The 142352-nt window shown below is 39.4% G+C and overlaps 10 protein-coding genes, 1 long non-coding RNA gene and 1 pseudogene across 25 annotated transcripts in view; 4 read left to right on the top strand and 8 right to left on the bottom strand.

Annotated features, from left to right (window-relative positions):
- Positions 1–2148, bottom strand: part of LOC103716564 (metalloendoproteinase 1-MMP-like) — a 2532-nt gene extending 384 nt beyond the window's left edge. The window contains exon 1 of the mRNA XM_008804605.4: positions 1–2148. This exon is cut by the window's left edge and continues 384 nt beyond it. Within this exon, the coding sequence (XP_008802827.2) occupies positions 428–1510 (1083 nt within the window). The 5' untranslated portion in view covers positions 1511–2148 and the 3' untranslated portion in view covers positions 1–427.
- A 24980-nt stretch (positions 2149–27128) lies between these two features.
- LOC103716562 (squamosa promoter-binding-like protein 7) lies at positions 27129–34219 on the top strand. The gene is made up of 3 exons (XM_017845055.2): positions 27129–27712; positions 27852–27970; positions 33622–34219. The coding sequence occupies exons 1-3, from the start codon at positions 27183–27185 to the stop codon at positions 34068–34070; spliced, it is 1098 nt and encodes a 365-aa protein (XP_017700544.2). The 5' UTR covers positions 27129–27182; the 3' UTR covers positions 34071–34219.
- Positions 34220–42922: 8703 nt separating this feature from the next.
- LOC103716546 (squamosa promoter-binding-like protein 8) lies at positions 42923–44490 on the bottom strand. The gene is made up of 2 exons (XM_008804583.3): positions 43784–44490; positions 42923–43655 (listed from the first exon to the last, which is right to left on the bottom strand). The coding sequence occupies exons 1-2, from the start codon at positions 44275–44277 to the stop codon at positions 43055–43057; spliced, it is 1095 nt and encodes a 364-aa protein (XP_008802805.2). The 5' UTR covers positions 44278–44490; the 3' UTR covers positions 42923–43054.
- A 7419-nt stretch (positions 44491–51909) lies between these two features.
- Positions 51910–57810, bottom strand: LOC103716545 (S-norcoclaurine synthase 1-like). The gene is made up of 4 exons (XM_008804582.3): positions 55491–57810; positions 54064–54311; positions 52507–52831; positions 51910–52290 (listed from the first exon to the last, which is right to left on the bottom strand). The coding sequence occupies exons 1-4, from the start codon at positions 55731–55733 to the stop codon at positions 52051–52053; spliced, it is 1056 nt and encodes a 351-aa protein (XP_008802804.2). The 5' UTR covers positions 55734–57810; the 3' UTR covers positions 51910–52050.
- Positions 57811–59231: 1421 nt separating this feature from the next.
- Positions 59232–63085, bottom strand: LOC103716544. Of its 3 annotated transcripts, none has more exons than XM_008804579.4 (4): positions 62883–63085; positions 61217–61330; positions 60862–61129; positions 59232–59605 (listed from the first exon to the last, which is right to left on the bottom strand). In XM_008804579.4, the coding sequence occupies exons 2-4, from the start codon at positions 61298–61300 to the stop codon at positions 59457–59459; spliced, it is 501 nt and encodes a 166-aa protein (XP_008802801.2). In that variant the 5' UTR covers positions 61301–61330; positions 62883–63085; the 3' UTR covers positions 59232–59456. The 3 variants fall into 3 exon arrangements, with proteins under 3 accessions (XP_008802801.2, XP_008802802.2, XP_008802803.2); XM_008804580.4 differs by having other exon boundaries at positions 61217–61327; XM_008804581.4 differs by having other exon boundaries at positions 61217–61309.
- Positions 63086–66219: 3134 nt separating this feature from the next.
- LOC103716543 (O-fucosyltransferase 29-like) lies at positions 66220–82271 on the top strand. 2 transcript variants are annotated; one of them, XM_039120482.1, is made up of 9 exons: positions 66220–66821; positions 69684–69768; positions 74365–74441; positions 75057–75145; positions 75240–75429; positions 75801–75982; positions 77015–77117; positions 78086–78414; positions 81811–82271. In XM_039120482.1, the coding sequence occupies exons 1-9, from the start codon at positions 66603–66605 to the stop codon at positions 81815–81817; spliced, it is 1281 nt and encodes a 426-aa protein (XP_038976410.1). In that variant the 5' UTR covers positions 66220–66602; the 3' UTR covers positions 81818–82271. The 2 variants fall into 2 exon arrangements, with proteins under 2 accessions (XP_038976410.1, XP_026664038.1); XM_026808237.2 differs by lacking the exon at positions 81811–82271 and adding an exon at positions 80671–81470 and having other exon boundaries at positions 66226–66821.
- Positions 82272–84603: 2332 nt separating this feature from the next.
- LOC103716542 lies at positions 84604–105593 on the bottom strand. 10 transcript variants are annotated; one of them, XR_605541.4, is made up of 20 exons: positions 105235–105593; positions 99866–101823; positions 99466–99759; positions 98643–98792; positions 97315–97736; positions 96735–97150; positions 96602–96654; positions 96385–96492; positions 94667–96301; positions 94466–94563; positions 93214–93322; positions 92816–92996; positions 91800–91867; positions 87910–88028; positions 86900–87796; positions 85794–85896; positions 85653–85714; positions 85324–85418; positions 85121–85177; positions 84604–84918 (listed from the first exon to the last, which is right to left on the bottom strand). XR_605541.4 is itself a non-coding variant. In XM_008804575.4 (17 exons), exons 2-17 carry the CDS (start codon positions 101811–101813, stop codon positions 85698–85700), a joined length of 6618 nt encoding a protein of 2205 aa, XP_008802797.2. In that variant the 5' UTR covers positions 101814–101823; positions 105235–105593; the 3' UTR covers positions 85504–85697. The 10 variants fall into 10 exon arrangements, 2 of the variants coding, with proteins under 2 accessions (XP_008802797.2, XP_008802799.2); XR_003387461.2 differs by having other exon boundaries at positions 84604–84927; positions 85318–85399; XR_003387462.2 differs by having other exon boundaries at positions 84604–84927; positions 85079–85177; positions 85324–85399.
- A 3277-nt stretch (positions 105594–108870) lies between these two features.
- Positions 108871–111465, bottom strand: LOC103716561 (annotated as a pseudogene).
- Positions 111466–115573: 4108 nt separating this feature from the next.
- Positions 115574–116695, bottom strand: LOC103716560 (probable aquaporin TIP5-1). The gene is made up of 3 exons (XM_008804602.3): positions 116545–116695; positions 116174–116424; positions 115574–116096 (listed from the first exon to the last, which is right to left on the bottom strand). Exons 1-3 carry the CDS (start codon positions 116669–116671, stop codon positions 115695–115697), a joined length of 780 nt encoding a protein of 259 aa, XP_008802824.2. The 5' UTR covers positions 116672–116695; the 3' UTR covers positions 115574–115694.
- A 5407-nt stretch (positions 116696–122102) lies between these two features.
- On the top strand, positions 122103–127605 carry LOC103716540 (VAN3-binding protein). Its single transcript, XM_008804571.4, has 7 exons — positions 122103–122617; positions 123185–123560; positions 123657–123800; positions 123923–123972; positions 124050–124107; positions 124212–124439; positions 125195–127605. The coding sequence occupies exons 1-7, from the start codon at positions 122321–122323 to the stop codon at positions 125263–125265; spliced, it is 1224 nt and encodes a 407-aa protein (XP_008802793.2). The 5' UTR covers positions 122103–122320; the 3' UTR covers positions 125266–127605.
- On the bottom strand, positions 124593–136069 carry LOC103716541 (formyltetrahydrofolate deformylase 1, mitochondrial-like). 3 transcript variants are annotated; one of them, XM_008804572.3, is made up of 8 exons: positions 135863–136066; positions 135647–135759; positions 133054–133204; positions 132670–132743; positions 132426–132585; positions 129144–129242; positions 128962–129048; positions 124593–124915 (listed from the first exon to the last, which is right to left on the bottom strand). In XM_008804572.3, the coding sequence occupies exons 1-8, from the start codon at positions 136004–136006 to the stop codon at positions 124769–124771; spliced, it is 975 nt and encodes a 324-aa protein (XP_008802794.2). In that variant the 5' UTR covers positions 136007–136066; the 3' UTR covers positions 124593–124768. The 3 variants fall into 3 exon arrangements, with proteins under 3 accessions (XP_008802794.2, XP_026664037.2, XP_008802796.2); XM_008804574.4 differs by having other exon boundaries at positions 124782–124915; positions 128982–129048; positions 135863–136069; XM_026808236.2 differs by lacking the exons at positions 128962–129048; positions 129144–129242 and having other exon boundaries at positions 135863–136069.
- Positions 136070–136323: 254 nt separating this feature from the next.
- On the top strand, positions 136324–137120 carry LOC120107247. The gene is made up of 2 exons (XR_005509138.1): positions 136324–136601; positions 136743–137120. It is a non-coding gene; the product is annotated as an uncharacterized LOC120107247 (long non-coding RNA).
- Positions 137121–142352: the final 5232 nt, after the last annotated feature.

Below are 142352 nucleotides of genomic sequence, written 5' to 3'. Positions count from 1 at the left end.
AAACCACATAACAAAAACAATCCCTACTTGTCTTTCAAATTCCTCTTCTCATTGATAATAATAATATATAAAAAAAATACATGCAAAGCCCAGGAGAGGGGGTTACAGCTTACCTCTTGAACGAACTCTTTCGATTCCTATCATAAAACAAACCCGATAGCATATAACAAAACAAGATAGAGAAATTAATTAGCAGCTAAACAATTTTCTTTCATCCCTCGCCTAAGGGATAACAAAGAACACACCTAAAGCCTATTGGATGCTGTGGCTACATCTTAGTCTCCACTTCGCTCCAATTAATCCAACCTTTCTGTAAAAGTTTTGGGGGAAAAAAAAAGAAGAAGAACGAGAAGAATTCTTCTTCTCCTTCTTCTTTGAAAATTGGATGAATTTATCCAAGGTGGTATACTAGGTAGCAACAACCAAATCATATGCACCACGCAATCATCGCCACAAGAATTCCTATAAAACTTCTTCCAATAATCCGACTACGACTAATAATCTTTGGAGCGGAAGAAGTATCGGATTCCAAGAGCGAGCTAAAGCTAAAGTTAGGATTGGACCCGTAGAGCGCCTGCACCCCTTCCACGTCATCCACGGTGAGATCCACCTTCCGCGTCCTCGGGCTAAGACTCGGGTACATGACCGCGTCCTTGACCCGCGAGTGAGCCAGACCGAGGACGTGCCCGATCTCGTGCGTGGCGACCGACTCCAAGTCCACCGCGACCTTCGACCCCTCCGCCCCGAAGTCCACCGCCCACCGCTCCGCCGCGTCGAGGTGGAGCAGCCCGCTATCCGGCGAGAAGGCGTGGGCCAGCACCCCCAGCACCCCGTCGAAGGGCTCCCCGTCCCCGTGATCCCCGATATAGAACCCCACCTTCACATCCGCCGCCTCGTACTGCGCCGCCTCCTCGAACCTCACCGGTATTACGCTCGCCCATCGCCGGAACGCCCGCCGGAACGCCGCCGCCACTTCCGCCTTCGGGATATAGCCCACGGCGTCCGTGAGGGCGATGGCATATGTCAGCGTCAGCTCGCCGGACCGGACCCACCGTGGTTCACCCGGGAAGAACGCGAACCGCTGGGCAGCGCCGGTGCGGTTCGCGGTGACCGAGTCGGGAACGCCGCATCGGGGGGTCATGATTTGGGAGAGGGTGCGGGCGTCGAGCTTGGAGGTGACGGGGAGGCCGAACCGGGTCTGGTAGAGGGTGAGGGCCGACTCGAACCGAGAATCGAAGGCGTCGTTACTGAGGTGGGAGGTCGGGCCGGGGAAGTAGCCGAACCGGGCGAAGTAGCGCTTCAGGTCGGCGATGCCGGGGACGTGGGTCCCGCGCTTAGCGTCGAGGAGGCGCTCGAAGGAGCGCCACGTGTCACCGGAGCGGCGGGGCGGAAGGTGGGACCGGTCCGGCCCATCGGGTTGGTTCGCCGGGAAGGGTCGGGAGGCGGTCAAGGGAGGGCGGGAAAGGAGAAGAGGGAGCAGGAGCAAAAGCGCCGGGAGAGAGGAGGGCATGGCATCGGAATGGAGCGCCGGGATTGGCTAAAAGGGCGAGAATTCCCATATTTATAGTTATTACCGAGACCATGGAATAAAGGACTCGTGGGATTTTATACGATTACTACTATTTTCCCGATTTTTGGATTGGTTGGGTTCGTATTGGGAGATTCTGACCTCATGACCCGATTCCACAAGACACAGCGTGATGATGTTGATTCAGCGGTTGGTGACCAACTGACCGTCTGACTCCCACACCTGCAGCTAAGCTTTCTTTGCTTGTCTCTGTTAACGTGGAACTACCGAAACGCCCATGTATGGAAGAAGTTAAACTTTGTAAGTTATAGTCATAGATTTATCATTTCATCAAGAGAAGGAAGCAGGGAGGAGTCATAAAGGTAAGAGAAATAACAGAGAGGAAAATGCCTACTCATGCGTTACTTCAACTTATCCAAGTCTGGTGTAATATGCTTTTCCTTTTGCTCCGAGTGCGGAAGTGCTATGGGGATGAACCTCCACGCTGTTGAACCGTTTGAATAGGAGCTGCTTCAAAATGGTTGCAACGAAAGGACTCCAAGAAATCTGCAGTTTCTGGTCCCCCAGCAAAGCGGATCTTTGGTTTTTCCTGCACCACTCGTTGAAATCTTTGAGCCTATTGGATGTTGGCCTGTTGTTGGTGCATTAATAAAATAATTCATTCCATTTTTTGTTATTTTCAAAAATACTATATTAGATATTTAACTAAACATAAACCTACATAAATATAAATTCTTATCTTAGACTTCCAAATTTTTACTTGATTTTCTAAGTAGACAATATTTGGTTTTTATCTTTATTTCTCCAATGAATATTTTGTAAACAAACTTTTCAGAAGATTTTGGTAAATAAAGAGATGCATTCTTATGAAAAGATGTATCAAATCTTATGGTGATTTCAAGAGACAATTCTTGATAAATAGTTGGATTATGTGAATGTATGCATCAAATGAAAAGATGCTTTCGCATTCAATCATACTTATCCTTTCATATCTATAAATAAAAAATAAATTGTACTTTCCATCTATCAAAACAACATCACCTTCAATCTGAATAATACCAAATTAGAGAAGAAATTTTAGTGTTCTAAGTGAGGGAACTTAAGTGCACCACTAAGCATTTGAGTAGAGAATTATGTCACATAAAGAGAACCGAGAGAAATTGCTTCAATCAAGTTTACTGATTTTTAACACATATGTATTTGACTAATTTGGATTCAGTTCTAATTTTTTTTTCTAGTGCACTTTAAAAAAAATACGAAACAGTTTGTTATATATTTGTCACCATCAATAGTTTGTATTTTAATCAGACAGATTCTTTTCTAAAGAAAGTGTCTTCTGTAGTATACTTCGAATCGGATGATATTAAATTTTTTTATTCAATATACATTAAAAGCTATTAGGTAAATATTAAAAATAAATTCATAAAAGTTTATAAAAAAATTTAAAACATAAGAAAAGTTTCTCGGTCCATCCCTCTCGTTATCATGAAGGCGGCCTGCATCCACTTCCATAACTATTATTGCTGGTGGGACCCGAGATTTCCTTCCGGCCCTGCGTATGACGAACCCAGACGGCACTCCTCTCACTCTTCAGGGCTCGTAACGTGGATGCCACTCCTGTCTCGCCACCCACGGCTTCAGTGTACCTACCAGGTTCAATCCCTGACCGTTGAATCCTAGACACGATGGCTCGGGTCCGCTCGTTGGGGGAACCCCTCACCTCTCTCTTTTTAGTGCAGATCCCTCTCTCCTCCACAGACCCTCCGTTCAGGCAAAGGGTAGGGAGCGGTTATATAATATAATATATAGCCATCGCCGTCGAGTAGGGCTCTCGGACTGCCCCCAAAAAAAGTACACGTGGCGGCGTGACGTGAGCTCTAAACGCAAAGGATAGGGGAGGGTTATCCAATATATAGTCATCGCCGTCGATTAGGATCATCGGACTGGCAAAAAAAAAAAAAGTACACGTGGCGATATGAGGTGAGATCTTATCACAAAGTGGGTCCGGGCATCCGAACCAAACACAAGTAACGCTGACGTCTGACTCTGGCGTTCGACCGTTGTCCTTGTGCGCGTCTCTGTCGCATGTTCTGGGAGCGGATCAGGTGGCGGGCTCTCAACACCAAGTTATGGTGGTGGGATCTTCATCTTCTGACACGTCAGAAGAGATTTCTATATAGTTAGTGGAGCCCACAACCCTTAGTTGATGATTGCACGGTGGCATGGGAGATTGGATGGACATCATGATCAGATGTCCGCGGCAGTTGTGAGGTTTGCGTGCAAGTTCTTGTTTTGTTTCCACCACGGCCGTTGGGTGGTTGAGCAACTCGGCAGCCTTGTTAGTTAGATCTCATGTGGTCAAAAGTTCTGCAGGATCGTGCAATGTGCTGAGGTGGGCTGCTGCTTTTATTTATTTATTTATTATCTTTCTAATTTTATTTTAGCACACTAACTTCTCATACCAAACATAAATAAATACAGCTAAGAAAATCATAAAAAATAAGCCGGCTAAACGAGTAGAGAATATCAGTCTGATCCCTCTAAATGAAATATTTCGAGTGCCACACCGCATAAGAGGCTACCCAGTCAGCAGCTGTGTTGGCATTTCGATACATATATGTGATCCTGAAGAAGCCCTACTTCCATGCCATCTGCTGAATGTCACGGAGCAAAGACTGCCAATCCGACTCGGACTGCCGTGTGTAGATCTCCTCTATCACCGCAGCCGAGTCACCCTCCATAAGGTTGTACTCTGCACCCAGAGTGCGCCTCGCGAAGAAGAGCCCGTCCCATGTCGCTCATATTTCCGCTTTAATGATAGAGATATCAAAGATCCGACGATCGCCAGCCACCTTTGAAAGTGCTAAAATGAAAGCGTTCCAGAGTGCAATTTGCAAAACTGGATATGGGAGGGCCATGGGCGAGCGGTATCCATGACCTCCACGTGTGATGCTCATTCCCCAATTTGCATAGGGATGCGTGCAATTTGCAAGACCACGATAACCATTTTGCTGTTCGTTATAGGTAGCAGTTGCCGCTGGTGGTGAATTGAACGTTTTCTCCCCCAAAAGGCTACAAACTTAGTTTTTTGAAAAACCCTGATGACTAGAAATTTGAGATCTTGCCACAACCTCGCATCTAGATCCTCCGCACCAGAAATTAGGTCTATGCCTCCAACTGACATTTTTGGGGAAGTATAGCAGCAGTTCTTACTACAGTATAGGAACTTCTAATCGAAGGACGGGTGTAATGTCTAAACGCCTCTACTTCGATGGTGTTTCTCTGCCAGGGAAAAAATTACGGCGACTATAAAGTACTAAATTGTCAATACAATCATAAATATACTCTCTTCTTCTAGTTCATGCTTTTTGCTGTTGATCTTCGGATTGCTGATGTGGGCCACTTCCATAGACCTGTAAAGCAACTAAAGGATCAGAGAGCTTGCTAGATTAGCACCAGCCAAACCCTTTGATGCTACAGTTAGAGAAGGAATATTATAGTAGGAGAAATGAATAAAGACCTCAGTACAATTGTGTTACCGGTATTGTTCTTTCATGGAGAGATTCTAGACCTATATATAGACGAAGGGTCGAAAGCTTCCTGGAGATCTATTGTAATAGACTGGAGTTGTGTTGTAACCAACTAAGATAATGCCATAACCGCCTTAGGATACAATGTAATCATCTGGTGCTATTATAGCAATCTCTACTCTCGGCATTGTCACGCCCCGGACCCGGATCCGTGACACGGCCGTGCTATTGCCGACTACTGCCCACAATAGCACGCAACCTCATACCTGGGTAACAGGGTAGTCAAACCAACCAAATCTTTTCATATGAAAGCATTCTTAGTACAACATGCTGGTCAGTACCCAAATACAGAGCTTCTATGTAGTTTATGTACACAAAAGTATACTTGCTTTACCCCAAAAAAAAGAAGCCCTGATACCAAATTAACGTGTCTCTGGCAGCTATCAGTGGTGAGGATCTGAAAGAAAAAAGTAAATGAACGGATATGAGCTACACGGCTCAGTAAGTAATCATACATAATCTTACCGAATCGAACATAATGGTAACCATGTTTATGCAGGGTTTGAGAAGCTGACATGCATATTATCTCACAATTTATCATGGCAAAATATGTATGCTTGGAAAACAAAGCAGTATTTTCAGTCAAACAGAATTTTCATAAAACATAAGAATTTCATGCGATTAGCATCATTATAAAGGAGATAGCGGTTTTAGCAAAATACAACATTTCATAAGCATATATTCAAAAACCCATTGTAAAACAATGTATGCTTTGGCCAGGCACGTTCATAAATGTCACGGCCCGCCTGCGCAGGGCACGTGACTATCGGGCCCACATGAGGGGGAAACACGGGGCTCCCCTGCCAGATGTTGGCCGGTTCCGGGGCTTCACGCAAGCGTCCTTCACCCCTCACCGATTTTGCTTCTCCCCAAAAACGCATCTGCAGGATTTGGAAGCACCCGCCTCATATACCCAGGCTCTGAAACGAGCCTCATGATCATGCTTCAAATATCATTTTCATAAAGTATGCATATGAAACCGTGCCCCCGGCATATGCCGTGGTCCATTCTCTCGGATGCTACTGCGAAGTCCATTCGGCCACTGGCGGGGCCAGCTAGTCATTCTCGGCCACTAGCAAGGCCAGCGAAGTTATTCTCGGCCACTAGCAAGGCCAGCTCAGTTGCATTCGATCAGTAGCATCTTTGAGCCCATTTATAGTGCCCTTCGGCTAAATAGTATTTCATTATACTAACTTGCATGCATGATTAAAATATAAGCATCATCATGTTGCATACATAGCCGTAGCTTCTAAGATCATGCAAGTTACTTATGCATTATAACATATCATGCATGAAACATACTTAAAATAAATGCTTAGGAAACATTAATAACATGACATGATCCATAACAGGATTAGAACAGGTTACTTACTTTCTTCACAAATCATGTATACAATTCAAATTGTATGAAAAACACTGGTTCATCTTATAAAACGTAATATAAGATCTACGATAAGATTAAGACAGATTACTTACCTCAATTCGCTTTCCAAATTTCTCAAGTCCAGGTGACAAATCCTTAATCACCTAAAACAACACCATAGGGATCACATTATTCTCCATTTATTTATTATAAAATTTCTTAGTTCATCATACTATGAACTTACTTGCTTGGATCCCATCCAAGGATCTAGCCCAAGTCCAATTTACCCAATTTAGAGCCTTTGGGGCTCGATTTAAAACCAGATTAGGTCCACATGAGTTGATTGGGTTTTTAATTAAAGGATTGGGCCTCGTTTATAATTGGGTCCAACCTTTTCTAACCAATTGGGTCCTCTGATTGGGTCAATGTGGCTCATTTGGGCCTGAGTCAAGGTTAGCCCAAGGTCAATTCGACCTTCTGTCAGTTGAATTGGGCTTGAATTGGGCCTAATTCACAATCAATTAGGTCTGCTGAGACCAACTCAGCTTAATTGGGTTCGGACCTATTTCAATTTAACTTAAAATTAGCTCGGATTTAACCCAATTTATAGTTTGGGCTCGTCCAAACTTAGCCCAATCTGATTGAGCTCGGAATTAGACTTAGCCCAGTCTAATTGGGCTTGGGTTAGTCAAATTTGGCTAAACCCATTTTATTATTATTTTTTTCTTTTTTTTCTTCTCTTTTCCTTATTTTTTTCTTTTTCTTTTTCTTTCCCTTTTTCTTTCCTTTTCTTCTCTTCTCCTTTTTCTTTTCTTCTCCTTCCCGAAGCTTCCTCTCCTCCCTTCTTCTTTCATCCCGATCTCCCCTTCCTCTTCTCCTCTACTCTCCGGCGAAGAGAGGACGACGATCTCCTCATCTCTTCCCCGACGAAGGGAGGACGACAAGTGGAAGGGGGAACGGCGAGCGGAAGGGGGCCGGGCCACGACCGACGGCGTCCGCGGCCAAGCCCCACGGCATCCCCGACCGAGCCTGCGGCGCTCTCGGCCGCGCCCGCGGTCGACGCTCGTGTCGACGGTGCTCGCGGCCGAAGCCGGCGGCCGCCGCACACGATGACGAGCCGGCGAGTCCTCGTTCCTTTTCTTCTTTCCTTCTTTTCTTTCTTTTATTTCTTTTCTTTCTTGCCTTCTTCTCTGCTTTCCCTCTCTTCTTCCGTGACCATAGAGGGGGCGACCCCATGCCGGGGCTCGGAAGGGGGGGGGGGCCGGATGGAGGTCGGCCGGCGGCTCCCGTGGCGCCTGTAGCAGCCGCGGCCCGTGGTCGCCGACTCTCTCTCCTTCCCGTGGAGAAGAGGGATCTCGGGAGAGGAAGAGCCAGCGGCGGGGTCCAACGGCGCCGGCGACACTCGCGGCCGCACATGGGTGAGTCCCCTCTTCCCTCTCTCCTTTCTCTTCTTTCTTTCATTTTCTTTTCTTTCCTCCCTTCTTCTTCTTCACCGAGACCCCCCTATCCCACTGAAGAAGAACAAGGGGAATGGGCTCCAGCCGACTGCAGCCCCCTACCGAGAGCCGGCAGCGACTGCAGCTGAGGTCCATGGAGTCCCTCCTCTATTTTTTTTTTTGAAAACAGGGAAGATGAAGGACCGAGCATGATCAGGGAGCTTACCCATTTCCAGGGATGATCTGCGGTGCTCCCTGCTTTGGCGCTTCAGCGGTCATCCCAGAAAATTCTTGGGGAGGAAGAAGAGTTGTAAGGGGTCTATACATGAGGCTTTTTTTTTTTAGCTAGGGTGAGGTGTCACCCCCAGCTTTTCCCTTGTGAAGAGCCTAACAGCTGGGCCTTCTTCTGATCCCCAGCTGGCCCTAGTCACATCCATGCACAAAGCATGAGGTGGCAGCCATCAAACGGGCTGCCAACCATGGGCCCAGTTAGTCTATTAGATGTCATGGCCCAATGCTCGAATATGGGCCCAAAAAGGCGTATTGGGCCCAGTTGATTTTTGGGCCCAGGTATTACATTCTTCCCCCCTTAAATAAATTTCGTCCTCGAAATTAGTCATACCTTAAGGTTCAGATTTTAAAAGTATTCAACCATCGAGTCATCCTCGAGATCTCAGTTAGTCTCCCTCTTAAAATGCTTGCTCATAAAATTTTGGCAAAATCATGGCATATCAAAACTTGACCCCTTTTCGTCTATGATGCATAGGAGTTCCTTTGGTCTCTTCCAAAACAAGATTGGTCTTCCTACCTTAGATTTTAAATACTATAATCCTTGGCCCAAGAAATTAATTGCTTTTGATTAAGTCCATACAAAGATCTTAATCGGCTTAACAGAAATAGGTGAGAACATTAGCATCAAATACTTTTCATAATCTATAATCCTCTTTCTTCTTTTAACTTTGCCTACAATTTAATGATCAACTTTTATCCTAGCAAAACTTCAAACCCCTTTCAAATATACTTTCTTTCTATATAATAGTTTCATGCATAATTGTCATACAAATTTCATCCTCGAAGAATATAAAACCTTTCCTTGTCCAAGCCTGAAACAACTTATGAATAAACCCTATCTTGCCATCAAAATAATTAACTTCAAACTAGAAGTATCATCCACGGTACCCAGTATCAAGTTAAACTTCCAATATCACCTATATACTGATACATAAATAATCACAATGTACTTTAATATTCCATTGCTAGTACTCCACTTAACATCAGTCAAAATCTAATTTAATCATAATCCAAATACAAATTACTCCATCGAGAAATCTCCAAAATAGCTTATTCTTATTTTGGCATGGCTTGCTAGCATTCTGATTCAAAACGCCAAAATCCTTAGTAGTCTTAAATTTTGAATTCTAATACCATACCTGTCATAATCATGCCCCGAGAATGATTTTGTATTAGCCTTAACTTCTTTCTTTTTGTTGCTCATTGTCGTCTATCAAAATATTTATGTCAAGCAATTTTCGTGACTGACCGATGATGCAACCAATAAAATCTTTTCTTTCTTTCTAATTATACGGAATTTCACTAAATGAGATTTAACTACCCCTGCCCTTATTAAAATTTGAAATTTTTTTTTTTTAGTAGTCTTAAATCTTGAATTCTGATACCATACCTGTCATAATCATGCTCCTAGAATGATTTTGTATTAGTCTTAACTTCTTTCTTTTTGTTGCTCATTGTCACCTATCAAAAGATTCATGTCAAGCAATTTTCGTGATTGACTGATGATACGACTAATAAAATCTTTTTTTTTTCTCTTTCCAAGTATGCAGAATCCAACCGAATGAGACTTAACTACCCATTCCCTTATTAAAATTTGAAATTTTTACTCATGATTAACCTATTGCTCTGATACCACAAGAATGTCACGCTCCGGACCCGGATCCGTGACACGGCCGTGCTATTGCCGACTACTGCCCACAATAGCACGCAGCCTCATACCTGGATAACAGGGTAGTCAAACCAACCAAATCTTTTCATATGAAAGCATTCTTAGTACAACATGCTGGTCAGTACCCAAATATAGAGCTTCTATGTAGTTTATGTACACAAAAGTATACTTGCTTTACCCCAAAAAAAAAAAAGCCCTGATACCAAATTAACGTGTCTCTGGCAGCTATCAGTGGTGAGGATCTGAAAGAAAAAAGTAAATGAACGGATATGAGCTACACGGCTCAGTAAGTAATCATACATAATCTTACCGAATCGAACATAATGGTAACCATGTTTATGCAGGGTTTGAGAAGCTGACATGCGTATTATCTCACAATTTATCATGGCAAAATATGTATGCTTGAAAAACAAAGCAGTATTTTCAGTCAAACAGAATTTTCATAAAACATAAGAATTTCATGCGATTAGCATCATTATAAAGGAGATAGCGGTTTTAGCAAAATACAACATTTCATAAGCATATATTCAAAAACCCATTGTAAAACAATGTATGCTTTGGCCAGGCACGTTCATAAATGTCACGGCCCGCCTGCGCAGGGCACGTGACTATCGGGCCCACATGAGGGGGAAACACGGGGCTCCCCTGCCAGATGTTGGCCAGTTCCGGGGCTTCACGCAAGCGTCCTTCACCCCTCACCGATTTTGCTTCTCCCCAAAAACGCATCTGCAGGATTTGGAAGCACCCGCCTCATATACCCAGGCTCTGAAACGAGCCTCATGATCATGCTTCAAATATCATTTTCATAAAGTATGCATATGAAACCGTGCCCCCGGCATATGCCGTGGTCCATTCTCTCGGATGCTACTGCGAAGTCCATTCGGCCACTGGCGGGGCCAGCTAGTCATTCTCGGCCACTAGCAAGGCCAGCGAAGTTATTCTCGGCCACTAGCAAGGCCAGCTCAGTTGCATTCGATCAGTAGCATCTTTGAGCCCATTTATAGTGCCCTTCGGCTAAATAGTATTTCATTATACTAACTTGCATGCATGATTAAAATATAAGCATCATCATGTTGCATACATAGCCGTAGCTTCTGAGATCATGCAAGTTACTTATGCATTATAACATATCATGCATGAAACATACTTAAAATAAATGCTTAGGAAACATTAATAACATGACATGATCCATAACAGGATTAGAACAGGTTACTTACTTTCTTCACAAATCATGTATACAATTCAAATTGTATGAAAAACACTGGTTCATCTTATAAAACGTAATATAAGATCTACGATAAGATTAAGACAGATTACTTACCTCAATTCGCTTTCCAAATTTCTCAAGTCCAGGTGACAAATCCTTAATCACCTAAAACAACACCATAGGGATCACATTATTCTCCATTTATTTATTACAAAATTTCTTAGTTCATCATACTATGAACTTACTTGCTTGGATCCCATCCAAGGATCTAGCCCAAGTCCAATTTACCCAATTTAGAGCCTTTGGGGCTCGATTTAAAACCAGATTAGGTCCACATGAGTTGATTGGGTTTTTAATTAAAGGATTGGGCCTCGTTTATAATTGGGTCCAACCTTTTCTAACCAATTGGGTCCTCTGATTGGGTCAATGTGGCTCATTTGGGCCTGAGTCAAGGTTAGCCCAAGGTCAATTCGACCTTCTGTCAGTTGAATTGGGCTTGAATTGGGCCTGATTCACAATCAATTAGGTCTGTTGAGACCAACTCAGCTTAATTGGGTTCGGACCTATTTCAATTTAACTTAAAATTAGCTCGGATTTAACCCAATTTATAGTTTGGGCTCGTCCAAACTTAGCCCAATCTGATTGAGCTCGGAATTAGACTTAGCCCAGTCTAATTGGGCTTGGGTTAGTCAAATTTGGCTAAACCCATTTTATTATTATTTTTTTCTTTTTTTTCTTCTCTTTTCCTTATTTTTTTCTTTCTCTTTTTCTTTCCCTTTTTCTTTCCTTTTCTTCTCTTCTCCTTTTTCTTTTCTTCTCCTTCCCGAAGCTTCCTCTCCTCCCTTCTTCTTTCATCCCGATCTCCCCTTCCTCTTCTCCTCTACTCTCCGGCGAAGAGAGGACGACGATCTCCTCATCTCTTCCCCGACGAAGGGAGGACGACAAGTGGAAGGGGGAACGGCGAGCGGAAGGGGGCCGAGCCACGACCGACGGCGTCCGCGGCCAAGCCCCACGGCATCCCCGACCGAGCCTGCGGCGCTCTCGGCCGCGCCCGCGGTCGACGCTCGTGTCGACGGTGCTCGCGGCCGAAGCCGGCGGCCGCCGCACACGATGACGAGCCGGCGAGTCCTCGTTCCTTTTCTTCTTTCCTTCTTTTCTTTCTTTTATTTCTTTTCTTTCTTGCCTTCTTCTCTGCTTTCCCTCTCTTCTTCCGTGACCATAGAGGGGGCGACCCCATGCCGGGGCTCGGAAGGGGGGGGCCGGATGGAGGTCGGCCGGCGGCTCCCGTGGCGCCTGTAGCAGCCGCGGCCCGTGGTCGCCGACTCTCTCTCCTTCCCGTGGAGAAGAGGGATCTCGGGAGAGGAAGAGCCAGCGGCGGGGTCCAACGGCGCCGGCGACACTCGCGGCCGCACACGGGTGAGTCCCCTCTTCCCTCTCTCCTTTTTCTTCTTTCTTTCATTTTCTTTTCTTTCCTCCCTTCTTCTTCTTCACCGAGACCCCCCTATCCCACTGAAGAAGAACAAGGGGAATGGGCTCCAGCCGACTGCAGCCCCCTACCGAGAGCCGGCAGCGACTGCAGCTGAGGTCCATGGAGTCCCTCCTCTATTTTTTTTTTTGAAAACAGGGAAGATGAAGGACCGAGCATGATCAGGGAGCTTACCCATTTCCAGGGATGATCTGCGGTGCTCCCTGCTTTGGCGCTTCAGCGGTCATCCCAGAAAATTCTTGGGGAGGAAGAAGAGTTGTAAGGGGTCTATACATGAGGCTTTTTTTTTTAGCTAGGGTGAGGTGTCACCCCCAGCTTTTCCCTTGTGAAGAGCCTAACAGCTGGGCCTTCTTCTGATCCCCAGCTGGCCCTAGTCACATCCATGCACAAAGCATGAGGTGGCAGCCATCAAACGGGCTGCCAACCATGGGCCCAGTTAGTCTATTAGATGTCATGGCCCAATGCTCGAATATGGGCCCAAAAAGGCGTATTGGGCCCAGTTGATTTTTGGGCCCAGGTATTACATTCTTCCCCCCTTAAATAAATTTCGTCCTCGAAATTAGTCATACCTTAAGGTTCAGATTTTAAAAGTATTCAACCATCGAGTCATCCTCGAGATCTCAGTTAGTCTCCCTCTTAAAATGCTTGCTCATAAAATTTTGGCAAAATCATGGCATATCAAAACTTGACCCCTTTTCGTCTATGATGCATAGGAGTTCCTTTGGTCTCTTCCAAAACAAGATTGGTCTTCCTACCTTAGATTTTAAATACTATAATCCTTGGCCCAAGAAATTAATTGCTTTTGATTAAGTCCATACAAAGATCTTAATCGGCTTAACAGAAATAGGTGAGAGCATTAGCATCAAATACTTTTCATAATCTATAATCCTCTTTCTTCTTTTAACTTTGCCTACAATTTAATGATCAACTTTTATCCTAGCAAAACTTCAAACCCCTTTCAAATATATTTTCTTTCTATATAATAGTTTCATGCATAATTGTCATACAAATTTCATCCTCGAAGAATATAAAACCTTTCCTTGTCCAAGCCTGAAACAACTTATGAATAAACCCTATCTTGCCATCAAAATAATTAACTTCAAACTAGAAGTATCATCCACGGTACCCAGTATCAAGTTAAACTTCCAATATCACCTATATACTGATACATAAATAATCACAATGTACTTTAATATTCCATTGCTAGTACTCCACTTAACATCAGTCAAAATCTAATTTAATCATAATCCAAATACAAATTACTCCATCGAGAAATCTCCAAAATAGCTTATTCTTATTTTGGCATGGCTTGCTAGCATTCTGATTCAAAACGCCAAAATCCTTAGTAGTCTTAAATTTTGAATTCTAATACCATACCTGTCATAATCATGCCCCGAGAATGATTTTGTATTAGCCTTAACTTCTTTCTTTTTGTTGCTCATTGTCGTCTATCAAAATATTTATGTCAAGCAATTTTCGTGACTGACCGATGATGCAACCAATAAAATCTTTTCTTTCTTTCTAATTATACGGAATTTCACTAAATGAGATTTAACTACCCCTGCCCTTATTAAAATTTGAAATTTTTTTTTTTTTAGTAGTCTTAAATCTTGAATTCTGATACCATACCTGTCATAATCATGCTCCTAGAATGATTTTGTATTAGTCTTAACTTCTTTCTTTTTGTTGCTCATTGTCACCTATCAAAAGATTCATGTCAAGCAATTTTCGTGATTGACTGATGATACGACTAATAAAATCTTTTTTTTTTCTCTTTCCAAGTATGCAGAATCCTACCGAATGAGACTTAACTACCCATTCCCTTATTAAAATTTGAAATTTTTACTCATGATTAACCTATTGCTCTGATACCACAAGAATGTCACGCCCCGGACCCGGATCCGTGACACGGCCGTGCTATTGCCGACTACTGCCCACAATAGCACGCAGCCTCATACCTGGATAACAGGGTAGTCAAACCAACCAAATCTTTTCATATGAAAGCATTCTTAGTACAACATGCTGGTCAGTACCCAAATACAGAGCTTCTATGTAGTTTATGTACACAAAAGTATACTTGCTTTACCCCAAAAAAAAAGAAGCCCTGATACCAAATTAACGTGTCTCTGGCAGCTATCAGTGGTGAGGATCTGAAAGAAAAAAGTAAATGAACGGATATGAGCTACACGGCTCAGTAAGTAATCATACATAATCTTACCGAATCGAACATAATGGTAACCATGTTTATGCAGGGTTTGAGAAGCTGACATGCGTATTATCTCACAATTTATCATGGCAAAATATGTATGCTTGGAAAACAAAGCAGTATTTTCAGTCAAACAGAATTTTCATAAAACATAAGAATTTCATGCGATTAGCATCATTATAAAGGAGATAGCGGTTTTAGTAAAATACAACATTTCATAAGCATATATTCAAAAACCCATTGTAAAACAATGTATGCTTTGGCCAGGCACGTTCATAAATGTCACGGCCCGCCTGCGCAGGGCACGTGACTATCGGGCCCACATGAGGGGGAAACACGGGGCTCCCCTGCCAGTTGTTGGCCGGTTCCGGGGCTTCACGCAAGCGTCCTTCACCCCTCACCGATTTTGCTTCTCCCCAAAAACGCATCTGCAGGATTTGGAAGCACCCGCCTCATATACCCAGGCTCTGAAACGAGCCTCATGATCATGCTTCAAATATCATTTTCATAAAGTATGCATATGAAACCGTGCCCCCGGCATATGCCGTGGTCCATTCTCTCGGATGCTACTGCGAAGTCCATTCGGCCACTGGCGGGGCCAGCTAGTCATTCTCGGCCACTAGCAAGGCCAGCGAAGTTATTCTCGGCCACTAGCAAGGCCAGCTCAGTTGCATTCGATCAGTAGCATCTTTGAGCCCATTTATAGTGCCCTTCGGCTAAATAGTATTTCATTATACTAACTTGCATGCATGATTAAAATATAAGCATCATCATGTTGCATACATAGCCGTAGCTTCTGAGATCATGCAAGTTACTTATGCATTATAACATATCATGCATGAAACATACTTAAAATAAATGCTTAGGAAACATTAATAACATGACATGATCCATAACAGGATTAGAACAGGTTACTTACTTTCTTCACAAATCATGTATACAATTCAAATTGTATGAAAAACACTGGTTCACCTTATAAAACGTAATATAAGATCTACGATAAGATTAAGACAGATTACTTACCTCAATTCGCTTTCCAAATTTCTCAAGTCCAGGTGACAAATTCTTAATCACCTAAAACAACACCATAGGGATCACATTATTCCCCATTTATTTATTATAAAATTTCTTAGTTCATCATACTATGAACTTACTTGCTTGGATCCCATCCAAGGATCTAGCCCAAGTCCAATTTACCCAATTTAGAGCCTTTGGGGCTCGATTTAAAACCAGATTAGGTCCACATGAGTTGATTGGGTTTTTAATTAAAGGATTGGGCCTCGTTTATAATTGGGTCCAACCTTTTCTAACCAATTGGGTCCTCTGATTGGGTCAATGTGGCTCATTTGGGCCTGAGTCAAGGTTAGCCCAAGGTCAATTCGACCTTCTGTCAGTTGAATTGGGCTTGAATTGGGCCTGATTCACAATCAATTAGGTCTGCTGAGACCAACTCAGCTTAATTGGGTTCGAACCTATTTCAATTTAACTTAAAATTAGCTCGTATTTAACCCAATTTATAGTTTGGGCTCGTCCAAACTTAGCCCAATCTGATTGAGCTCGGAATTAGACTTAGCCCAGTCTAATTGGGCTTGGGTTAGTCAAATTTGGCTAAACCCATTTTATTATTATTTTTTTCTTTTTTTTCTTCTCTTTTCCTTATTTTTTTCTTTTTCTTTTTCTTTCCCTTTTTCTTTCCTTTTCTTCTCTTCTCCTTTTTCTTTTCTTCTCCTTCCCGAAGCTTCCTCTCCTCCCTTCTTCTTTCATCCCGATCTCCCCTTCCTCTTCTCCTCTACTCTCCGGCGAAGAGAGGACGACGATCTCCTCATCTCTTCCCCGACGAAGGGAGGACGACAAGTGGAAGGGGGAACGGCGAGCGGAAGGGGGCCGGGCCACGACCGACGGCGTCCGCGGCCAAGCCCCACGGCATCCCCGACGAGCCTGCGGCGCTCTCGGCCGCGCCCGCGGTCGACGCTCGTGTCGACGGTGCTCGCGGCCGAAGCCGGCGGCCGCCGCACACGATGACGAGCCGGCGAGTCCTCGTTCCTTTTCTTCTTTCCTTCTTTTCTTTCTTTTATTTCTTTTCTTTCTTGCCTTCTTCTCTGCTTTCCCTCTCTTCTTCCGTGACCATAGAGGGGGCGACCCCATGCCGGGGCTCGGAAGGGGGGGCCGGATGGAGGTCGGCCGGCGGCTCCCGTGGCGCCTGTAGCAGCCGCGGCCCGTGGTCGCCGACTCTCTCTCCTTCCCGTGGAGAAGAGGGATCTCGGGAGAGGAAGAGCCAGCGGCGGGGTCCAACGGCGCCGGCGACGCTCGCGGCCGCACACGGGTGAGTCCCCTCTTCCCTCTCTCCTTTTTCTTCTTTCTTTCATTTTCTTTTCTTTCCTCCCTTCTTCTTCTTCACCGAGACCCCCCTATCCCACTGAAGAAGAACAAGGGGAATGGGCTCCAGCCGACTGCAGCCCCCTACCGAGAGCCGGCAGCGACTGCAGCTGAGGTCCATGGAGTCCCTCCTCTATTTTTTTTTTTTTTGAAAACAGGGAAGATGAAGGACCGAGCATGATCAGGGAGCTTAGCCATTTCCAGGGATGATCTGCGGTGCTCCTTGCTTTGGCGCTTCAGCGGTCATCCCAGAAAATTCTTGAGGAGGAAGAAGAGTTGTAAGGGGTCTATACATGAGGCTTTTTTTTTTTAGCTAGGGTGAGGTGTCACCCCCAGCTTTTCCCTTGTGAAGAGCCTAACAGCTGGGCCTTCTTCTGATCCCCAGCTGGCCCTGGTCACATCCATGCACAAAGCATGAGGTGGCAGCCATCAAACGGGCTGCCAACCATGGGCCCAGTTAGCCTATTAGATGTCATGGCCCAATGCTCGAATATGGGCCCAAAAAGGCGTATTGGGCCCAGTTGATTTTTGGGCCCAGGTATTACAGGCATGATGGAGGGAATATGCTGCCGTATAAGATGGGAAGGCCGTCAACTGAGATGAGAGGGTTCAGGTCGATATGGTATAGATATCGAGTTGCATGGGCGCCTGTCCAGGATGCGAGACTTTGGGCAGGATGATGTGTGTCCTCGAAAGTCTTTTAGTCTACTCATCATGTCTTTCGACTTGGTCATATGTGGGAAGCTACATCAATTCTAAGCTGGACCAATTCAATCATGCCATGTTATCAGGCTCATTTTTCGCCATATAAACTGCACCAACGCAAACTCCAACTGTTGGGGTGCTTCGCTCCCACCATCCTTATAATTTGAACACAATCATGTGACCAACTTGTTAAGGGCCTCATAAGCATACTTGAGGACTTCGATTTGGCTACAAGGTGACACGAATGATGGTGAGATTCCATTTTAAGCACCTAGTTTTGAGAAGCCCATTTTGCATTTACGGGATATGTAAATGGACCTGGTCAATCCATCTAGTCAATGCGCTGAATAGAAAAATTAATAGAGCCAGACTTGGATCATTGGATGAACCTTGGCTTTCATGGAAGTTGCGTAACTCTGAAGGAGTCAAGAGATAGGTGTCGAGTCCATTGACTAGTCCAAAATACTAGAGAATGGCGTCAGGTCCAAGACATGGTTATAGGATTTGGATCAGATTGCAACTCAACCTGGCCCCCTTTGAAACATCACGATTCCATGAAAAAAAAAAAAAAACTCTATTCCAAGATATGGTTATAGGATTTGAATCAAATTGTTTGCTTTATTTTCCTTCTTAGAGAAAAAAAAAACTTTATTCCAATGCAAGTCCCTTCGTTCGTTTCCACTCTCATTTCCTAGCTAATAATCAGATTCCAGAGTTTAACAGGTCCTAAGGTAGAAGGCAAGGGGCATCAACGGGCTAGGCCTAGTCCGGGTTGGATTGGACATAGGCCCAGGACCAAGGTCAAGCATGGAACTGGGCCGAAAGGCCAAGAATATTCTGGGCTTATAAGGCCCCATCCGTTGCTAAGCCGAAAAAAGTGATCGACGGGTGCAGAACATGAGATGCGTATCTGAGAATTCAGGATTAAATAAATTTTAAATTTCTTTTTTTTGCAGATTATTCCTTAAAATCTTTTATATTTACGTATTAACCATTGTTCTTTTTATATCTGTACAGGAAATCTTATAAAGTTATCAATTTGCCCAGATGGGTCCTTCTAGTAGTTTTGGTTTACTAAGTTCTACTTGAGGCTAGCGAGAATTACACAAAGATAGAAATATTTTTAATTTAACTATAAATGGGTCTCGAGATTTTTTTCTCTTTGAGCTCACTTCATCCTCTTCTCGGTCGGGACTTGTTCTCATCTAGTTAAGAGTCACATTAAATTGGAGAAGTAGCTGCAAAAATTTTCAGAAGATATAAAATTAACATCGTTAAGACAATAAAGGTAGAATATTTAATTTTCATCTAATTAGCTTAATTTGAGGATGCATAAGCAATACTTTACAAGTTTTCAGGAAATAAAAATTAAATATGGAAAAGTCAAGGATTTGCATGCAAATATTGAAGATTCTAGGAATTAATCTTAAAAACTCTATTTGCTAGAAAATTAAAGGATATAAAATTTCAAAATAAACATTTTCATTTTCAGAAGACTTGGATTATTTTGAACGATTCTAAACCATCAAAACCTTCCGTTCATGTTTATAGTTTTGTCATGGGCTATGGTTCCGACTGAGAGTTAAACTGCGGTTGCGGTTGAATCGGATCCCTTCTCTTTTATTTCTTTCTCCCTGACCATTATTCTCCTAATCAGTCATGAGCTAAAAGAAGAAGAGGGAAACAAAGGAAGAAATCGGAGAGGAGAGAGAGGAGGCGAGGAGAAACTCGTACCACCAACTAGCTTGAAATGACAAGCATCTTCTTCCATGGGCCACCTTCCACAAATTCAGAGATAATATGCATTTCCTCCATGGAAGTGTCACCTATGAGCTTCCTTAACCGTAGATCTGGTGATGCTGGGCATAGTGAGCTCCTCTGCAATGAATTCGACAATGATAAGCTACTTCACCATAGATCTAGATCAACTGCCATATATTTGGTCTGGTGGTAGTATGTTGGTAAGTTGACAATAGTAGAGCTCTCAGGTCACGATTAGGGCTGATTCAGTTGTGACCCATTCAAGTTTTAGAACATTGATTTCCATTGTTTAGCGTCTGGGGAAGAATGTAATCGTTCAAAAAATGTGGTGTGCTAATGTGAATATATATATATATATATATAAAAGCTCTTTTAAGAAAGTAAGATCTACAAGCTTTTTGAAGATAATTTTCAGATACATACATGCATACGTACATGCGTACGTACATACATATGTGATATTATATAATTAAAATCATGAGTTATGGGGAAGCATCTCTGTCCCCTTCTCCTCCATGGATTTCTTCCCCTCCGGAGATAATATAATTTTCAGGCATCCGTTTCAACTCCGCATGCCTGTGAATGTAATATTTTTTTGTTTCTTAAGGCTTCCATTCTGTCTCTCAGCTTGAGAAAAACATAAGTTGCGAGACTCCAAGCTTTAAATATTGTTTCTCCATACTTTGAGTCGGGCATTACCTTGCCGAGCTTGTACATGCTTGGTCTAAAATTTTTGAGCTAACCGCAAGATTGAGCTTGACTTGTTTGCCATTATTTCGAGCCCAATTCAGGCTTCATTTCAAATCAAGCCGAACATGAACTATTTGATTTGCTTGATATTCCTAAATTGAGCTAACATGAACTTGAGATTACATAAATCTCGGCTTAAGTTTGAATGATTGTCTTGATTTCTAGCTTATTCTAAATTTTGATTCAGATCTAAATTGACATTTAACTGACAAAAGGTTAATTTTGAGACTATTTTATTACTTCAAGCTTTGTTTGTTTAACTTTAATCAAGCTTGGTTCAAGCTTTTTCCTCGATCAAGCCTGCGCCTAAGCTAAGCTTGAGCTGCTTGGTTCATTGAATATACTAAATACCTCTCTCTCTATATAAATTATATATATATATATATATGATATTACAATATATATTATATTAGGCGGATTCGAATCTAGTTGATCAGAGTTCAACTTATATCTGATTAGTTCTGAATAAATGATAGGGACCTCACATCAATAATCTGAACTGTTGAATATAGTCTACTACTTCTAAATTGTTTATACACAAAAAATTATGTGACTTGACGATTCCTACCATATGCATCAACGAGTTAAAAAGTTGTATTGTTTTGAGCTGTTTAAATTAGAGTAATTTTTGATCACTTGATGCACTAGCTACGAGAGAGTTTTGAAATCATAATTTTTAGTATGTAAGTAGTTTATCATGTACAATGCTTCGGATTATGAAACTCTAATTGTATAATTATGATTTAATTAGATTTTAGTTGAAATATGATCAATCATAACCTAACCTACTCCTAATATGATAGGTATGATATTATAGTATATTTCTGCAAGTATATTGGGCTTAAGGAAGTGGAAAGCCAGCACATGCCATATGTTCCATGTCCAATTATTTGAGGCTAAACTCTATGTGCATCCTTGAGAGATGCGCCGCATCTTTCCAGTGGGGGATATCAAAATCCAGTGGCAAATGCGGCACTGAACAGCTTTCCTGCTACGAAACCTTTCGGCCATTTTTTTAAGATTTCCTGGCCAGCCAAATACCTAACACACCGCCTCATCACGTCTCCCGGCCTCAAGCTACCATCATGAGTGCCGTCCTTGCATCGATTTGCTTCGACCTAAATGCGAGAAGACCGAAAAATCAAATTGTCTTTCCTACATTGAGCCGGCCTAAGACGAACTCACTAAGATAAATCTTTTTGGACCGAAGCCTTAAGTCACCGTCTTAGTCATCTAAAAATTGGACCAGCCCTACGGTGGAGGGACCAAATGCTCTCTTTCTGATTACTCTTGCAAGCAACCTCGACAGCCAACGCCTCGCCGTCTTCCATCAAGAGCAGAGTTTTGACCCGAAAGCCGCAAAAAAACAACAGTAGCCGCACCTGTGATCGAACCACATGGTAGGGACCATTTGGTAGGACCCATGTCGTGCATATCGGATCCTCGAGATTCCCATCCAACAACATGCACCACTGCATGGTTCCACACTTCGTAGGTCAGTCACACATGCATGGACAAGTTTACGCTTGGACCGGATGGAAAGGAATCATGCTCGAGAAGTTTAGTGAAAGTGGGGCATATCATAGCATCAATGCTAGTTGGCCTACAAATTAAAGAAGATTGGGCACAAAAAAATATTCAAATTTTATTATCATTTTACCTCATTACTGATGTAAAAAATTTAAACTACAGAAGAAAAAATATTGATAATCTATGACAAAAATTTAAATAAAAAAAAAGATAAAACAGGCCTTCCAATCATTTAGACGGTTGGCCCATAGACAGAAAACGAGTACATGCGGTGCAAGGTGTAGTTCCTGGTTCCCTCGAGGAGAGAGCTGGAAGGCCTACAATTGTCAAGCTTGGACACTGTTCCTCGTTAGCTTTTGGCGTCACCCCAAACTACAGTCCCTCTCTAGCGCGTTGGACCACTAGAATGAGGTCCAGTTCTAGTAGAAGTGTGTCGGGTTGGGTATGGAGAATATAATTGAAGCAACTTTTTTGAGCCAATTGGATTAACCACGGGTCCACGTTCCAAGTCGAAGTCCGTGCATCAAACAGCGTGGATAGGAATTGCTCTAGGCTATAGCCAAGATATTTTTCCAACCGTAGGGACATGAGCTACTATTCCCCCAAAGATTGAATGATATATATATATAGTATTCGTCGTGCAGCGAGAGGGCGATGGACAAAGGATTCAAAATCACATCGACATTGGTTGCTCTGTTTCAGCGCCCTTGCTCGTTGGAACATGGATATCGCGCTTTATGGACAAATAGGTTCTGTTATTTGCTACGGGGAACCCGGAAAGGACAGATAGTTCTAGGTTCTTTCTTGTAAGAATATATTTGGAAGTGAAATGGAGTCTGAGAAGAAGGGTTCTCTACGATAAGTGCCAAATACTATATTTCTGCAGCTCAGACTGTTTGATACTTGGTAGCACGGTCAGTTATTATAATATGAAGATATGGTATCTCAACATCAACTATGACATCATAATTTTTTATGAAACTTAATTACTTATTTTTATATTTTTTTTTTTTTTTGTCTGTGGGTGCTTGTAAGCAATATTTAAGTTGAACGTGCTCAAGGAAGAAATTTTTTCCTCCCTCCCTCCCTCCCTCCGATGATTGAATGTGCCAACTTCGCATGTAGGCTGATAGAAAGAAGAGGGACATCATATGAAACGTTATGCTCTTCAAAAATTTGTTATTCAAATTTATTTGAAGTACCCTAACTTGACTGGCCGATACGAGATGCAATGCTCCTCGTAGATAAATGAAACTTAGTGAGTCTCTAGATACTCCGAACCCACAAACCTAGTCATTTTATTTCACAATATTAAGAAGACTGACTGCAAAAAAGTTAGAAACAGTGTCTATCTTTCACTGGAAAAACTTTCAACTTTACAAGGGCATCACGTAGTTACTAGATGCCAATGAGAATACTTCATCCAGGTAAAGTAAGAGTTTTTACATAATTACATCCTTAACAATATCAGTTGAAGGTAGAAAAATTCAAAGAATAATCTTTTATTCCATTGCCCAAGTGGATCTAAGTATATTGTAGTCCTATGTTACGAGCTAGGTTCTAATTCAATATGGTGTAAGTAAGTATATTTGTGATATCTATTTTTTTAAAGAATTTTGCAAAAAATACTTATTTATTATTATTGGAGATTCATGTGCTCTTCTTGTTTTGTTTTTTAAAGAAATAGTCTGATTTTAATTTTTTAGATAATTTTGTCTCGAGCTTTTTTAGATAAATTCTAGCCATATTTTTTTAAAAAAAAATAGATACTTATAAATATTTAAATTTGTTGAGCATGTAATATGCATCCATAAATTGAAATGTATCCCATAGCAAGCAATAAAAATATTTGAAAAAACAAAAGAAACCTACAATATAGCAACAACTATTATGCTATTAAAACTGATGCGGGATTTACACCCCGTCACCAGCAGAGCCCACACACCAGCCGAGCAGCAGAAGAGAGAGTGTCCCCCAGAAGGTATTGTCCACTTTGGGTCCGATTCGGGGGTCGAGCGTATCCGGAGCCCTCCTCACGGCGCCTCACGGTTTTGCCCCACAAAAGGCGCCTCCTTAGGGAAGGGTGATTGGGCCCCCCATTATATGGCACAGACCTTTCCGCTACACGGCCGATGTGGGACTAAATTCGGGGAACCCCCCGTAACACAGCCCCCCCAGCGGGGAGGTCCTGTGCCCGGGTCGGCTCCTTGCTGGATAGGCGGAGGGCCGAGGCCCTTCCTCTAGCGCCATCTGATGCGGGATTTACACCCCGTCACCAGCAGAACCCACACACCAGCCGAGCAGCAGAAGAGAGAGTGTCCCCCAGAAGGTATTGTCCGCTTTGGGTCTGATTCGGGGGTCGAGCGTACCCGGAGCCCTCCTCACGGCGCCTCACGGTTTTGCCCCACAAAAGGCGCCTCCTTAGGGAAGGGTGATTGAGCCCCCCATTATATGGCATAAACCTTCCCGCTACACGGCCGATGTGGGACTAAATTCGGGGAACCCCCCGTAACAAAAACAAAATACAAAATGTTCATATTGTGAGACATATAAAGAGTAGCAATTGATCCTGTCACTTAAAATCCATGATATATATTGCTTTGTTCTTATGCTTATTGTCTATCAAAGCATGCATCTAGTGTTCTGATTATGTGTATATATTACTTGGTAGGAGCCTAGGGTTAATGGACGGGGCTGAAAACCTGGGTCGATGCCTCACGAAGTCCAACCTCTCCCACTCGCGGGCACAGCGAGATCTCATGATGCGAACTAACGTTCAAGTGGTCTCTTTGCATACGTATGTCACTAAGATCTGCCAGGAAGTTGAGAAGGACAAGCGATGTTCATCATGGCTTTTTCTTAGAAAAGTAATGCTAGCTGCATGGTCTGGTCAAACTAATCGATCCAATTTGGCATAAAAAAATTGGCCGCTATGCCGGATTGGGATCAATTCAATAATTGCTTCTGGCCACATTTACTTTTTTTTTTGTTTTTTTTATAAATCGGATAAATTAAATCCTTCGAGAATAAATATATTCGTACGAGTGGGACAGTGTTGTTGTAAAGAGACTTTCGAGACGACGTTGGATACCATTTTTAGAAAAGATCAATAAAAAAATTAGCTACTTGATCAAAGGGAAATTTCTCTCGTGGAACGTACGCCTACTCTCATAAATGCGGTGGTGATAGCACGTCTTTTTTTATTATATCTCAACAGTTTAGATTGCCAAAATAGGGCATTGACGTAATTGACGAGATGCGCCGTGCATTCCTCGAAAACAAAAGGATAGAATTAGTAGTTGCATTGGTGGATTAAAATTTACTGTATAGGTCCAAAAAATAAAGGTGATTTTAGATAAAAAAAATATTGAGTAAATAAACTTAGTGTTTCTTCCATAATAGGCCAGAAAGTTTTTGTTAAACCGCGACTTTCTCTTGTAAATTAGAAAAAATCTTAAAAATCAATTCTCTATCTAAATGGATATCATCAAACAGCATGAAGCCTTTTAGAATTACTTATCATTTAAATTAAAAAATGTCACGAGCATCAACTTTTGAGAAGATAGCTGCTTAGGACCTTGAAGCTCTTTTTTTGTTTACTAAGCTCTATGTTGGTATAATGACACTAGATTGCATGGTTGCCTCGTAGTAGTTATGGAAATCATTCCTTTTGAGAGTTAGAATAAGAGAACCCCTTACAAGATTGATTGTAGACTGGTCGATTGCATACTCTTAAAGAATCTCTCTCATGCAGGACCATCTTGACTTGGCGACATTCCTATATGAAAACTCTCTCAAAGAGATTGTTTTACAGAAAACTCTTTCTATAAATTTCTCAATAATAGTAGCCCTTGTTGTTCTTTTTACACGCTCATGTAGAAGACAACTTTACTAAAAAAAAATAAGAATTTTTATATAGCTTGCGCTCAGAAATCGTCTGCGTACGACAAAAATTCTTACTAAGAAAAAATAATAGATTAATAGTAGATATTTGTTGTATGGGTTTTGTCTACTGTGTTTTCCAAAAAAAAAATCCTACCAACCTCCATCTGCCGGAGACATTATTGGTGAAGAAGGAAGAAAGCAGAACAAAGGGAGAGAGCAATTACAGGGCAACCGTCGCACGGACGCCCACTTAAATTTAGATGAGGAGTCGAGCAATCCACGCTCGAGAACGAAGAGTCGTGTTCCGCGTTGCGGAGCCACCACGAGGCCCAATCAAACATCCGGTCCGATCAAAATAGCAACGTCTCTGCTTTTCTTGATACCACACACGCCTTAAATGTGCGAGCATATTTTGCGGATTTGCTTCAAGTAGAGAACCCCAAATTGATCTCCTTGTCCTTACAGGCGAGAAATCCGGACACAAGCTTGCTTCCTACGTGCAACCAATCTAATAACCAAAAACAAATCCGCCGAAGACAGAAAAAGGCAGGACAGCAAAGGAACAAACCGAGCCTCGCAGTTCTCTCAACCATATACGGTAATACCCGCCGTATACGATATGTGTGAATCCCTCGGAATAACACCTAAGTACTCCTCTCCCTTGGCGATTGGCATCTCTCTGAGAACTTTAATTTATTCTCCAATTAAATTCGGTTTGTGAGGGGGAGGAGGGCACCCGACATGGATGGATCTCGCTTTTTTTTCTTGGTGCGTGTCAGAGGCGCCGCGTTTAATGCACCGCACCACCCCTTCCGCGCCCCCCGCCCTCCGGTCTTGTCACCCGATTGAACCTCTCCATCATCTCGGTACACGTGTCCGCGGCCCCACACCCAGAACGTGCGCTGCGCCGGAGACTACAGTGGTCTCGCACGTGACCCCTACTCCCATCCACCCCCTGGCCCTCCCACGCTTATATGGACACCGTGAGAGACGGTACTGCCCGTCCGTCCGTTCGAACTAAGTTATCAGTCCGCACTCCCCAGCAGGAGCTCCACCAGTAGCTGCAGCCTTTTCCAACCCTCTCTCCCTCCTTACCTCCTTGTGCGTTCTCCCTTTTATTCTTGTTGTTATTGTTGAGAGCAAGAAGTAGGCTTACCTTAGTACCTAGCTATATATCTCCTATTGGGAATCACTCTCCCTTTTATTCTTGTTGTTATTGTTGAGAGCAAGAAGTAGGCTTACCTTAGTACCTAGCTATATATCTCCTATTGGGAATCACTTATAAGGCGCGAGGAAATAATAGAGGAGCAAGGAGGAAAGAAGGAAAGAGAGTTGGTAGACTGGAACGAAGGAGAGGGAGAAGAAAGAGAGAGAAAGAGAGAGGGGGGGGTGGTGGGGAATGGAAAACGGCGGAGGGGTAGCGAAAGGTGGGGGGCAGGGGACACCGTCGTGCTGGGATATCTGGGAGCTGGGGAACTGGAGTTCCGCCGGCATCGCGAGCGCCCCCTCCTCCTCTTACTACTACTACGCCAACGGTACTGCAGCAGCCGCAGCCGCCGCCGCCGCCTCCTCCTCCTGCCCCCCCTTCTCCGACCCCGCCGCCATGGTCCCCACCGCCCCCGGGGACCACCACCAGGAGCAGGGCCAGCTGTACGGACAGCACCACCACCAGCATCTGACGTGTCTGAAGCTCGGCAAGAGGCAGTGCTACGGGGAGGAAGGGGTAGCCGGTGGAGGGAGCAAGAGGGAGCGGCTGTCGTCGAATCCGGCCGCGGCGGCGGTGCCGAGGTGCCAGGTGGAAGGATGCAGCAAGGCGCTGGTGGACGCCAAAGATTACCACAAGCGGCATAAGGTGTGCGAGATGCACTCCAAGGCCCCCAAGGTTGTCGTCCTCGGCACCGAGCAGCGCTTCTGCCAGCAGTGCAGCAGGTTTATCTCCCCCCATCTCTCATCTCGTTTCCTCCTCCTCAACCCTTCTTCCTCGTCTTCTTCTTCTTCTTCTTCTTCTTCTTCTTCTTCGTTTGTGTGAAAAAAAATGAATGCCTTACTTGGTTGGACAATTTGACAGGTTTCATGTGATATCGGAGTTCGACGACTCGAAGAGGAGCTGCCGTAGACGGCTGGCTGGGCATAATGAGCGCAGGAGAAAGAGCGCCAGCGACTCCATTAGAAACTCTTCTCTAGTAGGTACTATTCTCTCTCCTCCTCTTTGTTCAGTTCAGTTCCCTTCCCCAGTTCCCCTCCCCCTTTTTTTTTATTCCCTTCCATTATTTGTTTCAAGGAAAACAATTAAAAACATAAAAGCTACCTTAACTACTATATCAGGAAGTCTGTGACCTTGATTGCAGAATATTTCGTTTTATTCGAACATTGAGTAGGATATGGTTGGCGGGGCTTAGTTTATTTAGTTAAGCTGTGAAGGCCTTTTGTCCGATGAGAAAAGGAGACGTGGCGCTTAATTAACGAGGATTAGGGAGGTCTGAGACCGGGAAACCGGGAGTCTGATGGAACATAAAGGCCTTTGGATTGGGATGCGGATGGATGGGTGGGGAAAGGTGGAAACGGTTCTCGTGGACGATATTTTCGTAGGGGGTCTAGGCTCTAGATTAGGGGTAGGTTTTGGTGGAAAAAACCAAGTTAATCGTTTAAAAAAATGAGGGCGAAAAAGAAAGACGGGGTGATGTCTCCATCACCGACCATCAAATCCAGGTCGAGCAGCTGGCAGCACGCGGAGCCAGCACACTCCATCTATGGCCTCCGCCGTTTTAGGTCTCTACGTCGGGAGTTGGTGTGGTGGAGACTCACACGCTTGAGCTTGTCTCGGTGTCCGGTTCACCGTCGGTAAGTGGTAACTAGTGGAACTTGGAGGAGCATTAATTGATGGCAGGTGTGTTCTTCCTTATTCGTTGGGAAGATATCGATTTTGTACCGTCGAAATCACTCCAAATAACCTTCACTGCCACTCGTCAACTGTGTGGTTTGCTGCTTGCTCGACGGATGTTGGGGTTGGGATGAGAACTTTGTTCTTCATAGACATGCTTATGTTTCGTATTAGGATTTGTTCAAGATTTTATCATTCTTCAGCATGGCGGTGTTTAGGATTTTGGTCATTCCACAAGAAAATGCTCACATGTTTACTCTTAGATCTGGTCAACTATTATTGCAATCTAATCTTTGTCCAAGATCTTTATGAAAACTATGGTGTAAGGGGTGAATGATGAAGAGCACAGGTGTGTACATGTTGTTTGTTTCGACTTTTATTCTGTTATATCACCTTCTTTTACGCATAGCAGATTTGAAAAAATTGTGAAAATTTAGTCGACTAAAACATGTAACTTAATTGGGATTATGATCAAGAATTGAGCATGATTGGTCATCACATCATGATATAGCCATAACTAACAATGGATCAACTCACGAACCAAAGAGGAGGTCCCTCTGGTTCGCAAGTCTGGTACTGTGCCACTTAAAAGATTTCCAAATGGAAGAGTTTTTAATCTTGAGCATCAGTTATTTATTCAACAAACAGACATGTTCCTACTATCTGTCTCTCTTTTTCATACTCTCTTCATAAGATGGCACTCTTTTTACTTTGTTGAAGTAAAGTGAAATGCCAATTCTTCTTTGGCATACATTTAAGTTAGTGCAGAAAGTTGGAGAATGGAGAATAGATGCTTCTGCGTAACATGGTTTTTGACTTTTCATTCTGCCCCACACGCCACCATTGTTCCGCTTCTCTTCTGGAATATGCATCACCAATAAATCGTCCATAAAATACATGTCCCTGTTATTCTGAAAGTTATGTATTTAATAGACAAAAAATATTGTTGGTGTCCTCTACTTGCCATCCCTTGGCTATATGGTTTGTCATTTTCTTTCAAGAAGGAAATCAAAAATGGATATTATTTTTGAGAGAAGATTGTTACTGCATGTAATTTGAGAATGTAGAGCTTGTATGCATGCATCTGTTGGATTTTTACTGTTGCGATCATGAAAACAAGTCTTTGTCCATCAATTGACTGTTTTGTCAACATAAACATTTTCAGATGAAAAAGCTTTTATTCCATGAGAAGTATCAATTCTTCATGTTCATACAATAGACTAACAGATTGACTAACAACTGTTTCCATCCTGCCCTCCCTCAGGATGGCACTCCGCTGTACTGTAGGGGTTTCTTTAGTTGGTGCGAGGGACGAGGTCGAAGCATGTGCTCGTGTGTCTAATGTTATTTTTAGATTAGTCATTTCTTTTATTATTCCTTTCTGCATCAAATATGTGAAACGAAATTGCAAAGATCTAATACCAAACCATGATTTTGTTTAGAATAGGTTTGAATCTGAATATAGATTGGTAACATCATAGTGTAAAATAATTATGGTTGCATCTATAAACTGACTTCATTCATTAAGTACATAACTTCCTACTCTTGAACCATTGAGAGCATATAAGGGCGCCAACACAAAAGGTATTCTATTTTTGTTACTGTAATCTCTGTAGTTAGATTTGAAAACAGATTCTTATTTTCGATGTTTTCCACTTGCTCACCATCATCTAGTTGGTGCTAGAAGGAAATGAAAATTGAGTCATGTTTCCTTTTAAATCATTTTTCTAAGCTAGAACCAGTAAAAAAGGTCGAGAGTGGGAGAGTGCATGAGTGCTTCTTCTGCTTTTCTTTCTCTGCACCAAAGATAAGAAAATATTTTGGGAAGATGTACTTAGCCGAATTGCATCTTAATTGGAATATTGTCAATTATCAAATCTCTCTTGCCAATGCAATCATGACTATATCTTGTACACATGCATACTTGGAAACATATCTTTGTAGTACATAATGCCTGCATGTTTGTTTGTATGCATATTAAGATTCACTTGCGTAAATGCTTTTGCATGCTGAGGATCAAAGACTCCAAACCTATCGCCTGAAATAACTGGTTTAAGATACAACATATGAACACTCGTGACATATTGAGAGGTCTGGAGCGGAAACTTTTTGATGAAATTCCGGCCGGCTCAAATATAACAGATGAGCGAAATCCAGCATAAATAAAACTCAGCTACTTCAGTAATTTAATAAAGTCAATCAACTACACAATTTATAAATGACAGTGGTTCGAAGGTTATTACCTACTAATACTAGGCTCACTAATTGTTTGTTATTTATTAGCTAGATTATGTTGACAGTAGATATGATAGCATGATTGAATGTGGTTTAAACTTTGAAGATTTGTTGAAACTCTGAAACTTAACAGAAAACATTTGGGTTTTGGCTGGAAACATCTGAAATTGGGGCCAGATTTGAAGCATTGACAATACCTAACTTATTATCTGAAATTGGTTTTGGCTTGTTATTTTTGAATTGTTTCTACAAGTGGTTTCTTACCTTTAACATGATGCATGATTTTTAGAGGATATATGGTAAGAGCCTGTTGTACTATAGATTGAATCGGACAAGCTCTAAACCTATTGACAATAGCTTTCAGAAAGATTACAATATATTTTGATTTGTAAACAATCAAAGAATCGACTCAGTGTCATTACTTTAAACATTTTGTCAGAGGTCCTATTATGCATTTATGAAGACTTTTGAGTTGGTGGCAACTGATTAATATCATCAAGTTGTCATAACCATGGGATAATGCAGTCAGAACAGCTGTAAGATTATATTTCTACGACAATTGTTTGAATTACGAGTCTGGTTTGTCTTCCCTTTCCTTAGCATTTTGTATTTCAATTCTGATCCAAATTTTTATAGTTCTTTTTCTTGTCTTATGTCGTTTCTTCAAGCATGCAATCAACTTTTTTCTAATATAATTCAAACAATTATCCCTTAATATTTTTGAATTATTGATTGGATCCCTTAATATTTTTGCTTGAAGGAAGTAATTTCTTGTTTTCATCTGCATACTTCCTTTGGAAAGGTTCTCCTATCAGTGTGAGGGCTTTCCTTTTTTTCCAGATCTTACCTATGTTTTTTTAAGATATAGGAGAGTATTGTTATTTACTTTTTCATTTTTTGGAAAAATGTTGCGGGAATGCCACCGCTCAGGCTCGAAACGTAGCCGAGTTCCTGAGCTTGCACTGAGGAGTTGGGTCCCTAGGGTGAGAATGGAAGTTCTATTTTAGTGCCTTGTATTGCTAGTAATAGATCAAAGCCCTTATAAGGGCAGCCAATTCAATGTATCGTACTCTAGAGAGAGCATGGGGTTCTTTGCCTTCATGATATGACTTCTTTTGACAATAATAAGTAAAACTGGAGAAATTATAAAAGAGATAAAAGGATTTTTGAGATGACAACTTGCTAAAAGTGAAGGATTATTTTGTTCTAAACACGTTATTTTGTCCCTACAAGTGAAATAGTTTAGGAAGAGCCGCCTTTGTATGCGCAAACAAGTGAACCAACCCTGGAAACTGTCACTAGCATTCATTCGATCTATATTCTTATCTGGCTTTATTGGTAGTATATCATTGTCAACTTTAGAATTTGAATATTTGGCTATTGCATTTGCACCAAACAGAGCCTGAAACTTTTAGATACTCTATATCTGGTATTGCAAGTTTGGAGAACTAATTAAAAGATGTCAAATGCAACAAAAATATACAAATGGCACAATACATTAGTTAAAAAAAAGTAAATGGGAAACTACAATACTTAAAGGTATTATTCACCATGTTGGTATGCAATAAAATATTTAGGGTTACAATTTATTGGTTTCAGTTGAATACTAGTTAGAAATTGAAAAGGCCAATTGAAAATAAGAATAAATATATAAACAAGAAGACACTTTAAAATGATGACCATATCTTGTATTCATGTTGAAAAGTCTCCCTTTCTATACTCTTTTAGGCTTATCTCATGAGTTATAGAGATTACATAATTTAATAATAAAAAGACTTGCTTTGTATACGAGTTATAATTCAAACTATCTATTTTTTTTTACGTATTTCATGAAATATGAAATTTGTCAACTAATATGCTTATTCTATACTTTTAGTGACATCTTGATTAACCAAAATTGCATAATAAGTGAAATGGAAGACAGTCTGATCACTAGTACTTGTTATAATGTACGTATGTACGTATGCATGTACATACACATGTACGTATGCATGCACATATATATACGTACGTACATGCGTATGTACATATGTATGTACTTAGAAAGCTTATATCCTATAAGTGGCACAAAGGGACTAGTTGTGTAGGATAACATCACACTTTCAAGCGTAGCTGGCTTGATCACTTTTACATGTTCAAGTTCATAAAATATGAGGGATGATAGGAACAAGTCGGGGAAGCAATGAAATACTTAAAGTTTCATTGTGCTGGTATAAATTAATAAAGGCTGGTCTGAGTGCTTTTTTGCACTGTTTCCTCATTTCCAACACCTGCTGATTCTCCCATGCATATATGAGGACATATCTAAACCATTTAAAATAGTTGAACACTACTAACGGGGATTTCTATTTGGAGTTGCATGGCCAGTCAAATTCCTAGATATTGTCTCGTAATCTCCTTGAGCAACTTGTTTACCAAGAAATGCTCGCCTCTTTAATTCTCGGTTTCTTTGTCGAAGTTTGCCGTAAATTCCCTTGCCTCCTTGGCAAATATAAGCATTTTTCTTGTATTCTTTGCTTTTCCACAAGAATTTCTTGTGAGATTATTAAATTCTGATGTGATGGCTTAAACAACTTCAACAACGGCGGGCAGTCTTAGAGCTTGATAATAAATTTTATCTTCTTACATTCTAAGATCCGATAATGAAATTATGTTTTTTTCTCGCTTTTTCTAAATATTTTAATCTAATGAATTTCTTCATCTGGGCTCTTTTTCATCACAGAAAACACGACGACGAGCAGCAGATTCCCCTACATACCAACTTCTCCGGGTCGTGCTCTCTCTCTTCTGTCATCCAAGGCCTCCCCTTGGGTTTCAGCATCTGACCTCTCTTCTCGATCCAGCGCCGCCCTTCGCGAACTGATCGCAGAGAACCGAGCTGCCGTCCTTGCTCGGCAATTGTTTTCCGACCGTGGTGGCTGGCATAACATGGTCGTCGGGAACCCGGCAATCCTTCCTTATGTGCCACATCAGCATCAAGAGCCATCACAAGCACAGGCTCAGCTTGCGGATGGCTGGAACCAATTCCAGGAGGCTGGCAACCATGTGACGCTGGACCTCATGCAGATGCCGAGCTCTTCTTTTGAGATCCTCTCTGCGAGGAGCAAGTCAAAGGAGGACGAGGAGTGCTCTGAAATTTGGAAATCTTTAGAAGGAACTCATGTAGTGTGAATCTCCAGTTCTTATCGGGAGAGGAGCTGCTAATTTTCAATTGAATTTGTTTTCGACCGATGAAACTTTCATGGAGAAGCTTCATTAAGGCACATTTTGTAATATATATAATGTGGTTGCTATTTTTTATTTCTCAAGCAAACTTAGAAGATGGTCATTTTTGTATGGATTTATGCTTGCCTGATGAATCCTTGTAGTTGGGTCTGTTTGGTCTATTTGAAGACGGATGGCTGTGTATTATATATCTAGCTTGACCACACAATAATTTCTTGGGTAGTAGTATGTCTTATTGGTTGGGAATCTTTGTTTATGGGAACAGTCGTGTACTTGATAAGGCTCATTGTACAATAGCTAAGAGAGAGGTAGACCGGAACTTGTTTCCACCAACGATTTTTTATTTTTATTTTCATATTTCAATCTGGCTGATCAAATTAGATATCCAAGATTTAACCAGAATTATCCTTCGTTTTCTAAACTATTGATAGGAGAAACTTCATAAGTTTTGCTACAACATGTTTCGGCATTTGTATCTGACTTTAACTTAAGCCTATCTTTTGATCTTTAATCATTAATTATTATATAATCAAGTATCAAGTGCTTGTTCATGATTCATATTTTGGAATTTGGAATTGGATGTTTTATTGATAACCTTTGGTTTTAAATTTGTTTAATTATTCAAGTTATATTTTTTATCGGCGCTTGTGGCGCATTAAGTTAAGAAACATATCTTAACATAACTAAACTTCCAACCCAACATCCAATTGTGAAGATCGGGTGTTTAGTTCGACGTCGGCTGTATACTCCTTATATATTTCTATAGGGCCAATAAAGCCAAACAATATCTTCTAACTAACTTTTTTTTGGCTTAGATGGCGTGAATACAGCCAATGGTCTATGCGGACTGGTTGATCGTATTGATCGTAATTTAATTTATAGTGTATTTATGATTAAATTTAAATGGATTTAGATTCTTAGTCTAGCAAAGACCATCATCATGACTTAAATGAAAAAAGTATATTAGAACTTCAGCTATATACTGGATAGATCTTTGATATTTATACAAGATCAATGGTTTCGAATAGCACATTTTAGCTGGTTTTTTTTTGAAACACAACAGGTCTAGTCTGACTTTACTAAAACTTGGGCCGATGTGTCCTGGTAGGATCCTTTAGATTATCTGCCACTTCTTGTAGGGAACTTTCAGAGTGGGCTGGATTAACTGTCAGCTTTTGATGGGGTCTTTGTTGTTGTTCGTGGTGAAATGAGAGAGGAGGATAAAAGTGAGTAACCATCGGTGAAAAAATGCCAACCGGAGCCTTTTTCTATCGGAACGTATCCATCCAGTCTTTTTCCATTGCAACACATCCGCACAGCCTTTTCTGTAGCAACGTATGCACACAGCCTTTTCTAATAGCAACAGATCTGTCCATGGAGAGAACATGATGAACACCAGGTATGATCAGTACGACAGTGTACCCTGAATTGTTATTTTTTTTGTTATTATTATTATTATTATTATTATTATTTCGATAGTAAGTGAGGCTAGGAAATAACCACCTGAAGTTTTATTCATTAAGGATTGTTTTTTTTTTTTTTTTGAAAGAACTACACTGTATAATTATAAAAAGGGAATTTTGACGCATTATCAGTTTATAACTAATGAGTACAATTGTTTAGGTAAATGTTGATTGTCATCCAAGGTTTTACTACTATTGATGAGGTCGGAGGGTATCCCTCGAACCTCAGAGCTCAGTCCCTACCGGGCTCAGACAGCGGAAGCGACTGCTTCTCCTCAGAGATATTGTTCGCTTTGAAGGAGGTTTCATAGTCTCCTCTCAACGCACGGTTTTGCTCCACAAAAGGTGCATCTGAAGAGAAAAGGATAGCCCCCTCTATTTAAGGAACATACCTCTCCGCTATCTAGTCGATATGAGACTAAGTTCGGACCCTTTATTCCCACAACATAGCCCCCCTAACGGAGGGGTCTGTGCCGGGGTCATGGGCTCTTAATGAAAGCACCATTGATGAGGTCGGAGGGTATCTCCCCGAACCCCAGAGCTCAGTCCCCACCGGACTCAGACAACGGAAGCGACTGCTTCTCCTCAGAGGTATTGTCCGCTTTGAAGGGGGTTTCATAGTCTCTTCCCAACGCACAGTTTTGCCCCATAAAAGGCGCTTTGGAAGAGAAAGGGGTAGCCCCCCTCCATTTAAGGAACAGACCTCTCCGCTATCTAGTTGATATGAGACTAAGTTCGGACTCTTTATTCCCACAACATAGCCCCCCAACGGAGGGGTCTATGCCGGAGTCATGGGCTCTCAATGAAGGTACCATTGATGGGGTCGAAGGGTATCTTCCCGAACCCCAGAGCTCAGTCCCCACCGAACTCAGACAACGGAAGCGACTGCTTCTCCTCAGAGGTATTGTCCGCTTTGAAGGGAGTTTCATAGTCTCTTCCCAACGCACACTTTTGCCCCACAAAAGGCGCCTCTGAAGAGAAAGGAGTAGCCCTCCTCCATTTAAGGAGCATACCTCTCCACTATCTAGTCGATGTGAGACTAAGTTCGGATCCTTTATTCCTACAACAATTACCATATCACACAATCCTCTACAGCATTTACAGAGTTTGTCATTTAAATTGAGTGACTGGGATTATTTCGTTCATTCCAGTAATAATGGGATGCTAAACATCGTATAAGAATGAGGGAATCATTTTGGAGTTGGATTGAAAAAAAGGAAGACTGATATATATATTAAAATTTCGTATAAAAATTCACACAAGGTAACTTTTCTATTAAACTGTATCTTGAATTATTTCGTCACTATATGAAACGAGTATTGGGCGCGGACTGCATTCTTCTAGAGGGGGACTCAACCATGGTAATGGAGTGGGTCCGGGGCCGGGGGTGCTCTACTGAGGAGAGGCCACTGCTTCAAAACATTCGCCGATTTCTTAGGAAGTGCGGTCCCACCTGACCACCCATGTTTATAGAAAGTCAAACTGTGCTACCAATTGTGTTGCCTCCTTTACTGCACATCACTCAGGGAATTTTATCTGGGTGAACTACGTGTATGCATCGACATCTCGATATGGTCATATGTTTTCCGATTTTGTTGGCCACATTCATACTCGTTAGGTATGAGCCGCTATTGTACCAAAAAAAAAAAAAATATTTCATCACATCAACCAAAAGTATTTGGTTTGTTAGTTAATTAAATTATTTTGAAAGTTTAGTTAGGTTTGATTAATTATTATGATCTAATAGATTGGTTGGCCCAGATTCTAGAAGTGACAATTTCAGCCAACCTCTGAAGTCTGGAATTTATTCTTCATCTTGAAAGCTTATCTTGTTTATAGGATTGATGGAATCTAAATTTTAAACTATTTCTATTGTAGTAAATCATAAGCTATTCAGAATCAAGAAATGACCTCTCTTAAGAAAAATAAAATGGCAAAAAAAATGAAAATAAATTACTTTACGATGGCCATTACCGAGGTATGCCTCCTTATTGCCGCTCATGAAAATAAAAAATAAAAAAATAGTGCTTTTGAATCCTCAAGCTTCGTACTAATTGACGAGTAGTCAAGGTAAGATGAATTGAAAAAGGATCATAATTGTATCCTTCGTACAAATCCACTATTGGATCATCCACTGCTCCCGATGAACTTTGTTGGGGGTTGGGTGGACCAACACACACAAAGGCACTGCAAATAGTAAAACCATCTGCATGTATGCGTCCTTGCGTGCATGGGTCTACATCGCGTTGCATGGAAGGAGATACTGGGCTGGAAAGAAGGACGCTTAGTTCCAATATGAAAAAAGTGAAGTGAGCGTTCTCTGCAGTGAAATTTCATCTTGTATGATGGATCTCTATTTGGATGGTGTGCATCTACACCTTGATCCATCATGCTTCCATTCATCCATTAATCTATCGATCCGCAATTCTATCATCAGTCTTACCATTCCTGCTTAAATCTGTTTTCATTACCTTAGAAAATTTATATATATACACACACACTAAATCTCCTTTTGGTTTGATAATTAAGCAAAGGGGGTTGCCATTTACGTAGCTTAATTTCCTTCTTCAACAAACGTCCGAGTTCCATCTGGTGGGAAAAGCAAACAATCCTAGTTTTTCTCAAACCCGTACCTCATATGACGATTTCCGAGTTTGAAAACCTCGTTCTACGTAGTCCAACCTATGAGATCCGGGCTCCTCTCACGGCACGACAAACCGAGCTCACTAGCCAGCCTGCTTACGGACAAGGATGGTTGTTTCGGCACCTTTTGGACTGTGCAAGCGACAATCCTAAAAAGCCAAATATTTAGTTCCAAACTGATCTCGTTTCAACCCTTTTCCGATGACAACTCAAAATTTCACCCAAAATGCTAGCAAAAAATATTATTTAAATTCTACATAGGTATCTAAAATATATCTAACAAATAACCAATGTGAAACTAAATATATGCTCATACGACTCCCAACGTACCCCCTGTTTAAGTCTTGACGACCTCATCAAGCTAAGGATCTAAATCTATTCATATCTAATTACAATCACCGCGATCGGCCCATGATGGGAGAGTATGTGAGGATCCGTACAAGTGTGTGTTTCGTTCCACATTGGTTATTTTCCAAGAAGATGTTGAGTACTTATACAGGACTAAGAAACCCAAAAAATACCTTCTGGCTAGTTTTTTTGGATGAAATCTTTGGTTGTGACAAATGATATCAGATCGAACTCGTCCTATAGCCTATGTGGACTAAAGGACATTGCAGCATAGGGTTTATGGAGGTTGACCATAAGTTGATCGTGATAGTTATGATTAGATTTGAATGGATTTGAACTCTTAGTCTGACAAGAACGTCTGGGCTTGAGTGGAGAGAGTATGTGAGGACACGTGAGGGCATGTGTTTAGTCCCACATTGGTTATTTGCCGAAAAAAATTTAGGTACTCATATAGGACTAAAAACCCAAAAAACACCTTCCGACTAGCGAATTTAGGTAAGGTCCTGGATTGTTACAAATAGTATGATCGTGGTGTTTGTGACTAAGGAACCCAAAAGAATATCTTCTAGTTAGCCTTTTTGGATGAGATACTAGATTGTTACAAATGGTATCAGAGCGAACCCGGCCCATAGCCCACGTAAACTAGGGGACACTGCAGCACGAGCTCATTGAGGCTGACCACGGGTCGATCATGGTGCTTATGATTAGATATGAATAGATTTAGATCCTTAGCTTGCCGATGTTGTCAAGGTTTAAACGGTGGGAGTACGTCAAGACCCATTTGGGCGTGTGTTTAGTTCCACATCGGTTATTTGCTAGGTAGATCTTGGGTACTCATACATAATCCAGATAATACCTTCCAGCTAGCTATTTTGAGTGAGGTTCTGAGTTATTACAAATAGTATCAGAGCGGACCATGGGCCGATTGTGGTGCTCATGATTAGATTTGAATGTATTTGGATCTATAGTCTGATGAGGACGTTAGAGCTTAAACGGAAGGAGTATGTGAGGATCCGTGCGGGCATGTGTTTAGTCCCATATCGTTTATTTATCGAGAAAATCTTAGATACTTATACAAGTCCTAGGTTGTTACATTTTCCTAGGAGATCAAAGCTTAAAGATATCTTCTTCAATCCATCCATGTTTGGTAGCTACAGTAAGGGACGGAAAAGGCCCCACCTGTGGGCCAAGTGAGGCGCGGCCGGGAGGAGGCGACGGCTCTTTCACCAAGATCCACACCAGAAGAAAAGGCTCGGAGGAAACACCCAAGGAGAAGGGGGCTCGGGAGGAACACCCAAAGGCCATGAGGAGTTGATGGGCCCTATGTATCATCTGTCTCAAGGACAGGACTGGGTCGGTTCAGCACCTCCCATTGGGTTCTCTGTAGCCTTTTCTTGACTGCGGTAAGGCAGGACAAGGCCTTTATTTCCTTTTTGTTTTCCTTTTGATTGAAAAATAAGGCCTTCTTTGAAGTGACCTTTCACCAAACCGAGTTTCTATCATTCCACATCCCCTTGCATTCCTTTGTGAAAAGAAACTAGGAATCAAAGAACGGTGAAACGGGTATCTTTTTTCTTTTTCCCTTTCCCCCCCCTCCACAAACCAGCATCTGTGAAAGGGCCTACTGAATAAAGGGAACCGCCTGTGGGTCCTAAGAATTTTGGAAGACTAGGAAGCTTTCTTTTTCTTTTCCTCTCTCTCCTTCTCGCGCTCTTTAGGGGAGTTCAAAAATTCTGTGGCACTTAAGGTAGATAAGGGCTCCCATAAGATTTTGAGTTTAGACTGCAGTCCTTTTGCTCCGACACAAATCATGCCTTCCTCCTTCCCCTCATCCATTGCCATCTTATCTCTCCTTCTCTTGATTAAACTCACAGTTGCGCTGCAGGCAAGCAGACAAACATGGGTGGAACGAGCACTTGGAAATTAGAATTTGATTAAATTTTGAATTAAAGTACGTTCATCCTCCATCTAAAGGTCTTTCTCATACAGTGTGCTATATTAAACTTTCTGCTTAGGATTCTAAAACCAAGGATCATCACACGACAAAAAAAAGCCAACTATAAGCATCAAATTCTAGGTCTCTAGATACCAGTCTAGATACATGAGTGTGCACTCAGTTTTGTAAAATGTTAGTTTCAGTAGTGTTTTGCGTTTGAGTTATGGGTGTTCTCCCTCACATTTCTGCATCAGGTGCCGAGTTCGATGCCCCACAAAATCGACAAGGTGACAAGGATATGGACAACAACTATCAAACAGACACTGCGGGTCGCACCAAGAAAATCTGTTTATGGATTACTAAACAAACTACAAAGCTGTGCCGGGCTCCACATATACTTGCTTTCTACCCTTTCACTCTTAGTAAGGAAATATGAACCGTTTTTTTTTTTTTTTTTTGCTGGCTTGGTTTGGTTTTTAAACTTTGGATTCTTTAGCCCTAACTTTGTTGTGTTTTCTGTTTAAGCATGCTCTCGTTTTAAGGTCACTTCATTAGTTCTATGATCCCAGGCTTTTTTGAGGTCGCTCACTAGCCTTGGGCTTCGTTTTTTCTGCACATGTTTTGAAATTTGGATTCTGGAGCCTTTGTTGTATTTTCAGTTAAGTGTGTTGTGTGCAGTAATTTTTAAGGCGATCTCATTAAGATTGGATAAAGAAGAGATATATTAAATTGATCAATAAAAAAAATTGAGATAGCTATAAATGTTGGCTTGCAGTTTAATTACTCCATGAGTTCGATTTGGTTAGTTAGGTAACCCTTAAAGTTCGTACCTCTCTGACTCTCTCTTTGTTTTTTCCGTTTGAACTTTCCTCCCTATTTGAAGCATCATTTTGTTTCAAAAAACATCCAATATTAATGTACAGTTATACCATACAACTAATTTCTCTCTCTTCCATCGAATGCTAAAACTGGGAACTACACATTAATCAGAAAAATAGAACATCTCCCTGGTTGATGACTCGAAGCTTATCAACCTTCCAAATCTCCCCCTCTCTCTCTCTCTCTCTCTCTTCTCTCTCTCTGAAATGAATCGAGCTTCCAAATCGCTCACCCATTCATCTTCACCTTTTGAGGTAATGCATAACGGACTGCCTATCATACCTTCTCCAACTTTCCGATGCAAAAAAGTTGCATGTATGTTTGCAAACACATAAATTGCCTTAATCTGTCATATGAATCATCAGAGTGGGTTATAAGGAGGGATTCACAGAAGAATAAGGAAAGCTTATTTTCATAGTTTTATAGAAGTACTTGAGCCATTTTAAGCACAGGAAGGCTCTCCAAAATAAAGAAACTAAGAAGTTTGGCAAATAGTTTTAGGATCAGACACTTTGCTACCCAGGTGATTTCAATTTACCAAATCCCATTCAAATATATAAACCTTTTTTTCTTTAGTAATCTCTTTTTTTAAAGTAAATTTTAGATCCTTTGTAAATTTAATATCAGTCACCCTAAACTTGGATGTAGGAGCAGCTTGTCTAGCTCACTTGCTTTACACCACCTTCCCTAATAAATTCTCTTCATCCCCGTGAGCCATATGCGGCCCCCGACTTCACCATACAATATTCAGTTGTTATTGCTTTCCGTATCAACTGGCATCGTGGCCCTGGATTTCCAAACTGGTAAAATTTCCCTTCATCTTCCTCCCTAGAGTTAGTTGATGACCTGAAACCCATTATTCTTAGAATTTCCTTCAATCCTCCACCTAAATCTTCCCTTCTTCCCCTTTTAAAGCCTTCCCCTAGTCGATGAAGGCCACCTGGCTTGACAGTAGTAGGTGAGGAGCCATTATGATAGGTCTCCTTACTGTTTAATATATCATCACTTCTACATAACCTCCTCTTCACTAAACTGATATATCGATGCAGCTTAAGATATCATATATATGATGCCGTGAGATAAGATGATTAGTATACTAATAGGATATTGTACATCTCCTACAGTATAGTGACAGTCATTGTTTAATTAAGTTTATGAGTATATGTGAATCTTTGTCGTCGGCTTCCCAGTAGTTTAAGGTACTGCTTGGAATGTCGAGGGTATCTGAAGATGAATTAAACTCCTTTTAATGAGATATAGGAAGTTTCCTTCGGGTGAGCAAATAAAACATGCACCCTTTTTCGCATTAAGGAATCTCAATCTCATCACCCACAGGGTACGGAGATGCCGTCTGCTTCTTCCCATCTGTATCTCGCTTCATGCTATAGAAATTAAATAGAAGCGTCCGTCATTCTTCTTTACGTGGAGGTAGCAGGCTAAAGCCACCGGTTTTATTAGCTCTCTTTTATCATCCGCCACCTTTTTGCACTCGTGCACCGTTACCAAAACTTAAGGAGAACAAATAGAGATGTGACCATACCAATATTTCCAAAACTAAGATGACTCTTATTAAGAAGAAAAAAAACAAGAACAAGAAGAAAGGAACTCAAAAGGACAACAAAAAGCAACTCAAGAACTACATTCTACTGCTGCTGCTTCTCCTACTTGCTCTGATAAAGCCCTCTGATACTGCTTCCGTCCTCCGAGTCATCCCAGCTGGGAAACCTGTTCTCATGCCCGCGGAACTCTCCAAGGTGAGCCAGCTGGAATGCAACGCTCGGCGGCGAAGTCCCCGTTGATGACGAGGCCGACAGCCCTGTTGCCGCAGCTGGGACTGTCATGATGCCCCCACTGCCGCAGCCCAGCCCGAGTGCCATCCTTGGCAATGCAGCTGGTGGTGGCAGCGGCAGCGACGGCGGCGCCTTGGGGGGCGACGCATGAGTCACAGAAGACTCGGTCTCCGGCTTGCACGCGGCGAACGCCATAGCAGCAGTAGTAGCAGAGTGGTTGCTACAGTTATTATTGCTGCTGATGCTCTTGTTGTTGATGGTGCTGCTGCTGGTATTGAAGAGTATCCTCCCTGGATTGGCCGCCGAGTTGTTGGTCACACCGCTAGTAGTGTTGGTGGTGCTGTTATTGGCATGGGTGGCCGTAATGGTGGCCGTGGTAAGGTCTTGAGACTTCCTCCTTCGCCGGTTGTGATCCGCCAGCCGCTTCCTGCAGCTCCGCTTCCCTTGATCAAACTCCGCCAGTACATGGAACCTGCATGTATATATGCACCACCATTTCATTTCCGGAACAAGCAAGCCATAGGGTGCAGTAGTTTATTTTTCTGGGAACAGAAATCATCAAGAAGAAAAGAGGATGGAGACGCTGAGCGAAGGGACGACCTGCTGCACTGCTGGCAGAAGCGCTGGGAGAGGCCGGCGGTGATGACGATGGAGGCCTTGGAGTGGAACTCGCAGACCTTGTGGCGTCGGTGGTAGTGCTTGGCATGGGTGAGGTCCGCGGCGCAGCCCTCGGCCTGGCACCGGGCGGTGCGGGTCCGCCGCCTGCACACCCGGCCGACGGCCATCTCCTCCTCCGGCGAGGCAGAGGAGAAGTAGGTCCGCACGCCAAGGTTCAGCCCGATCCTCGCCGGCGCCGGCGGCAGCGCCAGTCCATATCTCTGTTGGCATGAGGACGGCGATGATGATGGAGGCGAGAAGAGCGCCGCGGCTGTCAGCGGCTGGGGGTTTGGGAAGAAGTCGACGCCGCCGAGGCCACCGTGGCCGCCGTAGTAGTCGAACACCGGCCGGTCCTGTCCTGTGTCCTGGCCGGTCTCCTGGTCCCCGAACAGCAGCATCGCCGCCGCCGGATTCCCCCATTCATACTCCAACATCATCTTTCTTCACTTCCTCCCTCTCTCCTTTTTCTTATACTTATATATGTTTATATATTTATCTCCCGTTTATCTTATCTCCGCTGCCCGTCAAGTCGATTTATGGTGTCATCTCCAGCAGCTACCAACCAGAAAAGGAGAGATTCGGAGGGCAGGGGGGAGGAAAGAAGGGTGGTGAGACGGGGATAAAGGAAAGGAGAGACGGTGAGAAGTGGCTGGCTTTCACACTACTCCGAAATGGGGGAACGGTTAAGGCTTATATAGCCGAGATTTTACTGAGGTAATCCCGCCGGTTTTTGAGTTTTTTAACCGGACAAAGAAAGAAAAAGTTTACCATTAAACTCGGTAAAATGAAGGCCGGGAGCGGGCGGGGCGCAGCTTTGCTCACCAGGGCCCCAACCTTGGTTCTTGCATGGGATTTGATTAGAATAATAATATGGGCGGAAGAGGACGGAACGAGTCCCATCAAATCAGATCGTCTCCGACGGGGCGTCCGGGAGATCGTCTCGGATGCCTCCTGAAGGAGTTGGGGATGGGAGTGGGGGGCGGGACGGTGGGACTCCGGGCGCCTGACACCAGGAAGCTTGTATGCACCTTCCTCGTTCGTGATTTCGGTGTCCCGTCCTTGGTATGGCTGCGCCCTAATCTACCCCTATACTTGCACGAATTGACGTACGCAGGTCTCCCCGCCCCCTCCGCCGCTTGCTCTCCTCCATTGAAAGCGATGCAGTGCTTTGGATGGGGCCTAGGGGCATATCCGAAATATGGCTGGAAAGAGCCGGGCAAAGCGTGGGAACAAAGGACGGAGGGGAGGGGGAGGATTCGGTGGGTATCGTATCCACGTTCAACATGCTGTTATTAGATTCCTTTGGCTCCATGGGGTCGTCGGACGGCTCCAATCAAGTCTACATTTTCCAACGATTTCGGCTAACCGTTATCTTACACGTCGCCCTCTACAGTGCCGGACAGCCCGTGTGCAGCTTGTAGTGCAACGAATTAATTTTGACGGTGATCCATGCGACAGCCCGTTGATCTGTGCTATGCAATCTTCTATTTGCACCATAAAAAGCATTGCAAATCCACCGAATCATTCATCTAAAAAATAAAGTGCTTTTGCTTATCTTCAAAATACAGTATTGCATTAGAATGCCAAATATGCTGCGGCCAAAAGATTGGACGAAAGTTCTTCATTTTTCAGATAAGCAACATGGTGATCAATGTTTCGAACATTGCTGCTCTCTGTGATACAAAATATGCATTCAAGATAATTCGGATTTATATAATTATTCTCTGATTTGCAATCTTAATAATGATACATGCCACATGCATAACCAATCATTCACGGCTTTTATGAATTTATAATAGTATATTTATTGCATATAACTTCAAATATATAAAATTGATTATAAATTGTTAGAAAAGAACTTGATTATGGTTGTTGTTGTTGTTAGAGCTCAATGCACATTTACTAGCAGCATTTTATGGTATTCAAAGGGGGTGGAATGCTCCATGCTAGCTAAGTGATTTTCAAGTTACCAAAGCATTAATTTTTGTAATTAAAATGATTAATGCTTTAGTAACTCAAAATTCTTTCAACAAGCCTTTCTCTTTGTTTGTTAATCTTTTTCTTAGGTCCTTTTGACTTGGCTTTACGAAGTATAGCATTTAAGTAAACTCCTGACTTGCCATATCATTTTTGATCAATTGTTTACCATGTAAGTAAATTGTTGATGATCTAGCATTAGCATGGGGTGGTTTATAGAACTCAGCCAGTTTGTACCCTTCTTCCTCTTACACTGGCAGGGGAGCTCAGCTTGACATTCACGGTATAAAAAAATAAGAGCATAGCATGGAGTGATCGTGTATTGGAGGCAGCAAGCCTGCCACGTTGCAAGGCTTTTAGCACACACTAGCACACGACTGCTATTCACCGTTCAACAGCAAATCCATGCAACTCCAACAACGCGATCAATTGACTACAGTTCTCGTGGCGTTATTTCCGTATAAAGAATTAAAGATCACTGACACAGTGACGTCGGCACGTGGTACGGAATGCTCAGCGTAGAGAGAGAGAATCTGGAGAATGAGAAATCGAGGTCCACCCGTCCGATCCCCATCAGACCGCGGAGAGCCGACCTCTTCCTCCCATGCCGACGGCTGCCGCATTCTCCCTGCACGTCCCGACCGTATATTTGCACCTTCCGCGTTTTACGCGGCGCGCGATACGTGTACCCATTCCCCCATGGCCCTGCCGGGGCCTCCGGCACGTACGAACCCCTTCAACCCCGGCGTGCGTGCGTGGGTGGGAGGGAGGGGAGAGAGAGAAAACGAGAATGTTACGGTGTACGAGCCCCATCGGTGGAGCATCGGGCGATCAGTGCCCTCCGATGGATGGGGTCATCGGAACGTGGCGTGTTTTAAGAGCGAGCGCGCCACTGCTTTGACCGTCAAAGAGTCGAAGAATTTTCCTGCCTTCGGGGTGGTAAAAATTAGAACCCAACCGGAGTCCCGTAACCGCCAGCGATCCAAGTAACGAATGTAGAGATAGTACCATGGCCGTCCCTTCCTCGGATCGCCGTCAAGGATGGCAGACGGAGGAGGCGCGGTGACCGGCCAAGTTCCAGGGAGGTAACCTCACATGAGAGTGCGTGAATCCATTAGTTCGTGAGCTTTAATTTCCTGGAACTCTGTTTAACTAGGACCAGTAATGATTCGAGAAATTAGACTAGAATGGGTAGGAGGAAAGAGTTTCGCGGTAGGTTCGTATTTGTTTTCTAATGAACACTATATATGTTTATTCGAGCGTATTTGTGTGTACTTTTTATGTGCCAGCGGAATGCTTGCAGATTTTCTATAATTGTTTCTTTTTCCGTTTTGTTTCACGTTTCTGATAGATTTCTGGGTCGCATTGACCGCTCCGGAGAACAGCACAGCGAGAAAGAGCGCAACATGGAAGAAAATCACAGGAGTTGTAGTGCTTGTTCTGCACCAAAGGGAGCTGCACATTCTTGGATTGGATAGCCGTCTATCTTGAAAATGGATGGTGATCGTGACACATCATGCTTGGCATCCAATGATTTCCTCACTATTTTTGAGAGCCGTGACAACCGTACGTATGTCTTCGAAATAGATAACATGGCAGCTTTCCAGGATTGTTGCTTTGCACCGTAAAAGATCCGACCTCCATGGGATACTACACTGGTATGAGGGTAATTTCATCCATGGTTGATTAACTGATCCTTCCCCGTGCTTAAAATGTGCCATATCAAAAGCGAAATAGCAACAATAAGGGATATATCAATCAAATGGATCGAAGATAAACGTTGATACTTTATTTATCATAGCAGAGGACCTTGAAACCTAGATGTAAGTGGGATATACGAGATGAATGGTATGCAGATGTATATCCTTATTTAAAATTATATATACCCTTATAAATTAACTTATATAGTTACGTGCATACATCTTATAAGTTATTTCTTAACAAGTCTATCCTTGGTATTACATTTCGCTTGATGATGTTAATTTAATTAATATTTAGTTAAATAATTTTTTGATATGCATGTATCCTTATAAATATTTGAAGTTGTATGTACACATGAATTTATTATTTTCTTTATAAATTAATATTCTTACACATTTACTTTTATTGGATTATGAATAATTCAAATATTTCATTTTTAGATAACTCGTTTTTTCGTAGTGTTAGATGGCATGTTGATCGTAGGATAGGCATGGAAAAAAAAAAATAATTCTCAAGAATATACATGCAAATAGTAAAATCATAAGGATATACATATAATTTCAGATATTTATAAGGATATACCTATAAAAATTTTGAGAAGTAGTAATCTGAAGATCACTTACAACAGAAATAGGGAGATAGAAAGATCATTATTAAGCAAGTAATAATATTTTCTCCCTCTATTTAAGAAAAGATAGGCCTTACGTACGTACCCATCATCAATTATGAAATGCATTACTTAGAGTTAACGATGCTCCCGCCATTATGCCCACCAAAGAAAACAAAATCAATCCACCGGTCATATTTTATAGCAAGACAGATGTCTATGAAGTGATTTATACTCAAACCTCTAACTCATGGTCGGTCGACTTATGTTCTCTATCAAACTATGAGTCAGTTTGTCAGATAAATCATATAAATAACTTCCTCGTTTAAGCCTTGGTTTGTCCGGGAGTAATTCTACATGCATGATGCATCAAGCTAGCCGCTTTAGCAACAAGATTAGCCCATCTTAATGTTAAACAATGTGCAGGGTGGAAGATACATTGGTGATCTTGTTTTCTATTCCGAAGTAGTGTATTGAAGCATTTTTGATATGAATGTGCCTAGTTTCGGAGAAGAATAGCTATGTACCCGAGAGGGAATTGAATGACTGTCATAGCAGTTGCGGATGATGCAGATTAATCATGGAAGCTAACAGATTTCATCCATTAGATTGGTATGTTGTACTCCACATGGAAGTAGTTTGGTGTATATAGAAATAGGTAGCTAGTCCTATGCAATTTCTTTGGGCATTTCCATTGCGGTTCTCTAGGACAAGCACACGGAACTTCAATAATGGCAAGGAAATCGACAAGTATTTTTAGAAGAAAAAAAAATGGACTACTTGAAGAGATATCTGGACCTGCCTTGAGGCTTGGAGATTGAATTGAAACTATGTGAGGTGTGTGCTTATAGGAAAAGGATTAAAAATTCAGTATTCGAGCACATGTTGGACCACGCTTAAAATGCCAAGTGTTTCAGAACAACTTAATCTAAGTATGTGCCTGAAGTTGCAGAACAAATAACAAAATAAGATCTCATGCTACTAGACCATTATGGTCTCGGAGTTTTCTTGCTAAGGATTCCAAGTGAAGATTTATCAATGACGATCTAAAAGCCAGTTTGGTATCCTAAGCCCTGATGAGAGGATAATAGCTAGAGTAGGAACTGAAAAGAGGAGTGGAATCAGCCACTAGAGCTTACGAGTTGTTCTATTAGTTTAAGATGCACTTAAACTTCCGCATAGTGCATCTACCTCCGTTCAGACTTGGTGTCTTTTGGCTACTTTTTCAAACATGTCTACTCAAGAAAGTGTCCTTTGCCAAAAAAAATACTTTCGGTTTCTTTGATCGAAAGTTTTGGTCATTTTATGTTTTCAGACAGCAATCCATGGTGGGTTTCTACAATGGTTTTTCCATCTCAATTTTTAAATATTTTATTTTCTGATTTTCACTGATGTTTTTATACTATAATGGTTTTATTTTATCTGATTTACCCAAAAAAAACCATCTAAAATTTATTGAGATAACGATGGACAGATTATGAAAAAGGGAAGTGGGGGAGAAGAGATTAAAAAAAATAGGAAAGAACAAGAAAAAAAGTGAAATGTGAGCTTATTTTCAAAATAACTTGCTCGTCCAAAAGAGCATTATCGCTTGAAAAGGCAAAGGAATTCGATTAGTAGATGGAAATCCCAAAAAAAAAAAAAAAATCTCTCGGACGGATGTAAAATATTTTTTTTCAAGGCCTATAATTTTTGGGTTGGAGTTGGATTCAACAGCTCTTCATGAAAAGAATAATTATGCAAAAGGATCAGTATGCCCGTATCCTTATCTGTACCATTTTCTCATGCAGTTTAGCATCCTATTTTCCAGTTGAATCTTTCTAAAGCTAGTGTAGATGGATGCAAGTGGGTTAAGAAGACGACATATAAATTGACTGTTTTGTCAAATACATGCTTATGGGGAAAGCCGCCAGCGTAGATGGATGAAAGTGGGTTAAGAAGTCCACATATAAATTGACTGTTTTGTCAAATATATGCTTATGGGGAATGCCGGTACTCAAAAACTACCCAGCGAATAATAAGATCTAAATTCAATTACAAACACTACGATTAGTTCGTGGTTAGCTCAAAGATATATGTGCTATAGTATCTTCTAGTCTATATAGGTTATGATCGAGCTCTCTTTGATACCATTTGTCACAACCCAGAACCTCATCCAAAAAAGCTAGCTAGAATGTATTATTTGGACTCATTGATCTTTATAAATATCCAAAATCTATCCAGCGAATAATCGATATAGGACTAAACACAAACCCGCATAGATTATCACAATTCACCTAATAACTGGCTCAACTTTTATGTGAATCATCTAGAACTATATATTCCACCAATCCCTGCTTGCCACCCAGGATAGAGAACAAGGAATAAAGTGAAGATCAGCGGCAATGCTCCTCTGTAACGGATGGAGCCTTGACAAGCAAGGTTATGCTTAATCCAACCATCCAAGAGTTAAACTTCTCTAAACGGAATAATTATAGCATGTGTGTGAGATATACCTGGCATGGTACATCATATATTATTCCATCCAATGATTCAAACTTATTAACAAAAAATGACTCCTGATATTTTGTTTGTAGAATGGCATGTGACCCCAAATAGATTGATCGTGCCGGCCCCAGATTCAGAAAAAATACGAAATACAAAAAAATATTTGTAGAGAATTACGAGAAGAAAATAATAGCAAAAGAAAAAAAAATAAAAAAAATAAAATTATTAAAAGTATAAAAGCCAAAATAATGAATTTGGCTATCTGTCATAGAGAAGCTTAAAGTCTCTAAGACACTTCACCTCAATATAAAAAAATTCTTTCCAAATTTTTACTAACTCTCTCCTCCATTTATAAAACTATATTATCTCTTGACAAAAACATCAACCTAACTAAAGTGGACTAGCACTAAAAGGTAAACTATTCCAACTAGTATTGTAATAGAAAAAAGATAAACAAGAAATAAAATTTTATTATAAATAAAACAAGCAATGGACTTCCAATATTGTTTTGGTGGCTATTTATCTTCTGGAGAAGATAGCTAAAGACAATACTTTGATCCACAGTTCTCTCTCTCCAAGGACTTGGGAGCGGTAAGAACAGATCTCTCGTCCTAGGGAGAAGTGTTCAGCCCTCTATTCCTTTCTATTGGGTCCTTTGTTTCCCCTTTTCTTTTCACTTCTCTTTGCATGATCTCTCATCTCTTTCCTTGTTCTATGCGTAACTATTTCTATCTTCTCCGTCTTTTAATCTTTGTAATTCATTTTTTATTTTGACTTCACAAATGATGGGTACTCGCACTTTCTTTACAGCATGAGACACCACAGATTCCATGTAATGGGAGATTTGCTGTGAACGGCAAGCCAGATGAGGTCTCAGTTGGAAGCTTTCAACCTACTCCACTAAAAAAAAAGGCAGCTTAATAGGCAAGAAATTTTTTCTACTTTTAATACGGCATACATCTGCACTCTATTAATAAGAGCAAGCTGATTCTTTCAGCCTATCAAATTTGCTCTTAGATGGAAAAAAAATATTACCTGATACATAGAATGGGTACTTTTGGAAAGAAAATCATGTTAAAAGGACAGTTGCTTAATTACCTTTATAATATCTGTTCCTAACAAATCTAATCTCCTTCCAAATTCTTTATAAGACCATTCAAATTGATGATATGATAAACCTCGTTTTCTTTCTCCAAAATGTGGACTTGCACCTGCTTGTTGACTAGTATAATGAAAAAAAATGATGTTAATGAACAGAGTTAAGGCCCCACATGGCATGCTTTCTAAGACCACCGAATTCAGCAATGTAAAACCCAAACTCATTTTTATTAAAGAGCAAGCCTTAAGAAACCTTGGAAGTGCATTTCACTTTTGATGAAACAATAGTCAAGTTCAGAAAACAGTTATACCAGACCTCTTCATTCTCGAAAGATCACCTTCATAACTTCATGCGATCCAAGAAGCTCTTCCCATCAAGTCTAGCAGAGAAGAAGAGCTTCATAAAGTTCTCATGGTCCACTGTCCTATAATTTACCTCGCTTCCTCTTGCAAGCTGTGGAAGGGGACCTATCATGGCACCATTGTTTGGGCTGTGAAATGCTGCAACAGAAAGCCGTTCTTTTCCCGTGCTTACGACAGCCCTATGCTCAATGCTTTTATACCTCCCATTACTGAATATCTATAAGCAAGAAATATAAATGAGAGATCCATTATTTCTTTGCTTGGGAGAAATGAGATCCATGGTGAGAAAAAGGACTTTAAACAGCTAGCAGTAATAAAAATCTAAGATAGTTTCTGGAGTTATCCTCTTATATATTTATTCACAATAAAACAACAAACTCTCAATAAATGATGATCAAATCTGCAACTTTTTCCAACAGGGGAAGAGGATTACCTCAAAGATATCACCAACATTAACAATGAAAGCACCAGGAAGGGGCTTGACAGGGACCCATTTGCCATTTTTCTTGATTTGCAACCCTTGAACTTGATTTACTTGAAGGACCAGTGTTATAAGATCACCATCAGAGTGTGGGGACAAGCCCAACACCTTGTCTGCTTGGGGGCATGGGGGGTAGTAATTTATCCTGACTGATTGTATTCCTTCCTCAGTCATTTCGGTGAGGATCTCTGGATTAAGTCCTAGGTTCTTGGCCATTAAACCCAATAGACAATCTGCTGTGTTCTTCAGCTCTTGTGAGTACTCATCCAGTGTAGCCCTGAAAATACTTACACTGGTTAAGAAAGGTTGGAGAAAAAAGAGCAAGCATTTACTAGCGACAATAGCCTCTACTAACAAAGAACAACAGTCTATTGACCATCAGCAACAACATCTTCTTCAGACATTTGATAAATGAGTTTTACTAAATCAATTCAGAGTGAATGCTGAAAGTTCTGGTGAGTTAGCGCATCAGTTGTAAGGTGTTATAAATAGAATCCAATTAGCCTCCTAGTTTTGGGACACTCGACACTGCTGGTGTAAAGCCAGAGGGATGTGGTTTTCTAGGCTTGCAGAATATAGTTATCCACAAGTGCTTAGGTTAAAGAGAAGAACGAAGAATGATTTAGGTTGAGAAGGTATTTAAATAAATTCTGCTTTAATGCAGCAAAGTGCAGGAAACTTTTATGAAAGAAATCATCTTCAGTGATTTCAATGAAGACTATAAGAAATATTGTGCTGTCATTGGAGGCAGAATGACAAAACACAAAATTTCATGTCCTTTACTAAGTCTTTATCTTCTTTTGTTTTAGCATTGGAGCTAAGATTAGATACATTGAATCATATATGAATATAATTAGCTTACTATGCTTGAGATTTCATTTCTAATGAATCAAATCTTGCACTTTGAAAAGCAATTTGTCGTGATCAAGCAATTCTGCCACAAAATTTGGAGACAGAAAACAATGCTGTCATTGCAAATCTTGAAGCTTGTCTCATAAAATTTTCTACAAGTCTGTCAAGCATGTGATGATCGCATGAATCTCTAGAAGCCCAGCAATATATTATCCTAAGATAAAAAGTTTATCAGTTATTGCCGAAAAAACTCTCCCAAAGATTAGACTTTGCCTTTTGCCTTTCTTTCTCCTATAACTACAAGAAAGTAAAATGAGCTATGAAATCATTGGAAAAACACGAGCAAAACCATAGAGTCTTGACCAAACTATTAATGGTTGGATTTGATAATCCTTATTCAGCAATTGTTCTTATAAAACATAAGGCAACCACAAAACAGATATTCAACATTGCCACTTACAATACGCAAACCTTGGTCAATGACTCATCTATATTTCCCCAAACATGCAAAAATTCAATGCAGAATGGTTAGTTGGAATTTATTCTCTGAGTGAGGGGATATTATCATCTTTCCCCATTTTCTGGGTTACAACCTTAAAGAGTTCTTACTACTTACAACAAGTTTAGCTAAAAGGAAACACACCACTGCGTTTGTACCTGAATGTGAGTGGTTGAGTAGGCCAAAATCTCACGTTTCTCTGGTTAAGTGGTTGGGTGTTGAAGTAAAGTATGTCTGCCCAATCTAGCTTTTGATCCTCTGATACGACAAATAACTGACCATAACCTTCAAGATTGCCCGGCAGCTGAGCAAATTGCTCCTTTACCTCTAAAGGAAGTTTGAAGAACTCTTCAATATCAATCTTCATTCTCCCAATCAGTTCATTGGGAACATTATGGTTAATCAACTGCAACGAACAAATCAACAATTAAGCAGTTGGTCCATAAAAAAGTAAGTATGCATTCTGAAGAAGACAAAAAACCAAAACATTGCACTCTTATTTGAAAAAAAAAAATGCAGTCTTATGTATTGAACTTCCCCATGAAATTTAGACCAAATAATATATAGAATCAACCTAGTATTTGGTAGGACTCATTGTCATGACAACTCAATTATTCTGATCATGGCCTCAGTGGCGGAGCCAGGATTTTGGTTGAGAGGAAGCAACAGTATGAGTTCTAATTTATTTATACAAAAAAAAATCGAACTATCAAGGTGATGCCAATTTGTTATAAATTTAATAAAATGCAAGATTGCTATTGTCTCAAGGAAGCAAAAGGGTTTCCTACAACAAGCAAAATATAATATTGTATACCAACTCCGAAATATACATGAGAATGGAGCATTTTAGAATTAGGGAGTGTTATTATTATTGAGAACTTGGGACAATAGTAAGAAGGAAGGAATATAATAAAGAAGGAAACCTTTTCAAGAGTTCAGAAGATAAATACCTGATCATATTTATCTCTCTGCATCTCTTTGACCTCTTGCTAAAGTCTTAAAAGAAAAATATGTCACATTTAATGCTTCAAATATATTGGAGGAGCATCATGGATTTGAAGGATAGTTTGGCTCCTCTTAAAATGTGATCTGTGAAGATCCCAACCCACAAGCAGATACTAGTAGTGTTATACAATGGAAAATCCAAATCAATAGGTAGATTGGGAGAATACCTCCAGATTTCCACGGACAAAACAGACATGGAAACTAACTGTAACAGCCCACTTATTAAATTCCTATATTTTAGTCGAATTTATCTTGAGAACGGGGAATTGCAAGCCCCCCGAGCTCAGCCGGTGTGCATGGCCTGCTCCATCCAATCTTTCAGTCTGATAAGTAAAATAGATTAGTTTTAAAAAGTATTAACATTAGAGAAGCCGGTCGAGCACTGAAAAACTTACTGCCAACTAGTCTCGTTACATCTATATCGTTGTTTCCGTTTTACCATCGTGGTAGCCATGGCCCCAGGGGGGAACAAAAAGAAAGCAAGAAATAAAAAAGTCCGAGTATGAATGAACAAACTCGGTTCAAATTTCTTTCAATTATTTGTTTTGTCTATGTATCATAAGAAGATTAGATTACTGACCTGAAAGAAGCCCCACTGCTCGCAGGCCAGATTAAGCTTGGCGGATTCATCCCGGGATGACTGGGGTTGGAGTAGTCTATTCATATCGATGACCGGGATCTCGAGACTACCGCCGTCACCGGTGACGGGATCCGACTCTGCTTCGGGCCGGAGATACCTCGGAGGGACCTCGCTCAGGCCACTGGAGGCAGCAGCCAGAGCCTGGACGTTCGCCACGGGGAGCGAGCCCACCGATTCCATCATCTTCTCCCCCACCTTACCCTCCCTCCAGCTTTATAGAGCCCTGGACCTTCCAGGTTTAAAATAAAGAAGAATAGCTAAAATATGGTCATAAAAAAATAATTTGTCCGTCAATCCAAAATCCAAATGCTAGCCAACAAAATTCATGCATGAATAATGAACAAAGCCAGCAATAACATCTTGTATTCTTGAAATATTTCAAGTTTCACCCTAGCTACTGCCGGATTATGGATGCTGCTTTCTGGATTTGTTAATGTTACATAACTAAAAAACTCGTTACAAGGCATCCAGAATTGTTTTTAACTTTATAATGCCATAAAACTTTTAGGACCAAAACTAAGAACAATGAATAAATACGTATAGATGGTTTTCAATTGTTCTTCCATCTATGCTCATGAAAGAACTTTTCGCTACCTTAAAAAGATACAGAATATAGAAACGAGTTTATAAAACTTTCTGCCAACTGAAAATTGGTACCTAAGGATCAATTTTGAAGGGAATGTGGAAAATAATATTAAAGAGCTTAATATAACTGAATACGTTATGTACAGGGTTCTCTAAAAATTATAAAAATCAAAAATGAGAAGGCTACCCATGTTTAAGGTTGTATCCTAAATTATCTACATAGAGCTTAGCACAACTGCATTAATCACCTACGGGTGTTTCATTAAAAAATTACTAGGAAAATCAGTAAGGTTATCTATTTTTTATGTCATGGTGGAAACAATCTATCTAGATAGCTGGTCATATATTCAGAGGGATACTGTCATTCACGTAATAAAGGTCTTAACATCAACGAGCATGGATATTTATGAAATACAGGAGCACATAAACTCAATTAACAATCAGTGAGTTTCTAATCAAACTAGACTAAGCTAGGGCTGGTTGGCCTAACACTGCAGTTATCAAAGATTTTATTTGTTCATAGAAACTGGTTGAATTAGTCCCACTGATTATTTATATTAACATACATCTACCCAAATTAATTATTACATTTCCAATTAACACTGCTATACTCTCTCTCTCTCTCTCTCTCTCTGCCTGCTACATTGACCATCATCGTTACCCTTATTGCAGAACCCATGACCATGTTATTATTAGAGGGCCGCTCCTCTTCTTTCCTTCCCCTATCTTATCATGATCTGTTGCAATACTCCTTTATGACCCCGAACTTGTCGTCCATCGAATCCACAACAACAGCTTCATCTCTGCCATTCTAATTTTGAACTCTTGAGCCCTCCATCTTGCACAACAAGAATTTCTTGCTCAAGTACACACTATTCAAGATGGAAGCATGTTAAAAACAACCATCAGGCTAGCTGGAGCAGGAAACAAGCGACACCACAAGACGCTAGGGCATTGATTATGCATAGAATACTCGACAGAATAAACGGGTGAATTATGTTGACTAGTTTGGGATGGAAAAAAAGAAAGAAAGAAAGCAAAGAAAGTTAAGGAAACCTAGCAACATGTGAACCCACAAAGAAAGAACGACACAAAATGGAAGAGAAAAGATTAGTATCAGAGACCTTGCAGTCGCAGCGGCGGGAGATGTAGAGGAGTATCTTGTCCTGCTTGTCTTGCTTGGGGTAAAGCATGTTGTTGCAGTCACCAAGAGGAAGACAAAAAGGAAAGGAGATGGTGGTGAGAGCCAATAAGCGGGTCGGAAAGGGGGGCGCAAAAGAAAGAGACGGGGGCGTGGAGAGGGGTGGTGAGAGGGAGTACGTACCATTGGAGGCAGAACTTCATGATGTTTGTTGCCAAAATAAAGAGTCTCGGACTTAGCATAGGTATGCCGTCGCCACACGAAAGGTGGTCTTCCTTTCTTCGCTTCGGCCAGTAGCTCCTTCGACATGGTCACCCTCGGGCCAAATTTGAACCACAACAGTGCTAATGATCACTCATGTCGTTGTTGCTGCTGCTATCGCCTACCCTTCGTTTTTCGTCTCTAGACTTTCAGTTTGGAGTGCGTCTGAAATCGCTGCCGGATATCAAAATGGCAGAGAAATATTGCATGTCAAGGCACAGCTAGCGTCGGAGTGCGGAGGGCGATCGCTTGGTAGGCATGGGAAGGGAATTTATTAGTTGTTGTTACTGAATGTATGAGGGAAACTTCAGTCCCATTAACATCACGACCCTATAACAAAGGTCCCTCTCCAAAGCATTATTACTTGTTATGATTGTAACAGGTTACGAACTCCATATTTGGCCACGTCTACCATTAGGGACAATGTGAGAATACATGAAAATATATATTTTTCATATATTTCTTATAAATATCTAAAATTACATGTATCATTCGCAAATTTTCTATCTACGTGTATGCACTTATGATTGTTTTTGTGCATGTATATTCTTTTAAATACTAAAATTACATGTATATCCTTATCAATTTACTGTTTATATTTATATCCATATATATATATATATATATATATATGTGTGTGTGTGTGTGTGTGTGTGTGTGTGTGTGTTTTTTACATCTATACCCTTATAATTTAGTATTTGCGCATAGATCTTTATAATTTTTTTGTGCATCTTTTCTTATTCTGCTAAGAGTATGCATGTAGAAAAAAAAAATTAAAGGTATGCATGCAAAAAAAATAAAGAAATAGTTTATAAGAATATATACAAATAAGAAATTTGTAAGGATATACATGCAATTTCAGATATTTATAAAGATATATATGCAAAAAAATATATATATATAATTTGCATAGATATAATCATAATCTCAGATATTCATAAAGATATACACAAAAAAACTCAAAATAAAATATTTTTTTATTTTTAATGATTATTAAACAGTTATATTTCAGCATGTAGAATGATTTAGATTAGAAAATATTATCTCAGTTTGGTCGATGATGGAATATCAACTGATCACCATTATTTTTGTTGTACAATGAGTATTATAATAAAATAACTACTGGAAAATAGTTCTCAATCAAATCTTGTCCATATATGTGACATAAAGAATCCCCTTGAACCTATTAGGATGGCAATTATTTTAAACCCTAGCCATACTATTTCAGCAACAAGGTCCCAATCCTCCACTCTTCAAACATCAATGACTCTTTTTCTTTTCATTTCTTTGTGAGAAATATCAAGAAGGATCACTACCCCCGGAAGCAGAGTAAGCACGATAGTTGGCCCCACTTGTATTCCAGTGAAATTGATCCCAATTCACCACCACCCAGATTCTGCAGCATCATACTTCTCGGAAGAGATGCCATTATAAAATCATTCAGCCCGGATTCTGTAGCAAGCTTAATTCGGCAAGTTGAAACAGTCAACATGCACAATGAATCAAGGCCTTGGATTTTCATACTGAACTTGTGATACTATACTTAGCTTCATCAAATCTATAGCATTCTCAAGCTTAATGGTTAAATGACCGCAGTATTTCTGTGCACGCCTATTAGGATGGAACAAACCATGCTCATTTCAAATGGAAGTATTTTTACGAAATTATCACACACTGCCTGTAGTCCCCCTTCCTTCTATGCTATGCAAAGTAATTTTCTTTATTTCAATTTCTAAAGCATTGGGAATAGACACAACAACAACATTGCACCCTTTGCCAGTTTAACGCTAGCAAGTGTGTTTGCACGTAAGCCCATAGAATGAAGGGCTACCATTCATAAGAAAGATGAATTACAATAAAGTGTAAAGTCCAAGAAACAGGAATACAATTGCAATAGTGTACCCATGCTTCCCCAAAATTTATCTGGATTTATCAGTCAGGGTGACAAGAGAACTAAGGATGCCAGGACTGAACCTGTCAGCAAGAGCTCCTTTTTCTGAAATTATGAATGTTTTCTCCTTAACATAGCTCTGTAGTTTCTTGGTGTCGTAGTCCAGTCGTTCTTGATCTACACCACAAGCAAAAAAAAAATATCATAACAAAAGAAATCAAGTTTTCCTGTATAATTTGAGTGGTGCGATCTAAAATCCCCAAAAAAAAACAAAAATAAAAATTCTAATGACCAGATATAACACTCAGTTATCCATTTGATGACAGAATTTGACAATTGTGGTTGTGAAAAGAATGGAAGCTGTGAAGGCATTTTGAACTCAGGGTCAAGCAGCAGGTCAGGAAAGCTCAGATTCAGGAAACCATGAATCCTTATGTTAACAGTACATAGACGGACAAGAAGTCTAATTCACAAGTTCATATAGCTCATAAGCATAATTTTAATCTACAGATACTGAACTTAATAAAGTCAGTATATAAGTAAACATCAGTGCAGCAGCTGAGACAAGGGTACTTAATGCTACCAGCACACTGAACCTAATAAGAAGTAAATATAGGGAAAAGATGAAACCGCAGAATCTAATGCGACCGGCGAGGAAGCCATGATCTTAAGTAAAGCTACATAAAAGCTTTGGCAATTGCAACATTTTTTGCCAGTTGCTGGAGTAACTCATCTTCATAGAAAAAGGCAAAATCCATCAATTGTCAGAATGAAAGCAAAACTTGAAATTTGTGTTTTAAAGATTCAAAGGAGTTGTCTGCATCACATTTATAATACCATGCTTCACTTGACTCAGGAACACTTGGAATAGGCTAAAACACCTATTCCAGAGACTGAGCTTTCTTCTGACCTGAGATCATGAGGCACTCATCCCCTTGCGCATGAATTAGCTTAGATCAGTACACTCTGAATCTTGGAAACACTCAAGGTGATAGACATTGAAGCTTGCTCGGGGGACAATGAGACCAAAAATCAAATCAGCACCAAAAGGTCAGAGAGAAATGGGGACTTCTTTTTCTTACTACGAGCTTACAGAAATGGCAAGATACCAGAATGACACCTTATGTATAAACTTACAACTATATAATCATTATAGATAACCCATATTTCAGTATCACTAACAGTCAAGAAGAATCTAGGATAAACAAAACTCTTACTGTCTCAAGTCTAGACACTCATCTAGAAAGTGTAAAAGATCATAAATCTTCTGGAGTACGCTAGGTTTCCTGACCTTTGCCTATAACTGAACATAAACACTTCTCAAACAAAATAAGTTGCCCTGATTCAACATCAGCTAGATTTGATCACGCAATATGAAATAACCCATTCTGTTTGCTACAAGCTAATAGCATGGATAGTAATTTAGCAAGTACCTTTCTCCAAAACGGTGTGCACCGCATGAAAAGGCATGCGGACAAAAATATCAGACCCTGGAAACATCATCCATGTATGTTCCTTCGTGTCATGATTTCCACAAGTTGGGCATATCTCCTTTACTAATTCCTTCGATTTAGTTTCCTCTATTTCTTTCATTATTGCCTCAAAAGGAGATGGAACACTACTCTTTGTTGTGCGTGCTCTCTTACGGAGAGCTGTTAAGGCTTCTCTGTTACCATTCCTCAATCTGTCATTTTCAACCATCTGTTTTAACATAGAAAATCACAAGAAGATTAGATATACTGAGACTCCCAGAGTTAGCAGTAGAAACTGAATAAGAATGGCTCATACCTGATTACGCGCCAAAAGAAGATGCTCAGCTTCAGTTTCAATCTCGACTAGAGCCTGCTGCAGTTGTTTCATACTAGGATCCATTGGAACTATCTGTATTGAAGTAGTTCACTACTGATACAAATATTTATTATTAAACATGAGAAGCTAACCACTTAGTATACAGTCACAAGAAAACATAGTTCTATGTTATATTTCATATCAAAATAAATGATAGGACCACTATTTTCGGAAGAGGGTGGCCAAAACCAACTAAATACAGCCACTTCCTTTCTTCTGTAGAAGAGTTCCGCAGGTGGGTGGGCTACACAACCAGGGGAGCAGCCCTCCTCCAAAATACAGTTACCCCCCAAACTCTGATGAATGCAAGATTCAAACTCAAGTCCCTGATACAACCACCAAGATAATTTACCAGCTTGGTAAGCTGGCAACTTCTAACCAAATACAGCCACCAGATCACTGGACTAATTTCAGCTGCTACTTCCAAAAAGATTTACTTACATCCAGAAAACTCTAAAGGGGTTGAGGGAGATAATTCTAAACTTTGTTCAGAATACATAATAAGAATACATGCAAAACTAAACCGTTAGTCTTGATCTAAATACTTTAAAACATGTACAGATCAAATTTCAGCTGATTTGGATGCTTATAGACTACAGATCAAATGAAGATATGACATTATACAATTAAAATTGTTTATTTTCATCCATTCGATGCATGGGTAAAAGATCTCAAAACTGTGTGATTTTTTGTTTCTAGGCATTTTGTGCACATAAATCATGTTCAATAGTGTCAAATTTTATTTTGAAAGATCTATCATTGATTTTCACTAGAAAGCATTAGGGGCCAAATGCACTTGAGTACATTCCAGCCTAAATCTCTCCCCCCACCCCCCACCCCAAAGCCTGCAACAAAGACAAGGCATGCAGTGAATTACTGATGAGTGATCATGGAGCTATGCACATGTCACTTTTTCTAAATTGAATAATAACCTAGATGTAATACTAATTATGTCACTGTATATAGTAAAAATTATCTGCATTGCTTACATATTTTTTTCAAATAGGTTATTGTATTAGTTTCCTCTTGTCCCTTTCTATACAATCTCAAGCCTGATTGAGATTTGAAATCCAAGGGACGACACCTGATATCCCATTGAAGAAAATTTTACAAAATTTCAATCCTTTTCGTTCGCTTGGACACAGAGAGGAGTCCTATAATATAAATATGACATTGTAATAGCACCGTCAACAGCAAACAACAATCAAATACAACATATGAGTGCCAATAAAAGGTCCAGTCATATAAAAGAAGGGGAAGAATACATCAGCAAACTCACTCCCTAAAATTTACATGCAAGACCATTTAGGCATTCCATCGAACATATGCCAGACATGGACATTTCATTAAGCATCCATCTGCAGAAGCATTCCATCGAACCTATACCAGACCTGGACATTTCATTAGGCATCGAACATGCCGATCGCAACTTCCTATTCCCATTCATGGTACTTCAAACACCATTAACAAAAGAGAGAAAAGAAAGAGACAAGTAAACGAAGATGTTGCCGCTAGAGGGGCGAGGGAGAGGGAGAGGCCGAGGAGAGGGAGGGAGGGAGGGAGGCAGAGCTATAGGGAGAGTGAGCGAGAGAGAGAGAGGCCGTACCTTGGGTGGAGGAACTGGAGCGCGGGCGGGAGGGGGAGACGACGAGCAGAAGAAAGGAAAAGGACAATCGCGGGATAAAGAAGAGATCGCGACGAGGACTTTCCTTTGGTCAGATGGGATTCATACTCCGCGGTGTTACCTAAACTATAAAATAACCCTCCAAGGCTGTGTGCTATGAGCTGAGTGAGAGAAGTGAGAACGACGGCGTATGAACCTAGTTTTTCTCCCGATTAAACGGCTTTAAAAACAAAGGAGACGTTACCGAGATTTGTTCTAGAAGTTTTTTATTTAAACTAAGAGATGTGCATGTTTTGGTGAGATGCCCATGTTTACAATATTCTTAATTTTTCTCTTGACCAAATAATTTTTGAATTATTCCTCTAAAATGAATCGATTTAGAAATATTCAATTATTCTTAAATTCCATGATTAATTCATGAATTATTCATGATAAATTAAGAAATTTTGTGTGTTACAAAGTAAAGATGCAATGTATTAGTGCCGGCGGCGGTAATGTTTTTTGTGCTTACATTTGTTATTGTTAAATCTCATATATGTATTTTTATTAAAAAATAAATAAATATAATTTTAAAGATCTATATTATTTTTAATTTTAATATTTGATTTATTTTTTAGAAGGTTTACGATGATATGGATATGTGCGGCTAAGATCTGAGGAGGTTCATGTGAGAAGGGGTACTTTGATTTGTGTTAAAAGTTATAAAAAAAGAAAAACTTAAATTAAGATGGATAGAAGTTATGAAGAAAGATACGAAGAAACTTGGAATAACATTATGAGATAATCTAGAAATAAATACATGGTAAATGAGGATCCACAAAGCAAATTCTAAGTAACTAGAGAAAGGCTAAATAATTATGATTATGGTTATGAAATTTTAATTTTTTTTTGGTTATCCAAACTATTTCTCAACTTATGAAAAAATCCTCTAATTTTTTATGTATTCCGACCGATCACATCTAATTGAGTTGTTCTAGAATGTTGAATTTATGACTATGAATATGTTAATACGGATTCAATGGAAATCCAGAAAATTTAGGGACTAAAAATATAGATTATGAAGATTTTGGGAACCGGAAAGGAAACTAGGATCCTTGACTTTAAGACAAAATGGTCCACATACTTTATATTCAACATCTCAATGCTGGTTAGATTGATTTATAATGGATCATAGCTTTTTAAGGACTAGTAAATGATTTTAAAGAATTGAGGCTTTGATATATAAATCAAATAAAAGATTGATGCATGAATCAAATAGAATTCAAGTGCAAAAGTGGTATTTTTGTGGAGAATAATGATGGAACGGCATCAAGATCCTAATTCGGAAAGATCGTCGGATTCAATGTAAACAACTTTAGCCACGACGGACAATGCTGAATAAGATCTCGAAGCAAGATCCGCCACATCAAGAAGCCAAATATTGCATAGTAAACTTTATTAAACTATAACTTTAAGATGCTTTTTTAAAAAAGTGGATAACTTTTGAAACTCTACAATATAGGTTGCCTCTTAAAGGTGAGGCATAGAGCGATCAAGATCTAATCAGTGATCCGGATCTTGAAATGAGTTAGTCAAATTCAAATTCTTTTCAAAAAAGATTTTTGAATTGAAGATATTTTCCAATCCAAGAAAAATTAGGTAGATTACCTAAAGGCAAAGTTGATATAGAAGTCGAGATATACCTCCTATGGAATTTTAGTTTTTTCATGATTGTTTCCATTAGTAATATCTATTTTGGAAAAGCTATGTCTTCTTTTAAATAGAGGAGGAATCCATCCAAATTATGTAGGTGTGGACCTCACTAGTTTAAATAGAAGCTATATATCTCAGTTCATTATGCATTGATAAAAGAAAATAAGATCTAGATTCTACTTTCACCGGTCCTTCTACTTTCTCCGGAATTTTTTTGAGAAATTCAAGTTACATAAGTTGAGAGAATTACTTCCTTCTCTGCAGTCTGATTAAATCCAAGTAAAGACACTAAACATGTTTTACCAAAAGATTGCAATTAATATTTTTTTGATATGCATTTATTGTATGATTGATTTTTGCATAAAGCTTAGTTGCAAGTGTACATCTTATATTAGATTCAATATAGCTTGTCAATTTAATTCGAGCGAATGCATTAATTTCATGGCTTTAACATTTCATCTTCTCCCGTGCAAGATAGTTCTCATTTATTTGAGAGCACAATCTTATTTCAACATGTTTAATTTAGATTGCTGAGTACCACCTAAATGTCAGTCCCATTTTTTTCCTCCTTCATTCTTCCTTTCACCCCTTTATGAATTTTAAAATATGACCTTGGTCCTTTGAACAATTATTACATATTTAGTTATTAGATGATGGTATTGGAGTTCCCTTCTTTCTTTATCTGCTTGGTTTTTATTATTGTCAAGGTTTCAAATTGAACCCTTATCCCATTCATGATTTAATATTCCTTCAGTAAAAATTGCCATATGTGCCAGTATCACCTCAAATTATCATATTTTACTAATACTAAACACAAAAAAAATTTATTTCAATGAAGAGAACAGCAAAAACTCTGCAATTTCCTGTGTTCTTTTTAATTTTGGTAGTTACAAGAGAGTGGATCACTTAAGTTCATATTTAAATGCATTCAATATTTTTATGTACTGGTAGCTAATAAATGAAAGAAAGCTTGATTTAATTCTGTATAAAAGAGTAATAAATTATACAACTTCGTGTAAATCAGACAAAATGAAAATAAAAAAGAACAAAAAAATAAATATATTGTTAACAAATTAGAGGTCAGCATTTTAGATGAATAAAAAGAACCTTTTGGACCTCCTAGCCATCCACTCTCAATTTCGTCATCTGCCCCTTTGGGAAATCTTTCACTGTATTTCATCCGACCAGCACTAAGAAATATTCTATTTCCATGGCTCGAAGGGACTTATCCGATGAGTGCCACTTCTTGTTTTGAAACATCCGGATCATAATTAGCAGCAGCATGACGTTCCAGACCAAGCATGTTTTCAAAAAGGCTAGCAGAGCCGTGGACTGGGGCCAATCACCTGGGAGTGCCCCGTGGGTTAGAAAAAAAAGCATCTAGAGCGTTTCGTGATTTGCTATAGCTAAAAAAAAAAGAAAAATCAACAAATCATCGCTTTGGTCATGATTAGTTTGTCGTTCAGGTAGTCTGGTTGCTAATTACCGGCAATTTGGCCGGTGAGATCGACTCCAAGAAACTAAATGCAAAAAAAAAAAAGAAAACGGAATCAGTAACAGTTGCTAAAATAAACCGTATCTCACTTCCCAGAACGACCTGTAAACTAATAAGAGGGACCACAATATATACATTCCCGTCATCCATGCCACGTCCCACAGAATCCTCTTTCTCTTCCGTAATCCCGCGATGTTCGATGACACTACCAAAACCCCGCTTTCTTTCCTTCTTTGCTCCGTTCCCCATGTAAACCAAGGAAACCTCCCCCCTGCTTCCTCTCAAACTTCCACGCTGCCCCACAACGAAGCCCCCAACGCCGTGCCCATTACTCTTCCGTCCGCGATTACATTCCCATCCATCTCCATTTGCTGAGAAGATTACTCCTCCCCTCCAGTGTTCGATGATTGGCCCGCGCCATTAATGCCGTGGGCTTCGAGGCTACCGGGATACTAGGGTTTGCGGTCGGGCTATTATGAGATCCGTGGGCGTTCCCGACCTCGATCTTGATCACGATGGGTGTGGCAATGAGGAGGTTTGATCCCCGTGGCTTCTTCTTGTTTTCCCCCAAGAAGCGGCTCCGCGCCAGCTGGTCATGCAAGAGGAGGACGATTCCAGGCTCGGTTCTGTGCGGGTTGATGCTCTTCGCCCTGGGCCTCATCTCGCTCTTCACCGGACAGATCGCCGCCGACCTCGAGTTGTCGCGCCTCCGGGGACGGTGGCGATCCAAGCAGGTACGAGTTCATTTCCCCAGAACTGGAAAAATCGTCTTTTTTTTTTCGCTCTTCTGCGTTGATATTGGTTGATTACCAGATTAATGTTGTCGACGTTTTTATAATTGGCTCCTGTCAATCCTGACGTCGGACGAGGCGTAGCTCTTTATTTTCTTGTTTGTTTGTTTCTGTTTTTTTTAATACCGAAAAAGATAAAAAAGAAAGAAAGAAAGAAAGAAAGAAAGAAAAAGATAACAAGCTATATCTAATTATGTTCTGCCCTTTTTTTTTCTCTTTATTTCTTTTTTTCTGAAAAGACGTTAACTTGTTTCGATATAAAGAGTGTGAGCTGTGAAGCGGGGCCCTAATTACTTTCAGGTAGGTTGAACCTTCCGATAGTAAAGTATGATTAGATTTTCTTTATCCTGTTAATATCTTGTTTGGCACAAGGGAATTGGTGTTGATTATAGGGATAAGCAATTTTTTATTGCTGTTTGCTCTACTGGCATTACAAACTTACACCCGCCCCCCCCCAACCCACCAACTCATCTTATGGATAAAGGAACATAATGCGGTATAACAATATCATTTAATTTTGACTTGTGAAGTCTGCACACGGCTGTCAATTTCATTCTCTATATGGATGAAGGTCTTTAACTCAGTGTTGGTCTTCACGGAGAACATGTCTTCATGTATATGCTTGTGCTGCTTGCTTCCAAAGATTGTTGACATGACCACCGCTTTCTTCTTGAGCTAAGACCTCGATATTCTAGGATCTTCTGCTCATCCCTATTATGTTAAATTTTATAACTTACACTTAAAAAAATGGAGTTTTATGATATGGATCCACCAATGAAGGCCCTTCATATGATCATGAAAGCATGATATCTAGACATGACTCATATGGAGAATCAGCTTAATGAGATCAAAACAGTGCGATCTTGGTTGGTATCTGAGTGATTTTGGCACGTGAAAATGAAGTTCATTAAAAAGAGGTCTTGCTAGAGATGATGCTCCTACAAGTATGCTAGGTCATTGAAAGGTGGTCATGAAATGTTCTTAAACTTTGATGGAACATGCTATAAACGCTACCTCATGTTGGATAATTTTTACTGGTTTATGGTTGAGATAAAATTTGATGAATGTTTAGAAGGAAAAATTCCTATCATTCGTCAATCTGATGATATGTACTATGAGGAACTACTTTCTAAAGATTTATGGTTCATTATTTTACAATTCAGTACAATTAGGCATAATTTTAAAGGATTTTTCCTTTTCTGGTGTTATTCTTGATCTTAATAAATAAACATGTACTAGTAGTGGTCTATTTATTATTCAGGAAGCATAGGTTGACAACCATTGAGTCCTCTTAGTTAGGTCTCATGTCATACAAAATTTTAGGACAACATGCACAATCCATTGGTAGGACCGCTCTAAGCAATCAGTGGTCCATGTAGATCGCTACCACCGATTACCTATTCATTTGTAAACCAGTATTATTAAAATAGATCTATTATCCCAGTCTTATAATTTGTATAGGATAGCCCTTAATGATCTGGATTCTATCCTTGCATTGGGATCATTTAGGGTCATAAGGTTTAGCATTTAGGGTTATAAGGTTTAGCTTTGTATTATGGATCATGTGATCTCTTCAATCATAAGATATGACTTGATCATGTCATATGCATATTACATCATATGGAATTCTGCTTTTTGCAATTTAGTTGACCATATGCCTTATGGAATTACTTCTTTATCACTAATAATCCCTGTGCATGTAAAAAATTAGCAAGCTCATTATAGTTTTTACCTTCTAAAAAATAAAGAAAAAAGTGAGCTCAGAAGTTAAAAACTAGAGACAAGTTTTTTGTGTTTTTACCGTCATTTGTTGAAAAATGTTTTTTTCCTGATATCATGAATAAGTGGACATGATGTTGTTATAGTAGACATGCTATATACAAGCTTATGCTGATTGAAACTAAACTTCTTTTTTTGGCATTAAATTTGACTCTAGAGATATCTGGGTCACCCTATCGTTATCATCTGATCTTGAGTGGCTTTTTGTTTGATAAGCATATTCTCTCGCCTCATAACCTTCATGGAGCTCGATCTATATTAGAGTTTGCTTACATACATCAATGTTATGTAGACTTGCCTCTCTAGTTTTTATATTCAATCTAGTGAACCTTCATGAGTGCTAGTTATTTCGTAGCTTCTAACAATCCACTACTTTATCTGACACCTAATAAGCTTTTAGAGTCAGGTAGTCTCCTGTAATCTTGATTGAAGTTATAATAGGTTATAGAAAAAATTGCTCATGACATAGGAGTCCTCTGTAGCATGACCACCTGGGTATTTCTGTGAAATCTGTTGATGTCTGAAATGATCCAGAGTGTTCAAAGAGGATATCAAGGTGTAAATCCTCTGCATAACAGGTTATTAAGAATAGGTAATCATGCTCCCAACAATATCCATTGGAAGTTTTTATTGTGATGAACTGTAATATCCATTCATTTAAGTCATATTGATCCTCCACCGTGCTTGACGAAGTAGACTCAGACTCAAGGTCTGCATCAAGCTGACCCTCATCACTCAAGAACAAATGCCTGCTATAAATTGAAAGAGAAACGTGAGATGACTTTGGGTGCTTCTATTGATACATTCAAATAATTAAATGTTTCACAAGTACTGAACTTCTGCCATTAATTTGAAGTGTTCGCAGGGTCGCAATGAACCAATTGATATATGGAAGTCAAAATATTCAAAACTCTACTATGGTTGCAGTGCTAGAGGCCGTTATTCCATTGCAAGTTTTTATTGTGATGAATTGCTGTGTCCATCAATCATATTGATTAAGTGCCATTAATTTGAAGCTATTCGCAGGGTCACAATGAACCAATTGATATATGGAAGTCAAAATATTCAGATCTCTACTATGGTTGTAGTAATAGAGGCCCTCATTTCAGATGTAAGTTCTCTATCTTTCATCTGGCAATTTTTTTCATACCTACATACTCAGTTGCAAGGACATCTCCTAGTTTTTACCTCCAGGCAAATGTAAATACTTTGTGTATCTATTCTCAGGGGTTCTCAGCATTAGCTACACTTTTAAAGTATATGATGTGCCAATAGTTCTCAAAATTTCCACCAGACCAAATGCTTTTTCATGCTACTTCTTTCTGCTCTTTTATGAATGCTACCTACAAATTGGCACTTAAATTGTTAGTAAACATGCTGTAGCCATTGAATGTTTTATCATCATTGTAATTAACAAAATCTCTCATATCTCTTTAGGTTGGCTGTTGAAATTCTTCTTAAAAATTCATTCCTTTGATGTCTTTAATGCATTCCTAACATATTCTGCAAGAGAAAATAATATATGTGCGTATCATTTGCTTTTTCAAAAGGGAAAATAGACACCAAAGTAATGAGCTGACTTGTTGTGAGACATTAACGAAATAAAGAGATTTTATTTTGTACTATAATGTAGTGTTCTGAAGTTTCTGTTGCTGCATAATTTCTTGCTAATTTTGTTAAACATAGGAAGCAAATTAGTGAATTGTTAAATCTTTCTATTGGTAGTAAAATTTTGTGAGCTCTGAGGCTGGGTCATGACAACTTGTTGCATTAATGGGTGATACCATGTTCAAAGTGTAGGAGAGTTACATGAAAGGAACTAAGGAAGAGATGATCTGGAAAATTGTATTATTTGCAGTTCCATGGGCTCCATGGTGTGAAAGAAACAAACTTGCTTTGAGGAACAAAGAAGATGATCTGCATATTTTAAACAATGCAGTAGTGATGTACTATGCAAGATTTTTAAACTCGGTTTTGGTTTTGGTCCTGTAGGTAGAGATTAGCAATTTCTGCTATTACGGTAGTTTTGCTTCAAGTTTCTGAGGTTTGGTAAAAAATAGAATAATTTCAAAAAAAATGTAAGTAAAAAAAAGAAAAGTTATTTCAGTACATTTCATTATGTTTCAAGTTGTTTAGAATCATAATTTATGTATTTTGGCTGCTTTCATGTTGAAACTGAGCTATTTTAAAGCTCAATTAATTAGAGATGTTGTACTTCTCTCTAATTTTTATAATTACTCTACACTTTCTCTAATATTTATTGCTTCCTTGTCCTTGCACTTTTTTGTTTTTATAATCTTCACATTTTGCTCTAGTTTTAACATATTTTGTTTTATTTCATTTTAATAACTCATATGAGCAAAGAAACCATTGAGCTTATTTCATTGTGTTCCATTTTGACAATCCATTTAAGCATGAAAACTTCCACCCAGATAAAAAACTATTTTATTTTATTATTTAATTTAATATATCATTTTGCTCTAAAAGAAAAGAAAAGAAGACAAAAGAAAACTCGTTTAAGTAGAAAAAGAATTATAGAATTGCATAACACTTTCCAATTAATAAAGACATACATAAATGTTACAGTTACCCTCTATAATAAAAAAAATTTAACAAAAAATAACATAATTTAGATCATTAGAGCCTTAGATTAATGTGATATTGAATGATACTGACAAATTTTAAAGAATAGTAAAAAATATAGAACATAGACACCTGTTAAATAGAAAGAAGACTGAAAATATTAATTTCGGTTGGTTTCTGCCAAAACTAGCCAAAACTGAAAATTTCAGTCAGATTTGGATTGGTCTCTTCTGCAACGGACTCGTTCTGACTGAAAATTCAAGCCTTGGTATTATGACATTTTGAGGGGTTGGAAGAAGAATGCCAAGACCAAATGTTGTTGTTATTGTAAAACCTTTCCTCGTATAATCTTGAGGGCTTGCCTATAGATAGGTGTATCTTAGGCCATTCTAGAGAACATTTAATCTATTTTGATGCAATATGTAACTTACATATGCTGAAGATTAGATAGGCAAGATTCAATCTCTATTGGGTAAATTTAATGCTTTGGAAACTACAAACTTGTGTTGAAGTCGAAGTCATTTGAGCTAGAATATAAAAACAAGCTTGAAAATTATGAGAAATGAATAGGGCTGACCAAATCGGCCAATCCAACATCAGACAACTCACCCTAACTTGACACAAGCTAACCAACCCAACACTCTCTTTTCACTAGCAAATTAGTCCACCTTTCTCTAACTTATTATAAAAGAAAGAGACCAAATCTTACCTTATCTTCTAGGTACAATGAAATAGTTGTACTAGGACTGGAAATGCTCAAGAGGGGATCTTTGTAGATGTTATTGCCATGACTGGAGAAAAATAGGCACTTAGCCTACTATACCACTAAGTGGATTGTCTGTAGCTGTTGATGGGTATAGGGCCATAAAGTTGTGGCCAAGGGGAAAGAGAGGTTCTCAAGCATTGCAATGATTGCTGACAATTTTTTCATTTGCTAGTATAAGAGGGTTAGAACAGGGAGGACTTGTAGCAAATCAATATGGGCAGACTGAAGGAAAGGCCTTGTTCTTCTTAAAAGAATCTGTTTGTAGAAAGGTTCTAAGAATTGACTGTGTTGTGGTATGGTATGTCCCTCGCCGAGACATATAAGGGACACACCAAGATATGTATCATGTGCCATACCCGCGCATATCAATGAACCATGAGTCAATATAGGGGCATGCCACAGTATGTACAGTGCTGGTATGTAACCAGTATGTTCCTGTATTTTGGTGCTTCAAACCTTAATTAGGAGGGTTAAACTCAAAAATGAGATGATTAACATAGAAATCCCATTTGACTCAATCAACATGTTTTTTGCAGTCATGACAAGTCATGGCATCAACCTGAATCCAATTCACATGTATTCCTAACCAAAACATCTGATAAAAACCCAACTCAATCTGTAAGTATTGTAAGCTGAATGCAAATCATGCTAGTTTGAGTTCAGTTTATGACGTCATCAAATTTTGCCAACCCTGCTTGAGCTTAATGCAAGTTGGCTTTACACGAGTGTCAATCTTTAGCTTATGTAAGACATATGCTCCTAGTATTCTTGTTTTAAGAGAATGGTGTTCTAGTGAAGTGAATGCCTCTTGTCAATATAGAAAGAAATGAAAGGTTTGGCGAAGTCTAGTTTTTTTCGTTCTCCTCAGCACACCTTTCTCTGCTTAATGATTACTATATGCAATGTGGCGCGTATTTTGGAGCCAATGTCTAGAAACATGTTAGGGCATCTTTTCCCCACTTTTTATCCTTTTTTCCCTTTCTTTTTTATTTTGGGGGGGAGAGAAGGGGGGGGGGGGGGCGAGGTGGTGGGGGGTGTTGTTTTCAACATTGCATGAGAGGACCAGAGGACATATGCATGCATGGGGGTGTTCTGCGACGACTGTTAGCAGGAAATTGTCTTCTAAGGGCATCCATAGCGAGGGAAGACGGGAAAATGGAGGTCTTTTTTACTTAACTTTTTAATTTATGACTACAGTTCCAGGGATGGCAAGAGGGTCAGTTGACAATACAATCAACAGAAATTAGCCTTTAATGTAAAACAGAAATTTCAACAAAAGAATTATTAATCAACCTTAGTGTAACCTCCTTGTTGATAACTCTCCTGCTTGGACCATATAGGTTAGGCACATCAAGATTTTGTTTGGTCATTTGTTTTACGAAACATTAGTTGTCACCTGTTTTGGTATCCTCAATGTCCCAGTGTCCATGCCCACCTTATTCATGTACAAACCTGGCTATCATCTGAATGAGAATCTGCCTTGCATTTTATACTTGTTTGCCTAGTTTCCCTTTTTTTCTTTGTTTATTTCCATGTGCGCTAGTGGCTTTATCAATGTCGCTGAATCTTCATATATGAGAAGTTAGAAGTTTCATACGTTTTTTAGCAAGAAATTGTTGGAAAGAGATTTACTAGAGTAGCAACCTCCCTATCCAACACTGACATGATGATGCCTGTTTAAGGGAGAGCCTTTAAGGGAGAGCCCTAAATGCAGCTAACGTGATCATCTTCATCTTTCACCCATCAGTTTCTGTAGCAAGGCTCCTCATCAGGGTGCTATTCTTTTTTATGCAGTTCTCCAGGAGAACCTTTCTGAAATTTTTTTGTATCCCTGTCGCCATGTTGACTATTGTCGTAGATCTTTTTGAACCTGCGGAGATATTCAAATGGTTATTGATTCAACTTTTTTAACTACAATTTGTACCTATTAGTTGAAGGACAGGAAATCTCGGTCACTAAACAGCTAGTCAAGATTTTCTTGATTGGTTTATGAAGAGTTTCAAGAATTGCTAAAGATCATTTCTTTCTTTCACAATATTAAACAATTTCCTCCACATGTTTATTGTGGCTACTAAATAAGTATTTGTCCGTAATCAGTTATTTTGATTCTGCATGCTTCATGTTTCATCAAATCATATTCCTCTCTATTGGTTTTTTTGTCTCCCTCAGTGTGTTCAAAGGGTTATATGATTATATCTCTATTACTCTTTTTGTTCTGCTGCTTTGTATGTGATATTTGTGAGCACTGTATAATATTGGTCATCCCTGGAGAAACATTAATATATATTTTTTTTGCATTTTTTTAGTGTAAATACCTCCTATTCTGATATAATATTTTTCTGTGCTTATGTCTTTTAGCTACGGTACGTGAAAACAAGTCTAATGGTTACTTATTAATAGCAACAAGTGGAGGATTAAATCAACAAAGGACAGGGGTATGTTTTTTTCTTTTTAAAATGTTCTTTTACAAGTTTATATTCTCTCCTTTTGATGCTTTGCTGGTTGACGGTACATGCTTCTGCAGCCTTTTGAAACTTTGAAAATTGTCGAGATAATTTCCTGAAGGAAGCTACCATATATTTTGATTCCTGGAGTTCTGCTTTTGACATGGTTCATTCAATTGACCTACCGCCTTAGGTCCTAAAAGAAATTGCTAACTAGTACATTATAGTTTTAATGGCCTTCCAGATGCTTCAAGTACTTAATCATCTAAGTCATGTTGTACCCATGGATGAGTGGCAAAATTTAGAATGGAGTCCTACAGATTATGCATCGTTTTTTTGGCTTGGCCATTTTATATACAAAGGGGAAAAAGGAGCAATCCCTGGTCATCAGCCAATGTTTTTTCATGGTTCTCATTACAGCTTTGAGTAATTGGTTATCTAAATCATCTTGCACCCCTGGATGAGTAGCAAAATTTAGAATGAAATCCTGCAGATGATGCCTTTTCTTTGGCTTTGCACATTTATTTACTAATGGGAAAGAGAACAAGCCCTGGTTATCAGCCAATGCTTTTTCTTGGCTCTCATTACTTCTTTTCTGATATTCAGATAACAGATGCAGTTGTTGTTGCACGGATACTAAATGCCACTCTAGTTGTTCCTGAGCTGGATCATTATTCTTTCTGGAAAGATGACAGGTAAACTGAGATCAATGAAAATTTAATGAAGAGATGCTTCAGGTTACATTACTATATTTGATTTACATTCATTTAATGAAAATTCCTTTTGCAGTGACTTTGCCAACATTTTTGATGTTGACTGGTTCATTTCCTCACTTTCAAAAGATGTCACCATAGTTAAGAGGATTCCAGATAAAGTAATGAGATCAATGGAAAAGCCTCCTTATACTATGCGCCCTCCAAGGAAATCAACTCCTGAATATTATCTGAACCAAGTGCTGCCAATTCTCTTGCGGAGGCGTGTAAGTAGGCCAAGTAACTCAACTATGTGCTTAATTGAGACTACATTACTGAAATAATACTTGAGATGTAAAATGTTTTGTCACTTACATCTTTACTTCTGGAGCCTGAGTATGGAAGACTTTGCTAACTGTAAACAGTAACTTAACTATAATGTTCTATTGATGCATAAACACTGGCAGTTGCCACAATTAGTAGGGGAAGCTGACTTCCTTAAAATTACCTTGCATGTCTTTTTTTCAACCAAATAAGTTTAAAACACGTATATTGTTTGTGAGATATTGGACTAGAATTGCCATGTTGTTTTCTGCTACAGTATTCATTGACATGATTGGGAAATGTGTGCATATTTAAAGACTTCATAAAATTGCAGGCTGTGCAGTTGACGAAGTTTGATTACAGGCTAGCCAACAGACTTGATGATGAACTGCAAAAGTTACGCTGCCGTGTGAATTATCATGCGCTAAGGTTTACAAAACCTATCCAAGCACTTGGTCAAAGTTTGGTAAAGAGAATGCGAGAGATGAGCTCTCAATTTATTGCTGTCCACTTAAGGTACATACTCTCTGTTTGCTTGGAAAATAAAATGGAGCATTACCAACTGCTAGAAATATGTTTTAAGGAAATATGGCTTTCCCTGTATTCTTAGTTGATGTCAAACATCACTGTGATATGGAATAAGAACATTTGCATTTGTATGTCCCATTTCTAATCTTTGCCACTTCTAATATTTCTTTCTTCCTTTCCTTCTCTCTCTTGAAATTGAAAGATCTTGCCTTGCACCTAATTATCCAATTGATACCTTGGTATGCGGCAAGGTTCGCCGTACCGGTACCGAACCCCGTACCGGTGCCGCACTAGTATAGGCATACCGAGTGTCGATACGGTACGGTATGCGGTATGCGGTATGCGGTATGCCAGGCGTACCGACATTGGTGTACCGATACCGATACCCGTCAGTACGGATACGGTACACCCGGTACCGACCGGTACAACATACCATGGTCTGCGGTCATGTTTTCTCAATTATCTGAAAAGTCCCCTTTGTTGAAATTGACACAACTGACAAGCTCAATGGTTTAAAAAGGTGGCCATGCTATATGTCCAAGTCGACTGGAATATTTTCTTCACTAAATTTAACCATAATCATCAAACTTCTTAGTATGTCAATTCTGACTTTTGCCTCCCTGTTTTGACTACAGTAAAGCCAATGTTATATATCTTGTTGTTTTGAGGTACTACAACAATTAATAATGAGCAATGCTAAAGAAAGCTATTCTAGGCTTGCCTTGCCTCATTTTTCCGGGCTGGACCTGTAGGAAGTGCCTAGAGGCTGACAGCTAAGCTTTTTTAACACAAGGCATGTACATCACAGAAAAAGAAGCTCATGTGAAGTGCATGCGCCAGACCTTATGTTACACTCCGTGTATTCACTATGATTATTTCTAGAAATAATGGAAGATAAAAAGAGTCTTGTAGCCACTTCCTAACCTGATCAAAGTAATTGTTCTTTCTAAATGCTGGGTGTCTTTCTTTTTCCACTTATTAGCTACACTCTCTGAATCTTGTTTTTAATTGACACTGCAGGTTTGAACCTGACATGCTTGCATTTTCTGGTTGTTATTATGGTGGTGGGGAGAAAGAACGCCATGAGCTAGGTGAAATTAGGAAGCGTTGGGCAACACTACCTGTAATATTACTACTGTTTTTGTTATATTTTCTTATTGTCTTGGAGTAAAAAAATTTATTATATGTTCAGTTATTTGATGGAAATTTATTTTGTTTAAGTTTTTCAAGGGTGGTTTCATACTTTATTATTGGACATGTGTAGATTATTCTTTGTGCTCTCCTTATCTGTCATGGTTTCTGTTATGTTTATTTCTCTGGCAGTATCTTGATTAATTTTCATTTTGATCAGAAAGTTCTTAGTGACGATGGTCGCACACTGGGTCACTAAATAAACACCTGTGTCATGATACTGCTAATAACTTATTGAAATGCATCATGCCTTTGTTTTTATCAATCCTAAGGAGCCTCAATATTCTGCTGCAGATCATGGTCTTAGAGCACTATTTTTTTTTGAGTAATTCAATTGAATGGTTCTCATTAGCAATGTAATTGCATGTGTATATACATATCCCTAGGCTCAAGTCACTTTCCAAGGCACCCATATGTCAAACACATTAAACCCCTGGTCCACAAGGTCCCCAAGGCTGCCAGGCGGTGCTTTCGAAACATGCTGACTGCATTACTCTCTGATATGCATACAAGTACCATGCCTTTGCTTTTTAAGCCTACAGAGCCACGATATTCTGGTGCAGATCATTGTCTTAGAACACCATTGAATAACTCAATTGAATTGTTCGCAATTAGTGATGTAATTGCTAATGTATATTACATGTCTGGCTTAGTTCAAATCACTCTCCAAGGCACCCACACATGCCATGCTTGTTGAACCCCTTGTCCACATCATCCTAAGGCTGCAAGGCAGTGCTTTTGAAACATGTGCATTGTATACTCTTTGAAATCTTGAGTTTGCTCTATAGCAATAAATTCTAGCATATATTTTATCATTCTGTATTCACAATTTGCTAAACACATGTAAGTATCATATATTGTTTATGATTTAAGACATGATTGAAGCTGGCAATTTGGCAGGATCTGAGTGCTGAGGATGAGCGTAGTCGAGGGAAGTGTCCATTTACTCCACATGAAGTTGGTTTGATGCTAAGAGCTCTTGGTTTTGAAAATGATACATACATGTACATTGCATCTGGAGATATATATGGTGGAGAACAGACCCTCCAGCCTCTTAAAGATCTTTTTCCAAACCTTTACACGAAGGAGATGCTTGCTGGGGATGATTTGAAGCCATTTCTTCCCTTCTCTTCTCGTCTTGCTGCCATTGACTACATTGTCTGTGATGAAAGTGATGTGTTTGTCACAAACAATAATGGAAACATGGCCAAGATTCTTGCTGGCCGCAGGTATGGGCTTGTAACTTCTTTAAATTTTCCCTCTTGTTGTTTTACGGTTTTCTTACGTTCAAGTCTGTTGCTTTCCATGTTCTGTGTAGATATACTGGGTTCTTCTAGAGCAAATAAATTCATCTGGAGGCCTGGTAACCATAGCAGGAATGGTTTAAAATAATGGCCACTATAACTTTACCACGGCTGTTATAATGGTTTTGAAGGGCATCTGTTCCTGGTTATTTAAACAACGGCCATTATTTGACCATTATCCTGTTATAACTGCCATTATATAACAGAAATAATGGCCATTATTTGACATATACGCTGTTTTCCTTAATAAAATAATAATTTTCAATTTTCAAATTTTTCTACCAATCTTCCTTCCAAGAGGGAGCTTCTTCCACCCGAATTTCTAACAAGTGAACAGTGATTTGGACAATAATGTCAATTTTCTGTTACTGCCTATTACTTTCTGTTGTGATAGTAATTATTTTAAAAACAAATAACTCCAAATCGCAATGATGGTGCAAATAACAGCTCTTATAAATGTTATAATGATAAAGAATGGTTTTGGGGTTCTGCTAAAACAGAATAACGCTGCTATTAAAACCTTGGTTGCTGGTAATCATAGAAAGTTCTCAAGATGTTTCTGAAAATTTATCCAGGTAAAATGCATGGTGGTTCACTACTGCTTAACAAGATTTCTACTCCAAGTCCCTGATTGTGTCTTTGTTCAATTAGTAAGACCCATGTAATTGATGCCCTATGATGTGCATTCTTTGACGCAAACATTTACTGTTGTGCTGCCAACAAGCTAACTTATTTTCTCAATCTTGGGTGCTTCTATCTCTAGTCCTGGTATGCAATATCTGCATCTGTACATTTCACTTGATGCTATATGTACAAAGATAACTGATGCAAATCAAGATTCCTACTGGAATTAGAATTTTGTCAATTTTTGTCCATTTGAGGGTCCAAGTATTCATTTTAAAGCTGATCTGAAATCTTATTTTCTATTTTGAGTTTTAACTGGTTTGGTTGTTGGGAGCCTCAGTTATTGACTTAAATTGAAGTATGGGACTAAAACTGAGTTTAAATGAATTAGGTCTTTTTTATTGGCTTAGTTGAAATAGAGGACGCTTTTTGTAATTTTTGGATTGAATTAGGTCCTAGATTATATAGTATGGTTTGCCAAGTATTTTACAAGTATCCTAGTTGGTTTTTAGATGATGTTTTAGTGGGCTTATATAAAGGAAAAGTGAAAATCACGAATTTGACAATGTATTTTTCCTTGACTAATGAGTAACATTTCTATCATACTGGCTTCCATGAAACCTGAAGGGTCAACCCTTGGCCCTTGTGCTTTTGCTTGGATTCCATAAGCTTTTTTATTTTTTCCTTTCTGAAATCCCAGAGCATAAATTGGCAACATATTGGTGTCATGATTCCACACTCGTTTTCTACATTGTAGGATATGTTAGAATTCAAAGGTGCACCCTATACAGCCACTCATGTAGATTTCTTGCACCAATAGTCATGGTCCTTATGCTGTGGGCTCTGCCGCAGTTTATGTTGAACCAACATGGTGGGAGCCCATATAATGTGGAGGAGGATGCATTTGTGCTGCGTAGGTGTGAGAAACCTGCATGTGGAAGATAAGCATAAGTATTATCCCTTACAAACTTGTTCAGCTATAGGTGTCCTGCTTTGTCCTTGCCTCTTCCTAAATCCCGTCTTTGAGACATGACTTGAAAATTTATTCACACTTCCACCAATTTTTCATTGTTTACTCTCTTCTCTTCATCAATCAATCACCATTTGCTGTGTTTATCATGAGGGCTATCTCTAGTCTATGCTGTCCATGTCCAAACATCATGTCTTTCAATTTCTTTTCTATAGGCATTGCTCCTTGCCCTCCTAACATCACCCTCACTATGACTCTTGCCTTCGTCTATGTTTTTCTTATTGCCTCCTTTATTTACTCTTCCTCGTTGCCTGACATTTTGATCTACAAGATTGACCTGGTCTTACTGGAGATGCAGTCGACTGTTCTTTCATGACAAGTGCCTGGAAGCATCTCCATCTACCATGTTTAATCCTATGGTGACATCCTTTCCTGTCTATGCATATGGTGGATTAAAAGGAGCAAAAGCAACTTGTTTGTGGATCCTTTTTTTTTTCTCCTTTTTTTCCTTTTCTCAGATGCTCTCAGATTCCATAAGGTTTGCAGGAAAGTACTGATCTCCAATTGATCTACACTGTAATTTGCAGGAGGTACATGGGGCATAAAAGAACTATACGGCCAAATGCTAGGAAGCTTAGTTCTCTATTTAAGGCACGGAAGCAGATGGATTGGGAGACATTTGCAAGGAAGGTGAAGGCATGCCAGAGAGCCTTCATGGGGGATCCAGATGAGATGAGGCTAGGGCGAGTTGAATTCCATGAATTTCCATCTTCTTGTATCTGCCAGAAACCAGATGAGCCCAAAATTGGTGAGGATTCGAGGAAGCCTGCCGAACAGCTTACCGGAGGACTTCATCAGGTGCCTGAATTAGATAATAGTGGAGGTTAGGCAACAAAGTGCCCAACCTGACTGAGGGTAAAATTAAAGACGTTACATCTTGAGGAGATACTATGGAAGAGCTCCTGGTCAAGTGAGTCATTGGAAAGGAAAAGGCTGCATTAAAGTGTCCTGCATCCTAGCCGACATTAACTTGGTCAACTTAAGTCAACCAACCTTCTCCCTGTTTGTTGAGTGATCTTTTCTAGCTGGAGTACTCACACCCAGGCTGATCTTGTCTAATTTTATGGAGGCTAGGAATGTTAATTTTATGGCTGTATTGGTAGCTCAGATTTAGGAACACTGGCATAAAACCATGGAATCATATCTGAGGAATGGAATTGACTGCAGTTCCTTTGGTTGATTGTAATTTATCGATATCGCTTTTTTGTTCTCTACTTTATGCTGTTACTTTTAGTCAAAACCTCAAAGGAGGTCAATCAGTTATTAGGTATGTAAACACTGAATTATTACCACTTATATATGATCACTTCATGGTACATAAACTAAATGGGGCCTTTAGTTGTTTATCAACTCCATGAGTTGCCATTGTCATTAGGAAATGGAAAGGCTGTGAGATGAGAATGCCCATCTGTATAATTGTTAGCACAAGCTTAAAGTGACAGGGTCCACCAACAGTTAATCTGGGTCACGCTTATTGATTTATCTTCCATCCTCCTGCTGTTGTAAATGCTTATTTTCGTTCTATCCGTCTGTGTTGTATCATCTCAAACTTCGATTTAATTTTCCTGAATGCTGTGTTGCCTCTGAAGATTTTTGCAATGAATATGGGATAATTTAATCTGGAGCGAGCCGATAGCATTGAAAATTGTCCTCTTTTTTTTTTGTAGTAGATGAGGTCCGCAGGTAATTTTGGGCTACACAAAGGGTGTAAGCCATGCTCCATCACGATGGTGGCTGAGATGCCATCTGATGTCGCCTACCAAAAGAATTTACCAGCAGGCCAACTGCTACTTTATTTTAGGCACTGGAATCTGCTGAAGCTTGCATGAGGCATCAAAGAGATTTTAGGTAATACATCTAGATCAGACACAAGCTATATATCTTGATCAGGGACAAACTAGTTCCTTTGTGTGACGGAGCAGCCATTCTCTGGAGCATGGGTGCAAAATTGACACCAAGAGTTGGAGTCAGAAATTCTTGCATTTTCAGTGTCAACTCAGGTATCTTTACTGACATTACTGGCATGACTGTAGGGCTACTGATAACTTCTGAGGTATGTGAAAGTTAATTATTTTTATGATTGTTATAATCATTGAAATGATTGATCTTTTTTCTTTTCCCCGATCAATTATCTCCTGCAAACTCTGATAACAGGATGCCAGCAAACTATTTGTACGACATAAATCTGACTTGCGAAAGTTGAAGCACCATACACACACATATAAATGCAAACTCTGCTAACATCGACTACTAAGAAATGAAACTCCGCAAGCATCTATTTTGGAATGCATGAGCTACAGTGCACCTGGCAACCCTTGTGCAACTCATAGTTTCTGAACAATGGCTTTTGCTATTAAAATAGGTAATCTGATTAAACAAAGTATAACTTCTCTCTCTAAAAGAAAGAAAATAAAAACTAGAAACTTCCCATCCTTTTATATACCTAGCAATAAAATGCACATTACCTCAAAATCAATGAAACGCTCTACATTGAAGGTGTCTATAATATCTCCTTAATTCTTGTTGATTTCTATGCATCTAATAGCTTTTAATGTCCTAAATTTCTCTCTTCCAGGATGATAAGATTTTATTTTTTTTTCATATTTATCAATACTTCTACAAGTTTTGCCTTTCTTTTTTACAAACCTTATTTCTTCTTTTTTTAAAAAGTGCATTAATATTTTTATTCTAATGCACATTAGTAATAGGAAAACATGTTCAATTTATATTTATTTAATTTTATATCAGAATTTTAAATTATTTTTATCTACTTCAACTTCAATATTATCTTATGGTTTTTAAGTTTTTAGTACTTTACAAGTTTCACAATTTCTAGGAAAATCACTTTTATTTTAAAATAAATTATTTATATTTATATTTAGTGTTTCTTTGCATTAGATAATTAGTAGAAACATGATTTTGATTTCTCCACTTATATATATTATATCTATTTTTATCATTATAATTTAAATTTTATTTTCTACTTTATTTTTATTTATTCAACATTTTTATTATTTTTATTTGATATTTATTTTTTGCTCAAAATCATGATGTCTAATTGTTATTATGTTGATTTTTTTTATTACGAAACATGCATCACGTGTTTTTTTTTGTTTTGGGTGGTTTTGTTGGACATGAACAGACCGCTCTAATTTTAGCCGTATTTACGAACGATTTCCGAACTCGTCGTAGTGATCCCATAATTGAACGGATAAGAAACCACGGCACTTTTACCTGCTTTTGTTATGTCATCTATTCCCGCGAAGGCTTGCGCGACCTTTTGACCTTTTTTTTCCGCGGTTATCGACATTGGAACCTTAGGCTCCATCCTTGAGCACATTGATGCACACCCCGATGGTTTCCAGCCGTCCAAGCTTGCCGGAGAGTTCAGCTTCCATGACTTACTGGACCATATGGCATTGAGTTTTATTAAGAATCACGGAGGCATACATGTTACTCAATGGGTTTTTTTCGCGAATATTGCAGGATTAACAAGTTCTAAATGGCGCTCAGAGGCTGGTGTAATCCATACGGAATAGGTGTGGTTAAATGGTATAGTTCTCACCATTCCAATAGCACCGTATCAGCATTAAACAGAAGAAAGAACTAGAGTGGTGATATTTAGTATTTTTCCAGGCCGGACGTCTTTACACCACGCTACCGCACAAACTTCACTGCCAAAAGAAACCAGGCACCTTCAACAGCATATGAAAATCTTACTTTCCCCCTCAGTGATTTCGATGTCTAACATAAAACTCTGTTTTCAATGATCTCATACTAAAAAGGATCATCGATGTACGTATAGATCTGATACTCCTTTCGCATGGTTTGAGCTGCCACCACACGAGCTAGGAAAAAGGAACTTCAAATTAAACGGTTTTGATCTATGGTTGATGTTGAGGAAAGGCGAAACCTGAGTATCGAAATTCATACGGGTAACAAAATTATTCTTTCAAAGCAATATCCCAACCGAGATGCAAGGTTGTTTGATACACATGCAGTCAAAAAAACCATCCAACAAATTTTAATTTGCTAAAGTACGCTAAACGGATCAAAGTTATCTCTATTCTCGTAATGAACAATCTCACAGATTGCAGGTTTCAACAGCTTTCCAATAACTCTATTCGCATGATGAACAATCTCCCAGATTGAAGGTTTCAACAGCTTCCAATAACCAAACAATTAGTGGAGCATCGTATATGGTTATTTTGACGACCATGAATCATAGCAAATGGCAAGTGACAGGTACAAACGACACTATACGATGCGGACGAGCTGCGGGGGTAAGAGGCGGAGGCTAAAGTACCACCGGACTCTAGATGCCCTCTATATATTTTTCACATCAAACTGCTAAACTTCATCCTTTCTTTGTTACAACAACAACGGTAACCCATGCAAACAGTCTTACCAGCTAGCTTCATCACAGATATAATATCCAGAGAAACGGTTGAACACGATTCTTGCGGCAACAAGACAAAAACATTGCAACCATGAATAATACCACATGAATAATATATCAAGGGCTCAAAGAAAAACCTGTCTTAACCTCACGAAAACAGAGCACCTGATTATGCCAACATTGGATCTTCATTGCTGAACCTACTAGTCAGACTATATTTATTGCCATAGATCGCTGAGGTGGCCTCATACAACAAGTGTTACAAGTCAGTCTCTTTGGTGATACCTCGATCTGAAAATTGTTAGCCTACTATTTCTGCACCATAAAATTCCATTGAGATAACCTTAATCATGCATTCAAGCGTCACTGACTGCACCTGTAAATCCTGCAGAAAGCAGGATTTGTATCAAAGTGGATTCTAACATTAAATAAAGGAAAAACAAGCATCAGAGATCGACACAATCAGATATAACTCTTGCTTTTGTATAAAGTTTTTTTTTTTTTTTTGAGGGAAAGGGAGGGAGCCCCATCCTCACCATAACCACCCAGATCCAGATTACATCAGTCAAGAATCAAACCTAGAATCTTTGGTTGCAAAGCAGAAGAATGACCACCTGGGCAAGCCCACCACTTCCCTTTTGAGGTTACAAAATGAAGGAAAAGCAAGTAATGACAGTTCAGAATACAAGAAGCACAAAACTGAACAAACTAGTTTTAACTTACTCGGGCTAATAACAAAAGTAGAAACAAATAATATCAAGCAGAAACCACATGCCCATACCAGCAATTCATGCCTACAAATCAGCAAGATAGCTGAAGGATGTTCTAGTTTGTTATTCTGTTGCATCATCTGAATCCTGCAATACAAAATAGGTTCTAAACAGGTGTGTTAGGGGATAAATACATGAAATTTTTGGTTCTATTGACAAATCAAATATATAAAGAGACAGGAAAGTCCAACTGCTCAAGGTAAAGAAAATGATAAAGGTTAATTTAAGCTCACTATAGCATTTTACATCTAAAAATTTAAGAACAAAGCTTTCTGGTTCCAGTCCTAAAATGGTATTTTATGTACAAAAATCCTGATTGATGAATCTTTCACTGACATACAAGATTTGTATATAGATCAAATAACAGCATCAAAAAGCCTTCCTCTCAACCATGAGCATTCCCTGTTTCAATAATTAAAAGATTACTCAATCTTGAACCCATGGGAAAAAAGAAAGAAAGTATTAAGAGAAAAACAGTCACCTCTAGAAGACGATGCACCTCTATGCTGGGCTCTAGCACCCCTGTCATGTGAAACACTGGGAATCTTGGATATGATCAGAGAACTTTGCAATCCCTCTAGCAACTGTTGCATGAACATCATAAAGTGTTAAAATTAAATATAGATAATTGGAGCCTAAACAGCAAGAAATAAAATATTCTTCATTATGAGCTCTTCTTAGGAAAAAAATGGACACAACCCTCTAGTAACTGAGTTGAATTCTATCATAGAAAATTCTGAACATAGAAAGCAAGAAGATATACAACAATATCCAAGCAAAGCTCCTTTCAGTTTTAATTGGATATAATTCACGACTTAATCAAGAGTTCAAACAAAATTATGGGCTTACTGCACTAGTAAAATTCAAGCTATGAAGTAGAAGAACGGCTTCATAGTGTAAAATTATGTACGGTTCAGAAAACTCCAAATCTAATATTTCAACAGATAATTATAAATAATTTAATCAGAATAAAAGTTAATTGCATTAAAAATGATATAAATGGCAAAGCCTATTGAACGAGTATGTATGGAAAAGCATCACTGAGCTTTGTTGAAATGATTACAGACATTAAAAGGGGTAGATAAGATAACTAGAATGCAAAATCTTTTCCAATGTATGTCCAAAGATCATTACAAAGAATCATACAATAGAAGGATAAAAAGATGATAACAAATCACATTAGTAATAGAGAGAAAGTGGAACTGGTTCTCAAGTACCTAGCTGATCACTATCGAAGAAAAAATAGCAATTCACAGTAATTCCTAAAAATAGCAAGGAGAATGTTGAACGAGAAAACATTTCTAAAATGTCACCTATAGCTTAGCGTTCCTTGGAGCAAACACCAACAAATTATTAGATGAAACAGCATATATCATAAGTCAAAACATGTTAATGACTTGCAGAACCGTGTCTAAGCAACCGTACAGTCAAAGGGCAAGAAAAAAGAAAGATAATCCACGAGTTACAGTACAAATATCGACTGCATACAGGTAACAATTAAAAATAAGAATATTCTACAAACAGATACCTTCTCAAACAAACAGAAAAGAAACTCAAAAAACATATCATCGTTTAAGTAGAGCTTACCCTCGAGGTTGGTTGGATTCTGCGGTTGGATCTCCGAGGTCCAGTGGCATCCAGGATAATTTTAGCTGGATCTCCAGAGCCCTTAAATTCAGTTCCAGTCGATTTATCTGTAGCAGGTGTAACCTTTCCTTTTCCTCCAATACCGGCTTCAACAGCAGCGGACGGCTTCTTAGATGATGGAACACCAGGCATTGGCACAGAAGACTCTGTTGCTGCGGCATCTGCTGTTCCAATACTAGTTGACGAAGGACCAGCTTCGGGTAGGTTTTTCTTTCCTAGATTGTTCTCTTCATTATTAAAAGAAGCTTTGACATTTGGTATAGAACCAAGACCACTTTCTCCACCATTTGAAGCAGACACGGTGGTAATGGATGAACTATCCCTCTCAGCTGTACCTCTAGCCTGAATGTTTTGAGATTTTACAGATTTAAGCCCCTTAGGCTTGGAGTTGCTGGCCCTTTTTCCCTTGCTCTCCACTTTTGAAGTAGTTCTCCATACACGGGATGTTTGTGGCATCAAATACTTAGCAAATTTAATAGAATCATTTCCTTCACTTGCCTTTTCAGTCTTGTCTGCAGTGTAATGTTTGCTTACTTCCATAAATTTTCGCTTCTTTCCAGGCTTAGGGACACCAAAGACCACTCTTGATCCTTCTTTCTGCAGACCAGTCCGTTTTACTTTCAGTGCACCAAAATTACTTTGCTCTCTATCATTCTTTCCAACAGAAAAGATTTTATCCTTTGCAGATAAATTTAGTGATCTTGAATCTTCAGGTTTCCTAGAATCATCACTGCACACATCTGTTGACATACTCCCTACTCCTCTGCCATCAATTCCTGAATCAATCTTGCCTTCAAGCCTGCCAAGCTTTTGCCGCTTCTCATAGGGAGTATCACCCTAATAGTCATCATAACACAAATTAGCCCAGGGAAAAAGATAATAACATAACTACCCATAGACAATTTCCTGTGCTATCAAAAGTTCCAAGAAAAATCAAACTATATGCAAACCTCATAGGGTTCAACTGTATTTCTTTCTCTGACATGGGACCACAACATCCATTGACCATCCTTCCAAGTGAGAGATGGCCGAAGATTCCAAGCTCTAACAACTGATGAATCGCCTCCAGCTGCAATATAAGCAAACAAATGCAATCTATAATTCCTTCAAAAAAAGGCCCATAATGCAAACACTCAACTCCGGGGATGGGGGTAGGGGAATGTTGGAAATATTTTCCAAAATAAAGGCACGAGTAGGATATTTAAAAAAATGACAACAATGAAACAAGGTTAACTTTGTCATAAGTGGTTGTTTTGTAATAATTTAAACAACTGCATGGAAGAAAATATTAAAATCTATGAACCTACAATGAGTCATAATCATCACTATACATCACGTGATCCAGAAACTTAATTACAAATATTTATATTTCCAGACACACCATAGTTTAGATTGTATGAATGAACAATCAAAATCCTCTTGACATCCCAAAAGCTCTTGTAACTTGGGGAAGAGGACCTCCTCTGCTTGCTTACTGAACAGCTCGAAGACGAAGATCCGACATCGTTATTCTTTCTTTACAGCTCGGCCTGCTCTTTTTGCTTGCTTATGACTTGCTACCCCGAATATTGGACTAGGCTACTTACGGCTCCAAACCTGTCTTCTTTCCTCTAAAGCTCTTCTTACTGGTAATGAAAAACGAGAGGAATAGATTCTACGAATAGAGGGGAAATGGAATGGAAAGACGACGGGATAGAGGGACTTTTTGTTGGGGATAGAGGGACGGATTTTCCTCGCTTTAAAATTTGATAAAGAAATTGAAGGGTTGATGAGATGGAGGAAAGCGATGTGGAGGGCAGATAATTCATCAGAAACCATTTGACAAATTTTATCTTCTTTTTTTTTTTCCATGGTCTGCAAAATTGTGTTGAAGATTAATGCATCCTATCCAATTCTGCCCTTTTATCCAAATGTTTCTTTCGTTAGCAAAGGTTACAGCCTAGCCAATTACATGGATCCATCATTGCATATAATCAGGTTATACATCTCCAATGTCATGGAAAGTTGCTGGGAAATCAGTTAGAAAGCGGTCAGTTCCGTGCTGTAAATTCCCTCCTCATACATCCAATCAGCTGCTAGATTGGCTTCATGGTAACGATGGTTGCATAGCTAATTGAAGTTCTATTCCAAGGGCTAGGATATCATCAAAGAACCTTCTGGATAATTTCTTGACAAGCAGAACTGATCGCAGGAGAGGACTCTTCACAAATTTCTTCCAAATTCCATCCACATTGCAAATTAACTAACCTTGCTAAGTTAACTATATATCCTGGTTTAACATCTTCATGAAAAGATAAGATTAAAAGATGTCAAGCTGCAGCTGTTACAAACATGTCTTGGAAAATAGAACCAAAATTTTATCAAGAAGATATTTTATGTAAATCTGATGATTAGCTGAGCAAAACTTTCACCATGAACTTAATCATAGGCGTAATCATTGTTAAGATTGGGTTGGAACATAAAACATAGAGGGGTTTGGATCAGATTGGATTATGGATTTGTGGATTATAAAATTTCTTTTCAGATTTCTTGAAAAGTATAAGAAAAATATAAAAAACTGAAAAGTGAATAACAAATCATAAGTGGAGAAATCTAATTATTAGGGCCGGTTGGGATAATCTTACAGGATTGGACTAAAAATCCTGCAGAAAATCAGGCCTGTTGGCCCATCTAGTTTGCATTTTCTAAGAGCTTGTCCAAACCCAGCCCAGATCCTAGTCTTTGGGCTGCAGCAAGAAAAAAAAAAGATCTATGCAGGTCCTTTCTTTTTCCCACGGAATTTAGGCTTGGTGGTGTTTGGTTTATACAGGGCCATGCTTAAATGGACACAACCCAATCTACAAACCTTACAGAATTTTCAGCCCAATCATGCAGGAATATCCAAATAGGCCCTCACTGAGAAACTCCTGTTCAACAGCAATATTTAGCACATGAAAGAAAGCGAAGGCGGGTTTGATTAAAATGAGAAAATTCGGGAGAGCAGAAGAGAGAGGAGTAATAATAAAATATAATAATAAGAAAGAGGAACAAGGGACCCGCCGCAAGTTAATTACTATTCCTCTTCACAAAGAATCTCAGTCCAATCTACTCCCTATAGCCATAAATCTTCTTTTAATAGGTTCCACGGATTCCCTTTCCTTCTCTTAGAAGGCTTCCAAAATACTATATGACTAGCTGAACAATACTTGCCTATATTGAATGAACCAGATCTTCGGTTCATATGGATTAGAATTCTTCATATTAGAAAAGTAGGTAGCTGATTATTTATTATACCCCGATTTGACTTCAAAAAGCATTCTTTAAAAAGAAACAATTCAAGAACTCTGTCCGATATTCCTCTAAGTCATCATCAAAATTAGATAAATAAATTCTAATTACAATCTGAAAAGTACCCAGCTAAAATTAGAATGACCAATAATTTAGAAAAGTGCTCTGGGATCAGTTCATCAGCACTGCACTAACGGCCCGTTCAAGTGGATTGGGTAATCCAATGGATTGAGCGATCCGCGCTTAGGATCATAAATGCAAAATAAGATCAACCAATCCCTTGCATAAACAATCCAAGTGCTCGACTAGGATCAGGGTTTTCTGGTCCTGATTGTATGAGCAGGATCGTGGATTGCCTGATTTTAACACAAATTATTTTCTTAGTACCCTAGATATTACCTATATTATTCACTATTAGCTTATCAATTCTTGGCTTGAGTTAAATCCAGTATCTTGTGCTGTAGCATGTCATAATATCCCACAATCTAGTATTTAATGGTTTTTACGATAAGATATAGTACCATTTCACACTTAACATCGTCAGACTTCCAGCTTAAAAGGAAAATGCTTTAAGGTGGAGTTATGTGCACCAGAAAAGTTGCCTGGGCCAATATATCTGGGCTGGCAACTTCACAACAACCATGTACAGCACACTAATTCCCAAAAACAATGCCAATCCATCTTAACAGATCTAGTGCATCAGATCCTAAGATAAAAAGGTTGCTTTAGATCTGTCTGTTAGATTAATTGCTTCTTAGGATAGACTTAACAATTCTGGCGCACAAGACAAAGTTTGATAGATCTAGATTCTCTGAAAGCAAACCACACTGATGGATTTGCAACCTTTGACCCCATAGTTTAAGATTTCTTAATGCTCATCAATATCACTTAATTAACCATATGGCTTGCTAATATTTTCTCAGAAAGAAAACACGGCATCACAATTATAATCAGAAAACTTTCTTGCTTATTTACACTTCAAGAAGTTGATAGTGCATCTATATCCCACCAAAGGTCTGAAATTTGCGTTCATACCTTTTCTATCATTTTGCATTCATTTTGATATTATAGATTTAGTTTGGCAAGGATAAAAATTAATTCAGCTGGTCCATTTATTTGGCTAGGATAAAAATTAATTCAGCTAGTCCATTTAGCTCATCTAAAAACTGAATACATTTTCAATTCAAAATTTCAAGGCGAATAGTGTCAATAGTGTATGTGCATCCTTCATTTTTTTGACATGCAAATAATGTCACTGAGCACTGTGTAGAGTTGTAGACAGCAATTTTAAAAAATATATATATCCTTGAGGACATAAGATGATAATACAGTATAATAAAATCACTTATCAAGAGGATGTCACCTAAGCCAGATGGCATTTACGCACTTTTCATGTTTTAGCAGGACATATATGCAAGTCTCATATTTTGCATCCAACAGAAGTTTATATGCAGTCATAAAAAAGATTTATTAAAATTGGTCACATGTGGATATCTGACACCCACTTAGTCACAAAAGTAAAGCAGATGCCAGCACATTAAGATAACTGGATTTACACCTTCAAGGGGCATACCTGGAAAATGGACGGTCAACTTTGTCTCATCACCTGGGCTCTTTTCAGTGACAATCCCTTCCCACCAACTGAGAATAAAAGCAACCACAGAAATTAGGTGAAGACAATTATGATCTGATAATAAAACAAAATTTTTTAGTAGATAAATGTCATGCAAACAAGAACAGAGAAAACAGATACACATGAATCTTGTATTCAAACATAATTATCTAATTTCTGTTTAAAGGCATAAGACTGAAAACTAAAAGATTTAAGAAAATCTATTTTCAAGCAAGGAGAAATAACTGGAACGGCTTGATTTGCCAGAGAAATGACCATTAATGGAGATGAATGACTAAGAGTTCTTAAATGCCAACCCAAAACATGTAGCATTTGTTTTGTCGATTAAACAAAAATTATGTATCAGAAAATAGAATACCAGTCTGGTTACTTGGCTAAATGAAGATTTCCATTTATCTGATTCAGAAGAGAAAAAGAAACCAAGAAGAAGAAGAAGAGTACAAACCCAAATTAGACATTACAAGAAAAATGAATAAAACTTTGGGTAATTCTATGATGGAATAAACAACCGAAAGCTCTGGTTGCCCAATATTTTTTTTTTTAGCAACGAAGAGTGCGTTGCCAAACTTTGAAAGGGGAAAAAGTGTAACTATAACAACAGGACTTCTCCAACTAGATGAGTTGTCCTCATGGATCAATATATAGCACACTAAAGTTTGAGGATATTCTACAACCAGCATTCTACCTGAATCAGCTCTCTTGAATTGGCACCAAAATCTTAGAAGAGGCAACTTCGGGCATAAGATGCACAAAATTTATACTAAAGAAAAAGCTGAACATAACTTCTGAACAAAAATATTCAGATCTCATAAAATGAAAGCTGAGGAAACCACAATTTAGAATTACAACACAAAGATATGATGACCAACTTCTACTGATCTGGCAGCAAGATTTCTCTCCGGAAGTCTAAGTTAATCAAATGAAGCAAAATGAAGAAAGACAAAAAAGTATCTTACCCATCCCGTATCCATGCATCTACCCTATCTCCAACTGCCCAAGCATAATTTCCTACAGCCTCTCTACGCCGCTTCCTTGTTCCTCCAGATTTCGCTGCAGCCATAGGATGAGTAACACGTATTCTAGGAGCGTTATTGTTTGCACTCTCAAGTGGTATCCATTCCTCCAGCTGACCAGAGCCTGCATACAAGAGAAGTGGTTTGCCCATAACAACAAACCAATGAGAAATCAAGGTAGTCCAGAGGTATAGTCCACTTACATAACCAAAATAAAGAATGGAGTAGCTTGAATTAAGGAACCAATATTAAATTGTCAGAAAGTAAAGAGGGTTCCGGACGGTCAAAAGATTTCTCCTCAACAAAGATGCATCTGGTGCCATTTAAAAAATGTTGTTTACCTTCATCAGGAAGAAGATTGTTGTAGCAGACAAATGCTTTACCATCTTTCACATCAAGAACCTGTGCAGAAAACCAAACCCCTCTGAGACCATCCTCATCAGCCACGACCTGAAACATTTAAATAAAAGAATAAGGTAATCCTCATTCAAATTTCAAGGACTAAAGTATCAGAACCAAGAGTAATGAAAGAAACATTTTTTCCTAAGGGTTGCAAAACTCAACCAGATTTCAGAAAAGCCAAGAGAAAACACAAAAAAAAAAAAATAGAAGCCACAACCTTAGCAACCAAGAAGCAGCCCTGGCTTAGGTGGTCCCTTGCCACATAGGGTCGAACAACCTAGGTGTCTGTCCCAAGTGACCTAGCTTCTTAGCATGCACCAAAGCAACCTGCCTAGGGCTAGTCAGCTATTGCAGGTTATATAACACCCTTACCTCTCATGCAAATGTCTTAAAACATGAACTTAATTATGACCTGCAAGTTAAAAGTCATATTATCTATTTCCAGCTTTTTGTTGATATTATTAACCATTTAGTAGAGTTGCCAGTTAAACTTCTTGAATTATTTAGCATGTTTTTGGACAGATGACTAATAAAAGGTGAATATTTATCTACATTATATTGAAATGAATGGCTTGAGTACACGTGTCTATTATTTTTCCAAAAAAAATAATTTTCTTCATTAAGTAAAGCATTATCTAAAAAACTGTGTTATAATGGCACATTAGTATAGACATTAAAATATGTATCAAAATTGTTCAACTACCTCTCCCATAATTAAAACAATCTTATCAATTTCAAAAACTATTGCATAGGGCTCAAATGAATGTTGATAAATCCCAAGTATTCTGTTACACTATGTTTCTATGCACACATCTGCAAATACCTATTACTATTGTACTAAAACATGTCATGTTACAGTAACGTAGGTCCTCAAATAAATGTATATGTATTTCCAACAAATCAACCTTTTTTCTTCTAAGAAATTTAACATTTTCTAAGTACTTGTTATACACAAATATATCCACTGATCTATTCCTTTTTAATATGATCCACGTATGTATTCACAAAAAATATATACACTCCCTTGACCAACCACTACCAGAAAGCAACTTTTAAAAACATCACCTTCAAGGTAAAGAAAGAATCACCAATCAGGAAAAGCTACAAAGATGGAAACTTCCATACACAGGCATTATAAACTTAAAATGATGCTTCTTGGAAGAGAAAATGACACTAGGAATAAGATTATACCTCTACAAGAGATCCCTTCTGGATGCTAGTTCCTTTAAGATTACTTGCCAGAGAATCTCTTTCAACTCTATCAGTTGGAAAAGTTACTGATGTGATTCCTAATTCAGGTAGAAAAGCCCAAACACCAACCAAATCAGAAATTTTCATATACCCATTCTGCAATAAGCACAACCTTTTGAAAGAACTGCGAGTTCAACATACCTATGCTATTTTCCTCCAACTGCATGGCCTGTTCACTATGGGAAGTTATCCCCTCTTCATTGGTATCTCTCTCTCTCTCCCTATGGCCTAACGGTCGCTCAGTAGATTGTTTAACAGATATATCATGATCATTAGGAGCATCTGCATCCAAATTTTCCTCTTGATGCAAGTCATTGGTTTTTGCATGTTTCTCCATAGCTGTGTGCTGCATTTTCCAATAACTTTCAGGACCAGCTTCCACCAATTCACTGATAGTAAATGGTAAGGGATCCCCCATTGCAACGATTATTCCTGCTTGCGAAACAGCTTCTGCAGTCAGTTCTGCAGCTTTTAAAATGGCATCCAGGTTCTCTGCTCGCTTTGTCGCAGCAGAAGCTGCTTCCACTCTTCTTCTGGCAGCCTCTCGTGCAACAGAAATGATTGAACTCGATCCATTGACCTTGTCCTTGCCCTTCAATATTGAAACAGGAGTTAATCTTGCCAAATCCTTTCCAACATCAAGGCCAGACTCAGAATTTTGACCAGGATGACCCGTTTTAGCAGAACTCAGAGCTTCATCTACCATCATCTTAGCCTGTAAAGAAGCCTCTGATGCAACCTTAGCAGCCTCTGCAGCTGCTTTTGCAACAGAAGCAGCTGCTGCAGCTGCAACAGCAGCAGAGGCAAGCTTCTCTTCAACTTCTGAAACTGAGCCAGATTTCTTTTGGGTAGCTAACTGACTCCATATTCCTTGGCTGTGCCGGACTGCAGTAGCAGCATGAGCAGCAGCATGTTCTGCTTGCAGCTTTGACTGCTCAATTCTATTGTATGTCTCCTCTGAAAGAATGACCCTCTGTTCAGCATCGCCACCTCCAACCATCTGGAAATGAGTAGGAGAGGCAATGGGAGATGTAGCTGAAACAAGACCACCAGGGGCAGCTTTACTAGAGGAGTTTGTGGATAAAGGGTAGCCTGCCAAAGTTGATAGATGCTTAGTAACAGCAGTAGCGGAAGCAGCAGGTTCAGTCTGAGGTTGAGAAACTGAAAAGATTGGGCCAAGCTCTTCAAGTGCCGAACCCTTCTTCCTCTTTCTCGACTTCTGTGCAGTAGATGTGTTCCTTGTATTTGGAGGATTTGCCGACTTCTTTTGGGTTTCAACCTGCACAACAGATGCTGCAGAAACACTCGTGGGAGCCTGAGGCGGCGGCAGAGTATTAGGGGACACAAGCTGCATATTGGAGGCACAGGGTGTAGATGAGTCTTTGACAGGTGTTACTTGAATAGTTTCAGCAAGAGGTATTGCAGAATGTTGCGAGCTAGCTCCTAAAGTTGAACTTTGCGAGGAAACAACCCAGGAACCAGGACGAGGGCTCTGAGAAAACCATGGTGTAGCATTGCCTGTATAGTGCCTCGTTTGGGAAGATTGATATGAATGCAGGGGAGATAAAGCCTGATTGAAGTCCAGATGTGTGCCTCTTTGCACATTAGATGGTAACGCATCATGAGAAGAAATACTCCACAAAGGTGATGGCAAACACATTGTTGAATTTACCATAGTTGAAGGCACAACCTTGGTGCCACTTCGGCTAGCAGGGGTATAGAGGGCCTTGCTTTGAAGTGGACTGGACCTCGTTCCTTGCTCAGTAACCCTGACACCTGCAAATGTCAATTGCCTCAACCAATCATCTAGTAATCAGGCATTAGTTAACAAAAACAATTATCAATTCAAAAATAATTACCTGAAGAAGAATGTAGTGGGGTTTCAGAATTATTCAGAGGTGATTTCTGTTTCTGGAACCTTTCTGCAGCAGCACGCCAAACTCCATCCCATAAGCTCCTTCCACCACCTATTTGTTCATCAATGATGACCCGTCAAAACAATTAAAAACAGACTAAGGCACATATTATAAAAAGACAAAAAAAGTCGCATTAATTAGGTTGTGCCCAAGCTCCTACCAGTTCCTCCAAAGGCCGATATCATACAAGCCTCATCCGGCGGAATACCTTGACTGCAGCAACATATTAAAACACAAATTAATAATAAATAGATAAATATAAAAACAATAAACAAACAGACCTTAGGACTCACATTAAAGATCCATAAACAAAGATCTGTGCACGCAGTTGTACTTGTTGTAGATCTGTGAAAGGTTGGTGAAACAATGCTGCAGTAGAAACTGAAGTATTCAAGTCAGGCAAATTAGATGTCTGAACGGTCGGAGAACAAGACGTCTTCATACTACTGCTCTCAACACAGGGGTGTTGTCGCATCTCCTCCAACCTTGCATCGCCAGTAGGAGACGTACTACATATATTCCTTTCCCTTTCTTTTGCCTTTTTTGGTGATGATGTTTCTTTAGCAGCCCTTTTTGAAGTGCTTGCTTTTCCAGTTCCAGAGCCCGATGCTTGCTTACTTTTATCTTCACCAATTGTTTTGGTCATGGTCACACGAGGACTCCTTTCTTTGGATTCTCTAGGGCCATGTTCAGAATTCTCTTTTGAAACCTTGGAATTGGATTGCAAAAAACCACATTTAGTTGAGGGACTTAACAGTCTTCAGGAAAACATTAAAACAAGACATGAAACATAAGAAGAAAAAGACGAAGAAGAAGATGATGATGATGATGATGATCCTGTCCTATCGCAAGAGAGAGATAGAGACCAGTTACCTGAGGAAGTTCAGAAGGATGCATACTGGAAAAGGGTTTCCAGTTATTTCCAGTGTTCTTTTCAGACAACTCTGCTACTGATCCAACCTCAAATTTAAAGCTTCTATCATCTTCAGATGCAGTACCCTCCTTGGAATTACAGTCCCTGGCTTTGACTTTACCAGCACTCACCATTGCATCAGAAGATATACGAGGTGGGTCATCTGAAGTAGGACCAGTATGCTCCAACAATCCTCTACTACCCTCTTGACACTCCACTCCATCTTGAGAATGTTCAGTGCAACTGATGACTGTGGGTGAACCACAACTTGGCTCAAGTGAACCCTGAATACTGCTTCCAGGTTCCAATAAGTGGGATTCAACATTGCTTGTAGGCAAGGCGGAATGGGGAGATTTGTTTGTATAGGCACCGGATGCATCACCTGCAATAAGGCAAACAGGCCAACTATCCTAATGCTCTTCTTGAACTTATACTAAAGAACCAGCAAAACACCACATGAAAAACAGACATCATTTATTTGACTAGCATTGGGACTCTGCGATGCACATGAAAGTGAAAATGAACAGCTAATAAAAAAGATAAGAGAGAGGACAGTCGCTTGAGATGGTAGGTAGTTTCTTCGGAGATGAGTGTAAGTGTTTCTTTTCCATCTAGAGAGAGTCCACTAAGATATAGAATGGATTTCTTCAGGATTCAATTCAGTTTCCCAAAAGTTATTTTCTTTCTTTTTTATGAATCTTTTTTCCTTGACAAACTCTCTAACAATGATTACACGAGTTTAAAGTTCACAGCAGTCACAAGAACTTTCCATTATACAATAGTAAATAAATAAGCAGCAAAAACATCAGCTGCATTAAATAGCTGCATCTCCATCGGATGCACCACATAAAGAGACGCACATGGGATAGGCCTTGGCCTAGGATGTCCAAATTTTGGCCCAAACAATATCAAAATTGCCTGAAACCCAGCCATGTGCAATCTTAGCCCTCTACTACTTGTTATATACCACTCAATATTAACTTGAATCAGAAAGTCATGCAAAATTAGGGAGTAGAGCAATTTAACCCATGCAAGGAAATGCAGATACCACATCTATATATGATCTTCCAACATGATATGTTTCATTTGCTTAAAGATAAAAATTCTAGTTTTCCTCAACCAATAAAGACAAATTAACCTATGCATGTCATCTTTTGATTCCTAAATTTCAAGAAACTGATATTAGAGAATAAAAGTGTATAAAGAACTAGCATCCATCAACTTGAGGAAAAATCAACCAAATATGATTATCAATTTGTAAAACATTTAAAATGAAGAGACAACTCACAGTTGGTTTCCACAGCAAGATTCTGCACATGACAGTCATCTCCAGGAGTTATATTAGCTTCATTACTTTGCTGTCCATTTTGAAAAATAGACTCTCCTACAGATGGAGGTACAGGCATCGGCTGCTTCTCATCTTTCTTAGCAGTTTCTGCTGCAAAGAAAGCAACATAGTTTTGAACAAAAGCCATTATGCAGATATTCAACAAAAATTTTCAAGATTTATAAATATTCAAGCACTTAAATGAGAGAAAAAGAAAACGAAGCACAGAAACACACTTCCTGCCACGATAACTAAAACAGCTAATCCACCCTGAACTCCCACAGATCCACCTGATCCAAGCCAAAGACTTGAAGCAAAAACACCGTCACTTTTACCCACCTATGGCACCCCCAATATCAATCAAGACTGTTTCCGCATTCAGTTTAAGGAAAAAAAAAGGAAAAATCAGACACATTCTTTGCCCCATAGGAAAAGAAGGGGAAAGCAAGAGCCCCTTCAAACTGGTTATCTTGTCCATGCGCAATTGGGTTAATTATAGAGCCCAAGTTTGACCTCATATTCTACAAAAAAAGAATTTTCACAGGAAATACAGACTGCACAAATACAACAAGTTGTAGCTTATAATGGAACATACAGAATAGGTTCATCAGGACCAGACTATAAATGTTCATGCTGTATTCGGAAATTCATGTTACCCTTCAACACTGACAAGACCAGCAATTGCCCCACAACTAATATGAATGAGGTCCATCATCTTAGAAACTGAATTTCCAAATTTATCCATGATTAATAATATTTTTAAAAAAATAACAGTTAAGATTACCTGATTCATCCGGAACAATATTCCTTGGCAGCGCACCATCCAGAACTGCATCAGCAACTGTAGTTGGCTCACTTGATATCTGTGAATCTAAGTTACTCTCTCTAACAGATGCTGAAATTTTTGCAGCCTTCTCATCAGAGTGCATATGCTCTGATGCATGTAAAGGTGACACTGCTGCATCTTTCGGTTCTCCAACCACACCCACAGCAAGAGCATCTTCAGACCATGACCGGTGGACAACAGTTGAATCACTGAGTGAAGTTGACTTGGTACCTACTGTAGCAGGATCAGCGACTGATCAAAAGAACATGCATATCAGTCCAATAAGAAGGATTTTGCCTCCAAAATCATACCGATTATAGAAAAGAAAAAGCATTCAAAATTAAGAGAAAAAAATTACCAGATTCATCCTGAATAAGTTTCGTGACAGATGAACCATCTTTCACCATAACAGCATTTTGGGCTATAAATGAGGCCTCTTCTACCCTCTCAGTAACATTAGAATTGTCAGTATTAGAGCTTGCACCACATGAAACAACGAATGGTGCTATGAATTCCTTTCCAATAACAGAAATATCTGGAGGGATCACATTGTCATCAATGGACTCGGCCTCTGAAGTACCTGCTTTCTTCATCTCAATTGATTTGTCACAAGTGGAAGACAATACCTTTACTTCTGTATCATGCTGTAAAGTAGGCAAAGGAGATTTCTCGAAAGAAGCATCTTCTGAAGCCTTCGATGTGACACTTGATTTCTCATTAGTATCTTTAAGATCTTCATCTTCTACGCTCTTTTGTATAACAGTGGGTTTGGTATTATGAGAATCATTGTTGTTTTTGTCAGATATCTGACCTTCAAGGTTTTGTTTCTCTTCAATAACTTCCTTACAAGGAGAAAGTTCTCTTTCCTCCCCTAAATCAGCTATACTTGTGTTAATGGGCAGAATACTTGCATGAAGATCATCATTTTTTGAAAGAAATTCAGCCTCATCATGGCCAGCATTTTCAGATGCTTCTGTTATACGAGGTACCTTAGCAATATTTTCATTGCTGACTTCAAGAGAATGCCTCTCAAATTTCATATCTCCTGCCACCTCTAAAGAAGACTTTTCATTCATGTGTGTCACAACCTTATCACCTGTCTCATTGTCTTTGTTTAAGGCCTTACCCTGGTAAGCAATAGCTTCCAATAATCCATTAGAGTTCTCAGAAAACATGGACTTATTGCACTCTTCATTTAAATACACCAAAGAATCCATAGATGGCTCTGAACATGAAGAATCCTTCATGTTGGAAAAATCATTGTTGAGTGCAAGACCTTCAGAATGCTGATCAATCATTTTACCATCACTGCATGTAATCTGACCATATGCTTTCTGATGATTATCAGGTTGCAGACCTTCGGATTTCTCAAGCATGTCAACCTCTTTGTTTCCCTCCATTATTCGCTCTGAGAACGATTGCCTCCCAGAATACATACCAGATCTATCCATGGAAATTGCTGCAGGGTCATCTTGAGTATTCCTGTATTCAGAACTTGCTCTTGTACCCGCACATGGAGCACAACCATGATCATCAGGTGTACTCTTCCTCATGAATGCATTATCCAAGGAATCAGCATCCTGAACACTCTCAAAAAACTCATTAATAACTTCATCGGAAGAAGTTTTATCAGCAGTGCATTGCTCAGGAACAACCTTTCGATCAGAGCTAAACTTCTCAACAGACGAACTTAGATCCAAGTCTTTTTCCGGTTTTTCATCTTTTGAAGTTTGAGACATACCTTCAACCTGAGGCTGACCCCTAAATGCATCCTCATCTGGCCCTGAAAGGATATTATTAGATCTATCAGGCTGTATGGTGAGATCTGAGTGTACAATAGCTGCCATGCGAGAATTTTGGGAATCATCTTGTCTAATCAAGGGATCCATTTGATCATCTAGCCCATTCAATTGATCATGTGCATCTGCCTCTTTAGTGTCAACTTTTTTGTTTACCATCTCATCTTCTCCAACAGATTTCAATAACATCTCCACAGATTCAGAGGATGTAGCCTCAGACCAGACATTGTTATGCCTAGAAATGGAGCAAGATTCAGCTGCACTTGAACTAAATTCTATTGCACTACTTCCTGGTGAAAAGTGCTCAATCCAATTGTTTTCTTGATCTTGTATGCCAAGTAAAACCTCTGGTTCAACTAAACTGTCAAACCTCAGATGGACCTGGAGATGTTCATCAAAATCAAATTTTGGTAGAGCAAATGACCTCAAACTTGGAGGAAACCTGTTGCTGTCTTCTCCAACTAGTTGAAAATTCTGGCTTTGAAAATCATTATCATCATAATCCATGGATGTATCCCTGCAACAAATTGAAATGTATATATTTTGAGTAAAGTACACATAGTAACTCCACAAATTAGTTTGAACAGCTATGGAAAACCTTCTACTTGGAAAATTCAGCGACAGCTTTGTAATAGAAGTTATAGAGGTAATAAATAATTCTAGCTATTTATACCGGTATTAATCTATGAGAAAATGGAATGCTTTGTGCTTGAAACAATATAACAAATTGCTTCATTTTAAATGACATACCTGTACACAAGTTAATGGAATACTCGAGAGAATACAAAACAGACCTGTAAAACCATTAAAAGCACCCAACACAAATATTTACCGGTGCATACAAAATTCATAAGAGAGGCCCTAATTTACGTGCAACCTGTTTTCACACCTTTTTATTTGACCATCCAGATTGGTTTCGACAAAACCCTTATCTTACAACCATCTACAGAGGCACAGCTCCATGATAATGGCCTATTCATGAGACATAATTCATCTCTTTATTATCCCTTTTATCTCTCTCCCAAGCCCGTAACTGATTCATAGACAAAAATGTTTATAAGAGTGATGAACATTGACACTGTAAAGTGATATGCTACTGAAAATCAAGGTAAATGGCAAATTGGTGAAATACGAAGTAGAACGACTGCCAGATCCTCTTTATAGAGTGTTGGGTTTAGATTCAGAAGAAACCAACCAGTATGTGTTGATCTCAACAATCCCTCCAAACATAGGTTAAAATGCTTCTAAAGACAGTAGGGGACCAATACTTACATATGAACTATGGAGGTACTAAAACAACTTTGCACAAAACAGAAAGAAGCAATTCAAATTATGGCGACGAAACCTGTCAGTTTTATTCATATGCAAAAACACCATATATAAGTCTATACAATCACTTCAATATGTTCTAAAGTTGACGTGTTTTGACTGTGAAGAATCATATCTCCAGAGAAAGAAATTCCGCACAAACTTTAAGACAAATTGAAACTCGATAATTTCAACATGTTATAACTATCATAGCCTTAACTCCAGAAAGTGAAACTACCCAATTTTCTAACGGCCACACATTGTCAGAGGACATTTCTAGCCTTCTAAAATTTTTTCGACAATTTTTTCTCTTACAATCATGGTGCCCAAAAACAACATTGTGTTCTTTTTCCAAGATATATGTTCCATGTTCCTAAAATTGGTGAATCATCGATAATGTTGCACTGGATATTTCTAAAACAGCAGACACACACTCGCAAACTAGTTTAGTTTTGTGCATGCTTTATGGTTATATTTTACCTTATTTGTTTTCTTTTTCAAGATTTATAATTTGCTGCTTCCAAGATTTTCAAATGTTCATCGCTCATTAGCCTCGTACTAAAGTTAATCCCTTCTGCTCCAGAATGTATTTGCTGAAGGCCAACCAGTTGACCAAGACACAACCTAAATTAAAGTTTCAATTCTTGTTTAAAAGTTAAAATACCAATTCAAAGTCAATCATAAATGAATTGAAACAACGTTCTAGCACTAAGATCCAGCAAGAAAGCTAATGCAATGCAGAAATCAATGCACTAATTTCTCAGTCACTGTACTCTTATGGTAAGGCCACCCCTTATGACCTTTGTAATTGCTTAGTAATCATGTCCTGTTCATAGTCATAGGACTCCATTACAGTGTGTACCATATATAGCCAATGACCAAGTAGAACTAAGCAATCAACAAAAAATCACGTATAATACTCAGAATAACTTATTGTTGAGAAGAAAATGTGAAAAGATGATGCTTCTAAAGTCAGAGCATTTGAAGTTATACAAGCATCATCTTTCAAATATGGCTGCAAATGAGTCCTCAAAAGGATCACAGATAGAAGTACGCACAGGTGTGGCACAGTTGGTTGTGTCCGGTAATTTTTTACTCCCTAAAACCTTATCATGTCAATTTCACTTTAACTGACTGGAAATTGTTAAGTAGTTTAGATTTGGACTTAACAAATTGAGTCTCTCCTAAGATTCCTACAGTTTCTGAAGAACTAGTGATTGGTGCAATCTCTTCCACTTCAATAAATTTCAAGATTGACAAAAGTATTAAGCGGGTAGAAACAGGATTGAAGGGGAGCAATTGGAATCGATTCAAGCACTAAAAAAACTTCAAACCTACTAGACAGATAAAAACTGAGAAATGTTATCCCCAGACCTCCCAGAAACGATGTGTCCATGTAAAACTGCTGTCAACTAGTTCTACTTGGATAAACCTCGAAACTAACCTGTTAACCTGATCTCATCCATATTAACACTGTCCAATTGATCAAAGCATGTACAAACAGAAAATGTAAAATATTAATCATAACGACGCGCTGACTAAACCAGCTGATCTTTTAGTTAGTAAATACGCTAGATTTTAAACCGAAATGTCTGATGAAAAACTGCCTAATTATTAAGCCATTTACTGTTCACATTTAACAAGCATAATTAATTAAAAACTGCCAAACCTAGCAACCTACCTTCTAAGATCAAGATTGAATTATCTGAATCAGCTCAGCAACAAAAAGCTCAGAGGCCTTAATCTTTCAGCTTGGGTGATGCAAGTGCAATTAGAGTTATATCTGAGGCTAGTTCGGACCAGAAACTTAGTTGTAACTGATCATCCCATGGTTATCATAGACCAGGGGAACATAAAATAGAAAGCAAGGATATTGACCAATCCACTAAGCTATTATCGTCCATAATGTATCCAGTAACTAGATCTAAGATTAACCCACGTAGTATACTGTTTGATTCAACAGAAATCATTCCTTATAGTGAGCTAAATACGTTTGCACTCTAATACACTGAGATGCTGGTAACCTGTGAAACCATATAATACATGCTTGCATAAAATGGGTAAAATAACCAAAAACAATTTAGTCGTACGTTAGTAAGACTCCGAGGCCAAATTCGTTGCAATAAACGAAAATCTGATTGTTACATGGACAAAATTATCCAATTTATCATGAGAAACTACGACTCACAAGACAATGAAACTCTTAACAGCACATCTTGGTAAACCCTGTTTTCTACCTGAAAAGTGATCAAGTGAAGGAAAGAGCAATAACAGGAAGAGCAGCAAAGCCATCAGTTAAATTATTTCATAAAACGAATCAAAAACCAAACATTTGCCCGCAATACAGAATAACCCTAAGCCAAGATGATCTCTGCGTTCAACTAAGCTCGATAAAAAGCCAAAATCGCACAATTTTCACAAAAAACCCTAACTTTGAGGAACGGATGACCTCAGAGGAAAGCAAGGGTAAAGATTCCCGCCACATACCATTCAAATCGAGCACATCAAAAACCCTAATCTTCCTTCCGGGCTAAACGACCGAATCAGAAAAAGTAGTGAAACAACTAGCAAGTGGAGCGAAGAGCGTGAGGCGGTAAAAAGAAAAAAGAGGCACAAGTACCGGAGAGAAAGTGCCTAGGCTTCCGCCACCCTCCATCCGGAGACGAAATCTTGGCCGTCGAGCGTCCGGACCCCAAATCCCACGGCGATCCGCAGGCTCATTTCCCGATGGACTCGATTGGCATCGCGAGGCTCCCCTCCGGGCACAAAACCCTAACTCCGCGACCCCCCGACATGGTTTCCGAGGCGGCGGACAGCGGCGACGACTCCCTCCGGCGGGGCTCCGAGAATTCTCCGGCGGTTCGGAGGGCTGCTACGGGGCGAACAGGTGGAAAACGAAGAGCCCTTTTTCCCTCACTCCCTTTCTACTTCTCGCTCCCTCGTTCTCTCTCTCTCTCTCGCACGCGTTAGCGAATCGAAGCGACGGGAGCCAGATTGGGGATGAATTTAGGGACGCCATCCGAGTTAGGAGCGAGGGGCATCCGGAACGGCTCATGGTTTTACAGGATAATTACGAATATGCCACGCAACGGCCCTTTCGCACGACACGATGGAAGCGGTTTTTTGACTTGGTATCTTGGTGTAACTTAGAAGCCGGATCGTCGGCTAGAATTGATACACGTGGTACTTACGAGCCCTCTTTCATTTCTTATGTAACAATCAGCACACGCAATGGAAAAACATTTTTCTAATTCTTTTAATTTGATGGTGGTCCTATAGCGGTTAGGGGTGCAAATGGATCGGATCGAATCGGATCCTGAGTAACCCCGATCCAACTCGATTTTTTGTTCGGATCCTAATTTTGGACCCAGACCCGACCTGGTTGAAGATCGGGTTGGGTCGAATCCGAGTCGGGTTCGGGTCGGATCTGAGTCGGGTCCGGGTCCGAATTAAGCCCATTTTTTGTGCTTTCGGGAAAGAATTTGGGCAAATTTAATGTGGCCATATCATAACTATGAGGTGCTGGGTGACCCATGACTTGAAAGATTTGCAATTAACCTCCAGTTAGAACAGATGACCCGTGACGAACTAAGTAAGTCCGTCTACAAGCCAAATTTCATATCACACTATTTTTTATCTATATGACTGATTGGACGAAATTTGGTGTCTCCCAGCTCCCCTCTCAGGAGGGCAAAGAAAATCCCAGACCTTCTTCCAAAATCCAATTCCATTGCAGAAACGGGCACATGACCCATATTCAGTTCAGCGTTCCCTCACTTTCTCCCTTCAAAAGTTAAAAGAAACAAAAACCAAAAAACAGAAGGAAAAAAAAACCTAGCTACTGAGATACCAGATGTTTCAATAGTGTAATAGATCGAGAGAGAATCCGAGCTTTTCCTCTTTTTTTTCTCTCTCTCCCTCTCTCTTTCTCTCTCTCTTCGGGTCCATTCGGATCGGATCGAGTCTACACGGGTCGGGTCGGATCATGGGTCGACCCGACTCATTTGCAGCCTTAATAGCGGTTCGTATTAAAAAGAATTATGAGTGCGTATAAATTAGATACGAGTATATATTAAGAGAAAGTAAGGAGGATTTGCAATATTTTAATTATTCATATTCCAATATGTATAGATGCAATTCGTGAAATTCGAATCTACAGCCACTATCCGTTAGAGATGTAAAGTAGGAAACAAAATAAATAAATTTCAACCACAACAGATATGAATATAAACTGGTACTAAATAAAGTATAAGCTCGTATGATTAAAGAGCGAGAGCTAAATTGTAATGAAATCTAATTAGAGACTAATTGTTAAACCGTAATCAAATTCAGGGTCAAAAAGTAATTTCCGCCGGCCTTTTTCTTCGGGGCATCGACGGGAGGATCGGTGCCAGATAAAGCGGCAAAATCGGATGGTTAGTTGATGCGTACCAGGGCCTTTTTCTTCAGGAACGATGGGGCTTTTGAGCTAGCCGCAAGGAAGGCCACAAGTGGCTTATGGGATTCGCGACCCTCTTTTCTCTAGCTTGCAAGGTGTCCTTCTCCTGTCACTTTTTTTTTTTTTGGGTTGACGAAACCTTCTCCTGTCACGCTGGCATGCTAAAAGTAGAATGGAATTGTAAAATCAGGACGCACCCAACCACGGAAACACCCAAACAAACACCTTACATGGATAAGAGGGGCCCATGTCAACTAAAAGGGTGTACGGTTGGTCATCTAATGGCGTGGATTTTTATTGGATGGGGACGAGCTGCTCCCTCTAATGAGTCGTTTGGGTCGTACTTAGTTGAAGCCCTCGCGGGTGTAGAGCCGCCACATCATTATTGGATCAACGTGCGATTTGGGAGGTATGGAAGTCCCAACTCTGGAGGTCAACATATAAATTCAGAGTGCCCTCTATGGTTTTAGGACTTTCCAAGTAACTTTTTGGCTTTACCATGGCACTTCTGGTTGTTTTGGCGTAAATTTTACAATCTGGTGGAAAGATGGGTATATCGTGTGCACTTGCTGCTCCAATACAAACACATTTTTCCCCACCTTTTTTTTTCTTACCTTGATGGTATTTTCCTATACAAAAATAATAGAAGGTTCAATGGGCATGCTTCCAAAACATTTAGGATACAAGGATCTGTACGAGCATATATTTAATTCGATATTGGCTATATATGAGGTATCTTGAATACTGACCAAAAAATTCAAATAATATTTTTTAATTAGCTTTTTTTTGGATAAGGTCCTAAATTACGATAAATAGTATCAGACCCGGCCCATAGCCCTTGTAAATTTTGGGACGTTACAACATGGGACTATTTGGATTGACCACAGACCGATCATGATGTTTATAATTATATTTGAATAGATTTTGACCCTTAGACAGGCGAAATGCTAAGTCTTAAATAAAAACATATGCGAGGATTCGTGCGGACATGTGTTTAGTCTTATATTGGATATATACTGAGTAGATCTTGGATATTTATATGGGACCAAAAATCTCAAATAATATCTTCTAGGTAGTCTTTTTAGATAAAATCCTAGGTTGTCATATAGAATGATACATACTTGTGTCAAGCACTATCAAATGGAGGAACTAGAGTGGTTAGCCTAAACTTTGAGCCATAAATAGCAAGTGTATCCAGATTACTAGAAAATTATCTGGTTAACCTAACTTTGAGTCATGTGCTTTGCTTAACAATTTTCTCTATTTCAAACAAAATGACTTGGAGATCCGACAACAATATTAAGACAATGTTACAACAGTTTATTTATGTATTTAAAAATGTAGCAACCAAGGTTTGCATGGAGGATCACATAGAAATTGCAGTGGAGAAACAGAGAAAGAATGATTCATATATATGCTCTGTTTTCCTTTTACAGCATCTAAAAATGAGTGGCTAATCACACAATAAATAATGACATATCTTATATTTTTCTTATCTTTCCCTCTCACTGTTCTATTTTACGTCCTCCAGGAAGCAAAACAAATTGCTGGTGCGATATTTTCCTACTTTTCAGGCCTTATTTGTGTTCCCCATAAATGTTTAAGATTACAACATCTCGTCTGATACGCTTTAGACTGCCACTCCCTTATCAAGAACAATGATTGATCAAATCGCCCTTGACATGCGTACATTCCGCGTGGCCCACGTTATGTACTCTTATATGTACATTTATTATCGTAATATATGGAAAACCCAAGCAACGAGAGTGATAGGAAAGCGAAGGCGATCACATCCAATTCAACCCAACAATTCCCTCATCAATGTCTCGACGGCCTGGGCCGGAACCGGCCCATAGGAACAATGAAGATGTCCCTGTGAATGAGCCCAGCAAGCCCGCCTCTAATGAGCAGGCCCACCCAGAAGACCCAGTTGCTGGCGAAATCTCTGGCCGCAACGCCGGTCCGAAGGAACGGGCACGGCTCATGAAGCCACTGCCGAAGGGGCTGGCAACGAGGATGTTGGCCCCACAATGAAGCCGATGGCCATGGGTGCCACCGTCACGAGCGAGCCCTTCTTGGGGTTCACCGCCATTGCGTAAACTGCGTACACTAGTGCGAAGGTGATCAACACCTCCATCACTGCCTTGTGATACTATTGGTTGCCCCGTCACAGGTTAAAAATGTAAAACTATTGGTTGCCCTGTCATAGGCTGAAAATGTGATACTATTAGTTGCTCTGTTATAGTCTGAAAATGTGAAACTATTAGTTATCCCATCACAAGCTGGAAATGTGATACTATTGATTGTCCTACCACAGGCAGGATACTCTTGGTTGTCCTATCACAGGTTAGAAATATATGATACAATTGGTTGCCCCATCATGGGCTGGAAATGTAACCGGGATTTGGCCCAAAATCAAAAAGATAATTGATTTGAATCAAGTTAAAAAAAAATACAATAAAAAGCATTGAAAACACTAATAAAGATTTACGAGATATCATTTGATATATTACTCTTGAGTGGCTGGATTTCTATAATATTTGATATACATATTATGCTAATTATTTGAACATTAGCCGGTTTGTGATTTCATGATGTGTGCGGCGATTTCTTATGATTTTCAAACTTATGCTATAATTATAATGGTGTGGATGTGTGGAGATTCTTACTCGACCGTAAAACTCACAACTCTTTCCTCTTTCTCTTAATTTTTCAGACTTGCGGGTTGCATAATACATGACTATGGTTGAAATCACAGGTGGAGGGGATGACTAGATAGAGTATCATTGATACTGGTTAGATGATCAAATTTTGACCAACTCTGTTGTTTGGTATGAATTGATATCATTGTTCAAATGATATTGAGGTTGTAATATATTTTTAGGCCTTGCATTTACTCTAGGGCTTTGCCCAAGGAAGTATGCGGTTGTGTCGCGCTCCGGATCCGAATGGTGGATTTGGGGCATGACAAAGTATGTGAGGATCCGTGCGGACGTATATTTAGTCTCACATTGGTTATTTGCTGGGTAGATTTTGGATACTTATATAGGATTAAGGAATCCAAATAATATCTTTCGGCTAGCCATTTTGGGTGAGGTCTTGGGTTGTTATAAATGGTTTTAGAATAGATCCGACCCATAATCTATGTGGACTAGGGGACACTGCAACACCAATCCATTGGGGCTGACCACGGGCCTATTGTACTGCTTGTGATTAGATTTGAATGGCTTTCAAACCTTAGCCTAATGAGGACGCCAGGGCTTAAACGAAGGAAGTATGTGAGGACCCGTGCGGGTGTGTGTTTAGTCTCACATCAGTTATTCGTTGGATAGATCTTGAGTACTTATAGAGGATCTAGAAACCCAAATAATACATTTTGGCTAGCTATTTTGGGTAAGGTCCTGGGTTGTTACATGCCCCCTCAACCTCGTTCATCCTCATCACCACCCCGTGCATCGATATCGTCTTAAATGGAAAGAAATTGAATGGTTGAGATTGATTTTTATCTGATGGATGACGATGGATGGTGGGGATATTTTTGGTATTGTTTTTAGCTTGTTGCCGGTTACGAACTTAAGGAGGAGGCAAGCGGTGGTGGAGCTGAGGAGCTGGGCGACCCAGTAGAAGATGCCGGTGAGGATGGTGATGTGGTCGCCCACGACAAGGCCGAAGGTGACAACGGGGTTGAGGTGGCCACAGGAGATATTGGCCGCCATCAAGATGCCCACGAAGAGGAAGAAGCCATGAGTGACGGCGATCGCCATGGGCGATGACGATCGCCACCTGCTCGGCCAGGTCCAGCGCGTCATCCGCTGTCAGCTTCCTGTAGTCACATCGCAAGTAGGGAAACATCGTAGGGTAACAATACTAGAATAGGAGCCCCACATGCAATACATATATTTTAATTTGGTGCATCAGAACGGGTCTCCTATTTTTTGTTATGAAAATTACGAGGATTACAAGATAAAATTCTAGGTAGTCCATAAATATTTGTATGCCTATAGAAATTATTATGCTATCATGATATTTATTTAGAATTTTCTATAAAGCATGACAATATATTTATGTGCTATATTGACAAAGTTAACACAACTTAAGACAATATTAATTTTTTGTTTTTTTTTTCTTTTTGGCTAAGGATTCTTCGGCGGAAGAGAAAGAAAAAAGATGCATGTTAATTTATTACAGCTTTTATAAGTATTGTAATGCATATACTGACTATAACATTTCTGTTCATGGTCAACAGAAAAAAAAAAATCAAAATTGTTGCATGCTGGCTTCCTTACCATAAGCGATCGCAGAGCCAACGCCGGTGAACACGAAGAGGAGGGTGGCGATGAGCTAGGCCAAGCAGGCCTTCAACGAGCCCACACTGAATGAGTCACCGAGGCTTCCGAAAGAGAGATTCACCATCTTTGGCATAGGTGTGAGGCTAGAACAATAAGCTCTGTGGAGAAGAACAATAAGGGCTGCTTGTACGCTCTTCTCCTGCTGTCCTTAGTTACACGTGCGGTCATGCACCCTGCCAATCAGCTTATCTCCATGCATCCTATATGAGACGAGCCCAACATGAATAATAAATGAGGTGATGGATGTGGTGCACGGACATGTGGTGGATTATTTTGTCTATTAATTGCTTAAGTAGATTGTAGAGATTGTTATTGCTTGATAAGTAATATTCTATTTAATTATACGAAAAAGAAAAAAAAAAAAGCAGCATTATTGTTTCTTGATTGCAATTTTTTCCAACAATTGCATTATCACCAGCACAGGTTTTTGCAACCAAAAAAAAAACAAACGAGGCCCTTCATTGCATGGCTATCTCGTTATTTGATGGACCAAATTTTATTTATTCTCTATTCTATATGATGATAGCGGCATAATTGCTTCAGGCTCCAATAATATTATAACACGAAACTACTTGAGTCTTTTTGAGCATTCCTTGGTACGAATTAAGATACTATCATAAAGCTTGCTTTTGTTGATACCTACGTAAAAACAAAAGCATATCTACTGAAAAAATATATATTTCAAGTAACTCAATTCTTTCTTAACAGAAAGAAATAAGAAAACTACACCACGTAAAAAGGAGGCTGCATTTTGAATACTAAGATATCATAGCCGTCAATGCTTCCTCTTATTAACCATAACCAGCCGTACTTCACATATTTTGCATGTTTTCAGCGCTATACATTATTGTGATGCAAATTCCTTCAGTTTTTACTCATGCATGGAAGTACATCTACCAAATGAAGGATTCTAGCTATAAATTAATGTTTCCTTCTACATGATGACATGCTTCTCGCTCATGTGCCGCGAGCTAGTAATATAGACTTCTTGAATTCTGTTTAACCAGGCATGCATCTCTGTCTGTGAAATCAATAACCATCTCAGCCCCCACTTTGCTCCTCCTTCATGTTCTGCCGTTCATGGCTAGCATGAGGCTGAATTTAAGAAGCTGAGCTGCTTGGATGTTTTTTTCAGTTTTGAGGTAAGTGGAGGCTAAGGAGGCGAATCCTCCATGAGCCACCAAATTTTATCTACAGAGAGAATATTTAAAACAGAAGTTTAAAGAAGGTATAAGAATGTACAAGGATTTAGAATCAGCTCTAAGAGTAGAGAGGGAAAAAAGAGCTAGAAAAGAAAAGATAACCAAAGCAAGAAAGAGAACAAAAACAGGATAGATCGCACCCCACCCGGGTGTTTGAAGTAAGCTGCTGTCGATAGAATACTGTATAGCCCAATGAAGAAAATAGAGTAATTTAAGCATCAGCGGACCAATTGAAAGATTGAAGGGAGTGGCTGCAGTGGAAATGAAGCACCGAAGACATCGGCCTGGTGTAAGAAAATTCAGAATACAGACAAGAGGTGGATCTCCTTGGATGCTGCACTTCGGATTCTCCTTTGTTTTTTTTTGTGGCAGACCAGCGTACAGACCCGGTTTAAATACCAAACATACATATAAATACCAAACGACGTGCCTTCACAACAGAGGTTTTACAACAGAAGGTTCACCATGTCAAAAATGCTCGAGTAACTCAGTTTTGGAACTCAAAAGGTCGCTCTGCTGATGGGCATGTGATCAACATCAGATACAACTCGTGAGTTATTGACATACTCTGCTAGAAATCAAGAGATACAAGGTTACAATGTAGTTTTGTTTCTAGGATCAAGCTGTACCCAGCTGACTTATACCTTTTTAGATTTTTTTTTTTTTGATGAAAGGAAAGCTAGAAGACAGCCACCCAAAATTTATTTAGAAGAGAAGATTGAGAATGTACAAGGAAAGGCCAACTCCTGTCTAGAGTTGGCAGGAGAGTTTATATCACAAGGTTCACCAGATTTTTGCCCGGAACGGAAGAGACACTGAGACACAGCAAGCAAAAGATAATCTAAAATCAGCTAAGAGGAAGTAAGCTGCCGAACAAAATTTACTCTTCCTGAGAAACAGCAGAAGTGTGGCAGGGAAAAAAGAAAATACTCCATTTTGAAGAGCAGCAGTCCAGGGAGGCAGCTTGACAAACTGGATATCATACTTTGATGGTTCTATTTATTCCTGAACAATATTTGACGACTCCCTCACTTTTTATGGTTGTTTCTGTATGTGTCTGAGTGTCTGTGTGGGTGTGAGAGAGAGATGAGTTCTTTTTATTGCTCAGTTAATTAGGAGCTATCAACTAACTGAAAATTAATTAAAGCCCAACAGGATGTAAGTCTACCATGCAAATAGCTTGTGATGGAGAAGAATACTTGTGGAAGGTGCACTTTTTTTTATGCAAATACTTTGCTTCAAACTTCTGGGCATCCCAAAAATGGAATGATAACTAATTTGAGCTTTTGGATAAGAAATATTTGCTGTTTACTTTGCATTCTTTCCATGCATATTTGTAACTAAGGGCCTGCTTAGGCATCCCAAAAATGGAATGATAACTAATGATATTTCAGCGCATATATTGTTCTTAGCATGATCAACTGTTTCATGCATTATGCTTGTATCGGCCATCATGTTTATCACTCCAAATTTCGCTTACAGTGGTTAAATTTTGCTTATGTTTTTGCTTCTTTAATAAATTGTTTCCAACCACTGGATTTTCTCTAACCTCAGTCCTTTTTAAGACATTCTGCTAATGTTGAAGATTGATGAAATGTTTTATCATTGATATCAGTTTGATGTTAAGCCAAGGACTCCTCATGTGATCTAAATCTGTTTGCATAGGACTTCTGGTTATCATGCAGCCAAAAAGGTACATAAAATTTGCATCAATAAGAGGCATAGTTTCTTCCTCATTTTAAGAATGAGATGTAGTTCTCGCAGTTGAACAGTTGTTGCTTTCCAACTGAGTAATGATATTATTGCCGCAGATATAGACCTAGATTATTGGTATTCAAGCTTCCTTGCAGTCATGGGTTCATTGTTGTATCGTTCCAAACAAATAGACGTGGCGTTGAATCTTGACATCAACTCAAGCACTCAGGATTACAAATCAACATTGGAGCATAGAATAGGCATTCAGCCATTGAGATGGTGCCTTGTAGCAGTTGGAAGCTTTAAAACCATACTGATGCGAGATAGGTTAACAATCAAGAACTTGTATCTAGGAATAATATATATGTATATATTTGAAAAATTGGATCACTTTTTTTCAATAATAATCCCCGGACTTTTCTAGATCATTGTGAACTTTCTCTTGACTAGTACAATAACACATCTTTACGTGTGCATGGACTTGTATTATGTGTGTATCTATTACGGTTACAAGTGCATCATATAAATGTTTGTACCAATTTAACGATAGGATCGTAATAATCTGATAACAATCAAGAACTTGTATCTAGGAATAATATACATGTATATATTTGAAAAATTGGATCACTTTTTTTCAATAATAATCCTCAGACTTTTCTAGATCATTGTGAACTTACTCTTGACTAGTACAATAACATCTTTACATGTGCATGGACTTGTATTATGTGTGTATCTATTACCATTGCAAGTGCATCATAATGCAAATATTTGTACCAATTTAGTGATAGGATCGTAATAATATGATAAAGTTCAAAAGGATCATTTCTCTCCCAACCTGCTCGGTACGGCACATTCCTTCTCTAGTTTAGAGAAGCTTGTGCAATACACGGGGTATAAGGTCATAACCCACTCTAGTTCCTCCATTTGATGGTGCTCGACTCAAATATGTATCATTCTATATCTGGTAATTTTTTTTTCTCTTAATTTTGAATACTTTTTCTTTTCTATACCTTAGTTGCTACATTTTTAAATAAATAAATTGTTGCAATTTTGTCTTAATATTTTTGTCAGATCTTCAAGACATAATGTTTGAAATAGAGAAAATTGTAAAGAAAAACTCATGCATGACTCAAGGTTTATGTTAACCAAATTAATAATTTTCTAATAATCCGGATACACTTGCTATTTATTATTCAAACAACTTCTCATCCCGTTGGAACAATCTTTCGGTAATAATTGCATCACAGATTCGTTCACACTTAAAAACTGCTTCAATGCTTGAAACTGACATTGGTATCAAAACTGAAGCAATGTTCATTTGAATTAAACCAAAGAAACTTAGTCGGAAGTTGCAGTTACATGTCAATCTAACTACAAGAAAACAAAAACTACCCTCTCAAACAACCTCGGCTTCACCATGCCGGGAGTCAGAAGCAGAGGGGAGAGACGGGTACACGAGATTCTGGTGGACTAGCGCAGCCAGGGCCGCACCGATCAGAGGGCCCACCCAGTACACCCCTTGGTTCTTAAGGTCCCCGCTGATGACGGCCGGTCCGAAGGACCGGGCCGGGTTCATGGACCCGCCCGTGAGCGAGCCGGTGGCCAGGACGCACGCGCCTGCCACCATCCCAACAGCCAGGGGCCCCACCGCCGACCCGGCCGAGCCACCTCTCATTCCTGTCCCCCTCTGGTCGGACGCCACGTAGACCGTGTACACCAGCGCGAACGTCGTCACGGCTTCCAGTGTTGCCCCTCCGAACCCCGTCATCTGCGTTGCTATCCCGGTCGTCGGTACCGCCTGCCAGAAGGGCATTTTAGTCAGTCCCGTTACAATGTTCATCGCGAAAATGCAAACTTAATTTATGGCTTGCTGACCTGGCCGGCGGAGGCGAGACGGAGGACGAGGCAGGCGAGGGTGGAGCCCACCAACTGAAAGATCCAGTAGAAGATGGCCGTTGGGACGCTGACGTGGCCGGCGACGGCGAGGCCGAATGTGACGGCGGGGTTGACGTGGCCGCCGGAGGCGTCCGCGGCAATGTACATCGCTGCGAAGAGCGCGAAGCCTTGCGCCACCGCCGTCGCCACTAGAGACGACGCCTCCGATGTCACGTCCGGAGTTAGCATCCCTGCAAACAGAGAAATGGAGTTCAGAAACCGAATAAAGTAATTGAATGACAGAGAGAGGGGGGAAGAGAGAGAGAGAGAGAAAGAGAAACTGACGGGAAGAGAGGGAAAGAGAAACTGACGGGCAGAGATGGCGGAGCCAACGGCGGCGAAGACGAAGAAAAAGGTGGAGATGAACTCGGCGAGATAGGAGCGGAGGGCGGGGAGAGAGATGGACTGCTGGAACTGACTTCGGACAGAGGATGCCATTTCTCTTTTACTTTGTTTCGTAGAGATAGATAGATGCGAAGAAATGGGAGAAGGAAGACGGTTGGTGGCGCTTTAAAAGGTTTGGGCGAAGGGCTGGAACGATCCGCGGAAGGACGTTGGGAGCCGTTATTGGCGGTTCTCGATCCCCTGCCGTACGGTTTCTACGATGGGGTGCGACGCCGGCCCAGGGCCGCTAGTGAAGTTATGCCTGGCCAGTCCTGGAGGCCCAAATTAAAGTGGGCCGTAGAGATTATGGGCCTGGTTGGAGGTGAGCATGGTTAGCATTCGCATGAGGGAAAAGATGGTCAGTCCAACTTAGTTGAAGTTTTGCCCAAGCGTTTCAAGAAAACAAGTAAGAAGGGGTTCATTCTGCATTAATCACAAAATTATTATTTCATTAGCAAATTTATAGCTAATATAAGAATTCTATTGTTGTAACTTTTATGTGATAAAGCTCCTCCAACTGCTCTCTATTTTAACAGCCATTGATATGGCCCTACCATCACCTACTGAGCCGGCAAAAAGCTGATATAATAATATCTTATATTAAGGTCCGTTTTTCTCTGGGTTAGAAACTAAGGTCGCCGACAGCATATGCAAATCAGTGATTCCGGATTCAAATACTTAATTGCCATACACAAGAAGCTAATTTTTTTGGCTTGGAAGCTTGCGGATTGTACGGCAGGATGCAGGAGAAACTGTGGCCTGCAAGCGTAGCACAGAAGATGCAGGATGCTTGCAATGATGCTTGGGCATGACAAGGCTTTGGGCCAGGGTGTCAGTCCATGTATGGGCCACATATGCATCTGCCCCATAACTTTTCTCTGAAAAAAAAGAAAAAAAAAGTTAATGCTTGACATAAAAAGATACAATGGTATATATGCTGTCCTCCAATTTGAAAACAAAGTCACTTATCTAATTGAATCCAATTCATCTCCTTTAGCTCTACATGACAGAGCACGCATCTTGGTTAGAGAGAGAAGAGTGGGGAGAGGAAGTGGTTCTAAGGGTTCTAGCTGAATTTTCAAATACATCTCTCTATCACTACATTGCATGCAAACAAGGAATCCAAGTTAAAATATTGCTTATTAGAATTTGTATCTTAGATGGTTCTTTGCAATACAGGGGCCACGTACTCCCGCATGCACAAATATAAATTGAAACACAGAAGCTCACTGAAAAGAGTGGTGCTCTAATAACAATATAGTGGGATTCTGGCCTTCTATAAATCCTTACTATTTTTTGGCTTCTAGCATCTTAGTATATAATTTTTATTTTCAAATAATATCACTTACATGGCTTTCCACAAATAATAACTATTATAACCATTATACTGATCAATGAAAATTTAAAAAGGATTGCCCTAATTTTCTCCATCTAGTTCGGTGCCATTTTGTGGCGGTGTCGCATTGATTCTTTGATGGGGTTGAGGCATCCAAGCCGGCCTTTGGACGAAGCTCATCCAAGTACACAATAGTAATAGTGAGGCGACAAGGTGTTCTCTCGGCTTTCTAAAATGTTGTAACAAGATGAGATCACGTGTAATGCATTGGGAAGTGGCCTATATCCTTCGTCATCGCTGGCCAAACTGGCGGCAGGTGCGTAAGCTTTTCTTTTTATTTTTTTTTCCCAATGTTGCAGTGGAAAAGGGAAATGTCCGTTAGAAAAAAAAAATCGCATCTCAAAATTTATACAGATAGACGAGAAAACGATTGAAATGCTTTGAAATCTATGCAAAACGCGGTCGAACGATTGATGCCGAAAGAATTTTTTTGCGTCGAAAAATACAGTTTTGTATCGAAAGACGAGCAGAGCTGCAGACTGGATCTCACTGCTCAATACTAGAGAAAATTTTTTTAAACATAATTTGTAGCTACCGCTCCACTCTTACACCATCTCTTTTTATTGGCTATACGCATGCTGTGTGAGCAGCCGTTCTACCGAGGAAAAAAAAAAAAAAGCAGCCCGAACCCGTTTCGGAGTTCCAACCCGCCCGGCGTTCCACAGCCCTAAGGAGGAGGACTGAAAAGAACGGACTGGCATTTCCTATCATAGCACTCACTAGACGTGTCGGAATGTCGGCAACTTGGGCCCAGGCCAAACGCTTCTTCCTCGTCTTTTAATCCTTCAATCTTTTCCCACACTCAAAATGCCTCTCCCAAGTCTCGGAAGATTTCAGAAAATGCCTCATAGCTGAAAAAACCTAAAGTAACGTCCATGAAAAACCGGAGATTCTGGAAGTAGGAACCCAAAAGGCTACTTATATCACTTTCTCCACAAGCAAGAGCAAAGATTGAAGGGGATGCCACGCTTATCCTCTTGAAAAGCAATGAATCAGGTCACCAATACCTCATGGCACTAAATTTTAAAGTCTGACCCATAATAAAAAGGGTTGATAAAGTAATGCGAGCTTGCAAGTTTCTCTTTTGTTCGGCCAATAGGGCCAGGACGCATGCAAGTGAGCCGTCCGCTCAATCAAATACCCGCCATATTAGTGGATGTCCCATGGCAGCTAAGGAGTCACCAATCCTCCAAATTTTGATGATGATGTCTCTTCCTTTGCTGCACATGATCTTAAAGAATGTATATAAAATGTTTAAGCAAGAGGAAAAGTTTGACTCCAGTGCTCCACCAAGGTCCCCCTTCTTCCTTCTCCTTCTTCTTCTTCTTCTTTTGTTATTGTTGTGGTGAAACGACAATTCATATAGCTCTAACGTGTCTGCCAAATCAAGAGAAAGTAAAAAATCAAGGATTGAGATATGCCCGCCACCGATGTCCACAAAAACTCTCTAGAGTACCGGACGACGAAGCAAGCGATACAGTCAGCTGCACTGTTTGCCTTTTTGAACATATGTGATATCTGAACCTCACTGAACTCCTGAACCTCACCAACGTCCTCTTGACTTGATTTTGCAAATTACTCGCATGCATCTACATCACATAAAATTGGAGCAAAGTTCGTCTTTATAGTATATAAGACTTCTATGCAAGCAGTGCAGGATCAGATGCAGCTAGTCTGACTAAAATGCTATGGAGAATGGATAGCTTCTTTGGTTGTAAAGGCATCGAACTTAGCTTGTTGTGGTTGAAATTTGTATTGATTGTATTTAAACATTGCCTGCTATGCATCTAAAAATTATATTTAAACTATGCTTGTTATAATCGGATAGATTATATACATGCCCGTCGCATGAGAAAACTAGTATTTTGTTAACTAGTGGAGCCAACCTATTACTTGTCCACTTGTGAAGTGTTGAAAATGAAACCTAAATTTGGATCGCCCTGGTGTCATCCCAGTTGCTCTTATAGGTGGCTTGAGATGATGTGATGAAGAGTAAGAGTGATGAGCAGTTGAAAATTATACATATTTAAATGTTCACGTATGCGTGTGTGTGTGCAGGGAGAGGGAGAGAATATAATAATTATCTATGTTCGTCACTTGCATCCAATTAAATAGCTGATTTCTAAAAGTATTTTAGCCGATATTTAGATGGTAGAAGCTGCTGTTTGTGGCCAACTTGCAATTGCAAACACAAACAATTCCAAGAAAAGAGTAATGGTCTATGTAGTAGTTATAAATAATTTTCACGGCAGAATCTATCGCCTCTTCCACTGCAAACACATGACCTCAAAAGTTCCATGCAAACATGACAATAAAACGCCACGGTTCAAAACAGTAGATCCTTTGGCGACGCATAAACAATTCCAAGAAAAAAAAAGTAACCATCACCAGCCAAATTAATTCGCTTCCCCACCGAATGTTCCATTCCATCGCCAAACGCCCGACCAAAACAAAGGGCCCCAGAAGCCACCTATCGTGGCTACTCGCGTGACACAAAAGTCTCGTGTTTGATTTATTCGTGAAAATAATTTTTTTATTAAAATATTTTTTTAGAAAGTTGATATTTAGATATATAATGTTTGAAAAAAATAAAATTTAAATATTTAGTTAATCGTATAAAAGTGGTATATTTCAGCGTAGCCTATATTTGATTAAGTATCTAATTTTCTGAGAAATCTGTATAAAATATCTATTATGCTTATAATAATAAAAAAAATCTTATCTCATTTCAGTATTTTTGAAATTTTTTTCTCAATTTCTAATTATTAAAAATTTAAATTTTTTATATTCTACCTTAATTTTTTTTATAAAATATGAAAATTTTATTCATACAAAAAAATTACTTGCTTATCTCTTGCTTTTAAAAACTAAGATATTTCTTAATTTTTTTATTAATTATTTTTTTCCCTCCACTTCTTCTGAAATAAACAAGTGGTAAAATAATCAATCGACCACAATCCCTGCCATCCCTCGACATATTAATCTCGGCAAGCAAGCAAAAGGTGCAGGGAATCATGCGGCAATGCACGAGCTCACGCCGGCTTACAAGGATCATATGTCGCCGAGATTTTTATATTTCTCCGAAGACCCAAATGGCAATAATTATAAAGGTAAAATGAACACAGGTTCCTTGCACTTCTCCTGAGGATTCCAAGTTAAATTAATCAGTATTGGATCACTCAAGTAACCTAATTAAGTAATCCAAACCCAAACTTAGTTATCTAGTTCAATAAGTCAATCGAGTTTTTATGCAGATCACCGATTCAATTGAATTAGCTAGGATGGGTGAAAATTTGATCAAATACTAGAACGAGGGTGTGATTGATCTGTCTCGTGTAACAACAAATTTTTTTTTTACCAAATTGACTTGTTGATATCCTTAAGAATTATTCTTATAAACATTTTTAGTTACACTGTAGATAACCATACTAACATAATTATTACAAAATGTTCTATTGTCTATATTGCCTATATATATGTATCCTTGCAAATATGATTTATTGTATATTTATCTTCTCTCTCTCTCTCTCTCTCTCTCTCTCTATATATATATATATATATATTCCCTCAAATCATTCTGTTCTTGTACGGATATTATTCTCTTAGATTTTCAGCTAACAATGTTAATAAATAACAACTTTTAGTATAATCTACTGCCAGTACCTTTTTATATTAAATTTTAAAATGCTAAGATAAAAGGTCGATAAAGCAATTTATACTTAAAATGGTTATTTATTAGTACTATTATCTAAAAATTTAGCCAGAAAAGTATCTATGCAAAAACAAGATGACCCTTCTTTTATCCATCTGTGTGTGTATGCACACACAATATATGTATGTATGAATTCGGGAAAAATATGATTAGCTATATTTGCAAGGACTTACATGTAAAAATTCAATATTTTTTAAATTTATTTATAATTATATATGATATATTATTTTTATGATATATAAGTCGTCTGGGACAATCTACTTGGACCCTTGGGAATTCGACGGGCTCGAAATTTCGAGATTTTAAACGCTGCCCCTCGGGAATTAAGTCGTTTGGGACTCTCTCCCCGTATAGCCGTATAGGGACGGGGAGAGTGCTACTCTAGGAACAGTTTTATAGGAGGTGGGGATGGGAAACCAAGGCTGAAAAAGGGAGCGCAGAGGGATTGTCCGCCCCCTGTCTCCCTTGTGCTCCGTGTCAGTGTGGCCTTCCTCGCTATAAATAGCCAACACCAGAAGCATTTCCAAGTGCCGAGTTAAAAATTCTAGAGGAAGGAAGGAGGAGAGCAGTCTATAATATTAGCATTGGAGGAGGGATGGAGATGGGTTATTTCTTGGGGAGGAAGAAGAGGGGGGATTTACCGAGTCTGGAGAACGGGATGGGAGGGGATGAGGAGGTGGAGGCTGTGAAGATGCCGGCCATTCCTCCGCCGCAGACGCCGAGGGAGCCGATGGAGTTCTTGTCGAGGTCGTGGAGCGTGTCGGCCTCGGAGATCTCCAAGGCGCTCCTCGCCGGCAACAACAAGAGGCACTTCGTCGTTGATCGCCTACCGGACATGATGATCCCCGAGAACTTGGTTCTCACTGCTGCTGCGGCTCAAAGTCGGCAAAGAGTAAGCTATTCTTCCGTGACTGCTATTAACCGAAGTTTCGAATTTTCTAGCCGTTGAGAGACCGTCGGTAGTTGAAACATTTTGTGTCTGCTTGGTTCAGATCAGCTGAACTAGTTGTTGGTTATATTGTTTGGACATCAAAACTTTGTAGTATGACGATATTCTCACCACCTTTCAATCGTTCCGATGGGCTCATATTTTTCAATTTTCAGATGATGAACTGATTGTTAAAAAAATCTATTGTATTATAATTTACTTTGAATATAACTCCCAAAGCCGAATAAAGAACCAAATTTAGAACATTTCTCTGCTGGCATCTTAGAAATTATTGGGATGACCAACTTTAGAATTGGCCTTGGCCTAGTTCCTTCGTCAGGTGAGTAGGAAGGTGTTAAAATAGGCAGAATACAACACGCACATCCATGGGTTGAAAAAGAGTTATGCCCAACGATTCCTATTTGACATCAACAGTCATGTTCTGAGGGCTAATTTTACCCTTGGGAGGTCCTTCTTAAGTATGATTTTCCATTATCTAATCACCCCCGATACATTATGATGACTCTGCAGCCATGCACTGCTTTGAACTCAATCATCACACGCCATACGACGACTGAGAAATGGTTTCACCACAAGGAGCCCAACTGGTTTAGAGCAACGAAGAAAGAGAAGGTTCGAGCGGAGAGAGCCGGCATCCATGCCGCAGCGTCGGTAGCTGGAGTAGCTGCAGCGATTGCTGCCGTGGCTGCACGCACAAGCTCGGAGAATCAAAACTCAAAGATGAATGCAGCCATGGCCTCTGCAACCGAGCTACTGGCATCTCATTGCATAGAGATTGCAAATCTAGCAGGAGCCAGCCATGAGCACTTGGCCTCTGCTGTTAGTTCTGCAGTAGATGTTAGAGCCCCTGGTGATCTGATGACTCTCACAGCAGCAGCAGCAACAGGTTTGGAGTTAAACAGCTGATTCCTAAGCAAGCACCTTGTTAAAGCTGTTCTGTTCTCATTTTGTTCTTGACTGCTTACCGATTTTGTTCCATCAGCATTACGAGGAGCTTCAGCATTGAAATTGAGAGTGCAAAGTGAAGCAAGGAACAACTCGGCGGTCATCCCTTATGAAAAGAGCCACTTTGGCAGCCCAGACATCTGGTGCAAGGAAGGCGAGCTGCTCAAACGCACAAGAAAAGGTATGATGTTCTTGCTGCGATAATTATTTACCTTTGATCACAGCAAAGAAGTTTCTAAATGCCATAGGAAGTTCCCAAGAACAGAAGCAACGATAAGATGATGTGTTGCATTCATGTCGCAGGGACCTTACATTGGAAAAGAGTGTCAGCGTATATCAACAAGAAGTCACAGGCAAGGAATTGAAACAATAGATATCACAATTCATTTTGATATACTGTGGGTTCTAATGCAATCCAAAATAATCTCAGGTCATAGTAAAGCTCAAGTGCAAACACATTGGAGGTGCACTTTCTAAGAAGAAAAAGAGTAAGCTCTAGGATTCACTTTCATATTCTTAGCATTCGAGCAATTTATTTGGCCCGCAGAATTGGAGGCTTCGGATTATTCTGACGATAATATATAATGAGCAGGTGTTGTTTATGGTGTGTATGATGAGGTTCCAGCATGGCCGGGGCATGAAAGGGATTGTGCTGAAGAGAGATGCTATTTTGGCCTGAGAACAGCTCAAGGACTAATAGAGTTTGCATGTGAGAACAGGACTAGCAAACAGAAGTGGGTGGATGCAGTGCAAAATCTGCTTCGACAAGTAACTGGTAGTGCAGAGCATGTAAAGCACCCCCTGGAAGTACTCAAACTCGGTTAGTGTAGTCTATCTAGCCAGTTTTGTCCACAAAGCCAATATGCAGAAAACAGTGAAGTATATAGATATGAAGCAAAGAAATTTTGTTCTTTCTCTACTCAGAAAGCCCGTATCACTGAATAATTAAACAGCAAGCAGAATAGAATAATAGTAGATTATCAAGCATTCTTCCTCGCATTGATAGAAATGAAGATTATGAAGCATGACACAAGGAAACCTCAACAATGAGAATAAAAACCTAATACAATATCAAAAATAAGTATCCTTCTACAACCGAAGTAATAGAGGAGTTGATACGAAATTGCGCCAGTTTAAAACCAACCTCCTTCAAAATACAACAGTCTTGTTTGTATCACAATGCAACACTTGAAGTTCACAGTATGATTTTAGTGCCTGTGCCAAACATTGCTTCTCAAGGTTCTCTGATTTCTGCACAAAGCTTTGTAAGGTATCTCTGTGAGAAACTCTCTCAACCTGCTTCAAAAAAATAAAGCATCAGAACTGACAATTAATCAATTTGACATGACTACGAGAAGGTAACTTCGCAGCAGTAGGAAGTAGATAAAGAGAGCAAACACGATTTCATATCCCATGTACATGATCTCCTGCCAAAGAACAATGGTTGTAAACATATGACTCATTTTGCATAGCTTCATTAATAGACCGTTAGTTGCATGCTTGACTATACTGTGGTTTTGCACAACAGCCCCATGGATGAGGTAGCAGCTCACATTTCTTCGGATGGTGTCACAGGTTTGAGTTTCCAGAGATTCTTCTATGGATTTGATTTCCATAGGTTCGTCGATAGAGAGCAGGTTGCGTAAAGAAGCACATGAAGGTCAGAAGAACTGGGATTGGCATGGTTGGCTGTGTAAACATGCAGACATCTGGTGATGGGCTGTTTACTTGCAGGTTTGGCCTGCAGGCCTCCGTATCAAGCCAGCTGGGCTCACATAGGAAGAAAGAGAGCATGTCTTTTATTGCATGCAGATTCTTGTTGAACTGCAGCATTCCATAGAACAATAGAAATGAACTTGGGCAAACTGATCAGATGATGCTTCCACAAGATATTTTACTCCTTTCCCCCCTTTTCCCCAAAAGCAATTCTGTTAATAGAAACACTATGCAGCAAGACACTTAGGATGTATGAATTATGTACTAGCTCACATAAGCGTTTGTCAGGTTCATATGGGCCCATCATAGTATATCCCAGTGATATGCTACCAGCCCTGAGCACATGCAATGCATGTGAGAAAGAGCAAGATAATTGACTATGATCTCGAGATCTTTTAACAGTTTAAATGTGTTAAATATTTCAGATGTTAAACACATTTCCACTTTTGGTTGCTATTTTTTTTGTGTCTCTCAAACCAAAAGAGAAAAAAACCACATCATATCAAAGTGGATGAATTGATCAAAAGGATAAATACATATTTACAAAAATATCCTCTAAAAGGGGGATCATCGAACATGATGGTAGATATGGTTGATGGATCTCCATTTGGCAGTTTGTTTTGTAATATAGCAAGCAATGAAATGGTCGGTATTTTGACATGTTCAAAGATATCTTCAGAGAAATCTCCCTGAACTATGTTCCCCAATCAGGTGTTCCTGGCCTTACTTCCCAGGACCATTCACGAGGTCACTTTCCAAGTAAAAAGTGAGTGATTTGACAAGATCAGAGTGAATTTTTGTCAAAACAAGGATTAATCCAAACTCCAACAAAATGAACACAGGTTTCAGGGATCCCCCCTCTTCTGTCTGATTTTAACTTCAAGTTTGGATTTGTTTTCGTAAAATCAACAACCTGCTGGAGTAACATAAATTTGTTGATTGTTTAATAACTTTATTGATATGTGATTGAATTAAAGATGATTTAACAGAACTTCAGGTGGGAAAAATGCTTTCTCTATTTTTTGCCACTCAACTTTACATGATATGCTGTGGTTTGATGCATAGCAGCACATAATTTTCATATATCTCATAGATTATTATATCTGTCCTTTTCCATTTAAAAATAAAATAGGAAAATTAGCAAATTTTCACCCTACCATTTAATTTTTTACATTTAGTGTTAATTAATAATTAGAAGTGTTTAAATTGCATCACACATCCATGTGGAGTTCTTTTTTTCTAATTTTTACCACAATAAATAATAGAAGCAGCCAAAATGCCATAAAAAGAAAAAACATACTAATACTCGTGATATATCCCTTTTTTGAAGTAATGTGTGACAAATATTAGCATAATGACGAAGAAACAAATTGTGGAACCTACTTCTCATTTCTAAATTCATGATTGGGTTTATGATGGCTCTCCATGTCTGGACCGATAATTTCCATAGCTTGAGCTCTTGTCAAGGAGAAAAGAGCTTCAAAGTTTTCTTTACTTTCATAAAAAACGTCCTTCTGATAAAATTTTAAACTTCCAGAACATTATCTTTTCACATAATACTCATTAAACTGTTCATACATCCCTCAATTTAACCTTCTCATGGAAAGCCTTGATAATTAGTAGATTAGAGCCTCAAGAAAGAAAACAATGCCGGGATCTTTGCCTTGTTTCATTGCCACACAGAAGCTTGAAGATGTTAATGTCTAGTTATCACAATTTCTACACATCGAAATTTTCCCTATCCTGTGAACCTAAACAATCTATACTATGGACAAGCTCCATGCTAGTTTGACATTTGAAATCTTCTACTTCAAGTGCTTCGCTGCTGGGCATGGTATCAGAGCCTTACTACTAACACCTGCCATCACTCCTAGATAAATCTGGTATGATGTAAATTATTGGAGTGCCACGTTCATTACTCAGTAACTGTCTTTCCATCAGTGATATAGCTAATCATGGATGCAATAAACCCTAAACCCTAACATCATTTAGTTAGTTTTCTTTTAATATTTTATGCCATAAAATATGTGGTCAGTTCTAATGATTGCTTGAGTTTTTTTGTAATATTGCCCTGTTTATTTGCAATCCAGGTGACAATTTCTTCTGCCCTTTGGACTATTAATTAGGTTCATATCCTGAAATTTAGATTCTTCCATTTCCTTTTTATGTTGTTCCCATAGATAATGTACATATCATCTGAAACTGTGGAACATGCTATCAGGCATTAGCTATCAAAAAATTTGACATGCCACACATTGGAAAAGATGAGACAAAAACACATCAACCTCTGTTGATGCGTGTGTGTGTGGATATGCATGGGTGCATGCATATAATATAGATTTGACCCAGCTAACCCACAGATCAACAAATTTAACAAGGCCCTCACTTTAATTGATGTTAGATTTAGGGAATAAATTAGAATTTCCAAGAATTGATGTTGGGAGATGATGGTATCATGTTAAAACAAATAAGTGTCAGGGTATGTCATGGCATAACAAATGTCCTGAGAAGTCCAATAGTTTACCTACGCAACACTGAAAATACTCTGCCATGTAATAATCAGGAGCATTTCTAATGTCCAGTCTTTGTTCTTTCAGACATCTGAGGCCCCATCTACTACTATATCCATAGGAAGAACATGATAGCATTTAGTCTTTATCACTTCAAGTTCACATTATAATTGGATATAAGATGCATCATTGACTAAAGCCGTTACAGGGGCCACTTCATGCTCAAATTCTCTCAATTATGCAGTATATTTTATGTGAAAATGGTGATGACAAGTCAAATACAACTCATGATATTCTTGAATGTAATCAGAACCTTTCTTCGTCTCTGTCCCTGTAGCCCTCAAAGGATGGTGCTGCTAAAAGGAAACACCAAAAGAATTTAAAGAATCGACAATACTGACATGTCTCTGCTTAGCCGAGTCCCATCCACAATCAATTTCGACCTGCACCTACTGCAATATTGATATTTTTGCCAACCTGACTGTCCCAATATATTCAGATTCATGTGGGTTGTTTTTTCGGTTTTTCTCCTCCTTTTGTACATTTAATTGTCAAATTTCTTCTTTTACATGATATTGTCAGATTAAGCATCTCCATCTCTCTCTTTCTCTCTCTCTCTCACACACACATTGCCTACTGAATTTGCTTGCCAACTTTGTCCCACTGGAAGAATTTTTGGCAAATAAAACTGAATATGGATATCATGCAGGATATTACACACTATTCACAGAAGACTAGCAATGGTGATGCATGAACTATGCAATCTAACCTTACTAGTTTGATGGATTCATGGTTGAACAGACGGTAGGAAGGACCTTCAGTCATGCTTATTTGAGGGTCCAAAATGCCTATTCTCCAACTGTTAGGTTGACTTTACCAGCAAATTTTTGTTCCCTCAATAACAGATTACAGACTGCCAATTACACATTGCTAAGCACAAGAATTACAAGATCATGAACCAGTTAATGACTACTCATATTGAAACAAAAATTGTTAGATCTAAAAAGTCTGATGGATGGTCGTATCAGGAAGGTTGTCAAACTATGACACCAATTCATAAACCAAGCATGAGTAAAAGATGATAAGTGATGTGATTACTAATGCTAAGAATATTACCATCTGTTCAATAATTGCACCTGAGTCGAGTTCTTCTGTCACAAAATGACTTGTGGCACCAATCAATTTCACCCCAGCATCAAAAGCCTGACAATTATATTGCAACTTAAAAGATTACTCATGAATGAGATGTTAAAAGGTAGTTCCAGTTCATATAATTATAAAAAACAAGAATCAAAGACCTGTTTAGAAGGATTCCCACCCTTGAATGATGGAAGAAGGCCATGATGAATGTTAATAATGTCTTTGCCATAGCTCTCTAGAAACCTTCCAGACAATATCTGCATTTTTTGGTAAAATAGTGATCAAAGTTTTGAATGCCAGATATTACTGAAATTGACTTGGGCAGATTTTCAAAAGACAAAAGCATACAGAAAGAAAGCTATAGAGGAATATCCAATGACATGTCTCCACATTGTTTTAGTTGGCTGGAGAAGATCAATTCCATCAGTTGAAACAACTTAGAATGCAAATGTTTATGGACAATCAGGCCAAGATGAGATGTCAGATGAGTGTTATGCCTTAGATATTTTAGAGAGCAGAGGTTTTCAAGATCTTTTCCAGGGTTTGAAACCCTAATAACATAGATTTGCATGCAGAGGTGTTCTCCACCTAGGTCAGTATGAATTGCTGGAGAAGATTAACTCCATCAGTTCAAACAGTTTAGAAATGCAAAAGTTTGTGGACAATCAGGCTAAGATGATATGCCAGATGAGTGTTATGCCTCAGACATTTTAGAGAGCAGAGGTTTTTGGGATCTTTTCCAGGGTTTTGAAACCCTAATAAGATAGATTTGCATGCAGAGGTGTCCTCCACCTAGGTCAGTATGAAGTCATGAAAACATAAAGAGCAAGCTCAGCTCTTTTGTTTGTGAGTATGGGTTCTCTTTCTTGAGGGATTTTCTATTCTTTTATTCTCTTTTTTACTTTAAACTAAAAAAGAGTGGTACTACTCCCTCTTTAAGGAACAAGACCCTTATTAAGATAGCCCTGTTTCATGGAGATGGTTAAAAAAACAACTTATTATAGTCTAATTTGCTGAATTTTTCATTAAAATATTTCTTAGTATAACTAAGGAGCGTGTGTAAGAAAGCAATCTCCAGCAATTTTTCTGAATCCTTTTTAATCCTCTGAGTTTATAGTGGCAGCCATCAAATTCTGCATACATTATGACAACTATGATATTTTTAACCATTAGCTATTTTTCAAACCTCCCACTTTGGACAGATGAATTAGAAAATTCTCAAACTAGTAATAGATAGTTGGAACTAAAGAAAGACCAATCTTCCAGAGAAGGCAAAGACTGAACCCAGGCATGAACTTAGTACAATGCACTGATCAAATAAGGAAATTCTGGCCGTTATTTTCCTCTCTATGTTCACTACATCTTTTAATTTATTAGATTTTATCAAGGAAAATGTATTTCTCATGCCAAATTTTGACACAGGAGGACCATATTTGAAACATACCTCAGAGAGCTAGGCAACCTGAAATCTAAATAAATCACCTAAAAAAGAAACCATCAAACCTTTTACCAATGACTATTGCTAGAGTTGCATATCACTCACATTCTGGAAATAGTTTAATCACACTAACACTCCGACCAAGAAGGGATCATTATCACTATTTTGATCAATTGGATGAAACGGCAAGGTTTCTCAACTTGACATGGATTTGCCTATATTAATCTAAACCATCTAATGTTGCATTCATTAGGATGTTGGCATGTTGGCTTGAAGTTCGGCAAACCATATCTATTGAACAAATAGAGTAGACAATAGCCTAAGTTGCCCAGAATAGGTGTTGCTTTTGATGCTTCACTCCAACAATCATGACATATCGAGTGCTATTCATATAGTAAAGATCCAATTTTTCACAAGCGTAGAAAGCGTAGTATGATTTCGTTCAACACTCCTATTACTTCAACAATCATGGAGAATGTCACAAAGCATCATGGACATGCTTTTAATCTCTAATGGGCAAACTCTCCTCTATGAACCATCATTAATAAGAAAGGAGTTATTTAGACATATAAACATGAATTGAATTGTTATAGATCCTCGGTGGCTCAATTAGGAGATGCATCACATAGTTGCATTATTCCAACATTTGACCCTGAGGTTAAAAATACTATAGAAGGAAAAATACTATTAAACGATCAACTATCAAACGACCCACAGGCAAACTATCTAAGAAAGCAAGAAAGTGGGGAGGGGAGGGAATAGGGTGGGGAGGGAGGGGGGCAGGGAGAGAGAGCTCAATGGATAGAAGAGCATATGAAAGTTATTTACTTTGTCAACTAATGTTAAACAGTTGGCACAGAAGTGTCCCCTTATCTCTATTTAACCTCCATCTAGCAGATTAGTTTCAAAGATTTCCTATAATAGCTATCGCCATATTTGCTGATCTAAAATACCTGAGAAGCCTCATCCCTTCTTTGTAGATTTCCCCACCACATGATCTACAATGCAATTATTTAACAGCGATAAGTTTAAAATTGCTTGCATGAATCAAAAGTACATATTTTTAAATTTACCCTATAAGAAGTGTAAAATGTGTCCGAAGCAGCACAAGTATGCATTCGTTGATTCTTGCTCTTGCTAACTTAAAAATTATCTACTTAGATGCCAAAATAGGAATGCAATCATATATTACTAAGCTTACTGCTGTAAGATTTGAGAGTCTCTGCAATTCTCTTTGCTGATAAACGACTACTCCTGGACCAGAAAATTTGGTCAAACCATCAAGCCATTCAATTTGAAAAGATTTTACAATGTAAGCTTCTACTCCAACCCCTTTAAAATAGTTGACAATATTGATAACTAGTTCCACTGCCTTTTTAATCTCCCAAATAGCTTTGATTCTTCTAGGCTCTTAAATTAACAAGCAATAGAAAGGACACTTGTAGCTTCACTTTCCATTAAATGTCAAAGATCTTCAATTCCATTTTTTTAACTTCCCTCTAATCAAAGGATTAAGTACCACTGGCACAGGCCTGTCTCGTGCCAATATGTGTCATGTTGACTCAGTACAGACGGAGGGTTGGAGTGCCCAGTACTTCATATTGACCCAGAACCAGTGTTGGTACTTGCTTCGCAGGGTACAAGCTGGGAAGAACAAGCTGGCACTTGGTCTCATCGTGTCCAGCATCTTTAACTCATGTAACTAACCATCAATTCTTTTCTTTTTTCCTTTTGGTCAAGAAAATTCTGACCGTCAATATTGCTTTCTTAGTTTCAGGAGTTGCTGAATGAAATGCTCCCCCCTCCACCCCACATTTCAATGGTTTGAGAAATATAATCCAAATCATATTAGTCTCCCCAATTTTCAGTATAATCAATTCAATAGTAACTAAAGCTAGTGCAACTTTTAGTTTCTAATAGCGTGGGATAATAAAATTATTAGCAAGGACCCTGGATATAATTCAACAAAAAAAAAAAGTATAGAAGCAAATTACTACGGTACCTGCATATATCTTGCAAGCACAAGAAAATCAGTATCTGCAACTAATTCCAGAATCTCATCCTCTCTTTTATTTCGTGGAGTTGTCGGCAGGTGATGATATGGAATCCCGTGTCTTTCAAGGAATCGTATAACATGAGTATTTGGAGATCTAACATGATTGCTGTGGTAATACAATACATATTTCAAAGTTAGTGCAGAAAAGAATATTACCGTGAAATAAAATGTTGCTGTATATATGCTTCACCTTATCACACAACTGATATCCACAGGAAGTCTACCCTCCTGCCACCTGTGTAACAAGTCAAACAAGCAATGATCCTACAAAAGCAAATAACCTAAGTTGATAAAACATGGATAAAAGAGGCATAATAATTGAAAACCTAAAATGCTGAGGTGGGGGGGGGGGGTGTTGGTCCAGTGCAGGGGAGGGTAACAGATCATGAAGATCTCAGCACCCAGCCTCTACCTTGGGATATGCCATTACTAGAATCACAGTGAGCAACTTTTTTTTGTTTTCTCAAAAAAGGTAAGAAATATTTGAGGCCACTGGGAGTTAATTTAGTCATGCATGCCTAAGTATGAAGTATGAACGGTTTTCCTCTAGAAAATTCCACACACCATATCTCACCTGCTTTGAAGCAAGAACTGCAATCTTGTATTTTGGGTCTAGATATGGTACTCGCACAACAGATCTTTCTGCATTGAATAACTTGGATAATTTCATGAAGTCATTGTTGATCTCATCTCGTGGCCAGCGTGCAGGATGAAATACAAATTCACTGCCAAGTTGTAGCACCATGTACTCTTAGAATATATTCAATAGCATAAGAAATAATTGAAGCATGTAATCAAGATATTACATGTCTACTAAAAAGATCAAGAAACTATGCAACTTCGAGCAATCAACTATAGTTAAATAACTCATCTTTACATTGGTGATACATAAACCTTAGTGGTAGAGTAGCAGCATATCTAAGTACGATACACTAATAAGCCTCTAACAGATCAATTAAGAGATCTCCGTATGGTTCGGAACTTGAAATGATAATAGAAAAGAATTTTGAGGGTTATGAGAGCTAAAAGCTAGTAGTCTTCATATTCTTGCAAACAACTGCAGAAATTTAGTTTCTACTATTTCCTATAAGGATAATTGATATTTGGAGTGATAAATCATGCTAAGTTAGGCATAACCAAAATCATTGTTACTTTAAGAGAGTGAGAAGTCAATCTTATAGTGCCATAAGCAAGGTTTTAAGTCCCAGCGGGATGGGAGACGTCCCGACTGTCTCGTCCCGTTCCTGCAAGAAAAGATTGGGTCGGAACTCCGAAACACATTCATGCGGGAGGAGAAGAAGAAAGAGGAAAGAAAGGAAGGAAAGATGAAGAAAAAGAAAAAGTGGAAGGAAATGTGAAGAAAAGAAAAAAGTGAAAGGGAGGAAGAAGAAGAAAGAGGAAAGAAAGAAAGGAAACATAAAGAAGAAAAAAAAAAGAAACAAAGGAATGGATAAGAAAAGAAACAAAAAGGAAAGGAAATGAAGGTAGAATAAAAAGGACGAAAGAAAGGAAGAAAATAAAAAAGAAAAAAAAAAGAAAGAAATAAGAAAGAGAGAGAGAGAGATAGAGGATATCTACCAGGATGCATGACCGAGACCACTGTCGGACAGGGTGGGACAGTGGGGTGTCCTGTTCCATGGAGAAATTGGCCGGGGCATCCCCATCCCACGGGATTTAAAACCTTGGTCACAAGAAGTTTAGTTACAGGATACGAAAAAAATCTTTTTCTTCCTTTGAAAGTAGAGGCAATTATGTATATAGAATCTTATTGAAATGTGATAATTCTTTTTCTCTTAGATTTTTTTTGACTTTTTTGCATACAATTTAAGGCAATTTAGGGATGTTAAATGGACTTTGGCACATGCTAACTATTGGCTTCGTCTTAAAATAGTTTCTTGAGAATAAATTTTGTTTTAAATGATTACACATGATGATTTTTATTTTTATTCAGTTCATTTACAATTGATTCATTTCCAATTCCTCGCAGCTTTTTATATTCTTAAGTTTTTGAAAGAAAACAAAAAGTTTTGATAATCCATGAAACCATCCAATCTATCCCTCCAATATTTAACAACTTGATCACAATCCTAACAGGCTATATAAATGCCCTACCGACATATCTGTGTGATGTCTCCCATAAAGTAAATCAAGGCCTGTAATTCTAGTATCGGGTATTGTACCAGTATGTTACCCGTTTTGGTACGATACGGATCGGTATGGTACATACATATCCCGTCCAAAACAACTTTCGACCCATTTTTCTTATTTTTTATCTCGATACACTTTGGTACATCTCAGTACGAGTTGATATGCACCTTGATACATTTAGGTACAAGACAAGACACCTTGTTATAGGGTGGTACGGAGCTTGTATCGATCCGAATATAAGGTTCGTACTAGTTTCGATTCGATACGGTGTGGTACACCTTGAACCATCTGGTATGGAAGTCCTTGGTGAAAATTAGATAAGAAGTGGATGCAAAGAAAGGGAGCAATAGGAGGTATCAAAAAGGCCTTCAACTTCACAACCTTTAAATTCTCATGGAATCCATCCAAAATGTGATTTTCAATTTCCTATGGGACTACAATATCTCTCTCTTGCCTCTTCTTCTTGGTCAATTCCCATTGTACATTCCTTATGATAATATTGGAATCACTTTCTATCCATCTATGGACACTAGACCAACAAGAATCAATCAAAATTGACACATCACAGCTTTCATTTCTTTAGATGTATTGAATATCATCTGTTTTCATAGCAGTAGTTAGGAGGTATTCATCTCCTTGAAGCAATGAGTTTGTCACTTCTTCATCTCCTTAGCATACATTTCTATTATTTAAAGTAAAAATAAAACAAGGCCATCTTTCAGCTTCATCAGTACAAGTACCTTTAGAAAGTAACTATATTTGACTACACTTGTATCCACTTATATTTTCAGGGTATAGAGAAAAAAATAACTCATTAAAAAGGCCAACAACCATCGAATTGGGGGGAAACAATATCTTGATCTCCCATCAGAAATAAATCCCATTTTTTTTCGCTACCTACTTCATATCCTTTTTAATTAAGAACGCAACTAGGCAGCATCAAAGATTCATTGAATAATATTTCACATAAAGGACATTTGAATCAAATGAGAAGAGTGAGGGGAAGTACTGACACCCACCACCTGGAATAGAAGACCTGCTTATTCTCGGGAACAAACACATCCACGCTGTGTATGTTCCCCCCTCGCAACGCAATACATTCCGACAGCTTGGCAACAATCCCAACCACATCCTGCCCACAAAAGAATGAGAACCCTAACTCCCATGATCCCATCCACACTCCCCGTCCCCGTTATTTCCTCCTCAAATTAACAAACAGGAACCAAGAAACGTACCGGGCAGTGGAAGACGTGGATTCCATGGACGGCCGTGGGGGGTCCCGAGGAGGTTTTGGACGAGTGGAGCGCCCTGGAGAAGAAGCCGCTCGCGATTCCGAGGATGCTCGACGAGGAAGAGGACGAGGCTCCCGCAACCACCATGATCTTGGTGTTTTTCTTCCGTTTGGGATTTGGGTCCGTGGCTCCGCGGGTTCAGGGGAAAGTTATTATCGGGTCGGCCGGTTCAGGGGAAAGTTATTATCGGGTCCGCCGTTAGACCGGATACCAGACCGCCGTCGGTTCAGGCCCTGAACCGGACCAAGCTCGCTCTTCCAGATCTCAACCATGGGGGTGACCCGATCTCAAACTCCAAGAGAACCTCCCCCAGCCGCCATTCCTCCGTCCGGTACCGTCTCCTCTCGCTTCGTGCCTTCTTCCTCCCCCGTTACCTCGCTCGCCATTTCTAACTGCAGACAAGGATGCCGGTAAGCGTACCACTAGTCGAATTCCCGGAATTAGGGATTTTTATAGGGCGATGCGTGGAATAAAATTGACGCCTAAGGTTTGGCGCTGTTGGGTTCTTCCAGATGAGGAGATTGATGGAGGTGGAGCCGCCGGGACCGCTGAGATATCTGATCGGGGCGGCGATCATGATGGTCGGAGTGGTTCTCCCGCTCGGGTACATGCTGTTCCGCCACAAGCGCGTTCCCTCCGCCTCTTCCTCCTCCTCCTCCTCCTCCTCCTTCTCCAAGCAGACGTAGGTGTGCCTTCGATTATGTTCGTTTTCTTTTTTTTTTAATTTATCTTTTTCTTTCAACGGTTTCCAGTTCTTGGAGGTGGCGATCTGCATTGTCTCCACTCTGATTTTGTTTTTATTTTTAAAAAAATGGGTTTGCAGGAATAAAGGACTGATCTAGAGATAATAAAAGGGCTCGATTCTTCTGCCGATTTATCATATATCTTTTCAATTGAAGGATCAGGAATGAGCGAGAGCGAGTGGGTATAGTGTTGATGAAGCCACTTTGTTTCATTATTGCTGGATGATGTTTTCTTGTGTTCGGTAGATAGTTTGATGTTAGTTTCTGTGCGGTGTTTTATGGGAGTTGCATTGGCTAGCACAAAACGTCTGCTTCTGTATCTTAGGTAATGAATGTTGGTTTACTTCGATTACTTTTGACGTGAAAATGCTTGCCTAGCCATTTCCTTTTGATGTGAGCATTGTGAAAGAATGGCAGCCTTGCAGTCTTCTTATCATTAACTTTATAAGCTTTAGAAACTGGATAAGAACATGCAGGGTTCTGGGTGATTAAGAACCGTGGTTGGTAATTACTCTTGATCTCGATGTTTCTTGAATTTCTGTTAAATTTTTTAACTCTTGCATGGTGGAGTACTTACCTAGAGATTGTACTCATGTTGAATGTATTATTTCTGCCAAGCACAACAAAGATCTAATTTTGCTTTTTCCATTAAATTGTTACCTCTTGTTTTGGAGATCCCTTGCCTATGCATCAACTCATCCCTAATTGAGGTAAAACAGTCTAATGACATATTAGCATGGGCATGAAAAGAAAAGAAAAAAAACTCATTTACCTCTCCCATACTTATTTCTTATCTGATTTAATCTCTTCTCATATTCTTTCTGATAGGACTAATTCGTAAATACGATAAATCTCAAACCATTTAACCAAACATGCTTGCACATGCCTTTTTACTAGTATACAAAAATGTTTTTTTGTAGGTATGGAAATGCAGAGATGCTATCTGCATGTTAAAGTAAGATCAGTAAATTGGTGAGTATTAATCAAATCATGTGTTTAGAGAACCAAGCGACTGAGGTTAACCTAAGATAAGCAATCTCACCTTATTTTTGTGTGATAAAATCCCTACCTTCCTGGGGAAGACAAAGATTAAAATTGGATTTTTGAACTTAAAAAAAAAAATACTCTGATGTTGTTTGTTTTTCAGACATTTTTGTTTCATTTTCCTTCTCTTGTATGAACATTTGCTGAAGATAACAAAACTTCAATCCGTTAAGAAATTCTTGATCTAGCAACCTCCCTACAATTGAATGGTCGTCTTAACTTTCGCATATTTAACAGTTCCCTTTTTCTTGCCCCTTTGAAGCTTCTCAATTCTTTGGTCTGATTTTAGATTGTCTAATGCATGTTATTATGGATGACCTCTATAATAATTTGGCCGCCTGCTTTAGCATAGGTTTCTAAAGTTAAACCTGAATAGAAGCTCATTGTGAAACCCAAGGTGATGCAACTTATACTTGTGAAACCCAAGGTGATGCAAATTATATTTATGAAACCCAGGGTGATCCAAATTATAGTTATGAAGTATCAATGTGGAAATTCTAGACTGAGATACCGAGGCTTGATTACTACTTAAAGGTTTTGAATACATCTGCTTGTTGGTGGGGAGTAGGTAGTCAGTTGTTGGATTCTGACAGGGTGGTAGTTGAAGGAAATTGCATCAATGACTTTGTCCTGATATTAATACTAAACAATGGTAGGTAGACTTGTAATTTGAATGACATTGTAGTGCAGTATGTCTCCTAGTAGAAGGTATTATTACAAGGTTAAACATATACTGACACTTGAGAGGCATGAATTTAAGAAGTTTGTAGACTTGCAGATGTGCTCTTGGAATTGGAAACAAGGTATTGCTCACCAACGATTCATTGCTTGGTCAAGAGCTCTCCTTTTTACATTGCATCACGTTTCTCTGTTCGTATGGTTATTGTTATTGATATATTTTACATCTGTGCTTGTTATGAAGAACTACTTCTGTTGTCATTAGTCCATTCTCCCCTTTTTTCAGAAAAAAATCCTGCCACTAGAAATAGAATCTTATTATATTGTTGATAATACTTGTGTTTAAGGTACAATATTATATTTTATATTCTAACAATCAGCTATATATTAACCTGAAGAAAGAAATGGCCTTAGCTATATTTGTCGGTGTTGCTAAAGAACTCTCATGAATAGCACTTCAGCTCATAACCCAAAAAAATAGCACTTCAACTCACCACTTAAGAGTTACGGTAAATTGCCCTTTTAAGTAAAACTCTGCATGATCTTGTACTGTGTCAATCATTTGCTATGTGTAATCTCTCGTGAGAAAAGAAAATTTACATTCTGGTGTGGATTGAGTTTTTGCATGTGTTTGTGTTGCACTTGTGCAGCAAGTTCGATACATCACATTGTACAATTTGGGATCTCGAGAAAGAAATGATAGATGACATGTTAATTAAGCAGGGCCCTGGATTTTCCTGTTTGAGAGAAGCTCTAGAGTTTCTTGTTATCACGTGTGATCTTTTTTTTTAAAGATAGTGTGGAAAAGTAATCAGAAAGCTCGAGGAGAAAAGCTTCAGGGGTCAATTTCATCAAAAAAGAAACATCAGATGTAAACAATGATGTAAGTTGGAAGATTATGGTCATTGTGTCTGCAGCAATCTTGTTTCTTCTTCTAATACCACCCTGAAATCTATTCACGTTCTGCTGCAGTTTACTTGTAAGATAATTGGAATATTAGTTGCTGTTCTTATGTCTTTTTTATGAGGCAAATCCAGATAGATAGTCAAAATTCAGTGATTACTGATGGAGGCACTGGCAACCAAGAGACTTACTTTCTAAAGATGCTTTCTATTTCCTGTAATGATCAATTTTCAGTTACGTTATATACAGCAGTTTGGTACAAATAGAGATGATAGAGTAAGGATGCTTGCAAAATGCTTCTAAGCATGTCTTTAGAGTTTAGAGACAGTCAAAGTAGCAGTTAGGTGCATTCAGATTTCACCAAGAACTAGTGCAGCACGGTGCAGTTCACCGAAGAAGAAAGTTGATATTGGTTAGGTTGCAGAGCCGAGGTAAAACGATAGCACTCTTTGAATCTGGGGCCTGGGGTGGTTACCCTTTTTCTCTCTGTTTTTATTTTTATTGTTATTTTTTTTGGGTCAGTAGTTGGCTTAGAGCCCCGGTCGATTCTATAGCGCCCTCAACGTGCTGCACTATGAGGGGAGTCAGTGGTGAAACATTATTCTGTCATTTCATCTATCAAGTTGTGCTGGTATATCAGCTTAGAAGATCTGATTCGACTTGTACCTGAAGACCATCTGGGAGAAGTGGGTTGCAATCAATTGCTCGCGTCCACCACTCTAATTTGGGATGATTTTTCAAAATTATGGTACATCATATCGTGTCGAACTAAATGGTACAAGAGGTACTATAATATACCAGTTTGGTACCGGTATATAGTACGAAGATCCTATTGATATTCGGTATGTTGAATCTGCTTCCATACCGGATGCACCAATACAGTGATAGAATGGTATCAGTACAAAGTCTGGTACTGAGACGATGTATCTTGTTCGCATTGTTAATCTTGTAATCGATTAGAAATAAATATTTTTGTACTTGTTTCGGCCTGTATACTTTGCTGGCCTTGCACTGTCAATTTCTTTGCTGCCTGTTGAGCCATCAAAGTCAAGGCGTTGTTTCTTCGAGCACCTGCTGTGATGTCGATTGGTTCCAACAGTAATATATGCAGTACCGAGAAAAGTTCATTCCTTCGATCAAAGGCGTGGTCTAACGGGACCTTTACCGATGCACGCGAGCTGTTCGGACAAGTTATCACTCGTAGATGTGGCTGCGGGTTCGATCTCTTTTGCACATTTAACATGATGGAGGTATGAAGAGGTGAAGAGACCATCGAAGCTTAGTTGGAATGGCATTGCCTTTTGCCACGGCTTTCCCTCTCGACCCTCGATTGATCTCCCGGTTCTGCAAACAGTGGCTTGGTCTACTCGGAGCCATGGGCTTCAATCCAGGGCAAGAGGGGTGCATTATAAGACGGGCTACAGCGTTGGAACCGATAGGCTATGGGGTTAAAACCCCCTCACCGTTCTATAAAAAAAGAAGACCTAAAAAAAAAGGTTCAGCTGTACTGCTGGATCTTCAATACAGTATGTTGCACCGGAGGGAGGGAGGGAGAGAGAGACAGCATGCATCTGAAAGCATATGCTGCACCTAATTCTCAATTGGCTTTGTATTCTGGACTCCTGAAACACACTGCCTGCCTCCTGACATACACGGATATTATTCCAAGACAAACCATGGCACCGTACATATTAATATCATCTGTGGCATGACATGCCTGAAGGCTGATACGGCAGATTACGATTGGTTACGAGAGGCCAGCATCGACTCTTCTGCATGATTGTTTCTAATACTCTTGCAAAATAAATAAATAAATAATCATTGACAACTAAATTTTGGTGAACATTTTGGAGTAAAAAATTTACCGGTCAGATATCCCCCTTTGCTGTTCAGACATGCAGCAAATTTACCATCCAGTGCAGCAAAATCAATATTTTGTTTCCCATTGTGATCGGAGATTCAAAAGCTGCAGGAAGCACATTCAAGAACCAGCTTTCTCGCTCACATTGAAGAAAAAAAATTACAGGATACGAGTCTACCAATTGAAAGTGCATTATTGTCCATTCTATTGTGGCTCAAGGTGTTTTATCTAGCAAGCAAAAACGTAGCATTCCACGAACTCAATACTGAAATCAGCATTGGAATGATAAGAAATCTACTGTAGGTCATCCTGCCATTAGTCTTCCTAAATGGAAAAACTTGGAAAACACATGATTCGTTGCAAGAGTTGATGTGAACCATTGATATCAATTATGAAAAAAATTGATAGGCAAGCATGGGAAAGGATTTATCCACTGCCATGCAGAGACAATCATAAATCAAAAGTCACGACAGAAAGCACTGAGGCAGAGATTTTGGAAATCAAGCAGAAAGATTAGATTTTAGAGAGGCACCCCACAAGCCGACTGGCAAATTGGATGTCAAGGGGAGGAAACAATCACCTAAATGCCAAAGTATATCACAGAAAGCTTTCTTCATGAACCAACAGCATGTCTGCAGAAGAAAAATCTTTAACTAGGAGTTCAAAGCATACCATTAGAAGCTTGACATCATATGCCCCGCATCTGCTACCCTTTAATTAGTTACGTGATCGAGTGCCATGAAATGGAAAGTGTGTGCACAAAATCTTGCTCCACATAATCTTGCCAGTCTCTTGCTCCTTGAAGCCCTTCAATCTGTATTCAAACCCAAACCTTCTCAACAAGTATAACTACTGCTTCTCACCTCTTCAATATAATCACCTTTAATTGTACAGCAAACACGGACCCTCAAGATCTCATCAGCCTTACTCACCTTGATGCTAACAAATGAATCATATTGTATTGATATGCGACTTGCACAATTATCTCCAAACTAAATTATAAAACTATGATGCTTCCTTAAATCTCCTGCATTCTAAGTTATTGCTAGAAGCACAAATCATGCCATGTGAAAGCAAGAGGCAAAAAGTTGAACAAGAAAATTATCTCCAAACTAAATTAAAAAACTCAAATGTTTCCTTATGTTAAATCTCCTACATGCTAAGTTATTGCTAGAAGCACAAACCATGACCCAAAATAAGCAGT

The sequence above is a fragment of the Phoenix dactylifera genome, chromosome 2 (genome assembly GCF_009389715.1).
Source record: "Phoenix dactylifera cultivar Barhee BC4 chromosome 2, palm_55x_up_171113_PBpolish2nd_filt_p, whole genome shotgun sequence".
NCBI lineage: Eukaryota > Viridiplantae > Streptophyta > Magnoliopsida > Arecales > Arecaceae > Phoenix > Phoenix dactylifera.
The sequence above is the reverse complement of the archived record's forward strand: the minus strand, read 5'-3'. Positions and strand labels throughout refer to the sequence as shown.

Bases quoted from the DNA above. Each gene is read 5' to 3' on its own strand.
- LOC103716560 (XM_008804602.3), bottom strand. From the start codon at position 116,671: ATGGCATCCTCTGTCCGAAGTCAGTTCCAGCAGTCCATCTCTCTCCCC. The intron at 116,425-116,544 runs GTCAGTTTCTCT...CTCTGTTTGCAG, and splicing joins TGGCTCCGCCATCTCTGCCC to GGATGCTAACTCCGGACGTG. The intron at 116,097-116,173 runs GTCAGCAAGCCA...CCCTTCTGGCAG, and splicing joins GTCTCGCCTCCGCCGGCCAG to GCGGTACCGACGACCGGGAT.
- LOC103716545 (XM_008804582.3), bottom strand. From the start codon at position 55,733: ATGATGGAATCGGTGGGCTCGCTCCCCGTGGCGAACGTCCAGGCTCTG. The intron at 54,312-55,490 runs GTCAGTAATCTA...TGTTCGTTGCAG, and splicing joins AGCAGTGGGGCTTCTTTCAG to TTGATTAACCATAATGTTCC. The intron at 52,291-52,506 runs GTAATCCTCTTC...TCTTGCTTATAG, and splicing joins ATGTTGGTGATATCTTTGAG to ATATTCAGTAATGGGAGGTA.
- LOC103716542 (XM_008804575.4), bottom strand. From the start codon at position 101,813: ATGGATTATGATGATAATGATTTTCAAAGCCAGAATTTTCAACTAGTT. The intron at 97,737-98,642 runs GTGAGTTGTCTC...GCCTTATTGCAG, and splicing joins TCTTGCTGTGGAAACCAACT to GTGATGCATCCGGTGCCTAT. The intron at 93,323-94,465 runs GTATAATCTTAT...TAAATGTTTCAG, and splicing joins AGAAGGGATCTCTTGTAGAG to GTCGTGGCTGATGAGGATGG.
- LOC103716541 (XM_008804572.3), bottom strand. From the start codon at position 136,006: ATGGTGGTTGCGGGAGCCTCGTCCTCTTCCTCGTCGAGCATCCTCGGA. The intron at 132,744-133,053 runs GTGAGATATGGT...TTGCTTTTGTAG, and splicing joins CAGTTCTTGCTTCAAAGCAG to GATCATTGCTTGTTTGACTT. The intron at 129,243-132,425 runs GTACCGTAGTAA...CAAAAAATGCAG, and splicing joins TGCTTGCAAGATATATGCAG to ATATTGTCTGGAAGGTTTCT.
- LOC103716546 (XM_008804583.3), bottom strand. From the start codon at position 44,277: ATGATGTTGGAGTATGAATGGGGGAATCCGGCGGCGGCGATGCTGCTG. The intron at 43,656-43,783 runs GTCGTCCCTTCG...ATATACATGCAG, and splicing joins TTCTGCCAGCAGTGCAGCAG to GTTCCATGTACTGGCGGAGT.
- LOC103716543 (XM_026808237.2), top strand. From the start codon at position 66,603: ATGGGTGTGGCAATGAGGAGGTTTGATCCCCGTGGCTTCTTCTTGTTT. The intron at 66,822-69,683 runs GTACGAGTTCAT...AGCTATTCGCAG, and splicing joins GACGGTGGCGATCCAAGCAG to GGTCACAATGAACCAATTGA. The intron at 75,983-77,014 runs GTACATACTCTC...TTGACACTGCAG, and splicing joins TTTATTGCTGTCCACTTAAG to GTTTGAACCTGACATGCTTG.
- LOC103716540 (XM_008804571.4), top strand. From the start codon at position 122,321: ATGGAGATGGGTTATTTCTTGGGGAGGAAGAAGAGGGGGGATTTACCG. The intron at 123,973-124,049 runs GCAAGGAATTGA...AAATAATCTCAG, and splicing joins ATATCAACAAGAAGTCACAG to GTCATAGTAAAGCTCAAGTG. The intron at 124,440-125,194 runs GTTAGTGTAGTC...ATGGTGTCACAG, and splicing joins CCTGGAAGTACTCAAACTCG to GTTTGAGTTTCCAGAGATTC.
- LOC103716544 (XM_008804579.4), bottom strand. From the start codon at position 61,300: ATGGATCCTAGTATGAAACAACTGCAGCAGGCTCTAGTCGAGATTGAA. The intron at 61,130-61,216 runs GTATGAGCCATT...ATGTTAAAACAG, and splicing joins TTCTTTTGGCGCGTAATCAG to ATGGTTGAAAATGACAGATT. The intron at 59,606-60,861 runs GTACTTGCTAAA...CTTGTGGTGTAG, and splicing joins GCACACCGTTTTGGAGAAAG to ATCAAGAACGACTGGACTAC.
- LOC103716562 (XM_017845055.2), top strand. From the start codon at position 27,183: ATGGAAAACGGCGGAGGGGTAGCGAAAGGTGGGGGGCAGGGGACACCG. The intron at 27,713-27,851 runs GTTTATCTCCCC...ACAATTTGACAG, and splicing joins TTCTGCCAGCAGTGCAGCAG to GTTTCATGTGATATCGGAGT. The intron at 27,971-33,621 runs GTACTATTCTCT...TTTTCATCACAG, and splicing joins TAGAAACTCTTCTCTAGTAG to AAAACACGACGACGAGCAGC.